Source organism: Bubalus bubalis, chromosome 19 (genome assembly GCF_019923935.1).
Source record: "Bubalus bubalis isolate 160015118507 breed Murrah chromosome 19, NDDB_SH_1, whole genome shotgun sequence".
Lineage (NCBI taxonomy): Eukaryota > Metazoa > Chordata > Mammalia > Artiodactyla > Bovidae > Bubalus > Bubalus bubalis.
In genome coordinates, this window is record NC_059175.1 from 43,738,325 (window position 1) to 43,882,503 (window position 144,179).

Genomic DNA, 144,179 nt, shown 5'->3' on the forward strand with positions numbered 1-144,179 from the left:
CCTGAGAGATAGTAAAACTTGAACTTTTATAATATTAGTGAACTCCTGAATTGATAAATTCAGAAGATTGTCTTTCTCCTAGATTTCTTCTCGATCAGCTTATGCATAGCAATCATATTTAAGCTGTTTGAATCGAAGTTCCTAGACTAAGCATGCTAAATGAATGAAATATTTGTGTTAGAATTAGAAAACTGAAAATAACATTCTAAAGTATAGAATGGGTAAAACTGGTATAAGACAATAATAATATTTTTTCTGTATCAGGAATCTGAGAATACTAGTTATTCTATAGAAAACTTTTTTTTTTTTTTAACTATTGTATATTGGCATATCAACTTCTGATGATGGGTGGGGTCATCATGGATCTTAGTAGAGAAAATTTATGCCTTAAGATTAGGTTGAACATTTTTTTTTGACATTGCATAACATCTTAAAATATGGAGAAAACTTTTGTCTGCAGATGACTCATTTAAAATCTGAGTGAGAAAATTATTTGTCTGCTAAGAAACATGTGTTCATGTATGGATTATAATCAAAACAATTGGAAATTTAGCAATCAAGTCCAGGATAATTTAGAAAAGCTAAGTCTTATAAGAATAATAATCTAAAAATTTGAGAGAAAATAGGATTGAAACAAAGCAATTGTTCCCCAAACCTCTCCCAAGCACCTCCTGTAAAGCACTGTGTGACTGATAAAAGGGCAGTCTGTCTGCTTATTGTGAAGATGCAACTGTCTGAAGCAGGGATGTTCCTGCCAGGGGAAGTTGTTAAACCACCTGGTAACCAAGACCAAGAGGAAAAGAAGATATTACATTAAGGTCTCATGGCACAAACAGAGCACGGAGCTTGATATGATAAATCAGAACCTTCTAGATTCATAGCCCCAAATAATTTCTGATTGTGTATTTTTGTCATGGGGTTGATTGAAAACAAGTAGACTGAACAACTGTTTAAAAAACAAACAAACAAAACCTAAATCTTCTAAAGCAAACACTAGTCCCAGCAATTTTTACCTTCAAAAAGTACATTGTTAAAGTGGTGCAGACCCAGAAAAGAAATTTTCTGTGCTGTCCACTCTCAGGTCACAGAGACAACAGACATGACTATACTCTGAGAGAATAAAAACTCCGATTCACAGGCTGTGGAAAATCACTTTAATGACAGAACAGGAAACTTTTGCATCCCTGTCCAATGAGTTAAATATATTATACATAACCACATATTTTCTTATTGTTCACCTTTACAAGAGGGAGGTTTTTTTTCATTGTAATTATCATGCTTTTCACTACATTGTATCCGTGTACGTTTAATGAAGATAAATCACTTGTGAGCAAGAAATCACTGAACCATTGGGAGCTACATGTAAGGACTGAATACTACCTGGAGATCTTGTACTTCAGGATAAATGCAGTAAATGACTTTAGATTTTCTTCTTTTGGGGAGAAATTGAGACATATTTAATCATTCATACATTTAAAAAAATCTATGTTAGAATGTATGGAATGAAAATGTATATGTGGAAAAGTTCTTGATAGCCAAAGAGTTTGTAATAATGCATTTTAATTGTTGCTTATCCACCCATATTCCACAAACCCCCTTCCATTACCCTATGAGAAACTGAATTCATTTCCCCAAAATATCCATCTCCTTCTATGAAGCTTATAGAATTCAGTAGGGGTCCGAGTGGGTTCTGTTTAGTCTAAATCAATCACAATATTTATCTTTCTACCTGTCAGTGATTGGTAGGAAAATAGACACGGAAATTATTCAGAGTTAAAAGAATTAAGTAGTCATCTGAGGGCTTCTGGGAAAGTTCTTTTCTGTTCAGCCAAGAACCTAGGAACAGGAATAAGCCTCTAACGTTGATCTCTCATGACAGTCACCTTGTAAGCCTGAGGGAAACCAGTCATAGCATAAAGCCAACCCTGAAAATAAAAGAGACAAAATACAGATAAAACCAATGACTTTGATGACCTCATTAAGTCATGTATTCAATAAGCTTAGAAACCTGCTCAAACTTCCTGTTTTATGAGACAATAAATCCTCTCATTCTTTTAGAAAGTTAATATAGAATTCCTATTAAGCCAGAAACTTTCTAAATAATATAATCATTTTTCCCATGTAGTTCCTCTGGGAAACCTAGAGGGTGCTTGTGAAGAGATTCTATATAGGACAGCTTTCCAGGGGTATCCAGTTATCCCATACATTAAGCATCTCTATGGCCTAGTTTGACAGAAAACTAAGTGATTCCCTGGTGGCTCACACAGAAAGAATCTGCTGACAGTGTGGGACACCAGGATTCAATCCCTGGGTGGGGAAGATCCCCTGCAGAGGGGAATGCTTGCCCTCTCCAGTATTCTTGCCTGGAGAATTCCATGAATAGTGTAACCTGGTTAGCTAGAGTCCATGGGGTACCAAAGAGTCAGACACAACTGAGTGACTTTCGCTTTCTTTGAAGTGCTATTTATCCATTCATTTCTTTTATGTCTGACCCTTTGTGATCCCTTGGACTGTGGTCCAGCAGGCTCCACTGTCCATGTGATTCTCCAGGCAAGGATAATGGACTGTGTTGTCATTTCCTCCTCCAGGGGATCTTCCAGACCTGGGGATAGAACCCATGTTTCATATGTCTCCTGCATTGGCAGGCAGGTTCTTTACCAATAGCACCACCTGGGAAGCCCTCTTTTATGATGGTTGTTGTTGTTCAGTTGCTCAGTTGTGTCTGACTGTTTGCAACCCATGGACTGCAGTTTGCCAGGCTTTCCTGTCCATCACCAACTACCAGAGCTTGCTCAAACTCATATCCATCGAGTCAGTGATGCCATTCAACCGTGTCATCCACTGTCATCCCCTTCTTCTCCTGCCTTCAATCTTTCCCAGCATCAGGGTCTTTTCCAATGAGTTGGCTCTTTGCATCAGGTGGCCAAAGTATTGGAGATTCAGCTTCAACATCAGTCCTTCCAATGACTATTCAGGGTTGATTTCCTTTAGGATGGACTGGTTTGATCTCCTTGCAGTCCAAGGGACACTCAAAAGTCTTAACCACAGTTTGAAACACAACATCACAGTTTGAAAGCATCAGTTCTTCAGTGTTCAGCCTTCTTTATGAACTCAGCCTTCTTTATGTTCAGCCAACTCTCACATCTGTACATGACTACTGGAAAAACCATAGCTTTGACTTTACAGACCTTTATCAGCAAAGTAATGTCTCTGCTTTTTAGTACACTGTCTAGCTTTGTCATAGCTTTTCTTCCAAGGAGCAAGTGTCTTAATATCATGGATGCAGTCACCATCTGCAGTGATTTTGGAGCCCAAGAAAATAAAGTCTGTCACTGTTTCCATTGCTTCCCCATCTTTTGCCTTGAAGTGATGGGACCAGATGCCATGATTTTGGTTTTTTGAATGTTGAGTTTTAAGCCAGATTTTTCACTCTCCTCTTTAGCTTATAGTCATAAGCTTTAGCATAGTCAATTAAATAGATGTTTTTCTGGAAGATCAAGAGTCTCTTTTGTTCCTCTTCCATTTCTACCATAAGCTGGTGTCATCTACATATCTGAGGTTATTGATATCTCTCCAGGCAATCTTGATTCCAGCTTATGCTTCATCCAGCCTGGCATTTCACATGATGTACTCTGCATAGGAGTTAAGTAAGCAGGGTGACAATATACAGTGTTGACATATTCCTTTCCCAATTTGGAACCAGTCCATTGTTCCATGTCCAGTTCTAACTGTTGTTTCTTGACCTGCATACAGGTTTCTCAGGGGGCAGGTAAGGCTGTCTGGTATTCCCATCTCTTTAAGAATTTTCCAGTTTGATGTGATCAGTCAAAAAGCTTTAGCTTACAGTTATAAGCTTTAGTGTAGTGAATAAATGTAGCAGAAGTAGATGCTTTTCTGGAATTCTTTTGCTTTTTCTATGATCCAACCAGTGTTGGCCATTTGATCTCCAATTCCTCTGCCTTTTCTAAATCCAGCTTGTACATCTGGAAGTTCTTGGTTTATGTACTGTTGAACCCTAAAGCTAGGTTTTTGAGCTTTTAAAAGGATTTTGAGCATTACCTTGCTAGCATGTGAAATGAGTGTTATTATGTGATAATTTTAACATTGTTTGGCATTGCCCTTCTTTTGGATTGGATTCAAAACTGAATTATCTTTTATGATAATCCCTTGTAAAACAGAATGGTTTATATATGTCTATACTCCATTTCTGGAGTATTCAAATACTTAGCTATATGACTTCAGGTTTCCTTGAAGAGCAAAATATTACACTGGATATTTATTTCAGTGGCTGGAGAGCTCATAAGGAAACATTCTATTTCATTTTAGTTTTGTCAATAGGGAGGATTGTATTCTAAGAAGAAAATAATAACCTAAAATACAAAAGTTAGTTCAGTAACAGTAACACTGTCAATACATCTCATTATATCCAATATACACCAATCTTTTCTCTAATATGCAGGAAAATGTATTGGTATCATTTAAAAAGTTGTTCCTTAATAAAATCTCCAAGCAAAATAGAAATTGTAATCATCATCATTTATCAAATTTTAACAGCAAACAACACTTTAGATAACAGGGCTCTAAATTCTTCACCACAGAGAAACCAAGATTAAGAAATGGATTATAAAGGAGATCAGTCCTGAGTGTTCATTGGAGGGACTGATGTTGAAGCTGAAGCTCCAATACTTGGGCCACCTGATGCAGAGAGCTGACTCATTTGAAAAGACTCTGATGCTGAGAAAGATTGAGGGTAGGAGGTGAAGGGGATGACAGAGGATGAGATGGTTGGATGGCATCACTGACTCGATGGACGTGAGTCTGAGTGAACTCTGGGAGTTGGTGATGGACAGGGAGGCCTGGTGTGCTGCGATTCATGGGGTCACAAAGAGTCGGACAGGACTGAGCGACTGAACTGAACTGAACTGAATATCCACATTATTATGTAATATTACTAAACATTTTCAGTTCCAATCAATAACATTAAATAATCTTTATAAATTAAAAAAATCAAAAGATAAACTTTACCATTTTGGTTATATATTTTTCTACCTATGGAAACTAAGAGAAAAGTAAATTTAAAATATAACAAGAGATCTAGGGAAATTAAAGAAATGGAAAAAATAATTTATAACTTACTTAATCCTATTAGTAGTAGTAACAGGATTTATAAAAATCCTTTCAACATAGTAGAAAGGCTATGATACTTTGGAATAAACTGAAAGGAAAAATAACAAACTTTTATGAGGAAAGCAATACAATTTTATTGAAGGACATAAAACAGTATAGAACAAAGGGAAATAACATACCATGCTATATGATGGAAACATACATATTTACAAAAATGTCAAGTTTTCCAAAATTGTATTAAAATTCAGTATGATTCCAGTTTGAAGTCAAATTTTAGAGTTATGCTGTGACCTTAATGCCAATGTGAGTTTTTCTTTGCTTGTTTGTTTACAAACTTGAATCTGTTTATTGATTGTGAGGAGTAATTTATATATGAACAAAGCCTGAGGAGAAAAGGGAAAGTGCCCTGTGACAAGACACCAAAAGTCAGGAGAAGTTTTCTGAAAACTAGGTCAGCTTCTACAACATGCCTCATGGGAAGTGGAAGGGGGCAGAAAAGGTTGGTTCTAGAATCTGAGAAGTTTACCTCCAGGGCAGTCCCTTCAGTGGAGTCTGACCCACTGTGGTAGGGCCATAACTGCCTCTGAGATCGACTATCGATCCGTGCTTCCTCTGTAGTTTTATTACAGTGAGCCTCCAGTTGGTGTCTGAGGCCAGGATATTGGGTCAGAGCACCTTAACTAGTCACAAAAATTATTTGCAGAACACTTAGGTGAGAATCTTCTAGATATGTAGTGTAGCTTAAAACAACTAACAAGCCAGACTCAGAAGCTACAGAGAAAATATCCTATCATAATGAGGATAACAAATGACCAAATCAGGAAAATGGAAGCTGATATACTTTATTGCAGGTAGAATGGTATTAATGAAAGCACTAAATGATGTTCTTTAGGATGAAGGGAAAAACACCACTCATTGAAACTCAGTACAAATAAAAGAAGGAAAAAGAAATTGTAGTTATTTAAAAAAAAAATGAAAAGGAAGCATTTTTCCTGCACTTAGTTTAGTTGAAGAATGACTGTCTGTATTAAGCCAAAATAATTACTGTATATGGTATAACTGTATGGTATAACTGTCCCAGCTAATACAAAATAAATAAACAATGAGTAGAAATCAATGAAATTAAAAAAAAAATACTCCACATAAATATAAGCAACAGACACAAAAGTTATTTATCCGGAAAAAGTTAATAAAATAATTAGATCCCTGCCTATTTAAGAAAAGGGAGAGAAAGATAGTGATTGTGATTACTAGTGTTAGGGAGTTAAAGTATTTATTACTACAATCACGAAGGATTGGAAGAAGAAGGAAGCCCAGGGTTTGTGATGAACTGGAAACCAAAGTGGGGCTTGAGAAAAGTCAAGTACTGAAATTTCCAGTAAGATACTGATGGTGAAGTGACCCTTAGATTTGGCAACATGAACCTCGCTGGGGTCCTCACAAAACCACTTTTGATAGAACAGGAGGAGTGACACCAGACTGTAGTTAATTAGTTAAATAGTGTTTAGGTGATCCTTTGGTGGGGTGCGGCAGGGAGGTGGGGGCGGAATAGATGCAGATAGTTTCTTCAAAAAGTTTGGCTGTGGACTGGAGAAAATTTCAGTCTATTGAAAAAGCAACAGATACTCAATATGAATTTTTCCTTCTTTTCCTTTTAAATTTTTAAATTTAAAAGTACACTATGTTTACACAACTGTATAAAAACTAGCCAGCAGAACAAAAGAACATTATTTCCTCTGCTCTGTAAAAAATACTTGAAGATAAATAAAATGACATTGGTTGTTTTTATCATCTGAAAACCTTGCTGCAAAGAACCAATAATCTTGGTTAAATGTAAAATATAATGTTATTTTGTTTGTGTTCACCTTCTTTTCAATAATAAGAGGAGTTTTAGAGATTTATAATTGTAGCTTATTGAATATAACATTCACAATGGAACTGACAGCCAATTAGTCAAGGATCTGTTGAATTAAGTAAAACTGCAATTTACATGCTGTAAACAAAATGAAAGGGGAAAAAAAAACATTAGTTAAGAGATAAAAAGATTTTAAAATCTTGTAGACAACTGACCTCGGCTTCAGATGAATGCATTTATGTACATGCAGATATATTTAAGAGTAGTAAATGTATCTTGAATTCAATGGATAAAATGGCCAGCAGTCTATAATTATGTTGTTCATTGTGTTAGGCAATTATTGTTGATTTTAATGCTTTGCCACTATATCATGCCTTAGGCAAATACTCTCCATGTTCATGAATATTGGAGAGAGCAAGTCATAAATCTATAAACTGAACATAAGCATCTTTCAAGCTGTCTGGCCTCTTGCAGTGTTTGCAAAGCTTACAATATATTTTAATCTGTGCACTGCTGTTTTTATATTCTGCTTTCCATCTTTCTGTCCATCTTCCTGCCTCCTGTCTATCCATCGATCCATCATTTTTTCCAATTAAGGGGCAAGCTAGATGACAGACATGACAGGCACTCACTGTCCAATGCCACAGATTTTAAGTAGAAGTAATTACTGTATATGGAACGGAAGCAGTGCACCAATACCAGCACCACAGGTCCCATGACAGTCAACTTACTTGTTGAATAATAGGCATGGGTATTAAGTGAAGGGTGGGGAATACTGAATGCATTCTGAGCAATGATTATTTATGTCAATGCTTTTTTATTTTTACCAACTGAGAGTAATATTTACGTTTCTCCAAATTGATAATTGAGGAACTCATTTGATAATTGATACCAGTATGCTCTAAATAAGACAGCCCTGAAGGGGAAGAGTTTTCGAAAAATGTGACAGGTTTTATGTGCAAAAATATCCTTAACTCTCTTTTGTTATAGCACTTGTCATTACAAGTAAGAAAATAGTAACTTGGGGCTGAACCATGATAATGATACCTATTTATTCAGCTATAAGTAAAGTGCATATTAAATATTTGAGACACACATAATTTGTATATATCACCAGATATATTTGTCTATATTTAGTAAACTCAGAGGTGTTTTATCTGTTTGTAACCCTATTATAGATGATATCTGTATCAGTTTTTAGAACAATGTATTAATCCTTGGCTCTTAAAAATGAAAACAGTGAGTTGGGTGTCTGGTTAGAAATGCAAGGTTTGTGAGAGTCAAAAGAAAAATACACCCAACTGTATTTACTAATACAGTGATATCAGAGTAGCCTGTATATAATCACTTTACTTGGTCTGGTGTGATGTAATTTGAAATGTAATTTTTGTAAAGAAGCAGGCAATACCACTTTTTGCAATGATATAATATCTGTCCCAGTGCCAATATTGTTGTCTTTAATACAATTTACCCAATTAAGGGGGCCAGGCCTTTGCCTGGAAGCAATAACTGGTTCTGTGTTTGAGGCAGGAAATGTATAAGATGAATCTGACACATATTAAAATGTCAGAAAAACTGGCTACTCAAAATTAATGGGGTTATATTAAGAGGACCCAAGAGTCAGCTTGAATAGGATCTTTAAGCCAATGATAAGATAGTTTTTTTTTTTTAATGGCTACACAGTTGATTAAAACTTTTTAAATGTAGAAAATTAGTTCACAGAGATATAAATGATAAAAAGAAGAAAAAAGTAACATATCAAAATGTTAAGATCATTAGAATTTGCTTAAGCATCAACTTATTACTCTCAATATAGATAATGATAAGAAACTAATATTTTACTATCTTTATGGTCAGAACTGTATTTGAGATAATCAAATAGCTTTGAGGGCACTGTTCTTAAAAATGAATTTTATCTCAAAAATGGAGAAGAAATTATCAAATTTAAATTTTTTTTTTTGCAATCTATATTGAAATAATGGATTTAGCAACAGTGATGATGGCTAGTACCCTTGTGTTGAGGCAGAATGCTGATGGGAAGAATTACAATGAAATTATGTCACGACTAGAATGCTGTAATCAATCTCAGTATCAGAAGCAGGTTACTATGAAGTTAGTTAGGCTTTAACTTCATATTCCCTTATTTGCAAATTTCACTTCCAAATCCTGGAAGGGGTCAGAACAATGTATGACCATTGAGGAAATTAGTTGGGTTTTATGATTTTTAATTTTTTTGTGTGTAATTTCTTTAGTATTCTAACTATTTATATTTGCTACTTTGTTTTGTAATTTTGTAACATTTTTGTTAAAGAAGTGACTTCAAATTGTAAAGGCCTCAAGCCTTAAATAATTTAAACTTATTCCTGATTAGAATTACTAGACTTGAGACCAACAAATGATATATTTACTTAAGTTATGCAACTGAATCATCCAAAATTATCTACACAGTATTGTTGCCAAAATTTTTCAAGTTTAACATATTCAAACCTTTATATCAAACTAAAATAGTCAGAAAATATGGAGAACAGGGGAAAAATTAAACAACCTCAAAAGGAAGTGATCAATAAAATCCAAAATTTGGAGTATACCATAGAAAAATTGCCTACATTTCTTTAAAATTGTAATGGAATTGAAAACAAAAAGTTAACATGAAGGATTTTGCTAGGTTTTTAAAATTCTAATGTGGCCAAAAACTGTGAAAATATATTTTTTAGAGGATAAAGGATATTGATTATTATTACATAATAGTAGGAAGTCATTCAATTTGTAACTAGTGCTAATGTGATTGTGTTTACATAAGAAATGTTTTTATTATTTCATCATTGCTTTTGAGAGTCATATTAACTTTAAAATTGTTGGGTTTAAAGAACAAATATTAAAGGATAGATTTAAAATGCATTTGTTAAAGCTAGATGATCTATTCATAAGATTTATTGACCTTTCTTCTTTTGTGAATATTCAAAAAATTTTATAATTAGAAAATATTTGTTAAATTTCCCCATAAACTTCTATTTACTTGTACCATGACCAAGTGGGATTTATTCCTGGAATGAAAGGGTGGTCCAGCATGTAAAAATTAATTGGTAGTATACTACATTAACAGAAAACAAAACTAAGCACATTATTTGAGAAGGAACATCCTTCTCGATTAAGAAGGAACATTTCACAAAATTTAACAGATTTCATGATATATAACACTTGAAAGACTAGGAGCAGAAGGAAATTACTTCAACATAAACAAAACCATATATGAAAAACTCATAGCTAAATTCACTGTTGTTGTATGAATTCTCAGTCATGTCTGAGTCTTTACTATCCCATGGACTGTAGCCTGCCAGGCTCCTCTGTCCATGGAATTTTCCAGGCAAAGATATTGGCGTGGGTTGTCATTTCCTACTCCAGGGTATTTTCTTGGCCCTGGGACCAAACCCATGTTCCCTGTGTCTCCTGTGTTAGTAGGTGGATTCTTTACCACTTGAGCAACCTGGGAATTCATACTCAATGAAAAAATTTTGAAAACATTTTCTCTAATATCAAGAACAAGACAAGAATACTCTCTTTCACCATTTCTATTCAACATCATACTGGAACTCAACCTGCGCAGTTAGACAAGAAAAAGAAATTAAAAAGGTTCAAATCAGAAAGAAAGAATTAATCTTATCTCTGTTCTCAGATGGCATTTTATATACATATATATATATATAAAACCAAAGCAATTATATGTAAAAAGCCAATGCAAAAAGTCATATCCAACTCTTTGCGACCCCATAGACTGTAGCCTACTGAGCTGCTCTGTCCATGGGATTTTGCAGGCAAGAGTATTAGAGTGGGTTGTCATTTCCTTCTCCAGGGGATCTTCCTGACCCAGGGATCAAACCCAGGTCTCCCACACTGCAGGCAGACAATTTACCATCTGAGACACCAGGGAGGTCAAAGCAATTACACCTTTCCCATGAAAGAAAAAAACTGAATAAATAAATTCAGCAAAGTTGGAGTATACATAATCAACAAATGAAAATTAGTTGCATTTCTATATGCTAGCAATGAACAATCAAAAAGAAATTAAGAGAATCATTCAATTTAAAATAGCATTGAAAACAATAAAATACTTATGAATAAACTTAACTAAAAAGCAAAAAAGACATTTTTGATTAAAAGAAAAAAATTATACCCTGAAATTAAAGAAACAAATTTTGAAAGATGAATAAAAGGCAAAATATTCCATATGTATTGATTGGAATATATAATATTATTAAAATGTTAACACTACCCAGAACAAACTACAGATTCAATGCAATCCTGATTAAAATCACAATGACTTTTTTAAGCAGAAATAGAAACATCTATCCTAAAAATTAACATGGAAATTAAAGGGACCTCAAATAGTAAAGCGATCTTGGAAGAAAATAAAGAGGATGAAATCACTTCCTGATTTCAAAACTTACTGTAAAGCTATGGTAATACACAGGCATGCTGACATGAAGATCAATGTAATAGAATAGAAATCCCAGAAATAATCCCTCAGTTCAGTTCAGTCACTCAGTCGTGTCCGACTCTTTGTGACTCAATGAATGGCAGCACACCAGACCTCCCTGTCCATCACCAACTCCCGGAGTTCACTCAACTCTCTTGCTTTTTCCATATGGTCCATCGAGTCTGTGATGCCATCCAGCCATCTCATCCTCTGTCATCCCCTTCTCCTCCTGTCCCCAATCCCTCCCAGCATCAGAGTCTTTTCCAATGAGTCAACTCTTCGCATGAGGTGGCCAAAGTACTGGAGTTTCAGCTTTAGCATCATTCCTTCCAAAGGAATCCCAGGGCTGATCTCCTTCAGAATGGACTGGTTGGATCTCCTTGCAGTCCAAGGGACTCTCAGGAGTCTTCTCCAACACCACAGTTAAAAAGCATCAATTCTTTGGTGCTCAGCCTTCTTCACAGTCCAACTCTCACATCCATACATGACCACAGGAAAAACCATAGCCTTGACTAGACGGACCTTTGATGGCAAAGTAATGTCTTTGCTTTTCAATATGCTATCTAGGTTGGTCATAACTTTCCTTCCAAGGAGTAAGCATCTTTGAATTTCATAGCTGCAGTCACCATCTGCAGTGATTTGGGAGCCCAGAAAAATAAAGTCTGACACTGTTTCACTGTTTCCCTATCTGTTTCCAATGAAGTGATGGGACCAGATGCCATGATCTTCGTATTTTGAATGTTGAGCTTTAAGCCAACTTTTTCACTCTCCACTTTCACTTTCATCAAGAGGCTTTTTAGTTCCTCTTCACTTTCTGCCATAAGGGTGGTGTCATCTGCATATCTGAGGTTATTGATATTTCTCCTGGCAATCTTGATTCCAGCTTGTGTTTCTTCCAGTCCAGCGTTTCTCATGATGTACTCTGCATAGAAGTTAAATAAGCAGGGTGACAATATATAGCCTTGATGTACTCCTTTTCCTATTTGGAACCATTCTTTTGTTCCATGTCCAGTTCTAACTGTTGCTTCCTGACCTGCATACAGATTTCTCAAGAGGCAAGTCAGGTAGTCTGGTATTCCCATCTCTTTCAGAATTTTCCACAGTTTATTGTGATCCACACAGTCAAAGGCTTTGGCATAGTCAATAAAGCAGAAATAGATGTTTTTCTGGAACTCTCTTGCTTTTTCCATATGGTCAATTATTTTCTTACAAGGATGCCAAGACTATTCAATAGGGAAAGAAACATCTTTCCAACAAATGATTTTTAGAAACTAGATGATTTGCATGCATTAAAAAAGAAAATTGTATTCTTAATATCATATGTAAAAATTAACTGAAAATAGATCAAAAACTGAATGTAAGAGATAAAACTATCAAATTCATAGAAGAAAATAGGAGCAAAATTGCATGACATTGGATTTGACAATGCTTGATTGGACATGACACTAAAAGCTCAGGTAACAAGAGAAAAAAATAGATAGGCTGGACTTAATCAAAATTTAAAACTTTTGTATATCCAAGGACACTGTCAGCAGAGTGAAATGCAATCTACAGAATGGGAGAAAATCATATATTTAAACCAAACAACATACTTTTGAAAATCATATATTTCATAAGGGATTGATATCCAGAATAGAATCTCCTGCACATCAGCAATAAAATATTGGCAATCCAGTTAAAGAGTAGAGGACTTGAATGGACATTTCTCAGGAGAGGATGGATAGGTAGCCCATTAGCATATGAAAAGATGCTAAATATCAAATATTCCTGGTGGTTCAGATGGTAAAGAATCTGCCTGCAATGTGGGAGACCTGGGTTCAATCCCTGGGTTGGGAAGATCCTCTGGAGGAGGGCATGGCAACCCACTCCAGTATTCTTGCCTGGAGAATCCTCATGGACAGAGGTGCTTGGTGGGCTACAGTCCATGGGGTCACAAAGAGTTGGACACGACTGAGTGACTAAGCACAAGTGCAGCACATCTTTAAGGAAATTCAGACTGAGACCAATATGGTGTGTCACTTCCTACACTTGAGATGGATGTTGTTGAAACAGAACAAAACACAGTGGCAGGTGTTGGCAAAGATATGCAGAAGTTGGAGCTCTTGTGCTTTACTGATGGGAATATGAAATGGTGCAGTAGCTCTGGAGGACTGAATGTCTATTGTTCAGAATTGTACACCAAATTGCCATGTGATCCAGCAATTCTACTTCTAGGTATATACCCAAAAGAGGTTAGAGTAGGGACTTGAACAAGTGCTTGTACATATATGTTCTAGCAGTATTTTTAACAGTAGCCAGAAGGTAGGGGCAACCTAGGTGTGTATCCAAGAAAGAAAGGATAAACAGGATGTAGTGTGTAAATACTGTTGACTATTGTTCAGACTTGAAAGATAAGGAAATCTTGGCGTGTGCTACAGCATGGATGAAACATGAAGATGTTATGCTAGAAGGAGGAGGCCAGTCACAGAAAGTTAAATGTTGTAGCATCTCACTTGTGTGGGAATACCTAGGGTGATTATGTTCATAGAGACAGATACTGTTATCTAGGGTTGTTGAGAGGAGGAAATGGGGAAGTTGGTATGTAATGGGTACAGAATTTCAATTGGGGAGGATAGGGAGGTTCTAGAGAAGGATGGTCGGAGAAGGCGATGGCAACCCACTCCAGTACTCTTGACTGGAAAATCCCATGGATGGGGGAGCCTGGTAGGCTGCAGTTCATGGGGTCGCTACGAGTCAGATGCGACTGAGAGAATTCCCTTTCACTTTTCACTTTCATGCATTGGAGAAGGAAATGGCAACCCACTCCAGTGTTCTTGCCTGGAGAATCCCAGGGACGGGGGAGCCTGGTAGGCTGCCGTCTATGGGGTCGCACAAAATCGGACACGACTGAAGCGACTTAGCAGTAGCAGCAGCAGAGAAGGATGGTGGTGATAGGTGCACAGCAATGTGGGTATGTTTAATACCACAAAACTGAAGTCTTGATAACTGTGAATTTTGTTTTGTGTGTATTTTGTCCCAATAAAGAAGTTAAAATTAGCTATCCATGAAATAATTTTTCAAAAAATCAAAAATACACCAAGCATATATTAAAAAATAGCATGTTTACCAAAAAATGGCATGCATGACTTCCTATTTATCCTTTCACTCTTGCAAACTCAACCTTCCTCAGTAATTTCTTGTGGTAAATAAGGATTACTATTTTTCATACTCATTAATCAGTAACATAGGCTCCTGTGGGGACCTCTTTGAATTCTCACATGTACAGTATTACATAAGAAACAAGCACTACTGAAAGAAAAAAGGATGAAACAAAAATAAAATCTTCACCACCTGTCATGTAGGATGTGTGTATGTATGCACTTAAACCAGTAACCAGCAAAGTTTTCTTTAAAACTTCAAAGAGTAAATATTTTAGACTTTGAAGGCCATACAGTGTTTATTGAAACTACATAACTCTTCTGTTGTCATATAAAAGCAGCCATAAACAATACATAAAGGAATGGGCATAGCTGATTCCAATAAAACTTTATTGACAAAAACAGTCATGGGCTAGCCCTGGGTAATTTTGCTGATCTTGATCTTTACCATGTAGTAGTTTGATTTCCTGGAGAAGGCAGTGGCACCCCACTCCAGTACTCTTGCCTGGAGAATCCCATGGACGGAGGAGCCTGGTAGGCTGCAGTCCATGGGGTCGCTAGAGTCGGACACGACTGAGCGACTTCACTTTCACTTTTCAGTTTCATGCATTGGAGAAGGAAATGGCAACCCACTCCAGTGGTCTTGCCTGGAGAATCCCAGGGACGGGGGAGCCTGGTGGGCTGCCGTCTATGGGGTCATGCAGAATTGGACACGACTGAAGGGACTTAGCAGCAGGAGCAGTTTGATTTCCAGGAGCTCAGTGTTCTTTTTGACACTCAGCTGAAGCTAATGACTAGAGTAAATTTAACACAGGTATGCCTGTGAAAAGCTTTGGGCACTTGTGATTGGTGTTAGAATCAGCCCAGGTTTATTCCTTCTCCATTTTCTTTGAATTAGAATTGCCATGTGACTTGCTTTGGCAGGTGAAATATCAACAGAGTATTTCTATTGGGAATTTTGGAATCCAGGTCCAACTTTCCATCTAGTCGTTTCGCTACTGAAATGGTTGCAGAATTATGTGTCCAGAATGAGTCTCTATTACCTTAGATTCCGTCCTTTTTTTATTAAGTATTATTCATTTGTTTCTATGTTTAGCTGCACTGGGTCTTAATTATGATGCTGGGGTCTCTCTCTAGCTGTGGCTTGTGGGCTCCAGAGCTCGTGGGCTCTGTAGTTGTACCACAGGGACTGTCTGGTTGAGACTCTTGTATTCAGTAGTTGCAGTGCATGGGCTTAGTTGCTCTGTAGCATGTGGGATCTTAGTTCTCCAACCAGGGATCAAACCCTGTCCTCTGCATTGGAAGGTGGATTCTTAAGCACCAGACCATGAGGGAAGTCCCACACCCTAGAATCCTGAGAGACAATTACAAGCAGAAAGTCCTTGCAGTACCACAACGCTGCTGCTGCTGCTGCTAAGTTGCTTCAGTCATGTCCGACTCTGTGCAACCCCATAGACGGCAGCCCACCAGGCTCCGCCATCCCTGGGATTCTCCAGGCAAGAACACTGGAGTGGGTTGCCATTTCCTTCTCCAATGCATGAAAGTGAAAAGTGAAAGTGAAGTCGCTCAGTCGTGTCCAACTCTAGCGACCCCATGGACTGCAGCCCACCAGGCTCCTCCATCCATGGGATTCTCCAGGCAAGAATACTGGAGCGGGTTGCCATTTCCTTCTCCAATGCATGAAAGTAAAAAGTGAACGTGAACTCGCTCAGTCGTATCCGACTCTTCACGACCCCGTGGACTGCAGCCTACCAGGCTCCTCCGCCCATGGATTTTCCAGACAAGAGTACTGGAGTGGGGTGCCACAATAGATATGTTTAATTGGCAAGAAATAAATTGTGACTGTGTTAAGCCAGTGAGATTTTGTGATTGTAAATTATCACAGTATAATTTAATCCATCCTACTTGATAGTACACTATTTGATTAATAATCGTGTAATTTTTATTTTCATTAATTATAACTTGTAATTTACCAATACATATCTGAAGCAGTGATTAAAGGGGTTATATGTTATAAGGCATTGGCAGACTTCATCTGCATTGCAATTAGGGATTATGATGCATATTTTATAATGCTGAAGAATTTTGGAAATCTAGTATGTCTTTCTGAAGCCATAGGCTCTCTTAACTCACAGACCAAATCGATGTTTTCTGGAGTATCATAAATCTTTATCAGTGCCATTCTTATAACTTCTATTTAAATCTTGACCTAGCATGAAAATTAGGGATTACAGGAATATTTTATATAAAGCTAATTTTAATATGGAGGCATGTAAAAATAAAATGATTTTCTTATATGCATATAAGAAAATAAAAGATGACTCAGTCAGATTCTTTCCCTCTACCTATTGAGATAGCTTGTCCCAATTATAAAACATAGTGCTTTTTATTATAGCTATGTTTTTGACTGTATTCAAATAGAAAAACTCTAAAACTCTAATGCATAAATCAATAAGCATAACATGAATTCTAAAAATCAGGATCAAAGAATAAGTTGTATTGTGCATATTGTTAATTCATGTAGCTCATTTCATTATAATGTATGCCTGACTATAATACTGAATTTACAACCCTTTATTATTAACATTTTAAAAATAAAATCCAAATATCTACAGCATGCCAGTTGGGTGTCTGAATTTTATATGCTTGATCATTCTGATACACAGCATTTGTCATCTTACTTTAGTGTGCAAAAAACACTAAGAGCAGCTTATTCCACATTCCTTGCCATAGGTATAGACAAATGATGACTAGCTGTGAACCTAAAAACTGTATTTAACAGTCTATTAGAACAGGCCAAACATTGAGAGTGAAAAAACTTATTGATAAAATTTCTAACTCATGCTGTGTTGGGGAATAGATGACAGAGAGAAGGGACTCCAGGCAATCAGCACACACCAGGGAAAACATACACAATGAATGTCTTTGCACCCTTTGTCACCTCCTGTTTACTTTACATTTGCCATTGGTTTTAATGAAGAGGAGCTGAGTTCCAAGAAATCTCTGCAGGGTGCTTCAACTTGTCTCTGCTCTGAGCTTCGGCAGCCAACACATCTGCTTGAACCCGTCAGCTGTGATAAGTGTACATTTTGAGTCTTAAGAGAGTCTGCAACTTGAGTACTGCTGCTGCTGCTAAGTTGCTTCAGTTGGGTCCGACTCTGTGCAACCCCATAGATGGCAGCCCATTAGGCTCCTCTGTCCCTGGGATTCTCCAGGCAAGAATACTGGAGTGGGTTGCCATTTCCTTCTCCAATGCATGAAAGTAAAAAGTGAAAGTGAAGTCGCTCAGTCGTGTCCAACTCTTCACGACCCCGTGGACTGCAGCCCACCAGGCTCCTCGGCCCATAGATTTTCCAGGCAAGAGTACTGGAGTGGGGTGCCGAGTACAGGCAGCACCAAAGTAAAGATCCTACATGGCTTTAATACATTTTTCAAATTTCTTTTTAGGTAAATTTGTTCCTGGGATCAGTGTATGTAAAGTCTTAAGAAAAGCCTTAAACATCTGCTTGAGACAGTGGTTTCAAAGACAACAGATGTGGCGACCCAAGGTGAGTCATTCAGTTTCCTTGAGTCAGAGATGAGGAATATCAATGATATTATACTTTAATTCAAGCAAATATATTATCTGAGTTATTTTTTCATAGGAAATATCTATTCATTAATTTATTATGGTGCTTTTTATGTAGTTTATTTTGGCTTTCATTTTATGGTCTCCACTCAGTTCCAAAGTTACTTAGGTCAACACCATTTTCTCCCAAACTTAGTAAGCGAAATTGTTCATATGAAAGAAAGTGAAAGTGCCAGTCACTCAGTCGTGTCCAACTCTTTGCGACCTCATGGACTGTAGCCCACCAGGCTCCTCTGTCCATGGGATTCTCCAGACAAGAATACTGGAGTGGGTTGCCATTTCCTTCTCCACGGGAAATTCCCAATCCAGCGATCGAACCTGGGTCTCCCTCATTGAAGGCAGATTCTTTACCATCTGAGCCACCAGGGAAGCCCATTGTTTCATATAGTACTTGTAATACAGTTAGATATTTTGTCACATTCTTTGTTCTATTGTGGTATTCTCCTGAATATCTAAATTATTTTTTTAAATTACATATATTTAAGGTTCACTTTTTGTGCTTAAGGGCTTCCCTGGAGGCTCAGGTGGTAAAGAATCTCCCTACAATGCAGGAGACCTGGGTTCCATTCCTTGGTCAGGAAGATCTGGAGAAGGGAATGGCAACCCACTCCAGTAGTCTTGGATGGATAATTCCATGGACAGAACAGTCTGGTGAGCTACAGTTCATGGGGTTGCAAAGAGTTGGATATGACTAAGTGATTAATATTTTTTTGTGCTGTAAATTTGAGTTTTCACAGATACACAATATCAAGTATCCACAACTATGGTATCATAGTGGTGATACAGTATACTGCTGCTGCTGCTGCTGCTAAGTCGCTTCAGTCCTGTCCAACTCTGTGCGACCCCGTCCCTGGGATTCTCCGGGCAAGAACACTGGAGTGGGTTGCCATTTCCTTCTCCAATACATAAAAGTGAAAAGTGAAAGTGAAGTCACTCAGTCGTGCCCAACCCTTAGCGACCCCATGGACTGCCGCCTACCAGGCTCCTCTGTCCATGGGATTTTCCAGGCAAGAGTATTGGAGTGGGGTGCCATTGCCTTCTCTGGTACAGTGTACTACAGTATCATATAAGATAGTTTCACTACCCTGAACAGTCCTCTGTACTTCATCTCTGTACTTCATCGTTTAATACATTTTGGTCCCCAAATACCTGGCAACCACTGACTTTTTAAATCATCTCTACAGTTTTGCCTTTTCCAGAATGTCATACAGTTTTCCATCATGTATCCTATTAAGACTGGCTTCTTTCACTTATCAATATGCATTTGTAATTTATCCATATCTTTTCATGTTTGGTACCTCGTTTCTTTTTTGTGGAATAACATCTCTTGTTAAGATGTACCACATTGTTTTCCTATACCTATTAATGGAGATCTCGGTTGCTTCTGATTTTTAACAATTATGAATAAAGCTGCTATAAGCATTTGCATGAAGGTGCTTTTTAGGCTTTTTTCTTTATCTTTGATTGTCTATAGTTTGAAAATGAAGTGCCTACATGTGATTTTTTGATGTCTATTCTGCTGGATGTTCTCTGAGCTTCCTGGATCTGTGATCCAGTGACTGATGTGAATTTGGGGGAAATTCTCAGTTGTTATTGTTTCAAATATGTCTTCTGCTACTTTCTTTCTTCTCCTTCTGGTATTCTTGTGGATGTTACACCTTTTGTAGTTGTCCCACAGACCTTGAATATGAGAGATGCTTTCTTCTGTCCTGTGTAGGCTATTGATTATCCCATTGAAGGAATTCTTCCCATCTCTGTTGAGTGTTTTGGATTTCTAGTATTTTTGTTTTGTTTTGTTTTGCTTAGGATTTCCATCTCACTGCCCACATTCTCCATCTGTTTTTGGATACTGTCTAATCTATCCATTAGCACTCTTAGCATATTAATTACAGCTATTTTGTAATCCTGGTGTGATTACTCTCAGTCCCTGCTATGTGTGGCTCCTTCTATCTCTTGTATTTCCTTTACCTTTTAGTATGCCTTGTAATTTTTCTTGACAGCCAGATTTGAACAAAGAACTGCTATAAATAGGTCATCAGTAATTTGGTGGTAAGATGTGGGGTGAGGGGAAGTGTTCTATAATTCTGTACTGTGCTGTGCTAAATCGCTTCAATCATGTTCAACTCTGTGCGACCCAGTAGACTGTAGCCTGCCAGGATCCTCCGTCCATGGGATTTTCCAGGCAAGAATATTGGAGTGGGTTGCCATTTCCTTCTCCAGGGGATCTTCCCAACCCAGGGATCCCACCTGTAATTAGCTCTCAGTTGTATAGTGGGACAGTGCCTCTGGATTGTGAACTTCACCTATCTTTCCTTAAGTGAATGAAGATGGCTGGAGTGGGCTAGAGTTGTATATTTCCTCTTTCCTATGTGGAAGGCTACAGCTGATTAGAGTTGGGTATTTCCCTTCTCCCAGGTGAGCTAGGCTCTGCTAATACCCCAGCCAATTAAACTCTGGTTAATTAATTTCTCCTGTGGGCAGACTTTATTAAGAAGAATAACAGCAGGCTCTGACGCACTTCAAAATGGTTCCTCTTCTCCTGTTGCTGCTGAAAGAATAGGGGGATTTTCCTCTATTACTTAAAGTGAGAAACTGCATGAGCTCCTGGAAGTAAAACTCACTAACCTGTGGGAGCTCCCCCACCATGACTGGGTTCCCCTGGAGTTTTTCAATGTCAGAACGGTCCACACTGAGCCTCCAGCAATTCGTCAGTTCCAGTTTGGTGTTTCCTCCTGCAGCTGGTTCCCTTGCCAGTTTCTGTGCATGAGACAGCTCAGGTGAGTCGTGACTGCCAGTGTTTATCTATCTGACTCTTCAGTCTTGGAGACAGCAGTTTGAACTGTGTCCTCCCCGCTCTTATGAATTCAAGAAGAGTTGTTGATTTTCCAGTCTGTTCAGAGTTTTATTTGTTGTTAGGACAGAGTGGTAACTTCTAAGCTTCTTTCATGTAGAGCAAAAACCTGAAATCTATAGGGATTTTGTGAATATGTTTTCAGCTAAGTGAAGCAAATACCTAAGAGCACAAGTGCTGGATTGTGTGGTAAGAGTATGTTTATCTCTGTAAGAAATTTCTAACTGTCTTTCAAAGTAACTTAATCGTTTTGCATACTCACTGTCAGTGAATGAGAGTTCTGTTGCTCTGCACCCAGGTCAGCAATTGGTATTGTTAAAATTTTTGATTTAAGTCTTTCTAATGGTTGTGTAGTGATGTGGCTTTCTTTCATTTGCAATTCCCTAATGACATATAATTTTTGGTATATTCATGTTTATTTGCTATCTGCTTGTCTTCTTTGGTGAGATATCTAGATATTTTGCGCATTAAGTATTTTTTACTGTTGAGTTTTAAAATGTCTTTCTGTATTTTGCATATAGGACCTTTATCGGATGTGTGTTTTCTGGATACTTTATCTCAATCCATGGCTTGTCTTTCTATTCCCTTAAAACTTTCCTTCACAGCTTATAAATTTTTATTTTAAAAAAATCCAATTAACCAGGTTTTTCTTTTGTGGAAGTACTTTTGATACTGTGTCTAAAAATGAATCGCCAAATTCGAGGTCACGTGAATTGTTCCTTTACTTGTGTACTGGTACATTTCAGCATCTTATTGTTTGCAAACTTTAAGCACCGCAACTAAGTAAAAGCTCCAAAACCTGGAGATTTTTAGCTTCCTAATTATCTAATCTTTAACTATTGACTTTTTCAATCTGGACATGATGAAAAGAAAGCATAAAGGGCTTTCTAACAAAAGAGTTCTATGTTTTTAAACACACTTAAGTTGTTTATAAATTTTCTCTTCAAAGGCTTAATTATTTGAAGTGAGGGAGCAAAAAGAAAATTCATATTGCTATGTGGAAGCTTTTCTTTTTTGGTGTTTTATTTTCACATTAGTAAATTTCACTTCAGTAAATTTTTAAAACCACTTTTTCTCTATTTTTATTGTGAACTAATTGACATATTACTGCATAGGTTAATCATTCTGAAATGATTATCACAATGAGTTCAGCTGACATCCAGCATATCATATATCTGGAATGAAAATAAACAAAAGGAAAAAGAAAAATTCTCATTATGATAAGAACTCTTAGGATTTACTGTCAATAACTTTCCTATACATCATACAGCAGTGTTGCTACTGCTAAGTCGCTTCAGTCATGTCCGACTCTGTGCGACCTCATAGACGGCAGCCCACCAGGCTCCCCCATCCCTGGGATTCTCCAGGCAAGAACACTGGAGTGGGTCACCATTTCCTTCTCCAATGCATGAAAGTGAAAAGTGAAAGTGAAGTCGCTCAGTGGTGTCTGACTCTTAGCGACCCCATGGACTGCAGCCCACGAGGCTCCCCCATCCATGGGATTTTCCAGGTAAGAGTACTGGAGTGGGGTGCCATTGCCTTCTCCACAGCAGTGTTAACTGCTGTTAACTCTTTAACACATATATTTCTGTTAATTGAAAGAAAGTTGAACAAATTCCTGGATAGAAGCTACTGACACAACTTGGAATGCATGTGTCTTTCGCATTGCTTCTCATTTTCAAAGTGATTTAACATGAGAAACTTTATATTTTTTAGTTTTGATGTTTTTTTATACGTTATAGGTATATAGACATAATAAGTTTTGATAAAAATTGAAGAATAAAATAAGTCAGTTTATTCAGTACCCTAGAAACTGCAAAGTAGAAGGAAATAGTAAGCATGATCACAAAAGGAAAGCATATAGGAGGAAAACACAGGCTTTTATAAATTGTCCTAGAATCATCTCCCTTTATAAGATAAATTTAATGACTTTAAACTCATGTAATCTGTATGTATTTGATCAACTTTTTCCAGTGATTATTAGAACAATCTCATAAATGATTTATGATTAAAATTTACTAATCTGGACAGGAAAATCTCTTCATCTAATAAGAAAGTTCCTTGCGAAATACTCTCTTTATATTAAGAGGAACAATTATGGAAAAGTTGTACCATGTAGTGACCTGGCACAATAAAAGTGCCAGACAGGTTTCTGGGTCAGAGCACTTTCAAAGCCAGCAAGGGATTGGGGTTTTGAATGGTCCACAATTTATCTTATAGCTAGGGCAGTTTCTTGGGGTATGCAAGGAAAGCTGGCTTCTAAATGACAAGAAATGATGCCTATTGAGGCTATATTTAAAGTAATTGCATGTCTAAGAATTTTTCACTCCAGTAGGCTCCTGAGCTAACAGTTCTGGACTGCTCTGAAGGAGTAACAACATAGGGGCCACTATAAGCAGGGGAAATCTTTGGCTCATTTATGTTTAACACCTGTAAAGTCATTTCTGTTCATCAATATACAAAAACAAAAAAATCATACATATTGCTTAAGTTGCTTGGTCTCTATAGCATGACATGTATTTTCAAACATGCACACACACACACACACACACATGCACAAACCATAAAACTACTAAATATCTGAAAAAAGCTTTCTATTAACACACACTCTATCAAGTTTTGCTTAGGGGATTTCTTTCTTGTGCTCTTAGAGTTTAGGCAATTGTATTAGTCATCTAGGGATGTCACAGAATGCCACAGAGTGGATGACTTAAATGACAGTTTATTTTCTGCCAGTCCTGGAGGCTAGAAACCCAGGTGTTGTTGGAAGGTTTGGTTTCTCCCCGAGCTCTCTTTCCTTGGTTTCCTGCCTTCTGTGTCTTCATATGACTTTTTATCTGGTTTCTCTTCTCATAAGAACACTGGTCTTACTGAGTTAGGGCCCCATCCTTACAGCCTCATTTAATCTTAATTACCTCCACAAAGTCCCTGGTTCCAAATGCAGGCACATTGAGTATTAGGAAGTCCATGTGTGAATTTTGGAGAAACATAATTCTGCCTATAAGTGCACTTTACCTCTGGATTGTTATTTTGTATGATACAAATATTATATATTATACACATATATATTTAGATATATAACCAATAATATGTACCCTTTGTGATTTAACTTTTAATTGCATGTGTATTATGTACCATATTTTTACTTGAACAAAAATTGCAGGTTCATTTGGCTTATGAAATTCAGTTCATTTATAACCACAGTTTCACTTAGCACTTCAGTAAGAACAGAAAATTAACTTTCCTAGATGTATAAAACCAAAATGGAAACAAATTTTTAGCTCCTAAAAGAGCTTTGTACATGATTTTGTACTTCACATTTCATTCAGTTTATACCAACAGACATTAATATATCTATTAAATACTCTTTTCTTGTGAAGATATCACAACTACAAAATGGAGAGGCCATTCTTAAGAGCATATTCTTAGGAGGTAGTCTTAAGAGTGCAACATAATTATTAAGACTATACTTTATTGAGATTAACCAATTCCATTAAAACATCACTTTAAATGAACAAATTGAAAGCCTCCTTGAATAAATGAGAAGAAATGACTATAAGTTACTAAAATTTGAGCTCTATGAAAGCATTATTTTATTGCTCTGGTTTTGTTCATCTATACAAATAGAACCAAATCTGGTAGCATTACATTGAAAAATGATTATACATTAAGTTAACACTTCCCCACAAATATTGATAATTTTCAACACTGTATCTTCATGTCAGGCACTTTTCTAGGGATTAGGAATAGATCTCTTACTAAAACAAACTCCCTGCCCTCTTAGAACTTCATTCTAGTGAATAGACAAGAAATAATCAAACACTTCCTTTAATTTGGGTTTCCCCTTTAGGACTAGCCAGTGACCTTAATAGAATTTTTCAAGTATTCAATGTATAAAAATATATCTATAATCTCTGAACCGTGAAGTGTACATATAGTAATTGTACCTGTACTTGCTGTATTTCAGGGCTCTATCAAGCCTACCTACTCTATATGACCAAAATAATCAGAAAATACAGTTCAGTTGTTTCTAAATGTGTTTTTGGTGAACAGAGGATGAAAATGAAAGATACCATTTTAAAAATGGTAAAGTAGATTCTTGCTCTGTTTGATTCGATTTTTTGCTACTTACTGTGGTATGAGACAATGTTTTCTATCTTCATAAAACTCAGGTGTTTCCTGTGTGAGATGAGGGAAATAATTACATTAAAGAATAGCTCTATTATAGAAAATATGTACATTACATTTAGCATGGTACATGACATGTAAGATTTATTGAAATTCATGGTAGCTTTTGCTAAAATGCAGATGTGCTAAGGGCAAAAATATGAGAGATTTTTCCATTTGTAGCACATTTCTTAGCTGTCACATCATTGATTAATTTTTTTGAAATCAAACATGTCATTCTATAAGGGAAATTTCTCATGACTACTTTTATGATAGTAATCATCCTAGAAAACTGAAAAGCATCTTAACTGTAATATATTCAGGAAAAAAAATGAGAATATTTTGATGTATTGTTTGTGAGGGGTTTTGGTAATTTCAATTTCCTTCCTGATACATTTGTATTCTCCTTGTGTCAGTTTTGGTAAAATGTGTCTTTCAAGCATTCGTCCATTTCTTTTAAATTGTCAAGTTTATGATCATAAAGTTTTGTATAATACTCTATTCTTAAATGATAATCCTGCTTTCATTTCTGGTATTACATCTTCTCTTTATTTTTTCTTAGCCTAGCAAAGGTTTATCAATTATATTAATCTTTTCAAAGACCCATCTTTTATTTTCATTAATTTTCTCATTATCTCTTGATATTTCTGTTCCTTATTTTAAAATTCATTAATACCTGCTTGAAGTTTGTTACTCCTTTCTTTTGATTTATACTGTTCTTCTCTCTTAGTATCCTAGGGTAAAAGCTTACATTTTTGGTTTTAATCTTTCTTTTTCTATAAAATATGCATTCAGTGCTACAAATTTACCACTACTTTGCTTTCACTGCACTCCACAAATTTTGAAAGTTTTATTTTCTTTTTCATTAAGTTCAAATTATTTTTAATATCTCTTGACATTTCTTTTTTGACCTATGTTTTATTTACAAGTGTGTTGTTCAATCTCCAAATAATCTGGGATTCTCTAGGGACTTCTAGGGGCTTCCCTGATAGCTCAGTTGGTAAAGAATCCACCTGCAATGCAGAAGGCCCCAGTTCAATTCCTGGGTCAGGAAGATCCACTGTAGAAGGGATAGGCTACCCACTCCAGTATTCTTGGCTTTCCCTTGTGGCTCAGCTGGTAAAGAATCCACCTGCAATGCGGGAGACCTGGGTTTGATCTCTGGGTTGGGAAGAGCCCTTGGAGAAGAGAAAGGCTACCAACTCCAGTATTCTAGCCTGGAGAATTCCATGGACTGTTTAGTCCATGGGATTCTGTTTTTGATATCTAGTTTAGTTCCATTGTGTACTGAGAGCATACTTCAGATGTTTTCAATTCTTTTAATTTGTTTTATGTCCTTGACAGTGATGTGCCTTGGTGAATGTCCCTGTGAGTTTGAAAGGAATAAACAGTTGACTCTTGAATAAAATGGGTTTGAACTGGGCAGGTCCATTTGGCTTGTTTTTTTTTTTTTTTTTAATTTTATTTTATTTTTAAACTTTACATAATTGTATTAGTTTTGCCAAATATCAAAATGAATCCGCCACAGGTATACATGTGTTCCCCATCCTGAACCCTCCTCCCTCCTCCCTCCCCATACCATCCCTCTGGGTCGTCCAGTGCACTGGCCCCCAGCATCCAGTATCGTGCATCGAACCTGGACTGGCAACTTGTTTCATACATGGTATTTTACGTTTCAATGCCATTCTCCCAAATCTTCCCACCCTCTCCCTCTCCCACAGAGTCCATAAGACTGTTCTATAGCAGAGTCAGCTCTTCCTATTCCTGCATTTCCCATTCATGGATTTAATCAACTTGGATTGAAATTTTTATTCATTGTACATTTCCATTTTATATGAGGGACTTGAGTGTCAGCAGATTTTTGTATATGCGAGGGCTCCTGGGACCAGTTCCCCTCAGAAACCCAAGGATGGACTGCATTCTTCAGCTGTTAGATAAGCATTTGTAAATGTCAATTAGATCAGGTTGATTGGTAGTTCAGTTCAGCTGTATCCTCACTGATTTTCTGAAAGCAGAATCTGTCAATTATTGATAGAGATCTGTTGAAGCCTTCAACTATATTAAAACTTGTTTATTTGATCTTTCTATTCTGTTTTTGCCTCATTTATTTTGGTACTTTGCTGTTATGCACATATACATTAAGGATTGTTGTTTTAGAAAACTGACCTCTTTATTATTATGTAATGTTCCTCTCTATCCCTGATAATTTTTCTTATCTAAAATCTGCTTCGCCCAAAATGATATATCTAACTCCTGCTTTCGTTTCACTAGTGTTAGTGTGGTATATTTTTCTCCATAATTTTACTTATAATCTATGTTTTTTCTATTTTAAGTGGCTTTCTTGCAGACAACATATAGTCAGTCATTGTTGTTTTATCTCCTCTGTCATTTCCTATTTGTTCCATAGTTGCATTGAATCTATTCACATTTAAAGTGATTACGTATATAGTTGGATTAATCTCTCCCCTTTTTGTTCTGTTTTTATCCTTGTGCTTCTAAACTTTTAAAATCTTCCACCCTTTTCTGCCTTTTCTGGTTTCATTGGGCATTTTATATGATTCTGTCTTCTCTCATTTTTTAACAAATTATAGTTTTTAAATTATTTTAGTGATTTCCTAAGGATGGCAACATATATTTACAACTAAGCCCATATTCAAAAAGGTCTGTATTTTTTTTATGAGCAGTGCAAGTTCCTTATAACAGAATATTTAGAATTAAGCCCTTCACATATTGTTGTCATTCATTTCACTTACTAATAAGCTATAATCACCCAATATATTGTTGCTGTTATCAATTTGAACATTATATATTAAATCAAGTATGAAAAAGAAAAATAAAAGGTTTTACTTTACCTGTATGTATTCCCTCTCAAATGCCCTTCATTTCTTTAGGTAGATCTCAGTCTCTGACCTGCATCATTTTATTTCTCTAAACTTAAAACACCTTTTAAAGTTTTAAAAAGGCAGATCTAATGGTGAAAATTCCTCAATTTTATTCATTTGAGAATATCTTTACTTCCTCTTCATATTTGAACAACAATTTTCCTTAATAAAGAATTCTAGGTTGGTGATTCCTCTATTTCAACATTTTAAATATTTCACTTTACTGTTTTTGCTTGTATTGTCAGTGACAAGAAGTCTGCTGTGATTCGTCTACATTTTCTTCATAGATAAGGTGTTTTTCTGTGTGCATGCTTCAAGATCTTCTGTTTTGTTTTCTGTAGTTTGAATGTGACATACCTAGGTGAAACTTCTTTTTTTGTTATTTATCCTTTACCGTCCTCTGGGTCCTTGATCTATGGTTTGGTGTCTGTCATGATTTTTGAAAAATTCTTAGCTGCTTTCACCTCAAAAATTGTTTCTGCTCTTTTTTTCCTTCTTTTTATGGGTTCCTGGTACATTTGTATTACACCTGTTGTCATTGTACAAACAGTTCTTAGATATCTTGTTCAGTCCTTTTTCATATTATTTTTTTATCCATATATTTCAGTTTGGAAAGTTTATATTAACATATCTTCAAGCTCAGTGATTCTTTCCTTAGCCATACCCAGTCTACTGATGAACTCATGACAGGCAGTCTTTCTTCTTCAGTGATTTTGATTTCTTGCATTTCTTTTTAAGTTTCCATATCTCTATTGACATCTGTTGTTGAATACAGTGCACTTTTTAAATTATAGCTCTGCATGTATCAAGCAGAGTTATTTTAAATTTTCTTATCTGGTAACTTCAGAATGTCTGCCAGTTCTGAGTTTGGTTCTGTTACTTGGTTTGTCTCTTCAAACTATGGTTTTCATTGTCTTCTAGTGTTTCTTGTAATTCTTGTTTCATGTCAGACTTACCGTATTGGGAAAAGTTGCTGAGGTAAATAGGCTTTTAGTGTGAAGTTTTAAGTTTATCTAGCTGGGAGTTCAGAGAAGGCAATGGCACCCCTCTCCAGTACTCTTGCCTGGAAAATCCCATGGACGGAGGAGCCTGGTGGGCTGCAGCCCATGGGATCACTAAGAGTCAGGCACAACTGTGCACGTCACTTTCACTTTTCCCTTTCATGCATTGGAGAAGGAAATGGCAACCCACTCCAGTGTTCTTGCCTGGAGAATCCCAGGGACAGAGGAGCCTAGTGGGCTGCCGTCTATGGGGTCGCACAGAGTCAGACACGACTGAAGCGACTTAGCAGCAGCAGCAGCTGGGAGTTAGCCCGTTTTTATTGTGTGATGCAACTGTAGCAGTCTTGTTTCCTCTGGTGCCCATTTTATATTTTTGTTTTGTTTCCAGTATTGTCTTTTGATTTCTATTAATCAGGTTTTCTAGAAAACAGAACCAATAGGGAAGATAGATAAGTAAAGAAAGGCAGAATGGAAGAAAATAGACAGAGTGTGTTGGCAGAGAGAGCAGAAAGGTGAAAAGAGGGAGAGAGATGTTTAAGGACTTCATTTCAGAGATTTTTCTTTCTTTTAAGCAATTGACTCATGAAGTTGTGGGGACTAGCAAGTTCAGAATTTGCAGGGCAGGCCAGCAGACTGGAAATTCCAGCAAAAGTCTCTGTTGTAGTCTTGAGTCTGGAGACTGGAGATTCAGGAAGAATGTCTAAATTGCAGTATGGAGACAGAATCCCAGGATCCCTTCTTTGGAAACATCAGTCTTAGCATCTTAGCTCTTAAACCTTTTGAATAGTTAATTATATGAAGCCCACTATCATTATGGGGAGTGAGGTGATTTGCTTTATTCAAAATCTGTTTATTTAAATGTTGTTTTTCAGTCACCCAGTCGTGTCCGACTCTTTGCAAATGCAGCACATCAGGCCTCTCTGTTCCTCACCATCTCCCAAAGTTTTCCCAGGTTCATGTTCATGACATCAGTGATGCCTTCCAGCCATCTCATTCTCTGACACCGTCTTCTCCTTCTGCCCTCAATCCTTCCCAGCATCTGGGTCTTTTCCAATGAGTCAGCTGTTCACATCAGTTGACCAAAATACAGGAGCTTCCAATACTGGAGCATCAGTCCTTCCAATGAGCATTCAGAGTTGATTTCCTTTAAGATGGACTGGTTTGATCTCCTTGCTGTCCAAGGGACTCTCAGGAGTCTTCTCCAGCACTGTCTAGGTTTATCATAGCTTACGTGCCAAGAAGCAATCATCTTCTGATTTTATGGCTGCAGTCACCATCCACAGTGATTTTAGAGCCCAAGAAAGGAAATATGTCACTATCTTTTCCCCTTCTATTTGCCATGAAATAATGGGGCTGGATGCCATGATCTTAGTTTTTTTTTTTTTTAATATTTAGTTTTAAGCTAGCTCTTTCACTCTCCTCCTTCACCCTCATCAAGAAGCTCTTTAGTTCCTCTTCACTTTCTGCCATTAGAGTGGTATCATCTGCATATCTGAGGTTGTTGATGTTTCTCACATCTATCTTGATTCCAGCTTGGAACTAATCCAGCCTGACATTTCTACTCTTCTTTCACTTTTTTTTTTAAATTTCATTTTATTTTATTTTTTAACTTTACAATATTGTATTGGTTTTTCCATATATCAAATGAATCCACCACAGGTATACATGTGTTCCCCATCCTGAACCCTCCTCCCTCCTCCCTCCCCATACCATCCCTCTGGGTCATCCCAGTGCACCAGCCCCAAGCATCCAGTATCATGCCTCAAACCTGGACTGGCAACTCGTTTCATACATGATATTATACATGTTTCAATGCCATTCTCCCAAATTATCCCACCCTCTCCCTCTCCCACAGAGTCCATAAGACTGTTCTATACATCAGTGTCTCTTTTGCTGCCTCATATACAGGGTTATTGTTACCATCTTTCTAAATTCCATATATATGTGTTAGTATACTGTATTGGTGTTTTTCTTTCTGGCTTACTTCACTCTGTATAATAGGCTCCAGTTTCATCCACCTCATTAGAACTGATTCAAATGTATTCTTTTTAATGGCTGAGTAATACTCCATTGTGCATATGTACCACAGCTCTCTTATCCATTCATCTGCTGATGGATATCTAGGTTGCTTCCATGTCCTGGCTATTATAAACAGTGCTGTGATGAACATTGGGGTACACGTGTCTCTTTCCCTTCTGGTTTCCTCAGTGTGTATGCCCAGCAGTAGGATTTCTGGATCATAAGGCAGTTCTATTTCCAGTTTTTTAAGGAATCTCCACACTGTTCTCCATAGTGGCTGTACTAGTTTTCATTCCCACCAACAGTGTAAGAGGGCTCCCTTTTCTCCACACCCTCTCCAGCATTTATTGCTTGTAGACTTTTGGATCACAGCCATTCTGACTGGCGTGAAATGGTACCTCATATGCTCAGCATATAGATTAAACAAACAGGATGACAGCAGACAGCCCTGTCATACTGCTTTCTCAATCTTAAACCATTCACTTGTACCATATAGGGTTCTAACTGTTGCTTCTTGACATGCATACAGGTTTCTCAGGAGACAGGTAAGATGGTCTGGTATTCCCATCTCTTTAAGAACTTTCCACAGTTTCTTATGATCCATACAGTCAAAGGCTTTAGTGTAGTCAATGAAACAGAAGTAGATGTTTTTTCTGGAATTTTCTTGCTTTCTCTATGATCCAGCAATTATTGGCAATTTGATTTCTGGTTCCTATGCCTTTTCTAAAATCAGCTTGGACATCTGGAAGTTCTTGGTTCACATAATGCTGAAGCCTAGCATGCAAGATTTTAAGCATGACCTTACTAGCATGGGAGATGAGTACAACATCTGGTGGTTAGCACCTTCTTTAGTACTACCCTTCTTGGGAATTGGTATGAGGATTAACCTTTTCCAGTCCTGTGGCCACTGCTGGGTCTTCCAGATTTGCTGACATATTGGATGCACCATCTTGATGGCATCATCCTTTAGGGTTTTGAATAGCTCTACTGGAATTCCATCGCATCCACTAGCTTTAGTAACAGCAGTGCTTTCTAAGGCCCACTTGACTTCACACTCCAGAATATCTGATTCTGGTTTACTGACCACTCCATCGTGGTAATACGGCTCAATAAGATCTTTTTTGCATGATTCTTCCATGTATACTTAACATCTCTTGATCTCTTCAGAGTCTACCAGGTCTCTACCATTTGTCTACCATTGTGACCATCTTTGGGCAAAATGTTCCCTTGATATTTCCAATTTTCCTGAAGAGATCTCTAGTCCTTCCCTAGTTTTGTTCTGGTTTTACAGACTGTTCATTGAAGGAGGCCTTCTTGTCTCTCCTTGCTGCTCTTTGGAACTCTACATTTAGTTGGATGTACCTTTCCCTTTCTCCCTTGCTTTTTGTTTCTATTCTTTCTTCAGTCATTCATAAAGCCTCCTCAGATAACCACTTTGCCTTCTTGCTTTTTTTTTTTTTTTTTTTTTCCTGTGGGCTGGTTTTGCTCACTGCCTCCTGTACAATACTATGGACCTCTGTCCACAGTTCTTCAGGCACTCTGTTTACTAAATCTAATCCTTTGAAGCTATTCATTACCTCCACTGCATATTCACAGGGGATTTGATTTAAGTTGTATCTGGCTGGCCTAGTGGTTTTCCCCACTTTCTTTAGTGTAAGCCTGAATTTTGCTATGAGAAGCTGATGACCTGAGCCACAGTCAGCTCCAGGTCTTATTTTTGCTGACTATAGTATACAGCTTCTCCATCTTTGGCTACAAAGAATGTAATCAATTTGATTTCATTGTTGACCATTTGGTGAATGTCCATGTGTGAAGTCGTCTCTTGGTTTGTTGGAAAAGGGTGTTTCCTATGACCAGTGCATTCTTAGTAGAATTCAGTTAGCCTTTGCCTTGCTTCATTTGTTCTCCAAGGGCAAATTTTCATGTTACTCCAGGTATCTTGTCTTCCTACTTTTGCATTCCAACCCCAGTGGTGAATAGAACTTTTTTTTTTTTTTTTTTTGTATTAGTTCTATGAGGTCTTTTAGGTCTTCATAGAACTGATCAGCTTCTTCAGCATTCATAGTAGGGGCATAGACTTGAATTACTGTGATGTTGAATGGTTTGCCTTGGAAACAAACCACAATCATTTTGTCATTTTTGAGGTTACACCCGAGTACTGCATTTTGGAATCTTTTTTTGATTATGAAGGCCACTCCATTTCTTCTATGGGATTCTTGCCCACAGTAGTAGATATAATGGTCATCTGAATTAAATTCATCCATTCCTGTCCATTTTAATTCACTGATTCCTAAGATGTCGATGTTTATTCTTACTATCTCCTGCTTGACCACTTCAATTTGCCTTGATTCATGGACCTAACATTCCAAGTTCCTATGCAATACTGTTCTTTGCAGCATCAGATTTTACTTTCATCACCAGACACACCCACAACTGAGCGTTTTTTCTGCTTTGGCCCAGCCACTTCATTCTTTCTGGGGCTATTGTAGTTCTCCTTTGCTCTTCTCCAATAGCATGTTGGACGCCTTCTGACCTGGGGGACTCATCTTTCAGTGCCGTGTCTTTCTGTCCTTTTATACAGTTCATGAGGTTCTCGCAGCAGTATACTGGGGTGGTTTGCCATTCCTTCCTCCAGGGGATTGTGTTTTGTGAGAATGTTCCACTGTGACCCATCTATCTTGGGTGGCCCTACAATGGCATGTCTTGTAGCTTCACTGAGTTAGGCAAACCCTTTTGCCATGACAAGGCAGTGATCCCTGAAGGACATTTAAATGTTAATTCCTTCTAAAAATTATCCCTTTAGGACATTATCTCAGTAAGTGTTTGACCAAAGATAGCCTAGTCAAGTTGACACATAAGGTGAATAATCAAGATTTCCCTATAAATTCCTTCTTAGAGGTTTAGTCTTGCAGTTATTTTTGCTGTAATATACTGTCATTTCTTTTAATGGGCCTATCCCCAAAGACTGCTTTCCTCATAACTGCTCTTTAACTTTCCCCTATTATCTAATGCTTTGATTTAGGTAAGACAGGAATACTAAGGGACATATTAGAATTTAGTATTTCCTTTTCCCCATATAGGATAGATTCTGGTAATTTCTTCTGAGGGAAGTTATACAAAACAGGATACAGAGAGTGTTTCAATTTGGTTACTTTTCCCTTTAGCACATTTCAAGATGTTATTTCAAAACGTAACAGCAAATTAAAGTTTCTCATCAAATTTGAGAAGTTTTCAACCATTATTTCTTCAAACATTTTTTTGTCCATTTTGCTACTATTTCTTCTGGTCTTCTCATTATGTATACATTGGTGTACTAAGAGGTATCCCATGTCTATAACACTTTGCCATCAAAAAAAGTTTTTGTTTTTTTCCTTTGTTCTTCAGACTGGTGATCGCAGTTCACCTGTAATGAATGGCTTCTTTCTTCTGTCAGGTCTTGCCTGATGCTGAGCCCCCTCTAATGAAATTTTTATTTCAGTTATTAAGCTTTTGATTTGGAATGTATTTTTTATTATTTTTCTATAAATCCATCTCTTTTAACAATCTCTATTTGGTGATGGATTTCTTCTATATTTCCTTGTAGTTCTTTAGTCATAGTTTCAGTTATATTAAACATATCTCAAAAACCTGGTTAAAGTTATTTGTCTAGTAAAGCCAATGCTTGAGTTTCATTATGGGCAGTTTTTATTGATTTTGTGTGTTTCAAAAAAATCTTGTTATTAAAAACAACTCTAGAAATCATATTCTTCTTCTGAATTTTTTTATTTTGCTATTTGCTTCTCTTTTTGTAGTTTCTGTTTGTTTAGGACTTCTCTGAACTATTTTTTCAATTACATTTTTTGCTGTGCATATCTGCTGAAGTCTCTACTTGGTGAATATCACAAAAGAGAGATATACTTAAACACCTTGAACTGATACATTTATGGGCCTTTGCCAAGGGTCTCTGTGTGGGGGGATAGGGTACATCTTTAATACATTATCCAGTAGTCTTAAATGATGCTTTAACCTTCAGTTACAGCTGGTGTCAAGCCTAAAGCTCAGGCAGAGGTCAGAGTACCTTTATAGGTTTTTCTCTGGGTGTATGTGTGTCCAGATTCCCAAAAATATGGTAGAGATTTTTGAAGCATTTTAATTCCTTCTTCTGACCCCTTCCTCAGTGAACCATCCACTAAACCAATGATTCATCTTCATAATGATTGTTTGGTTTCATAGCCTGTGATAATTTTTTCCTAAGGTTGACTTGAAACTTAAACTTTCTTCAGTAATATAACATTTGTCTCCACTTTTCCAATAATGGCACAAATAGACTGTTTGCAGCTCCATGGACTGTAGCCTGACAGGCTCCTCTGTCCATGGGATTTCCTAGGCAAGAATACTGGAATGGGTTGCCATTTCCTTCTCTAGCATATTTTCATGACCCAGGGATCAAACCAGGGTGTCCTGAACTGCAGACACATTCTTTACTGACTGAACTACCAGGGAAGCCCAAATAGCTATATACCTAAAAGGATTAATGTTCCTAGAATTGAATTATTAATTAGTAGACACAATAAATTTTAATATTGCCAATATATTTATTGAATGACTTTATTTTACATATTTGAGCTTTTTTAAAAATCATGTTTTTAATCATAAAACAGTAAGCTTCCTTTTATTCATTATAAACTTAGCTTCCTATATTAAACTGTTTCTAGGTTTAGATGAGTTTTGTTTTACATAATGACAATTTAAACAATTTTCTAATATGTTATCAATGTTGCTGTAGGCATCATGTCTTATTATAAAATTGTTTTTAAGTGTTAAATACAGTGCATAAAGAGAAAGTGATGAACATATTTGAGTCCTATCCCTAATTAAAATCATATTTTAAAAAACAATATTTACAAACCGCTTTGCCAGTGGGACTATATTATTCAGATCAGATCAGATCAGTCGCTCAGTCGTGTCCGACTCTTTGCGACCCCATGAATCGCAGCACGCCAGGCCTCCCTGTCCATCACCAACTCCAGGAGTTCACTGAGACTCACGTCCATCGAGTCAGTGATGCCATCCAGCCATCTCATCCTCTGTCATCCCCTTCTCCTCCTGCCCCCAATCCCTCCCAGCATCAGAGTCTTTTCCAATGAGTCAACTCTTCGCATCAGGTGGCCAAAGTACTGGAGTTGGGGGCATAAGATAGCCTTCATTTTGTAGAAAAACTAGTTTTGAAGTTGCATTTTGTTTTTCCTTTAAATCACTCTTTTCATGCTTTTCCTCTTTTGGGAAACTTTCAGCAATTCTGGGTCACTGGATAAACCGTTTGACTTGAGAAGTAATTGGTGATGGACAGGGACACCTGGTGTGCTGCAGTCCATGGGGTCACAGAGAGTCAGACACGAATGAACTGAACTGAAGTAAACACAGTTGAAATTTTTTTAAACTCTTAATATTATTTCATGTTATCTAGGCTTCTATTGTTATGAAATACCACCTTCTTGAAAAAAATTTTATCATGTAGACCAAACTATGGTCCTCTTATAAATAATGTAAAATGGATGATTTTCCAAACTCTTGTGTTTTTACTCACTATGCTTGTTTTTTAAAGCTCATATTTATAAGTAATCTGAAAGAAACAGACCATTAATTATATATTAGTAGATATTATGATAGAAAAATATATGGTAGCCTCTCAAATGCATTTTGCAAATGTTAGATTAAAAAATGAAGTTTATTTAAGACAGAAATTTTCAATGCATGTAAAAAATTGTAAATGTTATTTTAGTTTCATTAACCTGCCAATTTTCATCTTGACCAAAAACACATCATAGAATATTTTTATTACTATGCTAGAATATTTGCTAATTACTAGAAGAACTGAAGAGATCCACTTTTATCGTTTTTTTTTTTTGCAACTAGTTCACAGAAACTACTTAAATAATTATAAAATACACTAACCACCTGAAAATATCACAAGGTTGTTGATCAACTATACTCCAATACAAAATAAAAAGTTTGATAGTTAATTAAAAATGAAAATAATACAGTTTTAGTAAACTTTAAAAAATATAGATGTTCAAAGTTCATTCAAAAATAAGTTAACTGATCAAAGCAAATAAAAAATGCAGTGGTACGTACTGTTGTTGTTGTTCAGTCACCCAGTCATGTCCGACCTTTTGCAACTCCATGTACTCCAGCACTCCAGGCCTCCCTGTCCCTCACCATCTTCCAGAGTTTGCCCAAGTTCATGTTCATTGTATCAGTAATGCCATCCAACCATCTCATCCTCTGACACCCTCTTCTCCTTCTGCCCTCAATCTTTCCCAGAATCAGGGACTTTTCCAATGAGTCATCTGCTCACATCAGGAGACCAAAATACTGGAGCTTCAGCATCTATCCTTCCAAAGAGTATTCAGGGTTGATTTCCTTTAAGATTGACTGCTTTGATCTCCTTGCTGCAAGGGACTCTTAGGAGTCCTCTCCAGCACCACAGTTCTAAGGCATTAATTATTTGACACTCGACCTTCTTTACAGTCCAGCTGTCACAGCCATACGTGACCACTGGGAGGAACATAGCTTTGGCTATACAGACCTATGTTGGCTGAAAGTAATGTCTCTGCTCTTCAAAACACTGTCTAGGTTTGTCATAGCTTTCCTTCCAAAAAGCATTTGTCTTCTGATTTCATGCTACATACTAGGAATCACCCATTTCTTATTTCACCCTACCACAACTTTTAGGGCAAAATGTAGTCTTCTTTACCCCAGGTCAACATATTAAAATAGTTTGGACACTGGTTTAATTGTGCTGAATATCAATGAAAGCCTTTCCTTCCAAGATTTTTATCTATTTCAAGAATGTCAAGTATTTCTTGTGAACTTAGGTCTTGACTGCTTCTCTATACTGGGAAGTGTGAAACCTAGGGCAACAAGAAAAGCAGAAGGAGGGTGTGAGGCATGGTCTTCCTATTACTACCTTTTCTCTTTCCTTTTATTTTTATACTTATCTCCTGCTACAAGCAAAGGGATGGGAAAATCAGTCTACCGGTCATTATCTGATGCAAAAAACATGAGTTTAAGATCCCGTACACTTCACTAGTCCATGTGCAGACATAGTCCAAACCTGATCTCTGGTCCACAATGCAGAACAGTGGTTCAGGTTTTCTTTATTCATCTTGATTGCAGGTCAGAAGGGCTTCAAAGGAGGGTTATGGAGTAAAGAATGGTTACCATCTCCCTAGGGAAAGAACTTGGGCCTGATGCAGATATGTAGGTAGGCAAAGATCTTGGGTTCTTATGCTTTCTCTGGTGCACACAGAAAGGATTTCAGCATGCTGACTGCCACACCGGGGAACATGACAAAGTGAATAGGGACCTACCACATGTGAGCTGAGCACTCTGAGCATGTCTAGACATGGGCAGCCCCAGATGTGGTTGGGATATACCTAGGACCCGGAAACCCAGGGTCTAGCCAGCACTTCCATTTTCAATGCAATTCAAAGCTATCATTACCTCTTAATTCACAAAATTATTGTATAGATGAGAAAAATTATTGTTTCTGATTAAAAATAGAATTATCAAATTTAAAATCATTGACATAGCAGTAAGCGGGAGAAGGCAATGGCACCCCACTCCAGTACTCTTGTCTGTAAAATCCTATGGATGGAGGAGCCTGGTAGGCTGCAGTCCATGGGGTCACTAAGAGTCGGACACGGAAACGGCAACCCACTCGTGTTCTTGCCTGGAGAATCCCAGGGACTGCGGGGCCTGGTGGGCTGCTGTCTATGGGGTCGCACAGAGTCGGACACGACTGAAGCGACTTAGCAGTAGCAGCAGTAAGCGGCAAATTAGATTCCTTAGAAAATCAACACAATTAAATACATACTCAGCAATTTTTCTCAGAATTCAGAGGAAAATAATAGAAACGAGGTGTGAAGAGAGAAAAGTAGAACATAAAATCCAATCTACAGAAAATTGTAACTTCGTGAAAAAAATCAAGTGATAAAATATTGAATGGAAAAGATGCCTTGTTAATGTAAAAGGAAGGGCTAGTTGATAAGCTTTGATTTTTTTTAATTAAAAATTATAAAGCTATAAAAGTACAAGGCAAAATTAGGTAACACCACACTGGTAACTTTTATAAATTATGAGATTCTTTTTTTTTTTTTTAATCCAGAAAGTGACATAGTGATTTATCAGTTACTAGTTTCAGATTCCTTTCAACATTTCTGAATATAAAGTCAAGATGAAGCTGATAATTACTGAACATTTGATCTGATAAAAGCATAATGCCGCAATCATTATGTGCTCAGTCATGTCTGACTCTTTGTCACCCTATGGGCTGTAGCCCACCAGCCTTCTCTGTCCATGGAGTTTTCCAGGCAAGAATATTGGAGTGGTTTCTCATTTCCGACTCCAGGGGATCTTCCTGTTGTTTATTCTCTCAGTTGTGTCTGAAAACTCTTTGCAACCCCATGCATTGTAGCCCGCCAGGCTTCCCTGTCCTTCACTGTCTCCTGGAGTTTGCTCTAACTCATGTTCATTGAGCCGATGGTGCCATCCAACTGTCTTATCCTCTGTTGCCCCCCTTCTTCTCCTGCCCTCAATCTTTCCAAGCATCAGGGTCTTTTCCAATTAGTCAGCTTTTTACATCAGTTGGTCAAAGTATTGGAGCTTTCGCAACAGTACTTCCAGTGAATATTCAGGGTTGATTTCCTTTAGGATTGACTGGTTTGATCTTGCTGTCCAAGGGACTCTCAAGAGTCTTCTCTAGCAATTCTTCAGGGCTCAGTCTTCTTCATGGTCCAAGTATCAAATCTGTACATGACTACTGGAAAAACTATAACCTTGAATATATAGACCTTTGTCAGCAAAGTGATGTCTGTGGCTAGTGGGTATCAAAATTACTTAATAGACCCTATCCCCTGCTATCAAAAGTGAATACTCTCAAGTGGTTGGCATTCTATAGCATCAGATCAGATCAGTCGCTCAGTCATGTCCGACTCTTTGAGACCCCATGAATCGCAGCACGCCGGGCCTCCCTATCCATCACCAACTCCCAGGGTTCACTGAGACTCACGTCCATTGAGTCAGTGATGCCATCCAGCCATCTCATCCTCTGTCATCCCCTTCTCCTCCTGGCCCCAATCCCTCCCAGCATCAGAGTCTTTTCCAATGGGTCAACTCTTCGCATGAGGTGGCCAAAGTACTGGAGTTTCAGCTTTAGCATCATTCCTTCCAAAGATATCCGAGGACTGATCTCCTTCACAATGGACTGGTTGGATCTCCTTACAGTCCAAGGGACTCTCGAGAGTCTTCTCCAACACCACAGTTCAAAAGCATCAATTCTTCGGTGCTCAGCCTTCTTCACAGTCCAACTCTCACATGCATACATGACCACAGGAAAAACCATAGCCTTGACTAGCCGGACCTTTGTTAGCAAAGTAATGTCTCTGTTTTTGAATATGCTATCTAGGTTGGTCATAACTTTCCTTCCAAGGAGTAAGCATCTTTTAATTTCATGGCTGCAGTCACCATCTGTAGTGATTTTGGAGCCCAGAAAAATAAAATCTGACACTGTTTCCCCATCTATTTCCCATGAAGTGATGGGACCGGATGCCATGATCTTCGTTTTCTGAATGTTGAGCTTTAAGCCAACTTTTTCACTCTCCGCTTTCACTTTCATCAAGAGGCTTTTTAGTTCCTCTTCACTTTCTGCCATAAAGGTGGTGTCATCTGCATATCTTAGGTTATTTATTTCTCCCGGCAATTTTGATTCCAGCTTGTGTTTCTTCCAGTCCAGCGTTTCTCATGATGTACTCTGCATAGAAGTTAAATAAACAGGGTGACAATATACAGCCTTGACGAACTCCTTTTCCTGTTTGGAACCAGTCTGTTGTTCCATGTCCAGTTCTAACTGTTGCTTCCTGACCTACATACAAATTTCTCAAGAGGCAGAGCATAGTAGATGAATAAAGCAAAATATATTTTCTCTCGCCCAACAAGTTAACATTTTCTGTTAAGTTTCTGTTTTCTCTCTAAGGACCTGCTCTTCCCTTGAGGATAAGTTATTCCCTTTATGGATACACTCTTACCTCACTCTTCCCATCAGCTACAGTAGCAAGCTATATTCTATGATTTCTGTAGGATACAAATATCATACGATAATGCAAAATACATATTACATATTTGTTAGCAGATGGTTGGTCTCCTTCTATAGATCTTAAAATACAAATCAAAATAAAATCCAAATGGAATAAGGGCAGAAATATATAGAACATAAAATTACTGAAAGATTATAGGAGATAATTGAAACTGAGCTGTACAATAAAAGTAGCCATCAAGATAGATTTTCATAAAAACCAAAAGCTTCAAAAAGTTTAAACAAATCTCAAAATAGAGAAATAATGTATGTAATGCAAAGTAATCAATATAGGGACAAACGTTTTCATTAAAAAAAAGGGATAAACATTATATTGAACAAATGCTAGGAAGAAGTAATTCACAAAAGCAAATGTAAAAAAACTAAATACAATCAAATGTTCAAACTAACCAGTGTTCAACAAAACAAAATTTTAAATAAAAATAATATGAATGTTTTGTCTGTACATTTAATTAAATTTGTTAAATGTAAACTATTCAAATTGGTAGAAATATAAACATTATACTAATACTATGTATCATTTTGGATCCTGCTTTCTATTTGATAATAAGATTTAGAGACTTTTCATGTCTGTTTATAATGTATACATTTTTCAAAGTACCTTCATAGTACTATATATTCTAGATTCTTTATAATTCACCATCCTTATGGGGAAATTGAGCTATCCTTACTTGTTGCTATGTAAGCAATTCTATAGGGGACGACCTTATCCATACAATTTGGTTTGATATATGTTTCCTTGACACTCATTAACTCTCCTGGCGAAACTTGCCCCTTTTCCCAGAATTTAATTCAGGAATCACAAGGATAGTCACCAAATTTTAGAACTTTGCTTTGCATTGTTGAAATCTGTATTGTTAATCTTGTGATCTCACAGTACTTCCTCAATCTTATCATATTTCCTTATGCTAACAATCTTTTGAGAGGTAAAACATATTTTCTGTTTTTACTAAACATGTACTTATTATTTTTCATTAACTTTTATTTGGTTATTGGCACCAATTATTGAGGGCAAAAGAAACAACTTTATTCAGCCATATATAATTTCAAATTAGTTTTATATTTATTAATATTGGACCATAAAGAAGGCAGAATGCCAAAGAATTGATGTCCTCGAACAGTCGTGCTGGAGAAGACTCTTGAGAGTCCCTTGGACAGCAATGAGGTCAAACCAGTCAATCTTAAGGGAGCTCAAACCACCCTGAATATTCACTGCTAGAACTGATGCTGAAACTGAAGCTCCAGTATCTTGGTCATCTGATGCGAACAGATGACTCATTGGAAAAATTGCTAATGCTGAGAATGATTCAGGGCAGAAGGAGAAGATGGTGCCAGAGGATGAGATGGCTGGATGGCATCACTGATGCAATGGATATGAACATGGGCAAACTCTGGGAGATGGTGAGGGACGGGGGCCCTGATGTGCTGCCATCCATGGGGTCACAAAGAGTCAGACACAACTGGGCGACTGAACAACAACAATATTGGGTTCTTATTATCCATTATCCAAAATTAAAATTTAGTGTATTTACAGAGTATCAGAAAAGCCAGGAAATTAAAATTACATATCAGTTCTTTGCTTTTGAAATTACATCTGATAAGCTTTTGTATTTTTTTAGGGAAAAGTATGTCATTACCACTTTTTAATGTAGCATACATTAAGAACATTTTCCATATTAAAAATTTTTGAAAGCATGTTACAAAACATTACATGTGATGCAAGTATCACATTAACTTATGTCTTTATTACTTAATATTAAATGTATTTCTAATTTTTTCTATCTCCAGTCATTCTATAATAAGTGTTCCTATACATTAATCCTTGTTAATTACTTTATTTCTTTACTCATATGGCATTATAATAATTATTTTAAAAGTATGCTCTGGGCATTCAAAGCCATAGAGAAAATTCTATATCCAGAAGTATTAGTATTTAAGAATTATAGCATTTCTAAAGAGATTTTAAGTAAATGAACCTAGTGATTAATTTTAAGAACATAAAACTTGGAACTGCCAGATATGTACTGCCTGATGTGAAGTAATAAAAAGGACAGCACATCAGCTATGAAGAAATCTCACCAATCAAATCTGAATCAAAAATCTTGTTAAATCTGTGTGTTTTAAAAAATCATGAAAGTCAAAGAAATATGTTAAAAAAAAAAGCCTGTAAAAATACACACAGAAAAATACAGAAGGCAAATAACCATGCAGAAGGAAGAATAAACTTCATGGGGAAAAAAAGAAAGGGGAAACATGTAGATTTAAAGACAAGAAAATGATCAGCCAACCTATCAATATTCTGAGTCCTGTTGGGATTCTGATTTCAATAAAACAGTTTTTAAATAAATTATAATATACCATTGGAGAAGGTAATGGCACCCCACTCCAGTACTTTTGCCTGGAAAATCGCATGGATGGAGGAGCCTGGTAGGCTGCAGTTCATGGGGTCGCTGAGAGTCGGACACGACTGAGCGACTTCGCTTTCACTTTTCACTTTCATGCATTGGAGAAGGAAATGGCAACCCACTCCAGTGTTCTTGGCTGGAGAATCCCAGGGACGGAGGACCCTGGTGGCTGCCGTCTATGGGGTCACACAGAGTCAGACACGACTGAAGTGACTTAGCATAGCATAGCATAGCATAATATACCATGGGGATATATACACTGACTATATTTTTTCAGTATTAAAGGTTTATTGTTAAATTTGTGTGCAGAAATTTGGGAAAGGTTTTGTCTTTTTTTTTTTTTTTTTTTTTTTTTTTGTTTTTGTTTTTTTTTGCCTTTTTTAGTCATTTTTTTTCCTGATAAAATATTATGTCTAGGATTTTCATCTATACTACTCAATAGGTAAAGTAAATTGGCTTGCTGTGCTTAGTTGCTCAGTCTGTCAGTCAGTTCAGTCGCTCAGTCATGTCCGACTCTTTGCGACCCCATGAATTGCAGCACGCCAGGCCTCCCTGTCCATCACCAACTCCGGAAGTTCACCCAGACTCATGTCCATCGAGTCAGTGATGCCATCCAGCCATCTCATCCTCTGTCATCCCCTTCTCCTCCTGCCCCCAATCCCTCCCAGCATCAGAGTCTTTTCCAATGAGTCAACTTTTCGCATGAGGTGGCCAAAGTACTGGAGTTTCAGCTTTAGCATCATTCCTTCCAAAGAAATCCCAGGGCTGATCTCCTTCACAATGGACTGGTTGGATCTCCTTACAGTCCAAGGGACTCTCGAGAGTCTTCTCCAACACCACAGTTCAAAAGCATCAATTCTTCGGTGCTCAGCCTTCTTCACAGTTCAACTCTCACATCCATACATGACCACAGGAAAAACCATAACCTTGACTAGACAGACCTTTGTTGGCAAAGGAATGTCTCTGCTTTTGAATATGCTATCTAGGTTGGTCATAACTTTCCTTCCAAGGAGTAAGCGTCTTTTAATTTCATGGCTGCAGTCACCATCTGCAGTGATTTTGGAGCCCCCAAAAATAAAGTCTGATACTGTTTCCTCATCTATTTCCCATGAAGTGATGGGACTGGATGCCATGATCTTCGTTTTCTGAATGTTGAGGTTTAAGCCAACTTCTTCACTCTCCACTTTCACTTTCATCAAGAGGCTTTCTAGTTCCTCTTCACTTTCTTCCATAAAGGTGGTGTCATCTTCATATCTGAGGTTATTGATATTTCTCCCGGCAATCTTGATTCCAGCTTGTGTTTCTTCCAGTCCAGCGTTTCTCATGATGTACTCTGCATATAAGGTAAATGAGCAGGGTGACAATATACAGCCTTGACATACTCCTTTTCCTATTTGGAACCAGTCTGTTGTTCCATGTCCAGTTCTAACTGTTGCTTCCTGACCTACATATAGATTTCTCAAGAGGGAGGTCAGGTGGTCTGGTATTCCCATCTCTTTCAGAATTTTCCACAGTTTATTGTGATCTACACAGTCAAAGGCTTTGGCATAGTCAATAAAGCAGAAATAGATGTTTTTCTGGAACTCTCTTGCCTTTTCCATGATCCAGTGGATGTTGGAAATTTGATCTCTGGTTCCTCTGCCTTTTCTAAAACCAGCTTGAACATCGGGAAGTTCATTGTTCACATATTGCTGAAGCCTGGCATGGAGAATTTTAAGCATTACTTTACTAGCATGTGAGATGAGTGCAATGGTGTGGTAGTTTGAGCATTCTTTGGCATTGCCTTTATTTGGGATTGGAATGAAAACTGACCTTTTCCAGTCCTGTGGCCACTGTTGAGTTTTCCAAATGTGCTGGCATATTGAGTGCAGCACTTTCACAGCATCATCTTTCAGGATTTGAAATAGCTGCTCAGTCATGTTCAACTCTTTGCAACCCCATGGACTGTAGCCCACCAAGTTCCTCTGTCCCTGGGGATTCTCCAAGCAAGAATACTGGAGTGGGTTGTCATGCCCTCCTCCAGGGAATCTTTCCAATCAAGGGTCAAACCCAGGTCTCCTGAATTGCAAGTGGATTCTTTACCATCTGGAGTGCATATTAAATGAGTTTAATATTTAGGTAGAGGACAGACAGTACAGTCTTAACGTGTCATGCTTATGGCTTATCCTAAAAAGATTTGGGAAAGGGAGTAAAACGATGGGATTCACAAGTAGGAGTACACAACTATGAATGTAGACATGAATTCATCCAGAAGCAAGGAAACCTTCAGGCCCTTCCTCAATTTCTATAATTCCAGCCCCCTGTCTGGCACACTTTCATGGGATGTAAGTTCTCTACAGAATAATAATAGATGATGACAAAAATAAGAATGAATTAAAAATGAGATGTGAAAGCCAAAGGGACTCCTTGGTAGAAGCAAAGAAGCCCTCATGTCTTGCAGAAGGAATGCAGAGAAAGCCTAGCATGAGGCCTGAGATTTATCATTCTGCATGACTAACTTCAAAGGAGGTTAAACTCAGCAGATCGGTTGTGCCAGGAGCAGTGCCCCACTGGAAACTCTGGATCCCTAACACACAGGATCTAGACATATGAATGATTTCTTCTGAAGACTTGGATTCCTCTGACTCTTCTGAACCATCTAAGCCTGCAGAAATATTCCATTTGTCTCTATTAAGCACAATCATCTCAAATAATCCTGAAAGGCACTCAAGATCTGCCCTCTATCTTCTTCCTGGCCACATGGCTTATACCTAGGTTTTAAGACACAATGCCAACCAACAGAAGATGCATTGGGCTTCTTAAGTAATGAAAGTACTAAAGTTTTAAGATGCTGCAAATCTACTGATATGTATCAGTAGACATCTGGAAAGTATGCATGACATTGGGTTACAAGATTGTTTATTAAAGGAACTGGAACATAGAATTGAAAGGAAGGAGTTTATTGAGAATATTCTTGGGAGATAAAGGATTTAGCCTTCTGGAAAGAAACTCAGAATATTTTACAAATTAATAAAGTGGCTCCCAGTGGCATGGTACACACAGTGGCCAACCTGAGCAAAATTGAAATGTGTGAACTGCCATGTCAGATGATGGATAAAGAGATTAAAAAGTTCAGAAAAGTAGACATGCTCAAATGGATGTAATATGTACAGTCAGAAAATGAGCATGATTGTTATGTTCCTTGGAAAGGCCCAATTCAGTCAGTCAGTTCAGTCGCTCAGTCGTGTCTGACTCTTTGTGACCCGATGGACTGCAGCAGCCAGGCCTCCCTTTCCATCGCCAACTCCTAGAGTTTACTCAAACTCATGTCCATTGGGAGAAGGCAATTGCAACCCACTCCAGTACTCTTGCCTGGAAAATCCCATGGATGGAGGAGCCTGGTAGGCTGCAGTCCATGGGGTCACTCGGAGTCAGACTCGACTGAGCAACTTCACTTTCACTTTTCACTTTCATGCATTGGAGAAGGAAAAGGCAACCCACTCCAGTGTTCTTGCCTGGAGAATCCCAGGGACAGGGGAGCCTGGTGGGCTGCGGTCTATGGGGTCGCACAGAGTCGGACAAGACTGAAACGACTTAGCAGCAGCAGCAGCATGTCCATTGAGTTGGTGATGCCATCCAACCATCTCATCCTCTGTCATCCCCTTCTCCTGCTGTCTTCAATCTTTCCCAGCATCAGGGTCTTTTCTAATGAGTCAGTTCTTCCCATCAGGTGGCCAAAGTATTGCATTTTCAGTTTTTTAGGAGTTTCACTATTCAGGAGTGATTTTCTTTAGGATGAACTGGTTGGATCTCCTTGCTGTCCAAGGGACTCGCAAGAGTCTTCTCCAACACCACAGTTCAAAAGCATCAATTCTTCAGTGCTCAGCTTTCTTTATAGCTCAACTCTCACATCCATACATGACTACTGGAAAAACCATAGTTTTGACTAGACCGACCTTTGTTGGCAATAGACACACACTTTTTCATGGCCACATGAATGCCTGGTGAGAAAGAAGCATTAAGTTCTATAGTGGCTCCACTTTTCAGTTTAGCATTGGAGATAGGAAATGCTTTTTAAATAATTTATATAGCTGAAAATGATGTCTGTGAATGGACTTTGAACAGTGGAGACTATGTGGCAGTGTTAATTGGCAGTAACCAGGTTGTACTTAACCACAGATACTGTGATGACTAGCAAAGTTGGGGTAGAAGCCCTGAGAACCAAATACATAAGAAACTACAGGATGGTTAATAGAATATGACCTCCAGAGGGGCAAAATAGATTGGTAGCTGACTACTGCACTACTCAGCTTGAACTAGCAGAAGAAACCAAGGTTTGGTGTCTGGACATCTGATGATAACCACCCTAATAAAAATGTCACGATTCCTTGCATATGTCTCACACCAGAGACCGTTGTTCAAAAATCAAAACTCACTTAACATTAGTTCCAAGTGGATGGCAGTACCATAGCATGTTTACACAACAATGATTTGCTGAGTTTTTCCCCAAAGAAAACGAGGACCATTTACTCAGTTGACTGTATATTGGGAGATAGGGATTACTCTGTTTCTCGGACTGTTGACATAGGGTATCTGATCTCTGTGACACTGAACTATGAATACTTTAAAACATTATTGTGGCCTTCCTATATGTAAGAGGACATTATAAATGGCTTACATAGATTTCCTTGGTAGTCATTTCCCTGGAGCCTGAAAGTTTAATTGGTATTAACATACTTGAAATATGGCACAAATTGGATCCTTGATTATGTGCACGCATGCATGCTTAGCCATGTCCAACTCTTGTGACTGCATGGGCTGAAGCCCTCCAGGCTCCTCTGTCCATGGGGTTTCCCAGGCAAGAATATTGGAGTGGGTTGTCCTTTCCTTCTCCAGGGGATCTTCCCAACCCAGGGATTGAACCAGGGTCTGCTGCATTGCAGGTGAATTCTTTACCATCTGAGCCACCAGGGAAGCCTTGAATAACTACCAAAATGGGGAAAGCAAAGTGGAAGCCTCTGAAACTATTCCTACTATGACAAAGTTAGTAAAAATATATACATTGTATGATGTATTTACTATAAAGTTTAGGAGATTTGTGTCAGTCATGAGTTTCTAACAGATGAAAGAATGGTGGGCCTCATCACATCCAGTTTAATTACCTAGCACTGACTCTGCAGGAACCAGGCGGCTCCTGGAAGAGAACTGTAACTCCTGCAAGCCCAGTGGTTGTCCTGATTGACGCTGCCTTGACAGATGTGGTAACTTTACTAGAAGAGATGTAGTCTCAAGTTCAGGCATGTTTGGGCATGTACATTTTTTTCTATTTGAATAAGAAAAGAGAATCAGGGATAGTTATTGTTCAGTTCCAATGTGTGATAAACATTTGTAAATTTTGCCCTTGAGTTGTAACTCTCTTTTCCTCTGCTATAATGTAGTCCAATGGCATCTCTTACTATCTAAACATTGCAGAGAGTAGTACATGAATCCATTGCTTTGAGGATAGACTGTTATTGCATTCAAATAGTTAGCACCAAGAAGGATTTTGTAAGACTCTTATTTAGAGGATGAAGTGGTCATGATGGCAGAGTTGGAGGGCACAGCATGAATTCTTACTAAGGCTAATCTAGCTACTGCTACTGCCAAATGTCCAACTTGTTAAAAAAAAAAACAAAAACAAAACTAAGCTCCAAAATTACATAATTTCTTGAGATTTACTGTCTACTTGGCAGCAAGTTAACTACTTTGAATATCTTCCATCCTGAGAGTATCTGTGGTTTTGTTACTGCAATCGATTATTTTTATAATTTTCTGCTAGGGTTTCAAAAGTATTCCTGTTCTGCTGCTTACGTTTCAAAGAAATGAGTTTCATGGGAGGTGTAATGGTTAATTTTATGCCACAAGGTGACCAAACATTTGGTTAAATTTACCCTGAGTGTGTGAGGCTGTTTCTGTGTGTGTGCACTCTGTCATGTCCAACTCTTTGTGACCACATGGACTGGAGTCCCCCAGCCTCCTCTGTCCATGGAATTTTTCAGGCAAGAATACTAGAGTGGGTTGCCATTTCTTACTCCAGGGGATTTTTCTGACCTGCCTGTCTTGCATAGGAGGGCAGATTCTTTACCACTGAGCCACCTGGGAAGCCCAAGGCTGTTTCTAGAGGAGATTAACATTTGAATCAGAAGATTTAGTAAAGAAGATTGCCCTCACTAAGGTAGGTTCTAAATTGAGAAAGGAGTAGCCAAGCCTGTATATTTTCACCCTGCTTATTTAACTTATATGCAGAGTATATCATGCAAAATGCCAGGCTGGATGAAGCACAAGCTAGAATCAAGATTGCTGGGAGAAATAATAACCTCGGATATGCAGATGACACCACACACCTTTTTTATGGCAGAAAGCAAAGAAGAACAAAAGAGCCTCTTGATGAAAGTGAGGAAAGTGAAAAAGTTGGCTTCAAGCTCAACATTCAGAAAACTAAGATCATGACATCTGGCCCAATCACTTCATGGCAGATAGATGGGGAAATGATGGAAACAGTAAGAGACTTCATTTTGGGGCACTCCAGTATCACTACAGATGGTAATTGCAGCCATGAAATTAAAAGATGCTTACCCTTTAGAAGAAAAGCTATGACTGACCTAGACAGCATATTAAAATGCAGAGACGTTACTTTGCCAACAAAGGTCTGTCTAGTCAAAGCTATGGTTTTTCCAGTAGTTATGTATAGATATGAGAGTTGGACTATAAAGAAAGCTGAGCACTGAAGAACTGATGCTTTTGAACTATGGTGTTGGAGAAGACTCTTGAGAGTCCCTTGGACTGCAAGGAGATCCAACCAGTTACTCCTAAAGGAAATCAGCCCAATATTCATTGGAAGGACTGATGCTGAAGCTGAAACTCCAATACTTTGGCCACCTGATGTGAAGAACTGACTCATTTGAAAAGATCCTGTTGCTGGGAAAGACTGAAGGCAGGAGAAGGGGATGACAGAGGATGAGAGGTTTGGATGGCATCATGGACTCGATGTACATGAGTTTGAGGAGGCTCCAGGATGTTGGACAGGGAGGCCTGGTGTACTGCAGTCCATTGGGTCACAAAGGGTTGGACAAGACTGGGTGAATGAACTGAACTGAAGGTAAGTAGATCTAATCCAATCAATGGAAGACCTGAAAAGGACAAAAAAGTGCTGAGTTAAAGGGAACACTTCTAATCTAACTGCCTGTTAGCTGGGCCATTGTTCTTTTCCTTCCTTCAGATTCAAAGTGGAACATGAAACGGAGTTCTTGGCTCTCAGTCCTACAGGCTTTCTACCAGAATTTACAGCACTAGCTCTCCTGGTGCTCCAGGCCTTTGAACTCAGACTGGAAGACAGCATCAGCTGTTCCTGGTCTCCATATGCTGACTGCAGATCGTGAAACTTCACAACATTCATATGAGCTCTTTCTTGTAATAAATCTCTTTAGAGGGAGAGGTCCATCTCCTATTTGTTCTGTTCTCTGGAGAACCCTGAATGATACAGTAGGTTTTGTAGTAGGAACTTCATTTGTAGGAGTCATGATGAGCTTCATGCTCAAGGAAGTCCTTTCCTGTTGTTACTGTCCAGTATTCAAAACATGTCCTTTCTGTGTGGCCATGGCTCCACATCTCTGTGTTCAGTTCAGTCACAGTCAGTCATGTCCAAGTCTTTGCAACCCCATGGACTACAGCACCCTAGGCTTCCCTGTCCATCACCAACTTCCAGTGATGCCATGTCTGCATTAGTGTGACTATAACACTGTTGTCCTGCATGCTTTCTAAAGTAACAATTCACTTACAATACCATGGTATTTTGGAATATTGCTTTCTGAAGTCCATTTATTCTGGATCCATTTACCCCTGGCATCTAAGCAATCTTTCTTTGGAATTCCTAGTACTCCCATCTTCTCAGCATGGATTATGTCCCCAACAGCTTTCCTTCAGGGTAGGTCTTTGTCTTTCTGAAAAAGCCTATTTGTGGTACATTCAAGTGATGCCTAAGGATTTAGGTTGTTATGGTTTGATCTTTTTGCCCCAGGGTGCTTCCTTGGCTCTTTATTTATTTTTTAAATATATCTGAAACCTGGAGCCTACAAGTTCTTTTTACAGTATTGCAGACTATTCTAGATACTTTTGAAGTGAAGTTTTTGTCTGTTACTCCTGGGTTCCACGAGGTGTATGGTCCTTCGGTGTTCAGCTTTCTCTCCCCTTCTGCCACTGGGCTGCAGCTGACCCAGCATGGATCTGATGCCCTGGAATGGTTTGGCCACACATCCCCACTCAGAGGGTCTTAGAGGATTTCTGGTGAATGTGTCATCTGTGAATTACTTATTTTATCTCTTTTGATCTGTCTTTTCATAAAAAGATTTGAGGAGATTTAAAGAAATAGCTCGGAGAAGGCAATGGCAGCCCACTCCAGTACTCTTGCCTGGAAAATCCCATGGATGAAGGAGCCTGGTAGGCTGCAGTCCATGGGGTCGCCAAGAGTCAGACACGACTGAGCGACTTCACTTTCACTTTTCACTTTCAGGCATTGGAGAAGGAAATGGCAACCCACTCCAGTATTCTTGCCTGGAGAATCCCAGGGACGGGGAAGCCTGGTGGGCTGCCGTCTACGGGGTCGCACAGAGTCGGACACGACTGAAGTGACTTAGCAGTAGCAGTAGCAGCTGCAGTTATAGTCCTGTTGCAGGGGCTAATAATTGTTGGTCATTTTTTACAACATCAAAGTTAATTTTCATTTTAAAAAATCCATTAAATTTATTATATATTCATATAAATTATAGATAAACTTCAGTTCAGTTCAGTCACTCAGTCGTGTCCGACTCTTTGAGACCCCATAAATTGCAGCACGCCAGGCCTCCCTGTCCATCACCAATTCCTGGAGTTCACTCAGTCACATCCATCGAGTCGGTGATGCCATCCAGCCATCTCATCCTCGGTCGTCGCCTTTTCCTCCTGCTCCCAATCCCTCCCAGCGTCAGGGTCTTTTCCAATGAGTCAACTCTTCGCATGAGGTGGCCAAAGTACTGCAGTTTCAGCTTTAGCATCAGTCCTTCCAGAGAACACCCAGGACTGGTCTCCTTTAGGATGGACTGGTTGTATCTCCTTGCAGTCCAAGGGACTCTCAAGAGTCTTCTCCAACACCACAGTTCAAAAGCATCAATTCTTCGGTGCTCAGCCTTCTTCACAGTTCAACTCTCACATCCATACATGACCGCTGGAAAAACCATAGCCTTGACTAGATGGACCTTTTTTGGCAAAGTAATGTCTCTGCTTTTGAATATGCTATCTAGGTTGGTCATAACTTTTCTTCCAAGGAGCAAGCGTCTTTTAATTTCATGATAAACTTAGGCATAATTATATATTTATAAGTTGTGATATATTATGAATTATGTATAATATAGTATTATTATATCATTAATTAATTTACTTATGATTAATAGTTTCTAATAGCATTTAATATAATTTTATATTGACTTTATGATAATGTAATAGATTTAATATCTATACTCTCTCCCTGATTAGGACTTAAGCCATCTGAGAACTGGAATTTTATTTTAAGACTTTATAGCGTTATGGCTAAAAACAATGCTTGATATGTATTATTCTGGAGAAGGAAATGGCAATCCACTCCAGCACTCTGTTAGCAAGTATAAATTTTAAAGTGTTACAGTTCAGATTTGGAACATTTTATTACTTAAACATTGCATTTTTCAACTGTCAACCTAAAACCTAAGAATAAACCTACAAAACCAAGCAAATAATGTGCTGGAAAAATTGTAATTAAAAAATTACAGGGAATACCATCAAAATATATTACATAAAAGTAAATGTTCAGATTTAGCATACAAATCCTCACAGTTGAATTGATTTATATGTATGTCTATGATACTTAAGCATTCATGCGTATGAGACAAATGTTTCCTGAAGAATTGCTAAAACAGTATGAGATCAAAACATCTAATCTTCCATAGAACAACTTTTTGCACAGATATTACTTGCTAAGATAGAATAGTAGAGCAAATTTGACATTCATTGTAATCTCCAAAATTTTACTTCAAATATATTTGGGTAGAAAATAAATGGATATATTTCTTTCCTGTGTTTCATCCTAAATCCAATAAACACATAACACATTAGCAGAAGCTTCCTTAATGGATTGCAGTTTGAGGAAGATGATATTTTGATAGAGAAAATATCTTGTAGCTTACACAAAATTTTTATTTTCTTATTGATTACTCATGTTTTTTTCCTCAGTGTACAAATAAATCAGTCCCTCAAATTCTGTCATCTATATTAACATTTTTTTTCCTGTGGAAATTATACTTTCTGTCACTATCTTAATGTGTTCATCTTTTTGAAATTGTATATCAGATTTAACTTTTTAATTCTATAGTTCCCCACAGTCTGATAGCTATTTTTTCCCAATATCACACCAGATTATTCTAATCCAGAATTTTTGAAAGAAACATCTATAAATAAAGCCCTCTTTAAAGTGTTTGCAATTTTAAGTACAAGTACTTTTGAAATTTACAGGCAAAAACATCTGTAGAGAAGTCTTTTCCACTCTTGGAGGACAAACCCCAGCACATTTTCAACAATTTGACTTTCACTGCCCATTTCTTCCAAGCAATCAATTTATCTTCCTCTGTGGAGTCTGTGAACAGGACTACGTTGTCAATGGAGAGGTGGCATGGATCTCCCCGGTTGGTTGCCCCTTTGCTCTTTTCCCAGTGCTGTCACCAGAGAGAAATGACTCTAGGCCTCGGTACAGAAAACACTTTCTGACAAACTGCCATCCATGTATGAAAAGGACGGTAAATGTATATATGCAAACCTCCATTTGACTTCCTTCTTCCTAATAGAGTTTGTGATTTGCATGACTGCACAAACTATTCTAGAATTTACAGAAGTATCTGAAAAAAAAGAATGAACTTTCAGGGGCTGAAACGCTGGCCATTGGCTTCTATATGTAAAATGTATTCAGTAGTTGAAAATCAACTTTGGTACTCTGCTGTTCATTTTTTCAAATTATATTTGTAGAATTTTTTCTCGTTTCCCTTCTCTCTTTCCTGAATGCCTAAATGGCCAGGCAATATCAAAATGCATCCTAATAAAAGAAGAGCAGTAGTTACTTAGTAGAGAGGCAAGAAGTTGTACTGAAACATCAATTTGAAAGAAAGGACCAGTAGCCAGTTTTGTTCAAAGCTAACCCTCTGTGAGTCTATCTTTTTATCTCTCTCACAGAGGCTCACCTGTCTGTGAATAGGCAATGAACATCCTTCGTGTGAATGAACACAAGGTAATATGTTAACTCTCCTGGTGGGTTTTTATTTTATATATCATTATAAGTGGACAAAAGACACTAAGAATAGTGAATTTATGCCTAAGACACATGTAAAAGAAGATGGCATCAGTTCTCCAAACAATTTCACTACAAAATCTATTAGTAAGGACAGCTTTGGTAGTAGAAGTGCATCTGAGGTTCTTGCCTTTCAGGATTGTTGAGTTGGTCTTTTTGATAGAGATCCATTTCACATCAGTGTCTTACTTTTTATTCCTCGATGTACACAAGAGAAATATTGTACACGTGTCTAAAAGTTGGGCTTTCCAAGTGGCTCAGTGGTAAAGAACCCACCTCCAGTGCAGGAGACATGGATTCTATCTCTGGGTTGCAAAGATCCCTGGAGCAGCAAAGAGCAATCCGCTCAAGTACTCTTGCCTGTAAAATTCTATGGGCAGAGAAGTTTGTCGGGCTATAGTCCATGGGGTCGCAAAAAGTTGGACATGAGCAACTGAGCACTCACACATGCACATCTAAGGTTATATCCCTGCTTCAGACCAGATCTACTCAGTTTCCACTGCTAGTATTTAAAGTTCTGGGCTTTCTCTCATGATTTAAGATGAGCAGTTCATGGTACTTCTAAAATGCATATAGAACATCCACAATATATTTCTTTAATATTGTGGTCTTTTTTTATAGTACCTATCACTATCAAAAAATAAATAGCATGTTATAACTATATAATAAAGTTTTTTGGTCTTCTGTTGTTAGGGTTTGAGTTTTAGGAGATCATAAAATGCCTTGAGACAAGAGTGGCTTTTCTTGTTTACCATTAAGATTTGATAGTTATTGACAAAATAAACTTTATATTGTAAATGCTTTTGATAGTGACAAAATTTGTTCATAAATTCAGAGTAACCAACTCTCATTTTAAAGCATGCCACTATTGACTAGCTAACAAGCATGCTAAAACAACCTCACAAAATCTCATATTCACTATTCCTCCTGGAAATAGTGGATGATATTCACTTGGCTGATTCAAAATTTTACATACATGATTTTTGATGTTATTATTCAGATTATTTTGTTAAAGCTATTTTGAACACAATGATAAAAGTCATACAGGACCTATAATGGTAAATGAAGATATCAAATATTTTTTTTAAACTGGAAAAAAAAAAAATATAGAATACCTGTGAACCCAAGAATCTTGTCTTTATGACATAAAGAAGGTCGGACAATTTCTCGTCATTTTCCTATAGGAGCCATGGTATCTTGCATATATATTTATGATAACTGGAGCTACTTTGGGGATAAATGAACAATCAACCCATTTATCCAGCTTAAATTCTAGCAATGTTCATTGGACATTGTTATTACCATGAATAACCTGCAACCTAAATTCGACCAACACAGTATAAACCTATATATCCTTGATAAGTGTTTCATATTGTCTTCTATATCTATCTAATATATCTATCTATCTATCTATCTATATATATACCAATAACCTCAGATATGTAGATGACACCACCCTTATGGCAGAAAGTGAAGAAATAAAAGCAAGAGAGTTCCAGAAAAACAATTACTTCTGCTTTATTGACTATGCCAAAGCCTTTGACTCTGTGGATCACAATAAACTGTGGAAAATTCTGAAAGAGATGGGAATACCAGAGCACCTGACCTGCCTCTTGAGAAACCTATATGCAGTGAAAGCACCAAATTCTAACCACTGGACCACCAGGAAGCCAGAAAGAAAAACACCAATACAGTATACTAATGCATATATATGGAATTTAGAAAGATGGTAACAATAACCCTGTGTACGAGACAGCAAAAGAGACACTGATGTATAGAACAGTCTTATGGACTCTGTGGGAGAGGGAGAAGGTGGGAAGATTTGGGAGAATGGCATTGAAACATGTAAAATATCATGTATGAAACGAGTTGCCAGTCCAGGTTCGATGCACAATACTGGATGCTTGGGGCTAGTGCACTGGGACAACCCAGAGGGACGGTATGTGGAGGGAGGAGGGAGGAGGGTTCAGGATGGGGAACACATGTATACCTGTGGTGGATTCATTTTGATATTTGGCAAAACTAATACAATTTTGTAAAGTTTAAAAATAAAATTAAAAAAAAAGAGAAACCTATATGCAGGTCAGGAAGCAACAGTTAGAACTGGACATGGAACAACAGACTGGTTCCAAATAGGAAAAGGAGTACATCAAGGCTGTATATTGTCACCCTGCTTATTTAACTTATACACAGAAGACATCATGAGAAACACTGGGCTGGAAGAAACACAAGCTGGAATCAAGATTGCCGGGAGAAATATCAATAACCTCAGATATGCAGATGATACCATCCTTATGGCAGAAAGTGAAAAGGAACTAGAAAGCCTCTTGATGAAAGTGAAAGTGGAGAGTGAAAAAGTTGGCTTAAAGCTCAACATTCAGAAAATGAAGATCATGGCATCTGGCCCCATCACTTCATGGGAATAGATGGAAAAACAGTGGAAACAGTGTCCGACTTTATTTTTTTGGGCTCCAAAATCACTACAGATGGTGACTGCAGCCATGAAATTAAACAACGCTAACTCCCTGGAAGGAAAGTTATGACCAACCTAGACAGCATATTAAAAAGCAGAGACATTACTTTGCCAACAAAAGTCTGTCTAGTCAAGGGTATGGTTTTTCCTGAGGTCACGTATGGATGTGAGAGTTGGACTGTGAAGAAAGCTGAGTTCCAAAGAATTGATGCTTTGGAACTGTGGTGTTGGAGAAGACTCTTGAGAGTCCCTTGGACTGCAAGGAGATCCAAGTAGTCTATTCTGAAGGAGATCAGCCCTGGGATTTCTTTGGAGGGAATGATGCTGAAGCTGAAACTCCAGTACTTTGGCCACCTCATGCGAAGAGTTGACTCATTGGAAAAGACTCTGATGCTGGGAGGGATTTGGGGCAGGAGGAGAAGGGGACGACAGAGGATGAGATGGCTGGATGGCATCACTGACTCAATGGACATGAGTCTGAGTGAACTCTGGGAGTTGGTGATGGACAGGGAGGCCTGGCGTGCTGCGATTCATGGGTTCACAAAGAGTCGGACATGACTGAGCGCCTGAACTGAACTGAAAGAGTCTCTTGATTAAAGTGAAAGAGAAGAGTTAAAAAGTTGGCATAAAGCTCAACATTCAGAAAACTAAGATCATGGAATCTGGTCTCATCACTTCATGGGAAATAGATGGGGAAAGAGTGGAAACAGTGGTTGACTTTATTTTTCTAGGCTACAAAATCACTGCAGATGGTTATTGCAGCCATGAAATTAAAAGATGCTTACTCCTTGGAAGGAAAGTTATGACCAACCTAGACAGCATATTCAAAAGCAGAGACATTACTTTGCCTACAAAGGTCCATCTAGTCAAGGCTATGGTTTTTCCAGTAGTCGTGTATGCATGTGAGAGTTGGACTATAAAGAAAGCTGAGCACCGAAGAATTGACGCTTTTGAACTTGGTGTTGGAGAAGACTCTTGAGAGTCCCTTGGACTGCAAGGAGATCCAACCAGTCCATTGTAAAGGAAATCAGTCCTGGGTGTTCATTGGAAGGACTGATGTTCAAGCTGAAACTCCAATACTTTGGCCACCTGATGTGAAGAACTGACTCATTTGAAAAGACCCTGATGCTGGGAAAGATTGAGGGCAGGAGGAGAAGGTTGTGACAGTGGATGAGATGGTTGGATGGCATCACCAATTCAATGGACATGAATTTGAGTAACTCCGGCAGTTGGTGATGGACAGGGAGGCCTGTTTAGCTGCAGTCCATGGGGTTGCAAAGAGTCGAACACAACTGAGCGACTGAACTGAACTTATTGTCTTCCCTATTTCTTAAAAATATAAAAGTGGCTATACATAAGATAGGTTAAAGTATTCATTATTCCAGGAATATTCTTTAAATAATGATTCCATGTACTTGGTAAATCTAGTGAGTTTAAATTTTGATTTCATCCACTGTTAGGTATGTCATTTTGGAAAATTCACACAATTTTTTAAAATAACAGCTTCCTCATCTATAAAATTAGGTAAATCTAGTACTGAGCTCCTGCCTTATTGTAAAATTTAAATATGGTAGACTGTATAAGATTATTAGGACAAGTCTCTGTGCAACGAGAACACACAATACTTAATTTCTGAGCTTGTTCAAGGCATTGGCTTTGCTTTGCTTTTCTTTTCAGTATCAAGACATTTACTAAATAGAGGCTCTGTTATTTTTTAGAGCCAAGAAAAATTCAAGTTGAGATTTGCCAAAAAGATAGTATTAGAAACTCATTTTACAATTTTGGTATCATTTCTTTGGCCCAGAAAAGTTGATTTGTCTCCTAGCATGCACCCAGCATATCTTGTTTGCCTTTTGAAAGTTTATGCTGCTATTAAACATCAAAAATTGTGTCACATGGAAATGCCTTCCTGGGAGGGTGTGCTTTACTGTTGAATCATCTGTTGGGGGCTATCATTAGGTACAGAAGCTTTGAAGTAAGACCTAAAGCCAAAATTCTCACAGATGTTGCATGGAAACAAACTTCAAAAAGGATGCTCAGTGCTTATTCATAGGCAGGTAAACATCTGTGAAAGAGAAAAAAGAAAGCTGAGAGACAGGAGACAGACTCACTTAAAGGCTTAGCTTTGAACAAAACAGGCCTTAGGCCTTTTCTTTCAAATTGATGTGTCTATTTATATGGCTTCCTGCCTCTCCACTAGGTAACTATTGAAGTCTCACTTTGTGAACTAATTTACATTGACCTCTGCCTTAGCCCTCAATAAGTTCTATTTAAAGTGAGGTTTGTTTTCCCTAATGAGGATCAGCTGTGAGCACCGGGGACCAAAAGAAAATAAATTCCCTTTGACAGGCTGTGCCTCTGCTTAGGCTGAAATTGGGAGAAAAGGAGAGGCCAGGAATATATAGAAGATCCTGAGTTTGTAGGTTTAACGTTGAAGGTCTTATAAATGCAATGTATCTAGAGTCATCACATATTTCTTTATTAAGAAACTAGAAATGGCAACCCACTGCAGTTTTCTTGTTTGGAGAATTCCAAGAAACGAGGAGGCTGGCAGACTACAAGTCCATGAGGTTGCCAAGAGTCAGACACGACTAAGCAACTAATAGACACTTTTTCCAGACACTAAGGAACCCACTCCAGTGTTCTTGCCTGGAGAATCCCGGGGATGGGGGAGCCTGGTGGGCTGACGTCTATGGGGTTGCACAGAGTCGGACACGACTGAAGTGACTTAGCAGCAGCAAGGCTACAAAATGAGATTAAACAAAGCCATGAAAAGAATGACCATCTTTGATACCTCTTGGTCCACAAATTACACTCTTTCTCTCTTTTTAATGAGTACAAAATGTAGATCAAGATCCACACTAATACAATCATTTGCTCTTTGTCTTGTCATCAACTGGTGGCTTAGAAGTACTCATGCCATCAAAAAGTGAAGAACAAGAAAACAAAACTACAAATTAGGAAGGGTCAATCTATTAGATTTATAGCTTGATCTCTCAAAGCCTGAAGCTTACTAAAACTTCAAAATAATTTCATCAAACAGTGTTATAACTGGAAATAAACAGCCCAGTTCCCTTAGAGTTTTCAAAGTTTCTTGTCTTCTATTATTAGTTCATTATATGATTTCTTTTAAAAAAAAAAATAGTGATCTATCAAATTGTGCCACTAAATCTCTTTTCCACTTTGATCTTCATTTATGCTTTAAGGCAAAACAGCCTCTGTGATGCTCAGCCTAATAAAATGTAGATTCTTTGCGCTTCATGTATAAGCTAAGCTTCCCTCACCTCCAAGCATTCTGGAACTGATCAATGGTAAGCCTGCCTCAAAAAGCCTTTCCTTATCCTCAGTAAGCATATATCAATAAATGGGAAGAGATGATGATGCTACTGAAGCCTGCGAGCACAGCTTCTCATTTCATCAGTTCTGCTGATGTTACCTCTGGCTCAGAGGTTCCATTTTCTTTGTCTGTATGAGATGCATCAGGATTGCTTTGGCAGCAAGCCCCATAGGCATATGGCTGAAAGGTTCTTGCTATTAAAGGCTGCTTTTATTGGCTCACCAGTTCAGGGTAGTAGCAGTTCTAACAATGACTGGGTAGCTGGTAAAATAATCCAGAGTGCTGTCCTTATTCTGAGATAATAAAAAGAAAACAAACAGAGTAAGCATATCACACTCAAAATATAAAAGAAAATATTAATATATTCTTCTAGTTAACACTTCCCTGGTGACTTCCCTGGTGGCTCAGTCGGTAAAGCGTCTGCCTACAACATGGGAGATCCAGGTTCAATCCCTGGGTTGGGAAGATCCCCTGGAGAAGGAAATGGCAACCTACTCCAGTACTCTTGCCTGGAGAATCTCATGGATGGAGGAGCCTGGTGGGCTACAGTCCATGGGGTTGCAAAGAGTCGGACACGACTGAGCGACTTCACTAGTTAACAGTAACTATACTAATTATTATATTCTTTATTCTTAAAAGCTGAGTTTTGGCTCAGAAAAATGTGGGTAGGAGTCCTGGCTTTCACACTTGGGAGCATTACGGCTGGAGAAATTAGAACGGTCATATAATGTCCCTGAAATTCTTGAAATCCACTACAAATCACTTAGGATAATCATTTGCTGATTAAGGTTTTGTGATGTTTAAATGGCATGTATTCATGTATAGGATCATGATAAACACAGAAGTAGTTACTCAGCATGGATTGTTTTTTGTCTTTAAAAATAAAACTTTCTGTCAGGTTCAAAATACTTACCTTAAAAGCAAAGGGTTCCCTGACTTCCTTCTCTTTTCTTCTAGATTTTGGTATTTCATTGACCATAATGAATTGAATCATGACTCCCAAAAGATAGTTCCATGCCCTAATAATCAGAATGTCTGAATCATTACCTAGTATGGAAAAAGAAGAAGGCAAGGGAGAAGGCAATAACAAACCACTTCAGTATTCTTGTCTTGAGAACCCCATGGACAGTATGAAAAAGCAAAAAGGTATGACACTGAAAGATGAACTTCCCAGGTCGGTAGATGCCCAATATGCTATTGGAGAAGAGTGGAGAAATAACTCTAGAAGGAATGAAGAGACAGAGCAAAGCGAGAGGAAAAAAAAAAAAAAAGCCCAGTTGTGGATGTGACTGGTGAAGGAAGTAAAATCCCATGCTGTAAAGAACAGTACTGCATAGGAACATGGAATGTTAGGTCCATGAATCATGGTAAATTGGAAGTGGTCAAACAGGAGATGGCAAGAGTGAACATCAACATTTTAGGAATCAGTGAACTAAAATGGACTGGAATGGGTGAATTTAACTCAGATGACCATTACATCAACTACTGTGGGCAAGAATCCCTTAGAAGAAATGGAGTAGTCCTCAGAGTCAACAAGAGTCTGAAATGCAGTACTTGAATGCAATCTCAAAAATGACAGAATGATCTCTCTTCATTTCCAAGGCAAACCATTCAATATCACAGTAATCCAAGTCTATGCCCAAACCAGTAATTCTGAAGAAGCTGAAGTTGAATAGTTCTATGAAGACCTAAAAGACTTCTGGAACTATCTCCCAAAAAAGATGCCCTTTTCATTATAGGGGACTGGAATGCAAAAGTAGAAAGTCAAGAGATACCTGGAGTAACAGGCAAGTTTGGTTTTGGAGTACAAAATGAAACAGAGAAAAGGCTCACAGTTTGCCAAGAGAATGCACTGGTCATAGCAAACACCCTCTTCCAACAACACAAGAGATGGCTCTACATGTGGACATCATTACATGGTCAATACCAAAATCAGATTGATTATATTCTTTGCAGCTAAAGATGGATAAGCTCTATAGAGTCAGCAAAAACAAGACTGGGAGCTGACTATGGCTCTGATCATGAACTCCTTATTGAAAAATTCTGACGTAAACTGAAGAAAGTAGAGAAAACCACTAGACCATTCAGGTGTGACCTAAATCAAATCCCTTATGATTATCAGTGGAAGTGACAAATAGATTCAAGGGATTAGATCTGACAGACAGAGTGCCTGAAGATTGTATAGGAGGCTGTGATCTAGATCATCCCCCAGAAGAACTGCAAAAAGGCAAAATGGTTGTCTGAGGAGGCCTTACAAATAGCTGAGAAAAGAAGAGAAGCTAAAGGCAAAGGAGAAAAGGAAAGATATACCCATTTGAATGCAGAGTTCAAGAGAAAAGCAAGGAGAGATAAGAAAGTATTCTTAAGTGACCAATGCAAATAAACAGAGGAAAATGATAGAATAGGAAAGACTAGATAGAGATCTCTTCAATAAAATTAGAGATATCATGGGAACATTTCATGCAAAGTTGGGCACAAAGACAGAAATGGTATAGACCTAACAGAAGCAGACAATATTAAGAAGAGGTGCAAGAATACACAGAAGAGCTATACAAAAAAGATCTTCATGACCCAGATAATCATGAGAGTGTGATCACTCACCTAGAGCCAGACATCCTGGAATGAAAAGTCAAGTGGGCCTTAGGAAGCATCAGTATGAACAAAGCTAGTGGAGGTGATGAATTCCAGGTGAGCTCTTTCAAATCCTAAAAGATGATGCAGTAAAAATGCTGCACTCAATATGCCAGCAAATTTGGAAAACTCAGCAGTGGCCACAGAACTGGAAAAGGTCAGTTTTCATTCTAATACCAAAGAAAAGCAGTGCCAAAGTATTAAAACTACTGCACAATTGCACTGATCTCACACACTAGCAAAGTAATGCTCAAAATTCTCCAAGCCAGACATCAACAGTATGTGAAACCATAAAATTCTAGGTATTCAAGCTGGATTTAGAAAAGGCAGAGGAACCAGAGATCAAATTGCCAACATCTTTTGGATCATTGAAAAAGTGAGGGTTCCAGAAAAACATCTGTGCCTGCTTTATTGACTATGCCAAAGCCTTTGTGTGGAAAATTCTTCAAGAGATGGGAATATCAGACCACCTTACTTGCCTCCTGAGAAATCTGTATGCAGGTCAAAAAACCAACAGTTAGAACTGGACAAGGAACAACAGACCGGTTCCAAATTGGGAAAGGAGTACATCAAGGCTGTATATTGTCACTCTGCTTATTTAACATCTATGCAGAGTACATCAAGTGAAATGCTGAGCTGGAGGAAGCACAAGCTGGAATCAAGATTTCTGGGAGAAATATCAATAACCTCAGATATGCAGATGACACCACCCTTATGGCAGAAAGTGAAGAAAAACTCAAAAGCCTCTTGAAGAAAGTGAAAAAGGAGAGTGAAAAAGTTGGCTTAAAGCTCAACATTCAGAAAACAAAGATCATGGCATCCAGTCCCAACACTTCATGGCAAATAGAAATAATGGAAACAGTGAGAGACTATTTTCTTGGCCTCCTAAATCACTGCAGATGGTGACTGCAGCATTGAAATTAAAAGATGCTTGCTCCTTTAAGAAAAGCTATGACTAACCTAGACAGCATATTAAAAAGCAAAACATCACTTTGCTGACAAAGGTCCATCTAGTCAAAGCTATGGTTTTTCCAGTAGTCATGTATTTATGTGAGAGTTGGACTGTGAAGAAGGCTGAGCGCCGAAGAATTGATGCTTTTGAACTGTGGTGTTGGAGAATACTCTTGAGAGTCCTTTGGACAGCAAGGAGATCCAACCAGTCCATCCTAAAGGAAATCAGTCCTGAATATTTATCCGCAGGACTGATGTTGAAGCTGAAACTCCAAAACTTGGGCTACCTCATTTGAAGAACTGACTCATTGGAAAAGACCCTGAGGCTGGGAAAGAATGATGGCAGGAGGAGAAGAGGATGACAGAAGATGAGATGGTTGGATGGCATCACGGATTTGATGAACCTAAGTGTGAGCAGGCTCCAGGAGTTGGTGATGGACAGGGAAGCCTGGTGTTCTACATTCAATGGGGTCATAAAGAATCAGATGCGACTGAGCAACTGAAGTGAATTGATGGAAGAAGTTGTGATTAAGAATCTTGAAGGAAGTTACTTTGTATTAATCAGAATGGCCCTAAATACAATCACATTTATCTTTATGAGAGAGACTATTTTGAGACAATCAGAAAAGGAGAAAAGCACAAGAGGAGACTGTCTGACCCAGAGAAACTTCAGCAGTGTAGCCACAAGCCACAGAACACTTGGAGCCATCAAAATTTGAAGTAGAAAAAATAGATGTTCCACTATAGTTTTCAGAGGGAGTGTAGCCCTGCCAACATTTTGATTTAGACCTTAGGCCTCTAAACTATGAGACAATAAATTTGTATAGATGTAAGCCACCAATTTCTGATGTATTTATGGGAAGCACAGGAAACTAACGCATTGCCATTTTATCACTTTGCACATTCCAAGTATGTTTTGGCTTCTTATCCATAGACTGTTAAGACTTTGAAAGTGGAAATCACATCTTACTTTTCGTGGAGCATTCAGTACCTCACACAAGTCTTTACTCATAGCAAGGGCTAGAAGAAAATTACCAAATGTATTAATAAATGCCACCCTCAGAGAGAGAATTATTTTGGACATGGTTCCTAAATGCAATAATTAAGAAAGCTGATTTGGTGAAAAGTCAGCAAAATTGAACTATTATCTAAATATATCTTTTGAGAAAAGGACAAAATGAATTGCATTTTAACACTGGCTGAAAATTCACACTGTCTTGCCAGCAGCTGTTTTTTGCAACAAAGTTGTTTGGTTATAATATTAAATACCACTATATGGTTTCTTTTATATTTCTCTTAATCTTAATTTCATGTTTTTTTTTTCCTTCAATCTTCTACATCATTAAGCTTTCCTCCTTTTATAATCTTATCTTCTCTTAAAACATGAAGCGCTTCTCTTCTAAGTAATACATGGTGAATACATGGATGGAAATTAATTTGGAGAGGTATTACTTCTGAAAGAGAAGGAAAAATGGGATAACAGCATAGAAATGTACTTTCTGGGGTGGTCTTGTGCAGTCTTTCTCTTTCATTATGGCACATCTTCCACCCCCCACCTCCCCTGTGAATATCTAGATTCTATATCATTTCAAATCTATTTTCCTGGCACATAATGTTCCAACATAGGGCCATTTTTTTGTTCTTAAACAGATTACTTATTTCTTATATCTCCTTGGGTCTCATTTTGTTTCTTTCTCTGATGGGGAACAAAACACTTCAAAAAATCCAGTATTATGCTATTAGAGCAGCTTTCCTTGGGCATTGTTTGAAGGTCTCAGGTTAACATGGAAAAAAACATTGATAGATATTGTAAATATTAGTAGATATCAGTGCTAATATATTACATTTCATGATAATTTATATTGTATAATATTTGATTTAACCATTGTTTTTAGCCTCGCAATAGGCTGGCTGAAAGGAAATAAAGAAGATAACTTTTCTATTAGAATAAAATTTTATTTTCTTAATCCATGATATGGAATTGAAAACTAAAATTCAAAAGATCAATAACATACACAAAATAAAGTGTAATGTTTACTTTGGACAATTTAAGAAGCCAGTATGTCAGAATAAGCATGCATAAGGTTTAATTATAGCTCAAATAGCCAGAGCCAGCCTTACTAAAACATTTTCCCTGACAGGCTATGGAGTCCCTGTTACTGAATTCTGCTCAATAGCTAAAGAAACAGTCATCAATTTGGTGACTTAAACATTTAATTTGCTGAAGACATGAGAGTGTACACCTAGTGGAATGCCAATGGTGCACACAATCGTAAGGTGTATTGCAGACCATAACCAAATACTGCAAAACAATGTGAAATAAGGTTTGCATGAACTATTTAACATACTTTTGACTGAGAATGTCCAACAGTGTAAATATATTATTTTTCCCCTGTGGATGTATACACATAATAAAATTTAATGAGAAATCTCATTGGGTATTTTTATCCTTAATCAGTTTAAAATTTAGTCTGGAGAGGAAGTTTATGATCACTTACCATAATTCCACCTTTTGTAGTCTAAGGCCCCACCACGCCTGCTCTTCTTTACTGGGATTTCCAATCCACAAGGTTTCTACTCCTTCATCAATAGGGCTTTTTGTCTCATTTCTGTTTCTCTGTTTTAAATCCCTTGGCTTCTGATTCCAAACTCTCTTTTCTTAGTGCTTGAGAAATTGTTTTGCTTGTTTTTCTCTCAAACTCGAAGCCCAGTTACACTTCTGGCCATATTCTTTAAACTGCCTTGTCCAGCCTATGCCAGCTATAGGAATATAGAGATAAAAATCAGAGATCCAGGTGGGTGGCAAGACTAAGGATCTGACTACCTCCAATTGTTTGGCAAACCCACAGTCTCTATGCTCACCCATCCTTACAACCACTGGAGAGGGATCTAAGTTTTTTGTTCCTTCTAGGCCTTAATTTCAGAGCCTCATTTCCCATTTACTTCAAAGTAACAAGATTATTCAATCTACCAATAAACAGAAAAACAAAACATTAGGAGATAACCTCTTTAAATTCATAGCATCAAATTTCCATATATTCCTACATAGAAACATATTTTTTCCTTCCTCCCTCATAATTATGCATTGAAAGCCATCTTCTCTAGTAGTGTCTTAAATGTGATAGCATTTTCAGGAGACTCATAATATCCATAATACCCATTAATCATTATCTTACATTATATCCATTACTCAATATCTTACTCATTATCTCTTATTATTATTGTCCAAACTTGCTTGTCTATAACACAACTTCAATAGCTTTTAAAAATGCTCTTCACGTGTGTCTCATAAAGAACATATTAAAAAAAAGTCAACTCAAAATATATATGGTGACCCTCTGTACTATCTTTGCAACTCTTCTGTAGGTCTAAAATGTCTCAAAAAGTTAGAGAATTTTATCTCCTCTTACCTATATCGTCCTAATTCTCTGCATGTTCTCCTAGATAAACTTAGTGAAGAAGTTTCTTTTCCTTAACCCCTTTCATTTCCAAACTATTTTGAATTTTATGGTTAATGTCTGAAAGGACCACACCAGAGATTTCCATCCAATAAATCTGATCAGCAATTTTAGACACAACTTTGATTTAGCAGCAGTGTTTCACACAGCCCAGCACACATTCCTTTTGAAATACGTCTGTTGTCATTTTTTTTTTTTGTCACAGTATGCATGGATTTAGTTTCCTGAATTATTTTTCTTGTGGTCTCCTTCACATATAAACTCTCACCATCATGTAGTAGTCCAACTAGGTCCCCTTTTCTATTCTGGCTTTATTACTATGTATATGAAATTACTTCCCAATCACTTATCCCTAGCTCAGACCACTCTTTTGTGTTGTTTGTATTTATAATTACTTCCTATGTAACAGTTTCTGCTAAATGTCTGAAAATGTACCCCCAAAATAATCACCCCTCACTCTCCCTACCTTTTCTTCACCTATACTCTTCAATCTCAGTGAATGTGCAGCCATTTACTTGTGTTTAAATACACATCTTAGAATCTCCCATAAATTACTCTTGCACATTTTCTTAACAATTTATCACTAAGTCCTCTTTCTAAAAATTCCTTAGTATGCCCTACTGCTGCTGCTAAGTCGCTTCAGTCATGTCCGGCTCTGTGCAACCCCAGAGATGGCAGCCCACCAGGCTCCCCCATCCTTGGGATTCTCCCCAATTTAATACTTTTTATACACACTTGGACAGCTTCATTGACCAAATACAAGCTTTCTCCACATTCATTTCTACTCCTGGAACCAACTTAACACACCATAACTAAAGTGATCTTTAGAAATATACATCTGATTGTATAACTCCATGCTTATAAGATTCTGTTTTACCATTTGTATTGACATAAACTCCACAATCTATGACATGCAAATATACATATATATGTATAGTTACATACTTATGTTATATATATTTATATAAACCCCCTAGCATAGCTCTCCATCCTTCCTTTTCAATCCTAGCTTCTGTTGAGCTAGCTAATTCCTTGAGATTCAATGCCTCCTTCAGTTCATTTCAGTCACTCAGTCATCTCTGGCTCTTTGCGACCCCATGCCACAGCATGCCAGGCTTCCCTGTCCATCATCAACTCCCGGAGTCCACACAAACCCATGTCCATTAGGTCAGTGATGCCAAACAACCATCTCATCCTCTGTCGTCCCCTTCTCCTCCTGCCCTCAATCTTTCCCAGCATCAGGGTCTTTTCAAAGGAGTCAGCTCTTTGCATCAGGTGGCCAAAGAATTGGGAGTTTCAGCTTCAACATCAGTCCTTCCAATGAACACCCAGGACTGATCTCCTTTACGATGGACTAGTTGGATCTTCTTGCAGTCCAAGGGACTTGCAAGAGTCTTCTCCAACACCACAGTTCAAAAGCATCAATTCTTCTGTGCTCAGCTTTCTTTATAGTTCAACTCTCACATCCATACATGACCACAGGAAAAACCATAGCCTTGACTAGATGGACCTTTGTTGACAAAGTAATGTCTCAGCTTTTAATTATGCTATATAGGTTGGTCATAACTTTCCTTCCAAGGAGCAAGCATCTTTTAATTTCATGGCTGCAATCACCATCTGCAGTGATTCTGGAGCCCAGAAAAATAAAGTCAGCCATTGTTTCCACTGTTTCCCCATCTATTTGCCATGAAGTGATGGGACCACATGCAGTGATCTTGGTTTTCTGAGTGTTGAGCTTTATGGCAACTTTTTCACTCTCCTCTTTCACTTTCATTGAGAGGCTCTTTAGTTCTTCCTCACTTTCTGCCATAAGGGTGGTGTCATCTGCATATCTGAGGTTATTTATATTTCTCCCGGCAATCTTGATTCCAGCTTGTGCTTCCTCCAGCCCAACGTTTCTCATGATGTACTCTGCATAGAAGTTAAATAAGCAGGGTGACAATTTACAGCCTTGATGTATTCTTTTCCTGTTTGGAACCAGTCTGGTGTTCCATGTCCAGTTCTAACTGTTGCTTCCTGACCTGCATACAAATTTCTCAAGAGGCAGGTCAGGGGGTCTGGTATTCCCATCTCTTTTAGAATTTTCCACTGTTTATTGTGATCTACACAGTCAAAGACTTTGGCATAATCAATAAAGCAGAAATAGAAGTTTTTCTGGAACTCTCTTCCTTTTTCGATGATCCAGTGGATGTTGGCAATTTGATCTCTGGTTCCTCTGCCTTTTCTAAAACCAGCTTGAACATCTGAAAGTTCATGGTTCGTGTATTCCCGAAGCCTTGCTTGGAGAATTTTGAGCATTACTTTACTAGCATGTGAGATGATTGCAAGTGTGTGGTAGTTTGAGCATTCTTTGGCATTGCCTATCTTTGGGATTGGAATGAAAACTGACCTTTTCCAGTCCTGTGGCCACTGCTGAGTTTTCCAAATGTGCTGGCATATTGAGTGCAGCACTTTCACAGCATCATCTTTCAGGATTTGAAATAGCTCAATTGGAATTCCATCACCTCCACTAGCTTTGTTCATAGTTCTGCTTCCTAAGGCCCACTTGACTTCACATTCCAGAATGTCTGGCTCTAGGTGAGTGTGAATGATCACACCATTGTGATTATCTGGGTCATGATGATATTTTTTGTACAGATCTTCTGTGTATTCTTGCCACCTCTTTATATTTTTTGCTTCTTTTAGGCCCATACCGTTTCTGTCCTTTATTGTGCCCATCTTTGCATGAAATGTTCCCTTGGTATCTCTGATTTTCTTGAAGAGATCTCTAGTCTTTCCCATTCTATTTTTTGCATTTTCCTCTCTTTCTTTGCATTGATTGGTGAGGAAGTCTTTCTTATCTCTCCTTGCTATTCTTTGGAACTCTGCATTCAAATGGGTATTTCTTTCCTTTTCTCCTTTGCTTTTCACTTCTCTTCTTTTCACAGCTATTTGTAGGGCCTCCTCCAACAGCCATTTTGCTTTTTTTGCATTTCTTTTTATTGGGGATGGTCTTGATTCCTGTCTCCTGTAGAATGTCATGAACCTCATTCCATAGTTCATCAGTCACTCTATCTATCAGATTTAGTCCCTAAAATCTATTTCTCACTTCCACTGTATAGTCATAAAGGATTTGATTTAGGTCATACCTGAATGGTCTAGTGGTTTTCCCCACTTTCTTCAATTTAAGTCTGAATTTGGCCATAAGGAGTTCATGGTCTGAGCCACAGTCAGCTCCTGGTCTTGTTTTTGTTGACTGTATAGAGCTTCTCCATCTTTGGCTGCAAAGAATATAATCAATCTGATTTCGGTGTTGACCATCTGGTGATGTCCATGTGTAGAGTCTTCTCTTATGTTGTTGGAAGAGGGTGTTCACTTACCAATACATGATTTTCACTCTGGAAGATTCTGCTTTGTCCACTTTGCATATTACTTTGTCCACTTGCATGTAAGAATTCTACTTTTTACTTACATCTCTGAGATGTGATTATGCAACTACTTGAGGATGTTTAAACATCCTCTGAAAATTTTTACCTTCACCTACTCTTTGCTTTCACTGATATGTTTCCAGATCACCCAGGAAGTCTTCCTCAAGAATGGTTTGAATAGAGACAGATTTCATAGCAGGACATGATGAACATGGACATACCATATGTTATTCACTCCTAATAATTGTGGGAAGAATATTTAATTTTAACAATTTTATCTGTCCACCCATCCATCTGCAGAATTTTGCAGTTAGTTTTCTCTTTAACTTACCTCCACTCATAACCATAAACATGTAATTGTTCCCAAATGCAAATTTGAGTATAATAAACATCTTTCTTGACTCAAGATGCTATAACAGTAGGTGGCTTAAATGACAAATTTATTTTCTTACAGTTCGTAAGGCTGGAAAGTCCAAGATCATTCTCTGGAAGAATTTAGTTTTGGTAACACACTCTTCATGGTTTGTAGCTACCTACCAGCAAACATGGCAGGGTGAAGGAGGGCAAAAGAGTACAAGCTCTCGGTGCCTCTTATAAGGACACTGTGGGCTTGTGCTAAGTCACTTTAGTCGTGTCTAACTCTTTGTGATGTTATGGACTGTAGCCCGCCAGGCTCCTCTGTCCATGGGGATTATCCAGGAAAGAATACTGGAATGGGTTGCCATGCCCTTCTCATAAAGACACTAGTCCTATTATATCAGGACCTTACTTTATGACATCATTTAAATTTATGTATTATACTGAAGTATAGTTGATTTACTATGTTATATTGACATTGAAGTAAAAAATGAAAGTGTTAGTTGCTGAATTTTTGCCATCCAGGGATTGAACCTGGATCTCCTGCTTTGAAGGTGGATTCTTTACATTATTTAACCTTAATTACCTCCTTGTAGACCCTGTCTCCAAATGCAGTCATGCTGGGTTTAATGCTGTGGCATATGAAATTTGGGATATAGTTCAGTCCATAGCACTAAGTATTGAAGTAGCTACATGGCTAAAGTATTGACTTTCTTTTCTTTCTTTTTTTTTTAATTAATTTATTTTAATTGGAGGTTAATTACTTTACAATATTATATTGGTTTTGCCATACATCAACATGAATCCGTCACGGGTATACACGCGTTCCCCATCCTGAACCCCCCTCCCACCTCCCTCCCTGTAACATCCCTCTGGGTCATCCCAGTGCACCAGCCCCAAGCATCCTGTATCATGCATTGAACCTGGACTGGCGATTTGTTTCATATATGATATTATACATGTTTCAATGCCATTCTCCCGAATCATCCCACCATTTTCTATAATACTCTAGTTGCTGCTGCTGCTAAGTCACTTCAGTCATGTCTGACTCTGTGCCACCCCATAGACAGCAGCCCACCAGGCTCCTCCACCCATGGGATTCTCCAGGCAAGAACACTGGAGTGTGTTGCCATTTCCTTCTCCAATGCATGAAAGTGAAAAGGGAAAGTAAAGTCACCCTGTCGTGCCCGACTCTTCGTGACCCCCTGGACTGCAGCCTACCAGGCTCCTCCATCCATGGGATTTTCCAGGCAAGAGTACTGGAGTGGGGTGCCATTGCCTTCTCCAAATACTGTATTTAAATTACTAACCACACTTCAATGAAAAAATTTATGAGTTCAAGGAAACTCCCTCAAATTATGAAGTTAAGCTGCAATTTTCTATCTTTAGAGGAAATCTGAAGAAATATATGTTTACCAACCCAAGAAGCTTGATGCTATATTGTGTAATCAGAGTTATTAGTGCTGTGTAAGACTGAAACAGAATGGGTATGTTTGGAAGGAAGTCTCAAACAAAGACAGAGTGTTAAAAAGCAGAGACATTACTTTGCCTAAAAGGTCTGTATAGTCAAAGCTATAATTTTTCCAGGACTCACGTATGGATGTGAGAGTTGTACCATAGAGACACCTGAGTGCTGAAGAATTGATGCTTTTGAACTGTAATGGAGAAGACTCTTGAGAGTCCCTTGGACTGCAAGGAGATCAACCCAGTCAATCCTAAAGGAAATCAACCCTGAATAACTGTTCGAAGGACTGATCCTGAAGCTCCAATACTTAGACCACCTGTTGCAAAGAACCAACTCATTTGAAAAGACCCTGATGCTGGAAAAGATTGAAGCCAGAAGAAGGGGATGATAGAGGATGAGATGGTTGGATGGCATCACAGACTCAATGATTATGAGTTTGAGCAAGCTCCAGGAGTTGGTGAAGGACAGGGAAGCTTGGTGTGCTGCATTCATAGGGTTGCAGAGAGTTGGACATGATTGAATGACTGAACAACAACTAAAACAATGAGAAGTATCATGGGTAGTTTGGAGGTCTTTAACGTTTGCCCCTTCTCTGTCATTTTTTGTACACTTTATTTTTATATAAGCAATTCATATTTTCTTTTTATTGTATAAGTCTGCTCTACAACTGCATTGTTAACTCCCGGAGCCATATCCAGAATAGCTTTTGCAAAATTTTACATGTATATTTAATTTAGAGCAGCATGCAAGCACAGGGTTGAAAAATTGTCCAAAATTTAAAATATATTTTGCAGGTTTAATAATTTTAATGCAAAGTCTATATCCTCTGTATTTTTTTTATTTCCTCCTGGGGCAAGTCAAAAACATTTTTTGAAAAATTTGACAACGTCTGTAGAAATTTAAGTGTTAAGATATTGATCTATTTTTATTTAACACCAATATTTTCTTATTGTCTCATTGTATGTTTTATTTTTTTGTTGTTGTTCAATCACTGTTGTATCAGACAAACATTTTAAAAAGTATATAAATAAAGTCTCATTTTATATAAATATTGTCATTTGTTTTAGTGGTTAGTAATACATCTATGAGAACCTTAGGACCATTTTGCCATAATATTGAATGAAATTGTAAATTTTGAATGAAATTGTATGGTAAAACACCTGAAACATTTATTGTAATATTGCACAATGTTTTTTCTTATGGCAAACATGATATGATAAGTTACATTTTAAAATATGTATTTGTTTTGTATAATTTTCTCCATTCCTGATCTGCCATTGGTTTACTGTCAGCAATTTTTTTCATTTTTCGAAATAGTACCTTCAGTTCAATTCAGTTTAGTTCAGTCGCTCAGTCGAGTCTAACTCTTTGTGACCCCATGACTCGCAGCACCCAGGCCTCCCTGTCCATCACCAACTCCCACAGTTCACTCAGACTCACATCCATAGAGTCAGTGATGCCATCCAGCCATCTCTTCCTCTGTCGTCCCCTTCTCCTCTTGCCCCAAATCCCTCCCAGCATCAGAGTCGTTTCCAATGAGTCAACTCTTCACATGAGGTGGCCAAAGTACTGGAGTTTCAGCTTTAGCATCATTCCTTCCAAAGAAATCCCAGGGCTGATCTCCTTCAGATTGGACTGGTTGGATTTCCTTTCAGTCCAAGGGACTCTCAAGAGTCTTCTCCAACACCACAGTTCAAAAGCATCAATTCTTTGGCATTCACCTTTCTTTGCAGTCCAACTCTCACATCCATACACTACCACAGGAAAAACCATAGCCTTGACTAGACGGACCTTTGTTGGCAAAGTAATGTCTCTGCTTTTGAATATGCTATCTAGGTTGGTCATAACTTTCCTTCCAAGGAGTAAGCGTCTTTTAATTTTATGGCTGCAGTCACCATCTGCAGTGATTTTGGAGCCCCAAAAACTAAAGTCTGACACTGTTTCCACTGTTTCTCCATCTATTTCCCATGAAGTGATGGGATCAAATGCCATGATCTTCGTTTTCTGAATGTTGAGCTTTAAGCCAACTTTTTCACTCCTCTTTCACCTTTAACAAGAGGCTTTTTATTCCTCTTCACTTTCTGCCATAAGGGTGCTGTCATCTGCATATCTGAGGTTATTGATATTTCTCCTGGCAATCTTGATTCCAGCTTGTGCTTCATCCAGCCCAGCATTTCTCATGATGTACTCTGCATATAAGTTAAATAATCAGGGTGACAATATACAACCTTGACATACTCTTTTTCCTATTTGGAACCAGTCTGTTGTTCCATGTCCAGTTCTAACTGTTGCTTCCTGACCTGCATACAGATTTCTTAAGAGGCAGGTTAGGTGGTATGGTATTCCCATCTCTTGAAGAATTTTCCACAGTTTATTGTGATCCACACAGTCAAAGGCTTTGGAATAGTCAATAAAGCAGAAATAGATGTTTTTCTGGAACTCGCTTGCTTTTCCCATGATCCAGCGGACGTTGCCAATTTGGCCTCTGGTTCCTCTGCCTTTTCTAAAACCAGCTTGAACATCGGGAAGTTCATGGTTCACGTATTGCTGAAGCCTGGCTTGGAGAATTTTGAGCATTACTTGACTAATGTGTGAGATGAGTGCAGTTTTGAGGTAGTTTGAGCATTCTTTGGCATTGCCTTTCTTTGGGATTGGAATGAAAAGTGACCTTTTCCAGTCCTGTGGCCACTGCTGAGTTTTCCACATTTGCTGGCATATTGAGTGCAGCACTTTCACAGCATCATCTTTCAGGATTTGAAATAGCTCAACTGGAATTCCATCACCTCCACTAGCTTTGTTTATAGTGATGCTTTCTAAGGCCAATGATTTCACATTCCAGGATATCTGGCTCTAGGTCAGTGATCACACCATCCTGATTATCTGTGTCATGAAGATTTTTTTGTGCAGTTGTCCTGTGTATTCTTGCCATCTCTTCTTAATATCTTCTGCTTCTGTTAGGTCCATACAATTTCTGTCCTTTATCGAGCCCATCTTTGCATGAAATGTTCCCTTGGTATCTCTGATTTGCTTGAAGAGATCTCTAGCCTTTCCCATTTTGTTGTTTTCCTCTATTTCTTTGCATTAATCGCTGAGGAAGGCTTTCTTATCTCTTCTTGCTATTCTTTGGAACTCTGCATTCAGATGCTTATATCTTTCCTTTTCTCCTTTGCTTTTTGCTTCTTTTCTTTTCACAGCTATTTGTAAGGCCTCCCCAGACAGCCATTTTGCTTGTTTGCATTTCTTTTCCATGGGGATGGTATTGATCCCTGTCTCCTGTACGATGTCATGAACCTCAGTCCATAGTTCATCAGGCACTCTATCTATCAGATCTAGTCCCTTCCATCTATTTCTCACTTCCACTGTATAATCACAAGGGATTTGATTTAGGTCATAGTGGTCTTGTGGCTTTTACCTACTTTCTTCAATTTCATTCGAATTTGGCAATAAGGAGTTCATGATCTGAGCCACAGTCAGCTCCTGGTCTTGTTTTTGTTGACTGTGTAGAGCTTCTCCATCTTTGGCTGCAAAGAATATAATCAATCTGATTTCGGTGTTGACCATCTGGTGATGTCCATGTGTAGAGTCTTCTCTTGTGTTGTTGGAAGAGGGTGTCTTCTATGACCAGTGCATTTTCTTGGCAAAACTCTATTAGTCTTTGCCCTGCTTCATTCTGTATTCCAAGGCCAAACTTGCCTGTTATTCCAGGTGTTTCTTGACTTCTTATTTTGCATTACAGTCCCCTATAATGAAAAAGACATCTTTTTTGGGGTGTTAGTTTTAAAAGGTCCTGTAGGTCTTCATAGAACCATTCAACTTCAGCTTCTTCAATGTTACTGGTTGGGGCATAGACTTGGATTACTGTGATATTGAATGGTTTAAACATGCAAATGTTCTATAAATAATTTACAGGCAAGCTAAACTTTATCCAAAATCTAAGTTTTGTAGTTACTGAAGACAAGATGGGTTTGAGTCTTGGAGATGGTGTGGAGCAGCAGGGATCATGGTTCTGGTAGAAGCATCAGAGCTTATCAGAGTAAAAGAGATTCAGGAGATGATGTGCTCTTAAATCCCCAGCTGACTTCCTTTGGAGAACTCATGGCATACCATTCAAAACAGATGAAATGCCTCTGGAAAAGGAAAAGAGGAACTTGGATTTCTTCTATGGAAATGGGGAATAGAGAAGAGGGTAATGAAATAGTTTAGGGCCACTTGGAAACTTACCTATGATTAGGTCAGCATGGGCATTCAGTTAGTTTTTCAGTTCAGTTCAGGCACTCAGTCCTGTCTGACTCTTTGTGACTCCATGGGCTGCAGCACACCAGACTACCCTGTCCATCATCAACTCTTGGAGCTTGTGCAAACTTATGTCTGAGTCGGTGATTCTATCCAACTTTCTCATCCTCTATCTTCCCCTTCTCCTCCTGCCTTCAATTTTTCCTCCCAGTATCAGGGGCTTTTCTAATGAGTAAGTTCTTTGCATCAGGTGGCCAAAGTATTGGAGTTTCAGCATTGGTCCTTCCAATGAATATTCAGGGTTGACTTCATTTAGGATTGACTGGGATGATCTCATTTCATCCCAGGGACTCTCACAAGTCTTCTCCATCACTGCAGTTTAAAAGCACCAAATCTTTGGCACTCAGCTGTCTTTATAGTCTAACTTTCACATCCATACATGATTACTGGAAAAACCATGGTTTTGACTTTATCACAAAGTGATGTCTCTACTTTTTAATATGCTGTCTAGGTTGGTCATAGCCTTTCTTCGAAGGGGCAAGCATTTTTTAATTTCATGACTGCAGTTACCAACTGCAGTGATTTTTGAGCCCAAAAAAACACTTTGTCACTGTTTCCATTGTGTCTCCATCTACTTGCCATGAAGTGATGGTATAAGATGCCATATTAGTTTTTTGAATGTTGTGCTTTAAGCCAGCTTTTTCACTCTACTCGGTCATGTTCATCAGGAGGCTCATTAGTTCTTATTTGCTTTCAGCCATAAGGGTGGTGTCATCTGCATATCTGAAGTTACTGATATCTCTCCCTGCAATCCTGATTCCAGCTTGTACTTCATCCAGCCTGGAATTTCACATCATGTACTCTGCATATAAGTTAAATAAGCAGGGTGACAATATACAGCCCTGACATACTCCTTTCCCATTGGAACTAGTCCATTGTTCCATGTCCAGTTCTAACTGCTGTTTCTTGACCTTCATACAGATTTCTCAGGAGGCAGGTCAGGTGATCTGGTATTCCCATCTCTTGCAGAATTTTCCACAGTTTGTTGTGATCCACACAGTGAAAGGCTTTAGCATAGTCAATGAAGCAGAAGTAGATGTTCTTCTGGAATTTTCTTGCTTTTTTGATAATCTAATGGATGGTCACAATTTGATCTCTGGTTCTTCTGCCTTCTCTAAATCCAGCTTCTATATCTGGAAGTTTTCAGTCCACATACTTTTGAAACCTAACTTGAATGATTTTGAACATTATCATGCTAGCATGTGAAATGAGCAAATTGTATGGTAGTTTGAAAAATCTTAGGCATTGCCCTTTTTGGGGAATGGAATGATTACTGACATTTTCTAGTCCCATGGCCACTATAGAGTTTTCCAAATTTGCTGGCTTAGTGAGCACAATACTTTAACAGCATTGTCTTTCAGGTTTTGAAATAGCTCAACTGGAATTCCATCATCTCCACTAGCTTTGTTCATAGTAATGCTTCCTAAGGCCCATTTAACTTAAGACTCCAGGATGTCTGGCTCTAGGTAAGTGGCCATGCCATCATGGTTATCCTGTCATTATCACCTTTTTTGTACATTTCTGTGTATTCTTGCCACCTATTCTTAATCTATGCTTCTGTTAGGTCCTTACAGTTTTTTTCCTAAACTGTTCCCGTCTTTGCATGAATTGTACCCTTGGTATCTCTAATTTTCTTGAAGAGATCGCTAGTCTTTCCCATTCTATTGTTTTTCTCTGTTTATTTGCATTGGTCACTTAAGAATTATTTTCTCTTATCTCCTTGCTTTTCTCTTGAACTCTGCATTCAGTTAGGTATATCTTTCCTTTTCTCCTTTGTTTTTTGCTTCTCTTCTTTTCTCAGCTGTTTTTAAGCCCTCCTCTGACAACCATTTTGCTTTATTACGTTTCGTTTTCTTGGGGATGGTTTTGGTCACTGCCTCCTGTGGAATGTTGCAAACATCTGTCCATAGTTCTTCAGGCACTCTATCAGATCTAATCCCTTGAATCTATTTGTCACTTCCACTGTATAATAACAAGGGATTTTTTTTACTTCAAACCTGAATGGCCTAATGGTTTTCCCTAGTTTCTTCAATTTAAGTCTGAATATTGCAATTAAGAGATCATGATCTGAGCCACAGTCAGCTCCCAGTACTGTTTTTGCTGACTGCATAGAGTGTCTTCATCTTCACCTGCAAAGAATATAATCAACCTGATTTCGGTATTGGCCTTCTGGTGGTGTCCATTTGTTGAGTCGTCTCTTGTGTTGTTGAAAGAGGGTGTTTGCTATGACCAGTGTGTTCTCTTGGAAAAATTCTGTTAGTCTTTGCCCTGCTTCATTTGGTACTCCAAGGCCAAACTTGCCTGTTACTCCAGGTGTCTCTTGACTTCCTACTTTTGTATTCCAGTTCCCTATGATGACAAGTACATCGTTTTTTTGTTGTTAGTTCTAGAACGTCCTGTAAAGATTCATAGAAACTTTCAACTTCAGCTTCTTTGACATTAGCGGTTGGGGCATAGTCTTGGATAACTGTGATGTTGAATGGTTTACCTTGGAAACAAACAGATCATTCTGTCATTTTTGAGGTTACACCCAAGTACTGAATTTTGGACTTTTTTGTGGACTGTGAGGGCTGTTCCATTCCTTCTAAGGGATACTTGCCCACTAAGGTGTGGTACTTATTTATGAATGCCCTGTTTGTTTCATAAGATTTCTCTGCTCTGGACACTGGGAACTCAATTTCTGGCTTTGTATGATATCTAGATTTAATTTTCTCCTGTGGTAATTTGTCTTTCCTAGTTTCAGTGACTTACCTTATGTGTCTTCAGGTAGATACTCAACTGATGATTCAAGAAGACTTCTGTAAGGCTTTGAGAACTCTGTCCTTCATATCTTCCTCCATTTGAATACATTGTACAAATTTTACTGACTTTCTTTTCTCAAATTTTGATCTCTGGTATTGGAACTCAATGAAATTGTAGGACTCTATGTTTATTGTTTTATAATTTCTTTATATGTATGTGATTTATTCCAAGTACAACATGGCTGATTGTCATATGTAAGTGTGATAGTCTTCTTTTCAATGGTGAAAAACAAATTTTAATTATTAAAGTTAATTATTTTGTTATTACTTTATATTTACACTGCATAATCAAAGATTTTAAGTGCTTTTAAGAAACATTTATTACTTTGTAATAAGCTCTTCAGTGTTTTCTGAGCTTTATAAAGAATATATTTGTTTTAACTAACTTTTTTGGCATGATTGTATATACTTCCTGCTAAGAAACACAGACTAAATAATAACAATAAGCAGAGTGCTAAGGATAAAAATTATAATGATGTCTATAATGTATGTTTGCTAAGTCTCTTCACTGTGTCCTATTCTTTGCAACCCTATGGATTGTAGACCTGCTGAGCTCCTCTGTCCATGGGACTCTCCAGGCAAGAATACTGGAGTGGGTTTCCATTTTCTTCTCCAGGGAATCTTCCTGACCCAGAGATTGAACCTGCAACTTTTGTGTCTCCTGCTTTGTAAGTGGATTCTTTACCACTGAGCCATTGGGGGTAGTGATAATAATAAAGTATTTTAAAATATTACACAGTTCAGTTCAGTTCAGTTGCCCATCCATGTCCGACTCTTTGAGACCGCATGAACTGCAGCATGCCAGGCCTCCCTGTCCATCACCAACTCCCAGACTCCACCCAAACCCATGTCCATCAAGTCAGTGATGCCATCCAACCATCTCATCCACTGTTGTCCCCTTCTCCTCCTGCCCTCAATCCTTCCCAGCATCAGGGTCTTTTCAAAGGAGTCAGCTCTTCGCATCAGGTAGCCAAAATACTGGAGTTTCAGCTTCAACATCAGTCCTTCCAATGAATACCCAGGACTGATCTCCTTTACAATGGACTGGTGGATCTCCTTGCAGTCCAAGGGACTCTTCAAGAGTCTTCTCCAACACCACAGTTCAAAAGCATCAATTCTTTGGCACTCAGCTTTCTTCACAGTCCAACTCTCACATCCATACATGACCACAAGAAAAACCATAGCCTTGACTAGATGAACTTTTGTTGGCAAAGTAATGTCTCTGTTTTTGAATATGCTGGCTAGGTTGGTCATAACTTTCCTTCCAAGGAGTAAGCATCTTTTAATTTCATGGCTGCAATTACCATCTGCAGTGATTTCGGAGCCCCCAAAAATAAAGTCAGCCACTGTTTCCCCATCTATTTGCCATGAATTGATGGGACCAGATGCCATGATCTTAGTTTTCTGAATGTTGAGCTTTCTCTTCTATAAAGTTGATACAGATCTTGTAAAAACTTTCACATTTTGAGTTTTATATAAATATCATACATTAAAATTTTAGAAATGGAAAATGATTATTAATTTTTATTGGATAGATTTACCCTTCCCAAATTTGATAGTCACATAGGTTTTATAACTAAATTAATTATATTTATTTAAAAGAATTTCTAATCTTTCCTATTTTTACCTCATTATTAGATCTTTTATATAACAACTTCTTCACATCTGGAATTATATTTATGAATTTCATGGTTATTAGTGTTTTGTGAGATTTTTATAAATATAAACTTAAAATTATTTTTTATTAGGAAGTATCTTTTATTTGCCTCCACACTTAAATATCTACTGAATAATTTAGTTTTTTTTTTCATCTCATTATTTTCCCTTTATTGATAGATGATGTCCATTTTAAAGGAGAGAATCCTATAGAAAGCCCAAGTGTCTTTGTCTTTGCCTTTGTCCTTCTTTGTCTCTTTGTCCTTATTAATATGTTTAGCTTGTGTAGCTTTTTCATTATTCTTACACATTTTAAAAACTAGAATATATCTAGGTTTTGACAACTTTTCACCAAATTCTCATTTACAACTAATCATGAGACTTAATGGAGAAGGAAATGGCAACCTACTCCAGTGCTCTTGCCTGGAATATCCCATGGATACAGGAGCCTGGTTGGCTGCAGTCCCTGGGGTCGCTAAAAGTCAGACACGACTGAACGACTTCACTCTCACTTTTCACTTTCCTGCATTGGAGAAGGAAATGGCAACCCACTCCAGTGTTATTGCCTCGAGAATCCCATGGATGGAGAAGCCCGGTAGGCTGCAGTCCATGCGGTCAGACGGAGTCGGACACAACTGAAGCGACTTAGCAGCATGAGACTTAATTTTTTAAGTTATTTTTAAGTTATTGTTTTTATCCTCTGTCAGCTCTTTTTATGTGTAATTCTGATCATCTCTAAGTCGAATCTTATGTATTATTTCACCCTCTTCAAATAGCAGTTGTCAGTCAGACTTAAAAGAAGCAATGGGTTTTTAAAATAATACTTTGTTTACATGACTTGACAAAAGAACTGAACAGAAAATGCAGCTTGCTCAGCATCTTTATTTCATCACTTGACCCTGGAGCTACCTCTGTGTCTTTACTCATTAAAATGGGGCACATGCATCTGCTGAGCTTGAGAGTAGATGTATGAAAATCCCCTTAACACACAGAAGCCACAGTCTAAGTTTCCAACAGATTATTTTTTATCAAACCATTCAATCGTGAAAGAAATCAACTCTGAATATTCATTGGAATGTTCATTGGAAATCAACCCTGATTCATTTGGAAACAAACCAACCCTGATGCTCAAGCTGAAGCTCCAGTGCTCTGGTCACCTGATGCAAAGAGCTGATTCATTGGAGGTAAGACCCTGTTGCTGGGAAAGATTGAGGGCTGAAGTAAAATGGTGTGACAGAGAATGAGATGTTTGGATGGCATCACCAACTAATTGGACATGAGTCTGAGCAAACTCCAGGAGATAATAAAGGACAAGGAAGCTTGGAGTACTTCAGTCCATAGATCAGAAAGAGTCAGACATGACTTAGTGACTGCACAACAGTTTTTATTTTAAACATCTGCTTCAATGAATATGCTAAAACCGTTGACTGTATAGATTACAACAAACTGTGGGAAATTCTTAAATGGATGGTAATACCATACCACCTAACCTGCCTCCTAAGAAATCTGTATGCAGGTCAAGAAGCAACAGTTAGAACCAGACATGGAACAACAGACTGGTTCCAAATTGGGAAAGGAGTATGTCAAGGCTGTATATTGTCACCCTGCTTATTTAACTTCTATGCAGAGTACATCATGTGAAATTCTTGGGTGGATGAAGCACAAGGAATCAAGATTGCTGGGAGAAATATCAATAACTTCAGATGTGCAGATGACACTACCCTTATGGCAGAACGTGAAGAAGAATTAAAGAGCCTCTTGATGAAAGTGAAAGAGGATAGTGAAAAAGCTGGCTTAAAATTCAACATTCAAAAAATTAAGATCATGGCATCCAGTCCTATCACTTCATGGCAAATAGATGGGGAAACAGTGGAAACAATGGCTGACTTTATTTTTGGGGGCTCCAAACTCACTGCAGATGGTGACTGCAGCCATGAAATTAAAATATGCTTGCTCCTTGGAAGAAAAGCTATGACCAACATAGATAGCATATTAAAAAGCAGAGACATCACTTTGCCAACAAACATCCATCTAGTCAAAGCTGTGTTTTTTCCATTAGCCATTATGATGTGAGGGTTAGACCGTAAAGAAAGCTGAGAGCCAAAGAATTGATTCTTTTAAACTGTGGTGTTGGAGAAGACTCTTGAGAGTCCCTTTGATTACAAGGAGATCAAGCCAGTCCATCCTAAAGGAAATCAGTCCTGAATATTCATTGGAAGGACTGATGCTGAAACTCCAATACTTTGGCCACCGGATGTGAAGAACTGACTCATTAGAAAAGACCCTGATTCTAGGAAAGATTGAAGGCAGGAGAAGTAGAGGACAGAAGATAAGATGGTTGGATGGCATCGCTGACTCAATGGACATAAGTTTGAGCAAGTCCAGGAGTTGGTGATGAACAGGGAAGCCTGGCATGCTGCAGTCCATGGGGCCACAAAGACTGAGTGGCTGAACTGAACTAACATGCACATATTTCATGGCCTGCAGGCTCACTCACAGTAACTCATGACCAGATACATTTCCATAGATCCAGAATTTCACAGCAAATGAGGCAGTTATGATTTCACATTTATCTTAATGTTTTAATTTCCAAACAAGCATTATTTTGAAAACATTATTGTGAACAACAGATCCAAATGTTATTGTCTCAGATGGTTCAAGGTCAAGTAAACTTAATTTCATTCCCTTACTTTCAGCGATTTTATTTTCTCAAGATTCATACTTCTCTTTTAACTGTTATAATGAAATGTATGCATTGTATATAGTGTTGCTATCTTTATAAACTATTTGGATATACTTCATATTTATTCTTCTTGTTCTAATTTCATGGTTGTTGTGTCTTAAATCATATTGAGAACCCACATTTTTTCTCAATAATTGCCCCATTTCATTGTAATCTGTTTTTAAGAACTTATTCTCATTTACCCTTTAACTACAGTATTTTTCAATTATATGCTTTTCTTGTTCTGTACTGTAGTCATTTTTATAAATCCAAGTTTATTTTATTTTTCTTTGGTGGAAATTGACATAAAAAATCCTTGACTCTTTCAGATAATTAGAAAGGAACAGCATAAGGTTTTAAATTAACTATAGTTTGCTCTCACTGGTTTATAGATTTGTATATTTGGGAGAAAAGTATGCAGAGCCAAATCTTAAAGCAGGGCAGTAAAGTCCTTTATAAAATTCATTGAACTCAAAAAAGTTATAGCACATGTGTGGAACTGATAAAAAAAATGAACACACCATTTTGACTGAAATATAGATGAGTTATTAGCTTCAAGTGTAAAACACAGTGATCCAGTATTTTATAGATTATACTAAATTTAAAGTTATCATAAAATATGGATATTTTCCCTGTGCTGTACAATATGTTCTGTATCTTATTTTAAATTTGTATTTCTTAATTTCTTACCCCTGTTTTGCCCCTTCCATTTTTCCCTCTCCCCATTGTTAACCACTAATTTATTCTCTATGTCTCTAACTCCATTTCTGTTTTTTCATAATCATGCATTTATTTCATTTTGTAGATTTCACAGATAAGTGATAAAAATAGTATTTTTCTATCTTTGCTGACTTAAATTCACTAAGCATAATATCTTCCAGGTCCATCCATGTTGATACAAAAGGTGAAATTTCATTCTTATTTATGGCTAATATTCCATCCTCTGAGTGTGTGTGTTTGAGATAGAGAGAGAGACAGAGACAGAGAATGAGAGACATGTTATTTATCCAGTCATCTGTTAATGGACACTTAGGTTGCTTTTATGGAGAAGGCAATGGCACCCCACTCCAGTATTCTTGCCTGGAGAGTCCCATGGATGGAGGAGCCTGGTGGGCTGCAGTCCATGGGGTCACTAAGAGTCAGCCACGACTGAAGCGACTTAGCAGCAGCAGCAGCAGGTTGCTTTTATAACTTAGCTATTGTAAATAATGCTGCTATGAACATTAGGGTACATGTGTTTTTTCAAATTAGTGTTTTCTATTTTTGGATATATAACTATGAGTGGAATTGTTGGGCCATATGGTAGTTCTAGTTTTAGTGTTGTGAAGAAACTCTAAACTGTTTTTCATAGTGACTGGATCAATCTACATGTCCCCAACAGTGTACAAGGGTGCCCTTTTCTCCATATCCTCACCAATGTTTGCTATTTGTAGACTTTTTGATAAAAGCCATTTTGACAGGTGTGAGATATCTTTTTGTGGGTTTTCATTTGCACATCTCTGATTGAAGTGTTGAGCATCTTTTCATGTACCTGTTGATATCTGTATGTAGTCTGGAAAAATATTCCAGTCTTCTGGCCATTTTTTGTCCATTTGTTAGATTGTTTGTTATTGAGTTGCGTGTACTGTTCATATATTCTAGATATTAACACATTATTGGTTGTATTATTTGCAGAGACTTTCTCTTATTCAGTAGTTTGGGTTTCCCTGGTAGCTCAGCAGTAAAGAATCTGCCTGCAATGCAGGAGACCCCTGGGATCGATCCCTGGGTCGGGAAGATCCCCTGGAGAAGGAAATGGCAACTTCCTCCAGTATTCTTGTCTGGAGAATCTCATGGATAGAGGGCCCTGACAGGCTACAATCTGGGGTTGCAGAGAATCAGACACGACTGAGCGTCTAAGCACACGCTTTGAACAAAAGCTTTAAAATTTAAGTTGCTCTCATTTAATTAGCTCTCACTTATTTTTAATTTCATTTCTTTTGCTTTGGGATATAGAAAATAGTGCTACAATTTATGTCAAAAAGGTTCTACCTACATTTTATTCTAGGAGTTTATTGTTTCTTATTGTAGATTTAGGTCTTTAATCCATTTTGTGTGTGCATGATAGTGTGAAAAAGTGTCCTAATTACATCCCTTTTCATGTAGCACTCCAGTTTTCTCAAAAAAACTTATTAAAGAGACTGCCTTTTCCTCATTGTATATTCTTACTTCCTTTGCTATACATTAACTGACTTTATGGAGCTGACTATGGCTCAGATCATGAACTCCTTATTGCCAAATTCAGACTTAAATTTAAGAAAGTAGGGAAAACCACTAGACCATTCAGGTATGACCTAAATAAAATCCCTTATGATTATACAGTGGAAGTGAGAAATAGATTTAAGGGACTAGATCTGATAGATAGAGTGCCTGAGGAACTATGAACAGAGGTTCGTGACATTGTACAGGAGACAGGGATCAAGACCATCCCCATGGAAAAGAAATGCAAAAAAGCAAAATGGCTGTCTGGGGAGGCCTTACAAATAGCTGCGAAAAGAAGAGAAGTGAAAGGCAAAGGAGAAAAGGAAAGATATAAGCATCTGAATGCAGAGTTCCAAAGAATAGCAAGAAGAAATAAGAAAGCCTTCCTCAGTGATCAATACAAAGAAATAGAGGAAAAAAACAGAATGGGAAAGACTAGAGATCTCTTCAAGAAAATCAGAGATACCAAGGGACATTTCATGCAAAGATGGGCTCAATAAGGACAGAAATGGTATGGACCTAACAGAAGCAGAAGATATTAAGAAGAGGTGCAAGAATACACAGAACAACTGTACAAAAAAGATCTTCACGACCAAGGTAATCATGATGGTGTGATCACTCACCTAGACCCAGACATCCTGGAATGTGAAGTCAATTCGGCCTTAGAAAGCATCACTACAAACAAAGCTAGTGGAGGTGATGGAATTCCAGTTGAGCTATTCCAAATCCTGAAAGATGGTGCTGTGAAAGTGCTGCACTCAATATGCCAGCAAATTTGGAAAACTCAGCAGTGGCCACAGGACTGGAAAAGGTCACTTTTTATTCCAATCCCAAAGAAAGGCAATGCCAAAGAATGCTCAAACTACTGCACAATTGCACTCATCTCACACACTAGTAAAGTAATGCTCAAAATTCTCCAAGCCAGGGTTAAGCAATACATGAACCGTGAACTTCCAGATGTTCAACATAGTTTTAGAAAAGGCAGAGGAACCAGGGATCAAATTGCCATCATCCGCTAGATCATGGAAAAAGCAAGACAGTTCCAGAAAAACATCTATTTCTGCGTTATTGACTATTCCAAAGCCTTTGACTGTGTAGATCACAATAAACTGTGGAAAATTCTGAAAGAGATGGGAATACCAGACCACCTGACCTGCCTCTTGAGAAACCTATATGCAGGTCAGGAAGCAACAGTTAGAACTGGACATGGAACAACAGACTGGTTCCAAATAGGAAAAGGAGTATGTCAAGGCTGTATACTGTTACCCTGCTTACTTAATTTATATGCAGAGTACATCATAAGAAACATTGGGCTGGAAGAAGCACAAGCTGGAATCAAGATTGCTGGGAGAATTATCAATAACCTCAGATATGCAGATGACACCACCCTTATGGCAGAAAGTGAAGAGGAACTAAAGAGCCTCTTGATGAAAGTGAAAGAGGAGAGTGAAAAAATTGGCTTAAAGCTCAACATTCAGAAAACGAAGATCATGGCATTTGGTCCCATCACCTCATGGCAAATAGATGGGGAAACAGTGGCTGACTTTAAATTTTTGGGCTCCAAAATCACTGCAGAAGGTGACTGCAGCCATGAAATTAAAAGATGCTTACTCCTTGGAAGGAAAGTTATGACCAACCTAGACAGCATATTGAGAAGCAGAGGCATTATTTTGTCAACAAAGGTCCATCTAGTCAAGGCTATGGTTTTTCCAGTGGTGTTGTATGGATGTGAGAGTTGGACTGTGAAGGAAGGTGAGCACCAAAGAATTGATGCTTTTGAACTGTGGTGTTGGAGAAGACTCGAGAGTCCCTTGGAGTGCAAGGAGATCTAACCAGTCCATTTAAATGAGATCAGTGTTGGGTGTTCATTGGAAGACTGATGCTGAAGCTGAAACTCCAATACTTTGGCCACCTCATGCGAATATACCCCTATGTTCTAAATAGGGCAATTATACTGCGTGCAATTTAATTACTGCTATGTTCTAAAGTCTCTGATGTTGGGAGGGATTGGGGGCAGGAGGAGAAGGGGATGACAGAGGATGAGATGTCTGGAAGGCATCAACGACTCGATGGACATGAGTTTGAGTGAATTCTGGGACCTGGTGATGGACAGGGAGGCCTGGCTTGCTGCAATTCATGGGGTCGCAAAGATTTGGACACGACTGAGCAACTGAACTGAATTGAACTGGCTTTAAGTGCATCATTGGCGAGAAATACTATGGGCCTTTTGACAGAGATAGAATTAACCTATAGATTTCTTTGTGTTTTATGGACCTTTTAACAATATTAACTTGTGTAATCCATGGACATGGGATATCTTTCCATTTCTTTGCATCATTTGTAATTTCGTTTATCAGCATTTTATACTTTAGAGCATAGGTCTTTTTTTCTCCTTAGTTGAAGCTTATTCTTATGTATTTTATTCCTTTGATGTGATTTTAAATGAGATTGTTTTTTGCTTTATTCTCCTGATTAGTCATTATTAGTATACAGAAAAGCAAAAAATTTTGTATCTCAATCTTGTATTCTGCAACTTAATTTATTACTTCTAATAGTTTTTGAATGGAGATTTTACGGTTTTCTTAGTACAATATTATGTCCCGTGCAATAGTGAGAGTTTTATTTCTTTGTTTCCATTATGGATCCTTTTTATTTCTTGTTCAATTCCTGCAGCAAGGACTCACAATACTATGTTAAATAGAAGTGGGCAGGAGTGGGCATCCTTTTCTTGTTACTGATTTTAGAAAAGAAAAATATCTTTCAGCTTTTCATCATTGAGTATGATGTTAGTTGTGGGTTTGTTATAAATGACCTTTATTCTGTTGAGGTATGTTCCCTCTATAGCAACTCTAATAAGAGTCTTTATCATGAGTGGATGGGAGGTAGATCTGGAGATGAATGGGCTATAGCAAGGGCTAGATATGAGCCTTGCACTCTCCTATGCTTTGTGGTCATGGCTCTCTGGTTAAAAATAGGTGCATGTTCCAAGGTGCTGGAGCTGAAGTCCTTAGGATCAGGTCCATACTGACACTATTCATTCAAAGTGTGCTGTCCTTGGCAAAGCACTTCACCCCAGTGGCTAGCAGCATGGAAGCAAGAAGAGCTGAAGTTGGTGCCTAGTGCAAGCCTGGGTATGTACTAGGCCAGTTCCAGCACACCAGTTAGAGCTCCAGATAGCTCCTAATCCACCACCTCTGTGTGTGTCAATGATGGCTGCCCTCTCCCTTGCAGAGGCAGTGCTATGTCCAAGCAGCTGTGTCTCCCAAGTGGGCACTCCTCCATGGTGGTAGTGTTTGCCCTAGGGGAGAGTTGTGATGAAGCCAAAGTGGGCAGAGCTGGCTTTCAATGTAGACAAGGCACATGCTGGGATGGTTCTGGCATATTACTAAGACTTCTAGACAGTTTCAACCTGTTTCATCTACCTTGTTTCTGGAAGTAAGTAATAAGCAAGCATTTACATGTTCTTCACAAGTAAAACCTTGGTATCTTACAGCCTTTCTGTAAGTACCAATGTTTTTTTTTTTTTAATTTATTCATTTTAATTGGAGGATAATTACTTTACAATATTGTATTGGTTTTGCCATACATCAACATGAATCCACCACGGGTGTAAACATGTTCCCCATCCTGAGCCCTCCTCCCTCCTCCCTCCTCATACCACCCCTCTGGGTCGTCCCAGTGCATTAGCTCCAAGCATCAAGTATCATGCATTGAACCTGGACTGGCGATTCATTTCATATGATATTATACATGTTTCAACGCCATTCTCCCAAATCATCCCAACCTCTAGCTCTCCCACAGAGTCCAAAAGACTGTTCTATACATTTGTGTCTCTCTTGCTGTCTCGTATACAGGGTTATCATTACCATCTTTCTAAATTCCATATATATGTGTTAGTATACTGTATTGGTGTTTTTCTTTCTGGCTTACTTCACTCTGTATAATAGGCTCCAGTTTCATCCACCTCATTAGAACTGGTTCAAATGTATTATTTTTAATGGCTGAATAATACTCCATTGTGTATATGTACCACAGCTTTCTTATCCATTCATCTGCTGATGGGCATCTAGGTTGCTTCCATGTCCTGGCTATTATAAACAGTGCTGTGATGAACATTGGGGTACACGTGTCTCTTTCAATTCTGGTTTCCTTGGTGTGCATGCCCAGCAGTGGGATTGCTGGGTCATAAGGCACTTCTATTTCCAGTTTTTTAAGGAATCTCCACACTGTTCTCCATAGTGGCTGTATTAGTTTGTATTCCCACCAACAGTGTAAGAGGGTTCCCTTTTCTCCACACCCTCTCCAGCATTTATTGCTTGTAGACTTTTGGATCACAGCCATTCTGACTGGTGTGAAATGGTGCCTCAGAGTGGTTTTGATTTGCATTTCTCTGATAATGAATGATGTTGAGCATCTTTTCATGTGTTTGTTAGCCATCTGTATGTCGTCTTTGGAGAAATGTCTATGTAGTTCTTTGGCCCATTTTTTGATTGGGTCATTTATTTTTCTGGACTTGAGCTGTAGGAGTTGCTTGTATATTTTTGAGATTAGTTGTTTGTCAGTTGCTTCATTTTCTATTATTTTCTCCCATACTGAAGTCTGTCTTTTCACCTTGCTTGTAGTTTCTTTTGTTGTGCAGAAGCTTTTAAGTTTAATTAGGCCTCATTTGTTTATTTTTGCTTTTATTTCCAATATTCTGGGAGGTGGGTCATAGAGGATCCTGCTGTGATGTTATGTCAGAGAGTGTTTTGCCTATGTTCTCCTCTAGGAGTTTTATAGTTTCTGGTCTTACATTTAGATCTTTAATCCATTTTGAGTTTATTTTTGCATATGGTGTTAGAAAGTGTTCTAGTCTCATGCTTTTACAAGTGGTTGACCAGTTTTCCCAGCACCACTTGTTAAAGAGATTGTCTTTTCTCCATTGTATATTCTTTCCTCCTTTGTCAAAGATAAGGTGTCCATAGGTGTGTGGATTTATCTCTGGGCTTTCTATTTTGTTCCATTGATCTGTATTTCTGTCTTTGTGCCAGTACCATACTGTCTTGATGATTGTGGCTTTGTAGTAGAGCCTGAAGTCAGGCAGGTTGATTCCTCCAGTTCCATTCTTCTTTCTCAAGATTGCTTTGGCTATTCAAGGTTGTTTGTATTTCCATACAAGTTTTGAAATTATTTGTTCTAGCTCTTTGAAAAATACCGTTGGTAGCTTGATAGGTATTGTATTGAATCTATAGGAATAGAATGGGGAGACCACTTTCTCCCCCACAAATTCATAGTACCAATGGTTTTTAAACAAACTAAGGAGATTATTCTTCCTGGTGTTAGATCCTAGGGCTGTCGTTGGATTCCCTCACTCCTCAGAAAATTTCTGTGATACACCCCACCCCTCTGTGTACTCTCCTAGGGGCACAAGTCCTGATATGATTACTTCTCTTTCCTACCTGGCTCCATGTGGATCTTTCTTTATAGCTTTGGTTGTAGGAGAGTCTTCTGCCAGTTTGTTTTCAGTGAGAATTTCTCAACATGTATTGTACTTTTGATGTGTTCATAAATGGAGATGACCTCATCATCTTCCGACTCTGCTATCTTGATCTGCTAACTTTTTGAATTAATAAAGGTTACTAGAGGATGGACAGATCTTCCGCTATTTGCCTATGTTACAGTCCACATGACATGTAACTGTTGAGAATAAGGAAATAGGATGTTATATCTATCATCAGTCCTCTCAGGGATGCTAGTAAAATTCTCATGTGTCTACTCCATAGATTATCTCTAAATTTTTCCATGTACAATTTTCATATTGTGATCCTTTGAATAATTCTAGTTAGTTTTCACTATGCACCACCAGTGGTGGAGATGGAGATGGAGAAAGATGGTGATGGATGAGAAGGAAATGGCAACCAATTCCAGTATTCTTGCCTAGAAAATCCCATGGACGGAGGAGCCTGGTGGGCTACAGTCCATGGTCTTGCAGAAGAGTTGGACACAACTGAGTGACTACATAACATGCACCACCAATATCACTATCATTGTAAAAATCAATTATTTTGGTATCTTTGTTTGATGAATCATTTAAGAGATTCATACACTTAATCAAATAACAAATTTGTGTTGAGTATTTTCATTAATTCTCATTTATAGAAGAAAAAAATTGAACATTTGTACATTTCTAAATTTCTGTTCTCGTTTGGTCTGGAAATTGAATTTTTTTTCAAGTTCACGGATAACATGCTTTATCTACTACTTCCCAGCATAGACACAGAAATTTACCCCTTTGAAAAACTCTTGTATTGATGCAGATCTTCTGCTTGAAACATCAGTAAGAATTTGAGTTGGGAATCGATCAGTAACTATCAAAAATTATGCAACATTTAGAAGAACCAAAATAGAATTCTTTATTTGTTGTTAAAATGTTTCATTTTATAGGATATGTTAATAGTATATTTGTTGTTATTCAGTCACTAAGCCCTGACTTATATTGTGACCCCATGGACTGCTGCATGCCAGGCTTCCCTGTTCTGCATTATCCCCTAGAGTCTGCTCAAACTCATGTCCATCAAATCAGTGATGCTATCTAACCATCTCAAACTCTGCTGCCACCTTCTTATTTTCTCTTCAATATTTCTCAGTAACAGTGTCTTTTCCAATGAGTTGGCTCTTCACATAAAGTGGCCAAAGTATTGGAGCTTCAGCTTCAGCATTTGTCCTTCCCATGAATTAGTTTGATCTCCTTGCAGCCCAAGGGACTCTCAAGAGTATTCTCCAGCACCACAATTTGAAAACATCAATTCTTAAATGCTCAGTCTTCTTCATGGTCCAACTTTCACATCCTTTCAGGACTACTAGAAAGACTATAACTTTGACTATATGCACCTTTGTTGGCAAAGTGATGTCTCTGCTTTTTCATATGCTGTCTAGGTTTGCCAAGGAACAAGCGCATTTTAATGTCACAGATACTGTCACTGTCTGCTGTGATTTTGTAGACCAGGAAATTAAAATCTGTCAGTGCTTCCACTTTATCCCCTTCTATTTGCCATGAAGTTATGGGACCAGATGCCATGATCTTAGTTTTTTACATTGAGTTTTAAGCCAGCTTTTTCATTCTCATCTTTCACCCTTATCAAGAAACTCTTTAGTTCCTCTTTACTTTCTGCCATTAGAGTGGTATCATTTGTATATCTGATGTTATTTTTCACAGCAGTCTTGATTCTAGCTTATGTTTCATTCAGCCCAGCATATTACATGATGTACTCTGCATAAAAGTTAAATAAGCAGGGTGGGTGACAATAGACAGCCATCATCAGTTCAGTTCAGTTGCTCAGTTGTGTCCAACCCCATGGACTGAAGCACGCCAGGCCTCCCTGTCGATCACCAACTTCCGGAGTTTACTCAAACTCATGTCCATTGAGTCGGTGATGCCATCCAACCATCTTATCCTCTGTCGTCCCCTTCTCCTGCTTTCAATATTTCCCAGCATCAGGGTCTTTTCCATGAGACAGTTCTTCACATCAGGTGGCCAAAGTATTGGAGTTTTAGCTTCAACATCAGTCCTTCCAATGAATATTCAGGAGTGTTTCCTTTAGGATGGACTGGTTAGATCTCATTGCTGTCCAAGGGACTCTTCAAGAGTCTTCTCCAACACCACAGTTCAAGAGCATCAGTTCTTCACACTCATATTTCTTTATAGTCCAACTCGCACATCCTTACATGACTACTGGAAAACCACAGCTTTGACTAGATGGATTTTGTTGGCAGAGTAATGTCTCTGTTTTTTAATATACTGTCTAGGTTGGCCATAACTTTTCTTCCAAGGAGCAAGCATCTTTTAATTTTATAGCTACAGTCACCATTTTCAGTGATTTTGGAGCCCCCCAAAATAAAGTCTGTCACTGTTGCCACTGTTCCCCAATCTATTTGTGATGAAGTGATGGTACCAGATGTCATGATCTTAGTTTTCTGAATGTTGAGCTTTAAGACAACTTTCCACTCTCCTCTTTTACTTTGTGCAAGAGGCTCTTTAGTTCTTCACTTTCTGCCATAAAGGTGGTGTCATCTGCATATCTGAGGTTATTGATATTTCTTCCAGAAATCTTGATTCTACATACAAGTTAAATAAGCAGGGTGACAATATACAGCCTTGACATATTCCTTTCCCAATTTGGAACCAGTCTATTGTTCCATGTCCAGTTCTAACTGTTGCTTCATGACCTGCATACAGGTTTTTCAGAAGGCAGGTAAGGTGTTCTGTTTAAGAATTTTCCACAGTTTATTGTGATGCACGCAAAGTCTTTAGTATAATCAATGAAACAGAAGTAGATTTTTTGTTGTTGTTATATAGAATTCCCTTCCTTTCTTTGAGATCCATCAAATATTGGCAATATGATCTCTGATCCTTTACTTTTTCTAAACAGCTTGCACTTCTGGAAGTTCTCTGTTCCTGTACTATTGAAGCTTAACTTAAAGGATTTTGAGCATAACCTTGCTAGCATGTAAAATGAGCACAGATGTACAGTAGTTTAAACATTCTTTGGTATTGCCTCTCTTTGGGATTGAAATGAAAACTGAGCCTTTTCCAATCCTGAGGCCACTGCTGAGTTTTCCAAATTAGCTGATATACTGAGTATAGCACTTAAGATTTGAAATAGCTTAGCTGGAATTGCATCACGTCTGCCAGCTTTGTTCATACTCATGCTTCCACTTGACTTCACACTCCAGGATGTTTGGCTCTAGGTGAGTGACCACATCATGGTTATCTGGGTCATTAAGATCTTTTTTGTATAGTTCTTCTATGTATTGTTGCTATTTCTTAATCTTTTGTGCTTCTCTTAGGTCCTTACTATCTCTGTCCTTTATTGTGCCCATCCTTGCATGAAATATTCCCTTGATATCTCTAATTTTCTTGAACAGATCTCTAGTCTTTCCCATTCTCATGTTTAACTATATTTCTTTGCATTGTTCATTGAAGAAGATCTTCTTATCTCTCCTTGCTCTACTCTGGATCTCTGCATTCAGTTGAGCATGTTTTTCCCTTCCCCTCTTGCTTTTTGCTTCTCTTCTTTCCTCAGCTATTTATAAAGCCTCCTCAAACAACCACTTTGCCTTCTTGAATTTCTTTTTCTTTGGGATGATTTTGGTTACCACCTCTTGTATAATGTTGAGAACCTCTGTTCATTATTCTTCTGTCACTCTGTCTATGAGATCTAATCACATGAATCTATTTGTCACCTCTACTGAATAATCATAGGGGATTTGATTTAGGTCAGACCTGAATGGCCTAGTGGTTTTCCCTACTTTCTTCAATTTAAATCTAAATTTTGCAATAAGATGCTCATGATCTGAGCCACAGTCAGCTCCAGGCCTTATTTTTGCTGACCACTGAAAGTTTCCCCATCATTGGCTGCAAAGAATATAATCAGTCTGTTTTCAGTATTGACCATCTGATGATGTCCATGTGTAGAGTCATCTGTTGTGTTGTTGAAAGAGGGTGTTTGCTATGTTCAGTGTGTTCTCTTGACAAAACTCTGTTAGCATTTTCCCTGCTTCATCTTGTACTCCAAGGCCAAACTTGACTGCTACTCTAGGTGTCTCTGACCTCCTACTTTTGCTTCCAACCCCCTACAATGAAAAGGACATCTCTTTTGGGTGGTAGTTTTAGAAGTTCTTGTTGACCTTCATAGAACCATTCAATTTCATCTTCTTCAGCATTATTGGTTGAATTTGTGGAGAAGTGGATTAATGTGATGTTGAATGGTTTGCATTGGAAACAAACCATATCATTTACCTAATGCTAAAATACTATGTATTCTCTGTTGTTCCATTACATCAAAATGGTATTTTTAGTACTTTTAAATGATGATTTAGAAAAAAGTCAAGACTCATCAAATATCATGTTTACCTGTACTTTTAAAAAAGAGCAGTTCAACTTTAATATTTTTATATCTATCTTAAAATCTGCAATATATTATCAATATGTAAAATTAACAAATGTTATCAAAATATAATTAATTTAATTTTTAACTAATTAAATTTTAGCACATTTTAAATTCTCAAGAATTTTATAAGTGCTCTTAGTTTTATATTTTTATTACAACATATTAAATGTATTTTATATCTTTAATGCAATTCTAATTCAATTAAGAATAAAATATAGCTCCTCTGTGAGCTATATGTATAATTGGAGAGTCAAACATATAAATAGATAACAAAACAGTGTGTTATTTGCCATACAGAATCATTGCAGGAGGTGCAACAGTAATAGTAACAAAGTAGAGGCTAATTATATTTGGTATTGGATAAAGGTCAGAAAGACCTTTATAGTGGAGATAACATCTAACGTGAATTTAGAACATGATTACAGTTTACCATGAGAATAACAATATAGACTTAATTATCTAGGAGTAAATAGAACCATTTAAAAGAGGGAAAATGTCCACATACAGAATTTAGACACATAATGCATGATATACAATGTGGGCACTAATAATTCTCTAATCAAAATTATTAAAGATGAGAGCATTTTGAAAACTTTCACTGTTAAGAATAGTATTCTCTGTCAATAATATATTTTTAATGTAAAGATATACCAAAAGATTTGAATGGTTAAGGAGATATTTTGATTAGTAACTCTAGAGATATATGTAACAGATTTGTGACAAAAGTAACTTAAAGCCCAGAGTGGTTTCCTCTTAACATTGTCTGTTCTTTAATGAATGCATGGAAATGATAATGGATTAAATAATAAACTAAACAATATGAAAATATAGATAAGTCTCTTGGCTTTGCATCTGATTGTGGACACATAAAAAGAATCATTGGCAGAGACTATAGTGAATTTAAAAAAGAAACCCTGAATTGAATGAAACTTTCTATTGAGAGAATATAAAAAATAATTAGCCATCTGAAGAATGTATTTTGCAAAATACTGAGCTATATCATAAAGCTTATGAAGACATTTTAAGCAAAAGTAAAGGACCCTAATTGGAGATTCTTCATCCCAAACAATAATGTGCCTTGGTAGAGAAAAAGTCACTTCTTTTTCTGTAATAAACAATCCTAAACTGATCAAATGCATATACATATGCATGGAGATTCCTGAATCTCCAAAGTAAATGAGTAAGTACAGTGTAAGAAGGGAAATATGGGGCACAATAACTTTTAAGTTCATCCTAGGACTAATGAAGCATATGAGAAATAGTTGTGTGCACACATCAATTTGTCATCTTTACCTTGAAGCATTCAAAGTTTCCTATCTGACACTGTCAAGGTTGGATGAAAAGTCACATACATCAACAATAGTAAGTACAGAATATGCATAATTGGAGGTCAAGATGTGATTAAAATTAAAGCCAGATTGAATTCATCTCATAGACCATAAATCACAGGTTGAGAATTTTAATGTTATACATTATTTATTTGAGTTTGTGAAATTATTTAAACAGTATTTTAATAATATTTATACAATTGCTCAATTTACATTTTCTAGGTACTTTACATGGGTGTGTATGACTTTGAAACTAAGATAAAAGAGAAGATATACTCATTTTAGAAATATTTTCCTCAAAAATAATTTTTAAATGTATTAAAACTTAAATCATCATGCTACACTGATGTCACACACATAAGAATGATTTTCATTTTAACAAAACTTGTCAAGTATCTACTTTCTGTGCCAAAATATTTACCCTTTTGTTTGGTGCCTTTGTTTTATGGAGCCACATTTTTCAAAATATCAGTACCTGTGTTTCTTGACATTATCATCATACTTATATATAGATAACACTAAGTTATTTAAAAATCAATGCATATAAGAAGCAAATTATCCTTCCAGTGGTTGCCAGTTATACCAACTCTGTGAATTATACTGTGGTACACACATTTTATGAGGTGCTGTGATGGTTAATGTATCAACTTGAATGGTCTAAGAGTTGCCCAGATAGCTGGTAAAACATTATTTCTGAGTATAGCCATGAAGATGTCTCAAGAAGAGATGATCATTTATTAGATTAAATAAGGAAAACCAGCCTTACCAATGTGATTGATGGAGACATCACCCAATCCGTTGAGGGTGCAAATAGAACTGAAAGGCAAAGAAGAGGCAAAAAGTGAGTGTTGTATCTCATTCTCAAGATACAACGTCTGTTTTCATGCCCTTGGACATGAGAGTCCTGCTTCTCATGCCTTTGGACGTTGACTGCATTATACCACCAACTTTCCCGGATCTGCAGCTTGCAAGCCCCAGATAATCACACATCTCAACCTCCCAAATTGCATGAGCCAATTCCTATAGTGAATCTCTTCCCATAATGAATCTCTTCTTATCTATCTATATATCCTATTAGTCTGTTTCTCTGGAGAACTCTAATATGGATGTCATCCACAAATATCATCCTCTCTAAAAATTTTGTCTGAAAACACATGCATATTTTGTCTATTTCCTGAAAACTGTACAAACTTTGCAACTAGTGAATTCCAGTTATTAATATGTAGTATAAGAATCAAATATATAAAATCTAGTTCATGAAACTTTTATCTTGGGTTCACTGCTTTGGAGGAGGAAGTATATTTAAATGAAAATGCTAAAATATATTTAATGAGTAAAATTAACATACAATTCTAGATTTCTAATTAAGTCCATGTTGGGAAATAAAATTCTTAAGCACATATTACAAATTAAATTATTTGATTTAATATTACATAATAACTGTTGGTTATATATTCTAAAAGTACTGTTTGTATGTACTTTGTGAATCTGATGCTATGTAATGTACTGAAAAAAGGAAACATGTCAAAATGTTTTAAGAAAATTGGAACTAAGCATATTTTCAAAGTGTTCATGTGAAGAAAGCAAAGCTGTAATATATTTTAATAAAATGTTTTAAATGTTTTGCTCAGGAGAATATTATTGAATTGAAGAGAATAATAATTGAATTATAATTGCATGCCTTTAAAACCAAGATATATTTACTCTCTGTGTGTACATATTAGGATGAAACATTTAGTTGAGCTTTTCCTTAAACTTTACAGAATATTTTCAGTTCTATAAATAAAGAACTGGTTACTGGATACATCTTATATAGAATGTGGAGGCATATTTACAGTTATGAAATATAAATGAGTAATTTATTAGTACATACATTAGGAAAAATGTATATATATGTATAAAGGTCAATTTGTAATTCTAAAAATTAAGTTCTAAGAAAGAAATGGCAACCCACTTCAGTATTTTTGCCTAGAGAATTCCATGGACAGAGAAGCCTGGTGGGCTACAGTCCACGGGGATGCAAAGAGTCGGACATGACTGAGCGACTAACACTTTAAACACTATCTAGACTCCATGGTTATTATTTCTCCCATTATTTAATTTTGTTAGTTTTTCAAAATTTCAGGATTGTTCACACTTACTCATCTTTTTAGTAAGCATTATTTTGTTTTTACTATTAATTTCTCTGCTCCTTGACTGATGATGATAATATTACCTTGACTGATGGTAGTATTATTTACTAATGCAATTGCATATATGTACCACATCTTTATCCATTCATCTGCCCATGGACATTTAGATTGTTTCCATGTCCTGGCTATTGTAAATAGTGCTGTTGTGAACATAGGGATGCACATATCTTTTTGAATTATAGTTTTGTCTGAATATATGCTCAGGAGTGGGATTGCTGGATCATATGGTAACTCTGTTTGGCTTTTTGAGGAACCTCCATACTGTTTTCCATAGTGGCTGCACCAACTTACATTCCCACTAACAGTGTAGGAGGGTTCTCTTCTCTCCATACTTTCTCCAGCATTTGTTATTTGTAGACATTTTAATCATGGCCATTCTGACCAGTGTGAGGTGTACCTCGCTGTGTTGATTAGCATTCTCTAACAATTAGCAACACTGAGCATCTTTTCATGTGGTTTTTGGCCATCTGGGTGTCTTCTTTGGAGAAATCTATAGTTAGGTCTTCTGCCCTATTCTATCTTTTTTTTTTTTTTTTTCTTATTTTACTTTCAGGATCTTCATTAGTGTGTCATATGTTTTGTGATTCCAACTATGCTTTTCACAATAGAAACCAATATATAAAACATAATAATATCTAATTACCCTAATATGTCTTTTGGTATAAATATGAACAAATTTTGTGTGTTTAAATCTGTAATTTTGATGACTGTTTTGGTGAAAGTTTCCATTTTTATTAATTATACATTCTTCTGAGCTACCATTGTTTATGTCTCAATATTAGATAGGGTATGTCTAAGTGTTAATATGTTCTCAGAATTATTTTGAATACTTATACAACTTCACAGTTCCTTTTGAAATTTAAAATTACTAACTCAATAATTGTATTTTACTAAATTTTATTAAAATTGTGTTAAATTTATAAATTTGGTAGAAATTGACATCTAAACAGTTTATACTTTCAACTTACACAAATTATCTTTCTTTTCCATTTGTTCAGTATTTAAAAATCTTACACATGTTTTGTTAGATATATTCCTAAGCATGTTTTGGTGATTTTTATTAATATAGTAGTAGTAGTAGTAGTAGTTTAGTTGCTAAGTTGTGTTCAACTCTTGCACCCCTATGGACTATAGCTTCCCAGGCTCCTATGTCCATGGGATTCTCCAGGCAAGAATACTGGAGTGGGTTGCCATTTCCTTCTCCAATACTTTTAAAATTAAATTTTATGATTTTAACTGCTAGCAACTAGAAATGCTATGATTTCTGTGTATTTATCTGACTTCTGCCAAAACTGATAAGCTCATTTATTCATTCCAATACTTTGTTGTATTCTCTTTATCATCTGTAAATCACTGCAGATTTCATTCTTTACTTCTGATCCCCATGCTTTTTTCATTGTCCTCTCATTCTTTCTCCCCTCAATCTTCTCCTTACCCTCCCCTTTCTGCTTTATGATGTTTTAAACCTTATTATAAGGACTTGGAGAAGGAAAATGGCAATCCCCTCCAGTATTCTTGCCTGGGAAGTCCCATGGACAGAGGAGCCTGTTGGACTGTAGTCCATGAAGTCACAAAAGAGTTGGACATGACTTAGTAACTAAACAACAATGACAACAACATAAGGATTTAGGATTTAAACTAAAAATATTAAAGAGGTGGAGGTTGAGGAATATAGTATATTTTTAATCTCTGAGATATGAATACATCTTTGGTCCTTGTTATCTTTTGTCCTTTCCTTGCCCCTCCTCCACCTCCTGCCATCCTCCCTAAGAATATTATTTGTACCAGATGCTGTGCTTTGATTCCATTTTTAATTTGATTCAATAAAATTAAGACATTTTCCTTTTAATTTTAGACAAATAGATTATGGGAAGTAGGAGTACTCAGGTAATTTAGGTTTGTGAAAGTTTTTTTTGAAAAGAATGCTCTATCAATATTTATTTGCATGCAAGCTCTTAATTGTGTTCTTCAAATATATTCTACATTTTCTTACTTTTTGTCAGTATATGTTTCAAAGCAAGGAATTTTAATGTATAGCTTTGTGGATTCTTCCCATCTCTGCTGAATATTCTCAAAATTTCCTTTTTGTATTTCAATTTAAGATATATTTGGTGCATGAAAATTTGCTATTATTTTTTCTTCATGGAGTATTATTCTGTTAATCATTAGTTTAACATTCACACTTTCTCTCACTTATTTTTATCTCAGTTCTGTTATGCTGCAATTAAGAGTGATATATAAATGTTTTTCAGCAGTGGAAATATTTGCAAGGTAGATAGATAAATATAGATGTAGATATTGATATTTATTTGTTTAATGTTAATACTTAGGGAAGCAATGTACTGACTAGATTCTTTGTGTCATGTATCTAATTTTGCATTTTTTCCCTCTTTTTTCTAAGGCTCAATTTTCTGGGTTTCCTATGGGGGAATGTTCAGAGTTTTATCTATTATTACTTTAGAAAAGTCAGAATTTTCAAGTACATATAGATCATTACTGATTTATCTCTACTAAATTTGTAGATAGCTTTATTTTACTTAAAGCATGCTGTCTACAGTTATAAGTGACTGACAAGTCATTTTTTAACTATTTTTATTTAATTTCAGTAACATATACATAACAAAATTTACCATCCTAACCATTTTAATTGTACAGTTCAGGGGTATTAGCTATAGTCCCACTATAGTGTAACCATCACTACCATCCATCTCCAGAGCTCTTTTGCAGAACTGAAACTCTATATCTAGCACATACTAAATACCTACCCATTCTCCCCTTGTCCCGGCCCCTGACAACCACCACTCCATTTCTGACTCTGAATTTAACTACTAAGGCTATCTCATATAAATTGAACCATGTAGTATTTTCCTTTATGTGAACACTTATTTCATTTAGCTTAATGTCCTCAAGGTTCATTCATGTAGTCACAGTGTTACAGTGAATAATATTCCATTGTATTTATATACCACATTTTTTTTATATATTCCTCTGGTGATGGACATTTGGCTTGCTTCTACTTTTTGGATATTGGAAATAATGCTGCTATAACAAGGGTGTACAGATGTCCCATTGAGACTCCATGTTCCATTTTTTGGTGTACATACCCAGAGGCAGAATGGCTGAATCATGTGACAATTCTGTTTTTAATTTTTTGAAGAATTGCTATACTCTTTTCCTCAGCAGCTACATTGTTTAGTGTTCCCATCAACATAACATAAGATTCTCCACATCCTCACTAGTACTCATTTGTGGTATGTTTTGTCAGTAGTAGCCATCCTAACAGAGAAGGCAATGGCACCCCACTCCAGTACTCTTGCCTGGAAAATCCCATGGGTGGAGAAGCCTGGTGGGCTACAGTCCATGGGGTCGCTAAGAGTCGGACACGACTGAGCGACTTCACTTTCACTTTTCATTTTCATGCATTGGAGAAGGAAATGGCAACCCACTCCAGTGTTCTTGCCTGGAGAATCCCAGGGACTGGGGAGCCTGGTGGGCCGCCGTCTATAGGGTCGCACAGAGTCCGACATGACTGAAGCGACTTAGCAGCAGCAGCAGCAGCCATCTTAATGGTTCTTCACGACCAAGATAATCATGATGGTTAGTACAGGGGCTAGTAAAAAAACAAAGTCAATATCAACTACTGTTTAAATAAATCATAACCATCAAAATATTGTTTTTGCAATTTCTTCCTTTTATACACATCAGGGAGGCCTGGCGTGCTGCATTTAATGGAGTTGCAGAGTCAGACACGATTGAGTGACTGAACTGAACTGAACTGAACCTCACCCTCACTGTAAACCCAGTTCATGTCTCCCAGGGTTTATGGCTCCAAGCCATATGTACATGACTGATTGAAGGATGATTGAGAACACATATGCCCAGATACACGTAACACAAGTATAAGACACAGTGCTTGTGTGTGTGTGTGTGTGTGTGTGTGTGTATTTACTGTATACAGATTATAGTTATCTAATTTATTTAAATTCTTCCTAAGCTGCCTTACAATATCATGATATGATACCCTATTCAGTCTGAAACTTGGAACTATTATTGTTCATTCATACACCCATATAATTAAGCAGCCTTATGGTATTTAAGTTTGATAGATTTTGTACATTACTAAAATTATTACTTATTTCATATTCTTTATAGTTTTTTTCCAGTTTTTGTTCTAAAGAACTTTCAAATATTTAGAAGAGATATATAGGCAAGTCAAAAGCTTTGCAAACATCATTCAAGTCTTCTAATATAATTTGCTCCCAGCTCTAAAAACATCTGTCATTTGATACAATGTTTTATGTTAATTCATGGAAAAAAGTAAAATATCACATAAAATGAGATTTATTTTAGTAAATTATGAAAGCATAGTTTTATTTAACTGACTTAAACAGTTGCTGGTATTGTTCACAAGTTTAGGAAGATAAAAGCCATTTTTAATGAATTTTCTCTCAATTTTGTTATGAAACTACTGCAGGAACATGTCAGAACCATCACAATTTAGGCAAAGCCTTTTTCACTGGGTAAATCATGGACATTCAAAATGGAACTGCCGTATCTCCTCTTTAGTGTTTTTAAAAATGCAAAATTCATCTAATCTATCTATATCATGATTCAAGGAACTTTCTCAGGATGATGTTAAAACTCAAAATGGATTAAAGATCTAAACGCAAGACCAGAAGCTATAAAACTCCTAGAGGAGAACATAGGCAAAACACTCTCCGACATACATCACAGCAGGATCTTCTATGACCCACCTCCCAGAATATTGGAAATAAAAGCAAAAATAAACAAAGGGGACCTAATTAAACTTAAAAGCTTCTGCACATCAAAGGAAACTATTAGCAAGGTGAAAAGACAGCCTTCAGAATGGGAGAAAATAATAGAAAATGAAGCAACTGACAAACAACTAATCTCAAAAATATACAAGCAACTCCTGCAGCTCAATTCCAGAAAAATAAATGACCCAATCAAAAAATGGGCCAAAGAACTAAATAGACATTTCTCCAAAGAAGACATACAGATGGCTAACAAACACATCAAAAGATGCTCAACATCACTCATTATCAGAGAAATGCATATCAAAACCACTATGAGGTACCATTTCACACCAGTCAGAATGGCTGTGATCCAAAGGTCTACAAGCAATAAATGCTGGAGAGGGTGTGGAGAAAAGGGAACCCTCTTACACTGTTGATGGGAATGCAAGCTAGTACAGCCACTATGGAGAATGGTGTGGAGATTCCTTAAAAAACTGGAAATAGAACTGCCTTATGATCCAGCAATCCCACTGCTGGGCATATACACTGAGGAAACCAGAAGGGAAAGAGACACGTGTACCCCAATGTTCATCGCAGCACTGTTTATAATAGCCAGGACATGGAAGCAACCTAGATATCCATCAACAGATGAATGGATAAGAAAGCTGTGGTACATATACACAATGGACTATTACTCAGCCATTAAAAAGAGTACATTTGAACCAGTTCTAATGAGGTGGATGAAACTGGAGCCTATTATACAGAGTGAAGTAAGCCAGAAAGAAAAACACCAATACAGTATACTAATGCATATATATGGAATTTAGAAAGATGGTAATGATAACCCTGTATACAAGACAGCAAAAGAGACACTGATGTATAGAACAGTCTTTTGGACTCTGTGGGAGAGGGAAAGGGTGGGATGATTTGGGAGAATAGCATTGAAATATGTATAATATCATATATGAAACGAGTCGCCAGTCCAGATTCTATGCACGATACTGGACGCTTGGGGCTGGTGCACTGGGACGACCCAGACGGATGGTATGAGGAGGGAGGAGGGTTCAGGATGGGGAACCCATGTATGCCTGTGGCAGATTCATTTCGATATATGGCAGAACCAATACAATATTGTAAAGTTTAAAAATAAAATAAAATTTTAAAAAAAAGAAACATGGAATTTATTTTTAAACAGTAGAACAGAAAATTTAAATTGCAATAAACTGTAGAGTCAATGAAAGTTTACCTAAACTTTGTTACATTATCAAACCCATAGTTTATTTTTAAATGTATTACTTTCATATTACTTGTCACATATATCACATAGTACCTTAATTTTATGCTAGAATTATGAGCCACTTTGATAATTTTCTTAATATTAATTCTAGAATGTATAATATATATTTGTTTAGCTATAAGGGCATTCTCAATGTGTTTTAAAACCCATCTCAATGATTTTTTAAGTTCTAAAGAAAAGCATATGTTCATGTTCATATATTTGCTCTAAATTATGTTTAATGTTACAGAAGATTGAAATGTTAATAAAATCAATGATTTGAATGTAATGGCTTGTTAAATATGAGTGTTTGAATGATTTACTATATAATATCTATTTCAATAATGCAGTGCATAAATGTAAAAACATTTTCACAATATATTTGGGTGTAAATTTAATGTAACATTTCCACTTGATTTCAGGCCAACTCCATTTATTTACTAGATACTATATTATGTAAATCAGGATATAGAAAAGTATCAGATGAAAGTCAACAAAAACATGCCTTCTGAATCCAGGCAGGATATATATGAATGTGGTGATCACAGTTGACTCACCAGGTGAGTATGGCTGGGACTGGAAGGTCATTGTTATTCCAGGGAGAGCTTCCCAGCCAAAAACTGATTCTATCCTCTGTGACAGTTTACATACTTTGAATTTGTTTCTTTAAATATATGGATCTATATTCTGGCCCCCAAATTTGATTATATTATTCTTGTTAATACTTAAAAAGCCATAACATAGTACTAACCTATATTAGATGAAATTTGACAGTTGGTTAAAGATTATCTTTGCTTTGTTTTCTTATTCAACAACTATATTCATTGTCAATAATATGCAAGGCACTTTGAGTTTAGAGGGCTCTATGAGTGAAGTAGTCATAGATCATTTTCCTAAGGAACTGATAGAAGTTTAAATTAAATAACTAAGGAGTTCAGAGAAAAGTGCAATTGTATTATTTAATGGGATCAAAAAATTCTCCAGAGAAATGTAGTTCTATCCAGCTGAACCTTAGAGGAAAGGGTGAAACGTGTACGTAAGGGTTTAGGGGTAATTCAGAAAGAAGGAGCTGTATGTGCAGAAGGACATTTGAAGCATACAAGAAAACAGGTAGGTTATTATCAGCTGGACCACAGGAAGCAGTGAGAATTTATGGTAGGAAAGACTTTGTAGGAATTTCAATGACAGGATAAAGAATTTAAGTGTTATTCATCATGCAGTTGGAAGACGTTAAAATGCTTTCACAGTGAGCAAAAACATCAGTGTTATCCTGCTGGAAATTAATTAGAAAGCAACATTCCAAAGTATTTTGTGAAAGAAAAATCAAATATCTTGCAACACATGTGCTACGATATAGCAAGTTCTTTTCCCCAACTTCATATTTCCTGAAAATTCATTCTTAAAACGAATAAGGATAGATGAGATGACAAGAGCAGGCCTGTAAACATGAAATGAATTAAATTGATTATCAAAAGTCAAACAAAAGCAAAAACATAATTTTCAACAAATATTGCAAACACCCCATACCTGTTCATTTGAGAATGTATTTAATTTACACTTATTTAAAATATACACTTGCTGGGTATGTAATTCTAAGCCAAGAGTAGTTTTGCTTTCTCTCAGAGTATAGAATTTATGATTCCATTGTCCTCTGTCTTCCATTGTTTCTGTTGATGTAGCACTTTTCTTCCTTCAGTTAGTTCAGTTCAATCGCTCAGTCATGTCCAACTCTTTGCAACCCCATGAATTTCAGCATGCCAGGCCTCCCTGTCCATCACCAACTCCCAGAGTTCACTCAAACTCATGTCCATCAAGTCGGTGAAGCCATCCAGCCATCTCATCCTCTGTCATCCCCTTCTCCTCCTGCCCCCAATCCCTCCCAGCATCAGAGTCTTTTCCAATGAGTCAGCTCTTCACATGAGGTGGCCAAAGTATTGAAGTTTCAGCTTCAGCATCAGTCCTTCCAAAGAACACCCAGAACTGATCTCCTTTAGAATGGACTGGTTGGATCTCCCTGCAGTCCAAGGGACTCTCAGGAGTCTTCTTCAACACCATAGTTCAAAAGCATCAATTCTTCGGTGCTTAGCTTTCTTCACAGTCCAACTTTCACATCCATACATGACCACTGGAAAAACTGTTGTTTTACATATTTACTTTTTTAAAATTATGATATAATCATGTGAGTGTCTGGAGTAGCTTTACAGTATATTTTAATTCTGATAGTATAAATCCTATTAATTTTGTTCCTCTTAATCTTGTCTAGGATTTTCTAGGCATTTTGTATTTCCCAGGGCTTCCCTTTTAGCTCAATCGGTAAAGAATCTGCCTGCAGTGCAGGAGACCCGGGTTTGATCCCTGGGTTGGGAAGATCCCCTGGAGAAGGAAATAGCAACCCACTCCAGTATCCTTACCTGGAAAACTCATGGACAGAGGAGCCTGGTGGGTTGCAGTCCTTGGGGTCGCAAAGTGTCAGGCACGATTGAGCGACTAACACTTACTAACTTACTTGTATTTCCCTCTAAATTTTAGAATCAATATTGAAAAGAGAATTCCACATAAAACTATTGAGATTTTTCTTATGCTCTTTTTGTATATCTAAATCAATTTGGTAAGAATTAATATTGTGTTATTATGCTGCTGCTGCTAACAAGAGCTCAGTGGTGTCTGACTCTTTGCAACCCATGGACTCTAGCCTGCCAGGCACCTCTGTTCATGGGATTTTTCCAGGCAAGAATATCTGAGTGGGTTGCCATTTCTTCCTCCAGGGGAATCCTCCCAACCCAGGGATTGAACCCGTCTCTTGCGTCTGCTGCATTGGCAGGCAGATTCTTTACCACTAGTGCTAAAAGAGTCTTTCAATCCATGAACTTATAATATTTCTACATTTACAAAGGTCTTTGTTTTACTCTGTGGTGTTTCATAGTTTTAAGGATGTTAGTGTTCTATAGTTTGTATTAGATAAACATTCTGCTGCTGCTGCTAAGTCGCTTCAGTCGTGTCCAACTCTGTGCAACCCCATAGACGGCAGCTCACCAGGCTCCCCCGTCCCTGGGATTCTCCAGGCAAGAACACTGGAGTGGGTTGCCACTTCCTTCTCCAATGCATGAAGGTGAAAAGTGAAAGGGAAGTTGCTCAGTCGTGTCCAACTCTTCGCAACCCCATGGACTGCAGCCCACCAGGCTCCTCCATCCATGGGATTTTCCAGGCAAGAGTACTAGAGACCTAGAATATATTAAGAGCACAGGAATTGTCTGTTCAAGTGTCATTATGTGAATGACTTTAATATCTAAAATATTCTGTTATACAGCCTGAAAAATTCAGAAGGCATAATGCCAGTGTGCTAGAATTTTAAAATAAAATGGAAATTTTATGTTGATTTTTTTCTAGGAAAACTACCAAATTTATGTATTAATTTTCTAGTTTTTGTTTACTTATTTGTTTATAGTTCCTTTAGAGTATAATTTGCACACAGTTTGGTTTTTCAAAAATAATTAAAGTTTTAATTCTTTACCAGTATTAATTTCATTTCCTTTGTTTTTTTTTTATTTCCATAGGTGACCTTCAATACAATATATTAAAAACTGAAGACATTGGAAATTATTTTTTCTTTTCAAACTCAGAAGAAAGCTGATTTCTTAAGTAGAATGTTAGTTGCATATTTTTATCTCTTTCCAGACTTAAGATGCTCCTATTTGGCATATTTTTAAGATTTACTTTAATCGTCATCTGTGTTTGCTTTATCAATTATTTCAATGTTTTATTTAGCAAAAAGATCTTGTTGATTTTTTATTCTCAATATGCTGAATTACTTTGAATAATTTTTGAGTGTTAACTAATTTGAATTTTTTCTAGTAAACCCCATATAGTAATGAAATATTTATGGATTGTGTTGCATCATAGTTTATTTGGAATTTTTGTGTTCATGTAAATAGAACATATTGCCTTTACATTTTTTTCCTGTCAGATGTTTGTTAATGGCTATTTTCTGTGTATACTGTGTTCTATCTCTTTCGGTAAAGAGTCCATGTGTTCTTGAAAAGAACATGTTGGACATGGTGTCACTAAAGGACCTTCTTAGCAATTACCTAGATGATTTGACAGTTGAGCAGATGTGGATTACTGGTTTTTAGCAAAGTTTAAAGCCTGATTCTTCAATGCTGACACAAGAAGAACATTCTAAAAATTATTGATTTTGGTCCTTAAATGGATGAATCAACCCTCTGAAAAGGAGAAACCTACGTTAATGCAGCCTGGCATGCTGCAGTCCTTGGGGTTGGCAAAGACTCAGACACAACTGGACGACTGAACAGTGTTAATGTATATAGCTAAACAAATGTTGAATTCGTCTGCAAATAGATTTCTGGGAGACTTGAAAATCTGCTGAGGACCATATTATAAACCTTTTATTTTCCTCCTGCATTTCAATTATTTAGACCTGTGTCCTAGCCCAGGCCTAACTGTTATTTTACAAAAGAAAAAAATCCTTCTAAGATCAATGGTCATGCCTCTAAGAAACATATGGACACCTTATCTTTGACAAAGAAGGCAAGAATATACAATGGATTAAAGACAATCTCTTTAACAAGTGGTGCTGGGAAAACTGGTCAACCACTTGTAAAAGAATGAAACTAGAACACTTTCTAACACCATACACAAAAATAAACTCAAAATGGATTAAAGATGTAAACGTAAGACCAGAAACCATAAAACTCCTAGAGGAGAACATAGGCAAAACACTCTCTGATATACATCACAGCAGGATCCTCTATGACCCACCTCCCAGAATATTGGAAATAAAAGCAAAAATAAACAAAGGGGACCTAATTAAACTTAAAAGCTTCTGCACAACAAAGGAAACTATTAGCAAGGTGAAAAGGCAGCCTTCAGAATGGGAGAAAATAATAGAAAATGAAGCAACTGACAAACAACTAATCTCAAAAATATACAAGCAACTCCTACAGCTCAACTCCAGAAAAATAAATGACCCAATCAAAAAATGGGCCAAAGAACTACATAGACATTTCTCCAAAGAAGACATACAGATGGCTAACAAACACATCAAAAGATGCTCAACATCACTCATTATCAGAGAAATGCAAATCAAAACCACTCTGAGGTACCATTTCACACCAGTCAGAATGGCTGTGATCCAAAAGTCTACAAGCAATAAATGCTGGAGAGGGTGTGGAGAAAAGGGAACCCTCTTACACTGTTGGTGGAAATGCAGACTAGTGCAGCCACTATGGAGAACAGTGTGGAGATTCCTTAAAAAACTGGAAATAGAACTGCCTTATGATCCAGCAATCCCACTGCTGGGCATACACACTGAGTAAACCAGAAGGGAAAGAGACACGTGTACCCCAATGTTCATCACAGCACTGTTTATAATAGCCAGGACATGGAAGCAACCTAGATGTCCATCAGCAGATGAATGGATAAGAAAGCTGTGGTACATATACACAATGGAGTATTATTCAGCCATTAAAAAGAATACATTTGAATCAGTTCTAATGAGGTGGATGAAACTGGAGCCTATTATACAGAGTGAAGTAAGCCAGAAAGAAAAACACCAATACAGTATACTAATGCATATATATGGAATTTAGAAAGATGGTAACAATAACCCTGTGTACGAGACAGCATAGAAACACTGATGTATAGAACAGTCTTATGGACTCGGTGGGAGAGGGAGAGGGTGGGAAGATTTGGGAGAATGGCATTGAAGCATGTATAATATGTATGAAACGAGTCGCCAGTCCAGGTTCGACGCACGATACTGGATGCTTGGGGCTGGTGCACTGGGACGAACCAGAGGGATGGTATGGGGAGGGAGGAGGGAGGAGGGTTCAGGATGGGGAACATATGTATACCTGTGGCAGATTCATTTCGATATTTGGCAAAACTAACACAATATTGTAAAGTTTAAAAATAAAATTAAAAAAATCCATAAAAAAAAAGGTTTCACAATTATGCTCCTTTTGCCTACATTTCCAGTGAGTCTTTAATTTATAGTACCTTCCTTCTTTTGTGAAAGAGTAAATATAGAAGACAAATATCCTTATTAGAAAATACACTGGGGAATTTGATTTAGTTTGAGAGCCACAAGGACCTGTTGATGGGAATAATCAATAGGAATAGAAAAGTGTTTTATTTGAGGGCCAAACTGAGCATTATGGCCCTTGAGACGCAGATTGAAGAAGCCCTTGAATTGTATTCTGCTGGACTACAAAATACATGATGTTTCTATAGAGGCAAAACTCTCGAAAGTACATAAAATATTTGCCAAAAATTAGGATTGGATGTTGCAAGAAGTAAGGATGCTTCATAAGTAAGAATTGGTTGGAGTCCAAAATGGTTGTGTAGTTACAAGGGAGGCCTTGAAGCCATAAGGTTGAAGCTGGCAGCTGCTAGCAAGTATTGTTTGAGAATGACTGGTCACATCCTTGACCGGAAAGTTTAGAAAATCAAGTTCTCAGTAATGTAGAAATGTGTCTAAAACCACATCCATAAAAATCAATCAATCTACCCAGACACAATGGCCTTGCAGCTACATTTTGAATGCATGAACCATAGTTACTGCATTTTGATTTTCAAATGTGTTTTTTTTTCTTTAATAGTTAAAAGCAGAGGTATAGTATATGTGTATAATAACCATAAAACAGGCCATTCTAGTTAGTTAAAGTTAAATCATATATAAGCCAGAACTACTTCTCCATACATTGATGTGTGAAAAGTTGTTCTATCAGACCTCCTATTAAATACAGTTCAGCCATGGGCACCCTTAGCCTCTCAGCAACAGACAGACTATATAGGCTAAGACACAGTATAAAGGGGAGCTGACAAGTGCTATCTTTGAGAAAGCCACTCCCAAGAATAGAAATAGCACCGATATTAGACAGGCTAGACAGGCATGTTGTATTGCTTCACCAATGCTACAGCAGGGCTTTGTGACAAACACTCCCAGCTCAGTAATTTCAAACAGCACATGCTTTTCTCTATTTCCAGTCTATGTGTTAGGAGGGTGGCTCTGTTTAGGCTACTGGCCAACTTGGCTGGGCTTCAGTCTGCAGTAGGTTTTAGGTTTTTTCCTTGGTCTCTGTGGGCTTCCCTGGTAGCTCAGATGGTGAACAATCTAACTGAAATGCAGGAGACCTGAGTTCGACCCCTGGGTCAGGAAAATCCCCTGGAGAAGGGAATGGCTACCCACTCCAGTATTCTTGCCTGGAAAACCCCATAGACAGGAGCCTGGTGGACTATAGCCCATGGAGTAACATTTTCAACATTTGCTCCATCTCTGCATTCATTTTGTACCAGCACCTAGCTAAACATGCTTTTCTCATGACAGATCACTGAAGCACGGACTGGAATCAAGCAATGCTACTTAAAGCCCTGGCTTCAAAACTGGCCTGGTAATTCTGCCCATATTTTCTTGCTCAAAGCAAGTCACGTGAATACAGATAAATCAGAAGGACTGAAAAGTATGTAAAATAGAGCATACTGTCACTCAGTTGGTAAAGAATCCTCTTGCAATGTGGGAGACCTGGGTTTGATTCCTGGGTTGGGAAGATCCCCTGGAGAAGGGAGCAGCTACCCACTCCAGTATTCTGGCCTGGAGAGTTCCATGGACTATACAGTCCATGGAGTTGCAAAGTGTTGGACACGAATGAGCAACTTTCACTTTCAGAGCATTAGAAACTCACATGCAAAGTATGAATATACAACTACAATATAGGGAGAGAATAGAAAACTGAGGAGAATACCACCCGCCCCAACACACACACACACACGCATTGTCATTCTGTTCAAATCTAGGAATCAGACAACAAGATATACCTCCCCAGTAGTGGAATCAGGAAAAAATTAGTGAAAGGTTTAGGGTTAGAAATGTATCTCTGTTCACAGAATAAAAATACCAATAATGGGAAGAAAAATTTTTCTTTAAAAACTAGTACATAATTATTGCTGTACTGGGTGAAGATGTAATACAATCAGTACAAAAACAAGTTTGATTTAAGTACAGTCTTTTCAGAGAGTCAGGAAGTGTTATTTCTTCTTAACTGGAAATGAGAGACAGTGATCATTTTATGTGTCAAAGATCACACGCATTGCAGTTTCTACAGGCCTCATTCCTTGACAGCATAAAGAAATTTAGAGGAATTGGAACAAAGATTCTTTGAACTCCCATTGTTCTACTTGAAGTTATTACATCACAGGGTTTGCTCCAAAATTTATGTTAGGACTAAGGCCTTTTATATAATTTGGACTTCTCACAAGAAAATACAATTCCAAGATTCATTGTGTGAGTGAGTTGATTGTCTCATTTTTGGAAACTGCTTGTTTTACTATAATGCAGGAGAATTTAACTGGACAAAATAGTGGTATGTACATTGTCAGATTATCAGCTCAGACACTTCTCAGGGAGGATAGCTTTGAAAAAGAACTTAAAAGAGGCTAAGAAGGGGAAAAATAAATATAGAAACACATTAAGTTTTTCTTAAGTGCCTTTTGGGAACATAGTTTAAAATAACTCATGGAATGAATAATACTTTAAACTTATCTAAATAGAAGCAGAACAAAGAGCACATTCCTGATTTAGAATCTTTGTTCATTTATCTTCTTTAAAATTTTACAAAGTTACTTTGCCTTCAAAAACCTACATAAAACTAATTGACTTCCTGTAGCACCATTCACAAAAATTTTTCACAAAGTAAGCAAAAATAGGTGACTGTGATTGATGAAGGTTAAATTTTGCCTGTAGCAACAGATATCTTTGTTTTTAATATAGATTTTTACTGAAACTTTTTAAAGATTATAAGCTATATGGAGTTGTCCATATCCATTCAGTATTGATAATATTTAAAGCTAATAGATTTCATCAGCAACAAAATATCACTTGTTCATGTAATAGATTAACATTGATATTATTTCTTTTAAAAGATTCAGGATAGGTTATAAGACATTCAGTCCAGCTCTGTGTAAGATAAGTATTATATATATCACAGATATGTATATTATATGCTTGTATTATACAATATATATATATGATATGTATGTATTATACAATGTGTCTATGATAACAAAAGATTATTATAGTTCATATAAATAATACAGTATTTAAATATACTGTGAAAATTAAACTTTAATTCAAAGAAATAAACAACAGGGTAAGAAGGTATAGCTATCTATAATGCAAATAGAGAAAATGAAATAAAAATTTCTTGATTAATCCACATAACAAGGAAAGAAGGAGAGGAATTTTACTTAGCAAGGCAAAAAAATAGTGAATGATTCTTACACTCAACAGCATGCATGGAGCTCAAGATGCTGAGTAGGATTTAAGAAGCAGGACAATGAAAACCCATACAAATAGAGGGGTGTGTTTGTGTGTCTGTGTGTGTTTTGAACAAACCTAATGTTTCATGAGAAAAACATCCCAGAATTTGATTGCCACCAGATGAAATTAAAACGGAAACAAGGAAAATTCTGGCATAAGAAAATGTGTTCCATACATTGATAGAGGTGTAGGTTATGTGGATGACTCTCACTTGTCTGAACTATCAAATTTAAATATACAAATAAACTTAATAAAATTGTTTTCCATAGTAATATAAGTATTTATAAAACATTTTCTGTGAGCTCCAGACTTGGGGAAAAAATAGTAATTTCATTTCCTTTCTTTTATCACAGATGAAGCAGGGGGTTATAAACATGAAGAGGACAGAGTAGAATGCCCACTCAGTGCAGATTGAATTGGAATTGTCAGTGCTAGTACAAATTAAAGACTGCAAGTACAGATTAGTACATAAAACTTTATATACACACACATCTTTATACATGGAGTTTTATATATTTGTATAATATAAAAAAGCTATATATAGTTTTATATATTTGTATATATGTATGTGGGGCTTCCCTGGTGGTACTAGTGGTCAAGAACCCACCTGCCAATGCAGGAGACATAAGAGATGTGGATTTGATCCGAGTCAAGAAGATCCCCACTCCAGTATGCTTGCCTGGAGAATCCCCATGGACAGAGGAGCCTGGCAGGCTACATTCCATAGGGTCTTGTATATATGAACCTAAAATTCATACATAATTGTATGTATATGTGTATCGTATATGTACATTTGTACTTCTTTCTAGTTCTGCTTTCTGAGAACACCCAGAAGAAATGACACATCAATGTCAATGAGCACACATAACATCCATATCTTAGTTTTTAGACAAATTAATAATTTTCTCTGAAGCAGTTTGATTGTTTGTAGTAAAATTGAACAGAGTAGAGATAATTCCCATGTATCTATTCATCTTTCTCCCCTCAGTTTTCCCTGTTATCATCTTGTATTAGAATGTATTAGGATGAAATTTTGTTGTGTTGATGAACTAACACTAATACATTATTATTAGCTAAAATTCACGTTTTACATCAAAGTTTGTTTGTATTATACACTCGACACATTTTGATGAATGAATAATGACCTAGATCCAGCATTACAATAATTTCATTTCCCTGCTCTACCAATTTATTCCTTTTTCTCTCCACACCTACCTTGGCATCCTGCAGATCACGGATCCTTTTACTGTGTCCACAGTTTTGCCTTTTACAGGGTGTCATATAGTTGGAGTCAAGTAATATGTCGCCTTTTTAGATTGGCTTCTTCGGTTAGCAATATGCAATTAACATTCCTCCATCTCTTTTCACAGCTTGAGGACATGTTTCTTTTTATTACTGAATGGTATAGTATTTAATGGATTTACCACCGTTAGTTTATCCATTCACTTGAGAACATCTTGGTTGGTTCCAAATTTTGGCAACCTTGCATATAATTGCTATAAACATTAGTGTGAAGTTTTCACATAGGCAGAAGTTTTTAGCTCATTTGGATAAATGCCTTGGAGCACAGTTGTTAGATTTTCTGGTAAGACTACGTTTAGCTATACGGCAGATTCAGGTTCAATCCCAGGTTTAGCTGTGTAAGAAACTTCCAAAATGTCTTCCAAAGTGGCTGTTCCATTTTTCATTCCCATAACCAATAAACGAGAATTCCTGCTGCTCCATATCCTCACCAGCATTTGGTGGTGTCAGTGGTTTAGACTTTAGCCTTTGTAATAGGTGTGTAATGACATCTCTTTGCTGCTGTTGTTTTCAATTTTCTAAAGACATATGTTGACAGTGTTTTCATATATTTACCATTTGTATATTTTCTTTGATATTTGTTCAGATATTTTCCCTCTTGTTGATAGTTTCATTTGTTTTCTTGTTGAGTTTTTAAGAGTTCTTAATATATTTTAGATAATAATCCTTTATCAGATAAATATTTTGCAATTTCTTCCAACATGATTTGTATATTTATTCCCTTAATAGTGTCTTTCACAGAGAAGTTTTTAATAATGACTTCCAACTTCTTCTTCCCCTTCATAGATTGTGCCTTTGGTAGTGTTAAAAAAAAAAAAAAAGTCAATGCCAAACTCTAGATACCCTAGATTTTCTCCTGTGTTATCTTCTACGAACTCTATGGTTTTGTATTATACATATAGTTCTATAATCAATTTGTAGTTCCTATATAAAATTATTAGGTTATTAAATTATTTTTACAGGTGTATGTCTAGTTTTTACAGCATATTTGTTCAAAAAGTATTCTTATCCATTGAATATCTTTACTCCTTTGTGAAAGATAAGTTGCCTATATGTATATAGGTCTATTTCTGGCCTCTCTATTCTATTTCATTGATCTAGTTGTCTATTCTTTTGCTAATATCATCTTAATTTTTTTCTTTTTAAAAGAAAAAAAAATTAACACGTAAATCAACTACTTTATTGAGCACAGTTGACTTACAATGTTGTGTTAGATTCAGATGTACACACAGTACATATTACTTTGATTACTGTAGCTTTGTACTTACTCTTGAAATCACATACTGTTCAGATCAGATCAGATCAGTCGCTCAGTCCTGTCCGACTATTTGCGACCCCATGAATTGCAGCAGGCCAAGCCTCCCTGTCCATCACCAACTCCCAGAGTTCACTGAGACTCACATCCATCGAGTCAGTGATGCCATCCAGCCATCTCATCCTCTGTCGTCCCCTTCTCCTCTTGCCCCCAATTCCTTCCAGCATAAGAGTCTTCCAATGAGTTAACTCTTCGCTTGAGGTGGCCAAAGTACTGGAGTTTCAGCTTTAGCATCATTCCCTCCAAAGAAATCCCAGGGCTGATCTCCTTCAGAATGGACTGGTTGGATCTCCTTGCAGTCCAAGGGACTCTCAAGAGTCTTCTCCAACACCACAGTTCAAAAGCATCAATTCTTTGGCACTCAGCCTTCTTCACAGTCCAACTCTCACATCCATACATGACCACAGGAAAAACCATAGCCTTGACTAGACGGACCTTTGTTGGCAAAGTAATGTCTCTGCTTTTGAATATGCTATCTAGGTTGGTCATAACTTTGCTTTCAAGGAGTAAGCGTCTTTTAATTTCATGGCTGCAGTCACCATCTGCAGTGATTTTGGAGCCCCAAAAAATAAAGTCTGACACTCTTTTCACTGTTTCCCCATCAATTTCCCATGAAGTGATGGGACCGGATGCCATGATCTTCATTTTCTGAATGTTGAGCTTTAAGCCACTTTTTCACTCTCCACTTTCACTTTCATCAAGAGGCTTTTGAGTTCCTCTTCACTTTCTGCCATAAGGGTGGTGTCATCTGCATATCTGAGGTTATTGATATTTCTCCCGGCAATCTTGATTCCAGCTTGTGTGTCTTCCAGTCCCACATTTCTCATGATGTACACTGCATATAAGTTAAATAAACAGGGTGACAATATACAGCCTTGATGTACTCCTTTTTCCTATTTGGAACCAGTCTGTTGTTCCATGTCCAGTTCTAACTGTTGCTTCCTGACCTGCATACAAATTTCTCAAGAGGCAGATCAGGTCATCTGGTATTCCCATTTCTTTCAGAATTTTCCACAGTTTATTGTGATCCACACAGTCAAAGGCTTTGGCATAGTCAATAAAGCAGAAATAGATGTGTTTCTGGAACTCTCTTGCTTTTTCCATGATGCAGCGGACGTTGGCAATTTGATCTCTGGTTCCTCTGCCTTTTCTAAAACCAGCTTGAACATCAGGAAGTTCACGGTTCACATACTGCTGAAGCCTGGCTTGAAGAATTTTGAGCATTACTTTACTAGCGTGTGAGATGACTGCAATTGTGTGGTAGTTTGAGCATTCTTTGGCATTGCCTTTCTTTGGGATTGGAATGAAAACTGACCTTTTCCAGTCCTGTGGCCACTGCTGAGTTTTCCAAATTTGCTGGCATATTGAGTGCAGCACTTTCACAGCATCATCTTTCAGTATTTGGAATAGCTCAACTGGAATTCCATCACCTCCACTAGCTTTGTTCATAGTGATGCTTTCTAAGGCCCACTTGACTTCACATTCCAGGATGTCTGGCTCTAGGTCAGTGATCACAAAGTCCTATGAATTTGTCCTCACTTGAGGTTGTGTTAGCTGTTTGTTTTTTTTTCCTTTTCCATATGTAATTTAGAATGTAGTACAGTTTGTTAATATCTAAATAATATTGGGGTTTTGATTGAGATCTCATTAACTCTGTGAAGAACTGACATCTTGACAGTATTGAGTCTTCTAATACATACATATGTATTCTTTATTTAATGAAAGCTTCTTTGATGTCTTTTACCAGAGATTTTTTTTTTTTTAAGATTTTTTGATGTTGGCCATTTTTAAAGTGCTTGTTAAATTTGTTACAATATTGTTTTTGCTGTTTATGTTTTTGTTTTTTGCCACAAGACATATGTGATCTTAGCTCCACAACCAGGGATTCAACCTGTACCTTCTGCATTGGAAGGTGGGGGGAAAAAAAAAAGCCTAACCATTGGACCACCAGGGAAGTTCCTTACCAGAGATTTATTGTTTTCTTTATATATAAAATTTGCCTATTAGGTTTATGTTTAAAGTTTTTGCTGTTAAATAGTATCATGTTTAAATTTAAAATTCCAATTATTTGTTGTTATTTATAAGAGAACAAATGACTCATGTAATACACTTGCATCTTGCAATGTTTCCATAAATGCTTACTAGTTACTAGGAGTTTTTTATTGTTTTTTTGGGATTTTTAACTAAGACAATCATGTACTTTGCAAATCACTACAGTTTTATTTCTTCCTTCTCAATCTGTATACCTCTTTTGTTATTTTCTGATTATATTAGCTAGGACCTCCAGTACAATATTGACTGGGAAGGGGTGAAAGTAGACATTCTTGCTTTGGTCCCATATTTTAACTCTTAAATATCATTTTCCACTGAAATAATCCAAGGATCATTAGAGAAAACTCTTTTTCCTGATAAACTTAGGCTGAGAAAAAGTAAGATGAAATTCTAATACCTCAGGGTGCTAGAAATGAGAGAAACAGTCAAGAAAACAATGTAGATGGAGGGAAAAGAAATATGGGCCAGCCTGAAGAGGCTTTCAGTGGGGACATCTAGGATAATTTGGACATAAAATAAATAGTGGTAGCAATTGATTATAATTCACTTAATAAAGTTTCATTAGCTATTAGTGTTATAAACAAATGAACAGGAAAGTTAAAGAGCAGAAAAAGTGCTTTCTTGAAAAAAAAAATCAGCTAATAAATACATGAAGAATGACGTAATTATATAATCATTGTGCCTGTGTGCTTAGTCACTCAGTAGTGTCCGACTCTGTGACCTCCTGGACTGGAGCCCACCAGGCTCCTCTGTCCATGGGATTTTCCAGAATACTGGTGTGGGTTGCTATTCCCTTCTCCAGAGGATCTTCCTGACCCCAGGATTGAACGTATGTCTCCTGCATTGGCAAGCAGAGCCGTTACCAGGTGACTCCTTAACTGAGCCACCTGGTAATCACTAATGCTAATGCTAAGTTGCTTCAGTCATGTCTGACTCTCTGTGACCCCATAGACAGCAGCCCACCAGGCTCCCCAGTCCCTGGGATTCTCCAGGCAAGAACACTGGAGTGGGTTGCCTTTTCCTTCTCCAGTGCATGAAAGTGAAAAGTGAAAGTGAAGTCGCTCAGTCGTGTCCGACTCCTAGTGACCACATGGACTGTAGCCCACCAGGCCCCTCTGTCCATGGGATTTTCCAGGCAAGAGTACTGGAGTGGGGTGCCATTGCCTTCTCCATGGTAATCACTGAGCCCCACTGAGCCCCATATAATCATTAATAGTTGGTAAAACTATTGGTTGGTAGTATAGTGAAGAGAAATAAGATATTTATGGGGTCTTCAAAGTATCTCACTACAAATTACTTATTAATGACAATATGGAAAATAAAAACTTTACACAGGAGAGATATAGTGGACATCACCTAAACCAACTGATCAAAATTAATATTACCAACTTTAGGATGGGCTTCCCAAGTGATGCCTAGAAAAAACCCACCTGCCAACGTGAATTCAATCCCTGGGTCAGGAAGATCTCCTGGAGGAGGCCATGGCAACCCATTCCAGTATTCTTGTCTGGAGAATCTTGCAGACAGAGGAGCCTGGTGGGCTGCAGTCCATGTGGTCACACAGAGTCGGACACGACTAAAGCAACTTAGCACAGAACTTTAGGATAATCAAATATTACATGGCTTCTAATATGATGCACCATGGTGAACACATCGTATTTGTAGTAACATAACCAAAATGCATAACTTGAACCTAATCTTAAAGAAATATTGTATAAATCCTAATTGAGGGACATTCTACAAAAATAACTCGCCTTTAGATCACAGAATGCTTGAGATTCAAAAAAAATTAAAGAATTCCTTTAGAATAGACTAAATAAACATAATGATAAAATGCAATGCTTGATACTAAGTGTATCCATATGGGGAAAACTGATAAATGGCAATACTAAGAAAATTGAAATTATAATGAAATTATACTAATAACTTAGATTAGATAATAGTATTGCATTGGTGTTAAATTTCCTGATTTTAATAATTGTTCCTGATTATAATAATTGGTTAGATAATAGAATATTTTGAGCCTTAAGTTATTCATACTAATTGTTTAGTACTGGAGACATTGGCTCAATCCCTGGGTCAGGAAGATCCCCTGGAGGAAGAAATGGCAACCCACTCCAGTATTCTTGCCTGCAAAATCCCATGGACAGAGGAACCTGGTAGACTACAGTCCAAAGGGTCACAAAGAGTCAGACATGACTAAGTGACTGTGCATGCATAAACAGGGCATACTATATCCAAATCCAGAGGAATGGTAAACTTATTAAAAGGGTAGTTGTACTAGTCTTGCAACGTGTGTGTGTAACACACACACATAACTATATATATATATATATATATACACACACACACACACACACACACACACACAGTGCATATATACTTATACACACACATTTATTGTTACTTTTCCTTACAAAATGGTTCCAAGCACCATGGATGCAGACATAGCATTTTTACCCTAAATGCAAATACATATATGAACTCTCATATATTACTTTCTAATAGGGCTTCCTTGAAATGGCATCCCACTCCAGTATTCTTGCCTGGAGAATCCCAGGGACGGGGGAGCCTGGTGGGCTGCCGTCTACCGGGTCACAGAGTCGGACACGACTGAAGTGACTTAGCAGCAGTAGCAGTAGCAGGGCTTCCTTGATGGCTCAGATGGTAAAGAATTTTCCTGCAATGTAGGAGACAGGAGTTTGATCCCTGGGTCAGGAAGATTCCCCTGGAGAAGGGGATGGCAACCCACTCCGGTATTTTCACCGGGAGAATCCCATGAACAGAGTAGTTTGACAGGCTACAGTCCATAGGGTAGCAAAGAGTTAGACATGACTGAGTGACTAACACTTAACTTACTTAACAGGTATTTCAAAAGGAATATATTATAATTTTTGAGGTTCACAAAAATATAGCATGAAAAACAAAACAATTACTTAAGGGAAACACAAAAAATTTCTAGTATTTGAAGTTTTTGCAAATTCTCAAGGGAAAAAAGAAATGATATAGTGAATCATGAAGCAAATAGTATCCTTATGCAAACAGAATGGAAGGATTCCAAACACAGTTTCTCATAACACCCCCAAAATGAAGCTAATGGCAACATCATCTTCGCTGCTTTCTGATGGTTATTTATATAACAAGAGTAGACTGTGGATTAATGGATGAGCATCATAATTGTTAGAATAGCTTTTCCCCCCGTACTTATGCTTTTGAAACTATTACACAATTGATTGCTAAACTGTGATGTGTTGAGAATTTATTATCTACCATGCTCTGTGTGCTAGGGATTAGCATACAATTGGTCTTTTGATGCTTTTCAGGAGACTTCCTACTTTTATAGTTTGCTTTAAATCACTGAAGTAAGGATTAGTGTACAGATTCAAGCTCATGGTCTAGCTATGTTGTTATAATTCCTTTATAATATAACTTAGTTCCCTGCAGTAAACATTGCCAGTTAAAATAGTGATGGTATATGTAAAATGATTTAAATATGAATCTGTCAGTGAAAGTGACTTTCATTAGTAGATGTGCCAAAAAATGAAAGTAATGAGAACTCTGCAAAAATTTAAATAAAAGCTATGTTTTTGCTAAAAACAAACCAAATACATAGAAAGTATTTTCACATTGTCCTAAGACAGTACTCACTAGTGATATCAGCATATCCTTAAAGAGACACTCTAAATAAATTTGAGACACATTGAATTAAACACATTTAAAACTTTTGCAGGATTTTTCAGAGCTTCTAATTTGCAAACATAATTATATATCACTTAAACATTAATATTATATGCAGTTTACCTCAATTCAAATTGGTATATAGCCACTGTTTCCTTCACAGTTTTTTAACCTTAAGGAATCAGAGTTTTATGAGTACATGCATTGCAGTTAGATAAAAATTGGGAGGACATGAGAAGGCTTCAAGGTGGAGGTTGAAGTTGTGAAAAATAGTTCAGTTCAGGTTTTTTTTTTTTAATCTAATTGGAAGGAAGCACATAGACATTTCAGGTATTTTGAAAAGAAAAATCAAAGACTGAGTGAAAAAAAAAAGTTACTAGATTAAAAAGGATTCCATGCAAGAACATATTATCTCTGCTGTCATTGAGATAAATATCAGTGACAATGAGGAAATAATGTTGAATATAGACTTAAGCAGCAGCAGCAACGCATGAATAAAGCATCTCAAAGAGTCTAATAACGTGGGACTTCCCTGGTGGCTCAGTGGTAAAGAATCTGCCTGCCAGTGCAGGTGATGCAAGTTTGATCCCTGGGTTTGGAAGATCCCCTAGAGAAAGAAATGGCAACCCACTCCAGTATTCTTGCCTGGGAAACCCCATGGACAGAGGAGTCTGACTTGATGCCGTCTACGGGGTCACAAAGAATTGGACACAACTTAGGGACTAAACAACAACAACAACCTTCCTAGTTTCCTCTAGAAGTCAGAGATTTGGAGTGTACCTGGAAATACGTGTTTTTATAAGCCCTCTAGATGTTTTTGTTTTTTCCTTATTTTTGAGAAGCAGTTCATTTGATGTTAATTCCAAGCATATATTGATCTTTTCAAAAAGATACTATATCTTCAAAATATTTGACATGTAAAGCTCCAAAGATATAATGATCAAAGCTTTATCCTTTAAGAAAAATTAATTAGGTCACTGATGAAGAATAAAGAAGAGTGAGGATTAAGGACTCCCATGAAACGCCATACAACTTTTAGAAGATATAAATTAAAGGAAAGAGAAACATACAGGTGAAACAAGCAAAGATGAAGTATTTTATTTACTTAAACCAGTCTCTCAGAAAATATTCTACAGCCTAAATGCATGAATGGTGAAAGTAGAATGGATGATACAGAATTAGGTATATTTTGTTTTTTATTGGATTTGCTGGGGTTCTCTAAGAAGCTTGTGATTCTCTTGTACTATTAATCAGCATTGAAAGGAATAGCCATTTAAATCTGATGCTTTGGTCACTTTGCTATTAAGGATATATGTGTTCTTTATGTATTTTGACCTCTTATCAGATACATGATTTACAAGTATTTTCTCTCGTTCTGTATGTTGCCTTATCATTTTGTTGACCATCCGTTTTTGCTATGCAGAAACTTTTTAGTTTGATGTAGTCACATTTGTTTATTTTTGTGTTTCACTGATTGTGCTTTAGGTGTCATATAAAGCAAAAAAATCACTGTCATGAATCTGTCAAAGAGCTTTTACCTGTGTTTTTGTCTAGAATTTTTAAGGTGTTAGGTTTTACATTTAAGCCTTTAATCCATTAGAGTTCATTTCTGTGATTGTGTAAGACATAGGTCTTGTCATTCTTTTGTATGTGACCATCTTACTTCACCAGCATCATTTATTGTATATACTATCTTTTCTCCATTGAGGATTCTTGGCCCCCTTGTCAAATATTATGAGCATAGGACTTGAATAGATATTTTTCCAATGAAGCTATTCAAATGGCCAGCACATACATAAAAAGATACTCATCATCATTAATCACTAAGGAATGCAAAAAAATTGCAATGAGGTATCATCTCATATGTGTTAGAATGACTATTAGCAAAAAGACAAGAGATAGCAGATGCTGGCAAGAATGTGGAGAAAAGGGAACTCTGGTGCCTTGTTGCTAGGGATGTAAATTGGTGCATCCACTATAGAAAACAGTATGGAGGTTGCTCAGAAAAATAAAAATAGAACTACATATGACTCAACAATTCTGTGTATGTGTATATATCTGAAGCAAACAAAATCACTATGTCAAAGAGACATCTGCACTCCTTTATTCTTGCAGCATTATTTATAGTCTCTGAAACAAGTAAACAATTTAAGTGTTCATAGATAAATGGGCAAAGTTAATGTTAGATATATACAAACACAGAGAGAGAACAGAATAACGTTTAGTCATAAAAAAATGAGGAAGTCCTGCCATTTGCAACAGTGTGGATGGAACTTGAGGGAGTTAGGCTAAGTGAAAGAAGTCCAACAGAGCAAAACAAGTACTGTAGGATCTTACTTGTGAAATCTAAAAATAACTAAACTTACAGAAAAAGAGATTAGATTGTAGTCACCAGAGATGGGACTTGGGGTGGGAGAATTAATGAGAGTTGTCAAAAGGTACAAACTTCAGTTATAAGATAAAGTAGTACTGGGATATAATCCACAGCATGATGGCAGTAATTAACACAGATGGTGGTATAGTCACTAAGTCGTGTCCAACTCTTGCCATGTCATGGAATTCAGCCTGTAGGCTCCTCTGTCCATGGGTTTTCCCAGGCAGGAATACTGGAGTGGGTTGCCATTTTCTTTTCCAGGGGATCTTCTCAATCCAGGGATTGAACCTAGGTCTCCTGCATTGCAGGTGGATTCTTTACCGGCTGAGCCATCGGGGAAGACATAACTAACACTGCTGTATAGTATATTTTAAAGTATATCCTAAAAGATCTCATCAAAAAGAAAAAAAATTTTTTGAATATATGAAATGATGGATGTCAGTGCATTGTGGTAATCACTTCACAGTGTGTATATGTCGTTAGGCTGTAAATCTTAAACTCATACAGTATTCTATGTCAATTTTACCTAAATGAAACTGTAAACAAAGGAAATGAACACTCATACAACCCTGACTCTTTACAGGAAGTTGTGCAATTAAAATCTGAATGATGACTGAGAATATCTTAATAGGAAACTGACATTTAGATTTCTCAACAAATATGAAAACTAGATTCATTGGTTAAGATGCTGTTTTCAGATACAAGGATATTTAGGTTATTGGTGAAACAGTTCCAGGTGATAAAGACCTGTGTGGTGTCACAGTGTTAATAAATAATTATACTAGGCTTTGGCCAACTATCACTGGAGTCAATCAATTTCTAAAACTTTTAGACCAGGAATAAAAAATAATGTGCTGTTTGATTTAAAGGATATTAGCTAGAGACAGAAAATATGTTTGAGAAGGAAATGCTAAAGTCATTAAAGAAGTTGGAAGGACATTATATGTGAATTTTGAGAGGTCAAATAAAATAGAAAGTGAAAGGAAATTGATGAGAGATGAGTAGTTGAACAAACTAGTTTGCATAGTTAGGAAATATGCTGATCTCTCCGATTTTTTTTTTTTTCCTGCAGATTGAGGCCAATAGGTAAAATACCTCTCAGAAAGATTAATTAGAAACAGTGTCACAGATCAGAAGTGGGCTTTTCTTAACGTAAGTATATATAGAGAGTTCTTTTGAAAAACTACAAAATGGGTAAAAGGGCAAAATGCCTCAAATAGAACAAGGCACAGTGCAGTTGTTATATTACATAGATGAATGAAGGATTAGGCTTGAAAACTCTGTATTCACGTATAGGAGGCCTTCGTGCTTTTTGTTTATCCATTGTTGGAATCCCCACTGTACTAACCTGACAGGTGATAATAACAGGGAGTTTAATAGTTTGCAGTAGAGGCTGTTCTATTCTTGTTGGTCAGCTGCAGTTCAAAATTTAACCAATAATTTGAGATTAGATCATTCTTCTTCCTAAACTTTTTAATTTACCTAAAATTACCATATTTTGTTTCTCTTATTACACTGTAAAATAATGAATTGTAGCTATCATGTTTTCTGCCAAGTCTTTTCTTCTCCAGGCTAAATATCAATATCTTCTATTCCTTTATTGATTTAAGCTGTATTGATTCTGATTCCCTGTTTATCAGGTCACTGATCTTACTTAAATTACTTTAATGGCTCTACCTACTTGTGAGGGAATGCACTATTGATTGACACTAATGTATGACACTTTATCACACTGAAATATTCTGATGGAATTCAGGAAGAAACTAAGTTTCAAAAATTTTATTCATGTGAGCATTTTTAAGTTTAAAATATCATTGAATGTATTAATCATGGAGAATTCTAAGCCTAAAATAAACCTGAGGGAGCAATGAAAATAGTAACCACCAGAATCACTATTTTTATTTTAAATGAGATAATATTTACATGAGGATCATAACATTTTTCTTTTTTAAGGCATTGCTAATTATTTTTTCTATATCATATGATTGTCTCCAAATGAAAATGTCAGCAAAACTTATACATTTTTAGTAATTCCTTTGTGTTAAAATTTCCTAGCTAGGCATGTATTTTTTGGTTTGTTTATCCTTGTAGTGAAAAGTGTTAGTTGCTCAGTCTTATCTGACTCTTTCAACCCCATAGACTGTAGCCTGCCAAGCTCCTCTGTCCATGGGATTCTCCAGGGAAGAATACTGGAGTGGGTTGCCATTTTTTTCTCCAAGGTACCTTCCCAATCCAGGAATCAAATCTGGTTCTCCTGCATTGAAGGGACATTCTTTACCATCTGAGCCATCAGGGAAGCCCATTTATCATTATAATACATTGTAAAATTTTAGTCTAATTCAATTATTAATTAAATCAACTTCAGTCATGTTCATGATTGTATTTCCAATGACCTAGAAATACTTGAAATAAATATCATCAGATTTTTTTTTTAAATAGGCTATTTATTTATGTTATGGAAAATCAAGCAAAATTATAAATATCATTTGTCCTAATGAACCATCCAAAGCAAATGAGTGCACAGAAAGTGTCTTTGGTGGAAGAATAGGGTTTTCCCCATCAAAGGAACCCCTACCCCCCAAAAATAAAATTAAAGTCCCCCCAACAAACAAACCAATAAACAGTCTATTTGTATTGGAGTTATACCTCTTAAAATGAATTAAGAATAATCTATTCCCCCTCTGTTTTCTAAAAGATTTTGTGAGATTGGTATGACTTGTCCTTAAATGTTTAATAATACCATCTAGGCCTGAGGTCTTCTTGTTAGAAAGATTTTATTTTAATAGATGTTGAATTCTTTTAACACACACAGGGATATATAAAATTATACCTATAAATTTTGGCAGTTTATATTTTTAAAGCTATTTATTTCTCAACAAATATCAACGAGGTTTTCTGTAGAAGATTCAGAAATTTTGGATCCCTTCAGATAATATTATGACAGATGTTCAAGAGTGAGCAAAGCCCCTGGACAGGACCTCAGTGTGTGCTGTGGCCCTTCCCCATGTGACTACGGTAACTTGTACTGTGTCTGCATAATGGTTAGAAACTAGCGAATTAACAATATCAGTATCCATATACATACCTTGTTACTGAGACCATGTAAATCTGTTCCAGCATAGATCCCTTACAACATCTGGCATAATGTCTACAGTTGAGGCTACTGCTGATTGATTTTGTGTTCCTCTCTCATCTTTCAGTATTTTTTTTTTTTTTTCTGTAGAGGCAAGACTTGTGAATTAAATATGGATATGATGGACACAGTTAATCCTGTTTAAAATCAGCCAAAATTACTTCAGCCACAACCAGTAATAGGGACAAAAGTGTCAGCAAACCTAAAGGTGACCCAGATCACAAATCCCATTTTAGAATCTGCTTCCTAGGATGATTTCTTTGATCAGTTTTTGTAGGTCAGGTTTCCATTGGAATCAGACTCTGAAATGCAGACTTGCGTGAAGGTTATTCATTTTGTAGACACCTAAATGGCAACCCACTCCAGTACTGTTGCCTGGAAAATCTCATGGGCAGAGGAGCCTGGTAGGCTGCAGTCCATGGGATCTCGAAGAGTCAGACACGACTGAGCGACTTCACTTTCACTTTTCACTTTCATGCATTGGAGAAGGAAATGGCAACCCACTCCAGTGTTCTTGCCTGGAGAATCTCAGGGACGGCGGAGCCTGGTGGGCTACTGTCTCAGGGGTCGCACAGAGTCGGACACGACTGAAGCGAGTTAGCAGCAGCAGCAGCAACAGTAGGACTGTACAGGGGGAGAGGCTGAGATCTGTGATATGGATAGTCTTCAGCCAGTCTTAAGTGGATCTCTGAAACTAGGATGGCCATTTACAAATAAGACAAGAACAGGGATGCCTCAACAAATTGTTACATACTAGCTACTCCCTGGAGAATGAAATGGCAATGGACTCCAGTATTCTTGCCTGGAGAATCCCAGGGACGGAGGAGCCTGTTGGGGTCTATGGGGTCGCACAGAGTCGGACACGACTGATGCGACTTAGCAGCAGCAGCAGCAGCAGCTGCTCCCTGAGATGAGGTGTAACCATGGGAAAGCTAGTTCCTTTTTTTAAAAAATAAAAAAAGTTAGTCAGTCATATCTGACATTTTGTGACCCCATGGACAGTAGCCCACCAGGCTCCTCTGCTCATGGAATTCTCCAGGCAAGAATACTGGAGTGTGTAGTCATTCCCTTCTCTAAGGTATCTTCCCAATCCAGGGATCGAATCTTTCTCTCCTGCATTGCAAGCAGGTTCCTTATTGTCTGAGCCACCAGGGGAAGCAACTGAGACAACGAGGGTTTCCATATTAGCAGATGATCCACTGCATATAAATCAGACACATGTCAAGGTCCCATAACTAGGCACCAACTGACCTCCCAATTTTTTGCAGAGAATAATTGCACAGTATCCTCTTTATCATTAGTGATTACCATTTTTATATATGTAAATATTATAGGCAAAATCATGTCATTTGCATTTTTATTGAATAATGCAATAAAGTTTTTATATGCTAATTAATTCTTAGTCATTCTTAGATTAAAAACTAATCTTTTTAATTGTCTATTTTCTGTCAAAGGACCCAGCTTTTAATCGGCTAAAAGATTTTACACTTAATTAACTGAAAGATCTTATGCTTTTATAATCAGTTGGCTAAAATAACTGTTATTCTCTTTTCACAAGCTAAACACATTGAAAATTCATTCACAATCTTTCCAAAGCCCAAATAAAATTGTGAGGCTAGTTTCTATAATTATGTAAATTCATTTTCTATTGCTGATCATACAGGTTAGAAATCTTAAAAAAATCTTTAAAGATTCACTCTCTCTCTTCCTAATAATCACAGTCTAAATTGATCCTCGATTTACTTACTATTGGCTTCTCATTTCTATATATATTGCCTTGTTCTACTTTAGTCTTTACCCATTCCATCTGTTATAGTGCAATTTCTTAGAAGCCATTGTTTCTAACTTTCAATCTCTTTTATTGAGTACTGGCAAATACATTTCCATATTTTTTTCCCCCTAAAACACTCCTCTCTGCTAAGAAACCTGAAATATTTCTCATGGTGTATAGAATTTATTACAAGCAACTAACCATAGAATTTACCTGGAAGATCTAACCGAACTTTCCTCGCTAGCTTTTGTATTATCTTCCCTTGTAGCTCAGTTGGTAAAGAGTCTCCCTGCAATGCAGGAGACCCTGTTTTGATCCCTGGGTCAGGAAGATCCCCTAGAGAAGGAAATGGCAACCCACTCCAGTATTGTTTGCCTGGAGAATCCCAGGGACAGAGGAGTTTGGCAGGCTACAGTCCATGGGATCGTATGAGTCAGACACGACTTAGCAACGAAACCACTACCACATGTAGCTTGTATTTTCAGCCAAAAACCTCTGTATTTTTTATTCATCCTACCTTCTGCTTTTGTCCATGCTTATTAACTCTGGCAGAAAACATCTCATTGTCCCTTTGAAAATACTCCCTTCCCTAGGGGGAGAAAAATGCCGTAATTTTCTTTTCAATCAGAAGTTAATTTGTTTCTTTTATATGTCAGAGCATTTAAAATTTTTATACTGCTTGACACATTCTGATCTTACTACAGTTTATTTCTTGTCAAAATGTTTCTTACCTGAGAGTTGAAATGTACCAGTTCCTATTCATATATATAGTATAACTTTTAAACTTATTTCTATCAAAGGCAATTTGGAGAATTGTCTAGATTTTTTAAGTTATTCTTCTAATACTGATGAATGACAATGTAATATTGACTTTGTTATTCTTTAGATTGAAAAATTTCAGTAATCACTAGACTATTACATACATGGAAAGGGATTGGTAATTGAATTACTATATTATTTAGAAGACATGGGTAAATGCCAAATAAAACTGCACCAGTAAGAATTTTAAAACTGAAAATTTTCAGGACACAGTAAAAAATATTGTGTAACATGTGCAAGTAAAAATGTTGCTAGTCTTCTGAATGCATTCCTCAGAATAAAGGGAGATTCTTATTGAAGTCATATGGCACCCCACTCCAGTACTCTTGCCTGGAGAATCCCATGGACGGAGGAGCCTGGTCGGCTGCAGTCCATGGGATCACTAGGAGTCGGGCACGACTGAGTGACTTCACTTTCAGTTTTCACTTTCATACGCTGGAGAAGGATATGGCAACCCACTCCAGTGTTCTTGCCTGGAGAATCCCAGGGACGGGGTAGCCTGGTGGGCTGCCGTCTATGGGTTGCACAGAGTTGGACACGACTGAAGTGACTTAGCAGCAGCAGCATTCATATTTCAGGCAACTTTAATTGGAGTAACTATTATTTAGACTTGTTTGTAACCAAACCATATTAGCCATCTTTTACAAGGTTAGAGCTCAAATCACTTTATGTAGAAATGCCACAGAAACTGAAGGGTTCTTCATATAGGCACTTGTGTATATATGCTTGGAAGTATGAGAGAAGTAGTTTGAATGTGAATTCTGATTTCTTGGAGAAATGAAATTTTTGGTAAAGAAGACAAAATTCTCAAAGTGGTATTCCTTTTTTAAAAGCTATGTTCAACATAAAAGTCTTTCATTTGATTTATGTTTTGCAAGTATTCTCACCAGTCTCTGGCTTATCTTTTCATTTTCTTGCTGGTATCTTTTGAAGAGTAAAACTCTTTACATTTTATCTTTTCATGGTTAAAGTTTTATGTATCCTAAAATAAAAATTTGCCAAACTATTGAATTGAAAAATATTTTCCTATATTTTAGAAGCTTTATATTTCCAAATTTTATTGATTCTATGATCTGCTTAGAGATAAACTTTGTATGTTATGTAAGGCCAGGGATTGGCTCAGGTTCATTTTCCACAGGGGCCTCAAACAGTACCAAAGCAAAAAAGAAGAATTTCATGATTTAACCACATTACATATTTCATTTAAAAATCAGTTAAACTTGTATGTGTGTGTCTATTTCTGAACTCTCTGTCATTTTTGATGTATAATTATATCTTTATAGTTTTATGTGTCTTAAAATTAGATGTAAGCCCTCTAAACTTGATCTTTATTTTCAAAGGGGTTTAGCTATTATAATTACTTTGCATAATCCATATATATTGTAGAATCAGCTTACTACTCCTTACAAAAGAATTTCCTGGAATTTGATTGCAATTATAATGATCTTATAGAATTATTTGCTTATAAATGATATTTTAATATTATTGGATCTTCTGCTCTGTATCATATATTTTTTCATTTAGATCCTCTTTAATGACCTTACAATGTTATATAATTTTTATGTACAAAACTTTGCCACATTTTAAATCTGAGTGTTTCATGTTTTTTATTCATTTGCAAATAGTATTTTATTTCAATTTCACACATTATGGATATATAAAATTCATTTTTACTGCCTTATTAAATTTCTACCTTACTACATTTATTTATTAGTTTTGATAATAATTCTTGAATTCTTCATGTCTCTACATAAAAGATAACATCATCTACAAATAGTTTAATTTCTTTCTTTCAAAGCTACAGTTTTTTGTTTCTTTTTCTTCTTTTATTATAATGGTTAGGCAATTATGTACAGTATTAAATAGAAACATTAACAAAAAACATTATTTGCTTGTTACTGATCTTAGTGGAGGGATAGTTTATCTTTCACCAGTAGATCAGATCAGATCAGTCGCTCAGTCATGTCCTACTCTTTGCGACCCCATGAATCGCAGCACGCCAGGCCTCCCTGTCCATCACCAACTCCCGGAGTTCACTCAGACTCATGTCCATCGAGTCAGTGATGCCATCCAGCCATCTCATCCTCTGTCAGCCCCTTCTTCTCCTGCCCCGAATCCCTCCCAGCATCAGGGTCTTTTCTAATGAGTTCTCTTCGCGTGAGGTAGCCAAAGTACTGGAGTTTCAGCTTTAGCATCATTGCCTCCAAAGTAATCCCAGGACTGATCTCCTTCAGAATGGACTGGTTGGATGTCCTTGCAGTCCAAGGGTTCGCTAGTCTACTAGTTCACTAGTCTACTAGTTCACTAGTTGAAATTACATTAATTGTTGGTACACCAAGTTGAGGATATTCCTCTTAATTCTTAGCTTGCTGAATATTTTCATCATGAATGGGTATTAGTTTTGTTGTCAAATGTTTTTATTTATTTACTTTTTATTGATATTTTGATTTTTTATTTTCCTAAACTTACTTTTTTGGTATTATTTTTTAATGCATTGAAGTAGAAGATCAAGAAGTAGAAATTTAGGACTGATTTTATGTATCTTTCCTTTTATTATTGAAGTATAGTTGATTTACAGTGCTGTGTTAGTTTTGAGTACATAACAAAGTGATTCAGTTGTACAATCATATGTCTATTCTTTTTCAGATTATTTTCCCATATAGGTTAGTACTGAGTAGAGTTCCCTGTGCTATACAATAGGCCTTGTAGATTATCTATTTTATATATAGTAGTGTGTATATGTTAATCCCTCTTTGCTAACCATAAGTTTGTTTATTAAGTCTGTGACTCTATTTCTATCTTATGAATAAGTTCATTTGTATTATTTTTTTAGATTCCACATATAAATGTTATATGATATTTGTCTTTATCTGTCTGACTTCACTTAGTATAATAATCTCTAGGTATGTCATGTTGCTGCAAATGGCATCATTTTGTTCTCTTTTATGGCTGAGTAATATTCTGTTGTATGTATATGTGTGTGTGTATATATATATATATATATACACACACACACACACACACACACCACTTATTTATCCATTCCTCTGTTGATGGATGTTCAGGTTGCTTCCATATCTTACCATTGTATATAGTGCAACAATAAACATTGGGGTACATATTTCTTTTCAGAGTGTGGTTTCTCTTGATATATGCCCAGGAGTGGGATTTCAGGATCATTGTTGTTCAGTTGCTCAGTTATGTCTTACTCTTTGCAACTCCATGGTCTGCAGCATGCTAGCCTTCCCTGTCCTTCACCATTTCCAGGAGGATCACAACATAGTTTAATATTTAGTTTAAGGAAACTTCATACTGTTCTCCATAATTGTTGTACCAGTTTACATTCCCACTAAGTGTAGAATTATTTCCTTTTCTCCACATCCTCTCCAGTATTTATTGTTTTTAGACTTTTTGATGGTGGCCATTCTGGCCAGTATGAGATGATACTTCTTTGTAGTTTTGATTTGCATTTCTCTAATAATTAGACAAGTTGAGCATTTTTTTTTATGCACCTCTTGGCCATCTGTATGTTTTCTTTGGAGAAATGTCTATTTAGATCTTCTGCCCATTATTTGATCAGGTTGTTTGTTCTTTTGATATTGAGCTATTTGTATATCTTGGAGATTAATCCTTTCATCACATCATTTGCAAATATTTTCTTCCATTCTGAGGATTGTCTTTTCATTTTGTGTATGGTTTCCTTCTCTGTAAAAAAGCTCTTAAGTTTAATTAGGTCACATGTGTTTATTTTTGTTTTTATTTTTATTACTGTAGCATATGGATCCAAAAAGATTTTGCTGTGATTTATGTTGAAGAGTGTTTTGCTTATGTTTTCCTTTAAGAGTTTTATAGAGTCTGGTCTTACATTTAGGTATTTAAATCATTTTGAATTTATTTTGTATATAGTGTTAGGGAATATTCTAATTTCATTATTTTATGTGTAGATATCCAGTTTTCTCAGCACTACTATTGAAGAGATTCTTTTCTCCATTGTACATTCTCACTTCCTTTGTCATAGATTAATTGACCGTAGGTGGATGGGCTTTACTCTGGGCTTTCTATGCTGTTCCATTGATCTGTAAGCCTGTTGTGGTGTGAGTACCATACTGTTTTGATTACCATTTTGACTAGCTTTATAGTATATTGTGAAATCAAGGTGCCTGATTCTTCCAGCTCCGTTTTTCTTTCTCAAGATTGCTTTGGCTCTTTGGGATCTTTTCTGTTTCCATACAGCTTTTAAGATTTTTTGTTTCAGAGCTCCAAAAAGTGCCGTTGGTAATTTGATAGGGACTGCGTTGAAGCTGTAGATTGTGTTGGGTAGTATAGTCCAACGCTAATGAAAAAATTGAAGATGACACAAACACATGGAAGGATAAGCCGTGTTCTTGAATTAGAAGAATCTATTTATCATGTACCTATCTATTGATAGATTCTTTTTCAGATTCTTTTCCTTTGTAGGTTATTAAAACATTGAATATATTCCCTGTGCTATACAGTAAGTCCTTGATGGTTGTCTATTGTGCATATAGTAGTATTTATTAATAATGTTATATATTTTCTTCTAAACACAACATTAACTTTCTACACATTTCAATGTGTTTTCATTTTCAATTTCATTAAAATGCATTCCAATATCCTATCACACAACAATTTGTTATTTAGAGACATGCTGTTTCATACTGAAAACTGGGGATTTTTCAATATCTCTTACTAATTTCTGGTTTATTTCCACTGTGGTAACAAGAATGTTATATTCTATTTAATGGCTTTCCTATTAACTGCACTATTGTTTATTTCTCAGAATATGATCTATTAAGTGGTATATGTACACATAAAAGAAATGTCTAATCACTATTTTTTGCTGCAGTGTATAAATGCCATTTATGTTAGCTAGTATTGGTTAACTCATCTTTTGAACATAAATTTTTTCTGCTTAGTTTATGAAGTATTGTGAGAAGAGTATTAAAAGTCTCTAAGTATAATTATGGATTTTTCTATTTTTCTTGTCAGTCAAATCAGTTTTCCTTTCATGTACTCTGAAACTTTCTGTTTAGGTGCGTACATATGTAGGATGTCTCATGTCTTCTGTCTGAATTAAACCTTTTGTCATTATGATATATCACTCTTTATTTCTGGAATTATTTACTATCCTGAAATCTTATTTGCCTGACATTGCTTCAGCCTATCCCACTTTCCTCAGAAGTATGATTCTTTTCTTTTTATATCCTATTACTTTTAATAGGATATTTTCTTTATTTAAAATGGATTTATATAAGAAGCATAAACTTGTATCTGATTTTGCATTTAGTGCCACAAACCTTTTTAACTAGAGAATTGAGACAATTTATGTTTTTTAAATATCATTAGAGTTTGGCTTAAATTTAGATTCTTGATTGCTATTGTCTATTTCTCCTTTTTTCCTGCTATTCCCCTTATTAGCTATATTTCTAGATATACACTTTTATTAGTTATTCTAGGGTTTATTTCTCACAGTCATAGATGGTAATACTACATATGTAGTATTTACTACATAAATTGAAAAAATTATATTTTTTTCCTTTTAAACAATAAATTATCTTTTAAAGAGATTAAACATGAGAAAATATTTTTTAATTTGTTCACATGAACTTATTTTTGTTCATTTCTTATGCTATAAGTTTTTAAATAATTTTATATGGGATATTTTATCTCCTTTTTTAAAGACATTGTTTTAAAGTCTTTTAATGCATATCTGAGGGCTGTGACTCAGACAGTAAAGAATCTGCCTGCAATGAGGGAGACCTGGGTACGATCCCTGGGTTGGGAAGATCCCTTGGAGGAGGGCATGGAAACCCACTCCAGTATTCTTGCCTGGAGAATCCCCATGGACAGACAAGACTGCTAGGCTACAGTCCATGGGGTTGCAAAGATTCAGACATGACTGAGCAACTAAGCATAGCAATGTAGGTCAAAATGATTAATTACCCTGATTTCATTACTTGAGTAAAATAGAATTAACTTAACTATATTTTTGAATAATATTTTTGGTAGGTATTAAATTCAAGCTGAACATATTTTCCTTCTTTCAGTTTTCTAAATATAGTATTTGATTTTTTCCTCATTAGTTTGGTTTTAATGAGAAATATGTTATGATTATCTTTGCTTCCTATCATTCTTTCTCTGGCTGCTTTTATGAAATTTATATCTATGAATATCAGTAATTGGATTAAGACATTTTCCTTATGTTACTTTTAAAAAATTATTGGAGTATAGTTGTTATACAATGTTGTGTTAGTTTCATGGGGCACAGCAAAGTGATTCAGTTATATATATATATATACACATATATATATATGTATATGTATATCTTTTAAAAAACTTATGTTAGTGGGTATATGTCAACCCCAGTCTCCCAATTTATATTTCCCCCTATATTGCCCCTTGGTAATCATATGTTTGATTTCAAGACCTCTGAGTCTATTTCTGTTTTGTAAGCAAGTTCATTTCTATAATTTTTGTTATATACCAATTATGTATAAGTGATATTATATGATATTTGTAATATATGATATTTATATATAGTATATGGTATAGTATTTTGGGAAGCAGTGGTTTTTAAGAGTAACTTAACAGCAGTGTTTTAATATGGTTCAGAGAAAAAGCAGGGTTATATGTAAATGTTAGAACAAGTTCAGGTCTCTACTGAAACGTCAACTCAGAATCTGTTTTCTTGTAATGTGAAGACTGGTTTGGGATTCTGAGTCCAGAAATCCTGTATCTGGAGCTCTCTGTTCCTGGGTTGTAAATCAAGACAACTTCTCCTTTTCAAAGTTACTTTAGTTCTCCATTGACAATTGGGATATTTTATTCTTCTAATTTCAAAAATGGTGTTTGCGACATTTTGTAATTACAACAAAATTTCTCAGTGAGTTAGTATTCCTCAAAGGGAAAAAAGATGGTGGAGATGCTATAGTACTTTGAGCTGCAGTGGCTGTGGGAGAAATGTTTCCTATTAAGATGGCAACTGGCTTTGTATGTCTGTTATTATAGATTGACAAATGCCTGGGCAGATTTTACTTTCTGTGAGTTGCCTACTATTTTTTCAGTATGAATAAATAACAGAATGAATATTATAATTCATGAAGAGAATTTTTAACTTTTAAGACTAGTACTATACTAGTATTATACATCAGAGAAGGCAATGGCACCCCACTCCAGTACTTTTGCCTGGAAAATCCCATGGACGGAGGAGCCTGGAAGGCTGCAGTCCATGGGGTCGCTGAGGGTCAGACACCACTGAGTGATTTCACTTTCACTTTTCGCTTTCATGCATTGGAGAAGGAAATGGCAACCCACTCCAGTGTTCTTGCCTTGAGAATCCCAGGGATGGGGGACCCTGGTGGGCTGCTGTCTATGGGGTTGCACAGAGTTGGACACGACTGAAGCGACTTAGCAGCAGCAGTATTATCAGTTCAGTTCAGTTCAGTCACTCAGTCGTGTCCGACTCTTTGCGACCCCATGAATCACAGCACGCCAGGCCTTTTAACTGTGTAATAATAATAATAATTAATATATATTAAAATATTGAATGAAATATCAATGAGTATAAAGAAACAAATTTTTGAATTCTGATAAATACAATATTGTATAAATTATATGAGTAGTAATATGTATATATAGGGCTTCCCTGGTGGCTCAGATGGTAAAGCATCTGCCTGCAGTGCAGGAGACCTGAGTTAGATCGCTGGGTTGGGAAGATCCCCTGCAGAAGGAATGGCAACCTACTCCAGTACTCTTGCCTGGGAAATTCCATGGACTGAGGAGCCTGGTGGGCTACAGTCCATGGAGTCGCAAAGAGTCGGACACGAGTGAGCGACTTCACTCACTCACTCACTCATGTATATAAAAGTAATATGAGTACTAATTATATAGTTTTAGAAAAACTAACTTCATATGTTGAAAAGGATTACTGGCCCTAGGGCCCAAAAGTGATTAATACTCTGCCAAACACACACACTCACACACACTCACACACACACACACACACACACACACACACAGTCTCTCTCTCTCTCTCTCTCTCTCTCTCTCTCACATGCTCATACATATATCTTCTTCATCTTCCTTTTCTTTTGTGAAAGACACAGTAGCCATTAGAGTATTAATTCAAATATAAATGATACACATATATATTCATACGGAGACATACATTCAGGATATATAACATATATGAGATCTGATATGGCTTGCTATGTCATATAGGCAATAAATGAAAGACCCAGCATGTAAAATTATATATACAAAATTAACTCTTTCTGCCATATCACTGTCCTATATTTGTTTTATATCTGTTATGCGTATACTACATTTTGAATAGAAAGTAGAAGAAAAGAAAGAAATTAAACACGAAGTTGTCAAAAGTAAATTGAAGCTAAATTTCTGGGCCAGATCTCTAAGAGAATGTGAGATACTTTTGTTTCTTTCATTCGCTGTCATGTGTACAGAGTCACATTAGGTCATAGTCATATTTCCATGTTCTTGCCATCTTTCCTGCAGTGAATATCTTTTGTGCTTCTAAGAGCCCAGGTTCATTCTTTTATTTATTCATTTATGTATATTTTTTGCTATGTATTTGCTTTTCTCAAAGGCAATAGAAAATAATGATAAGAATACAACAGGAAAAATGGTTTGTAGGTTTGAAAAACATGAAGTGCTTTATATATTATACATCATCTAAAAACCTGACAACAACTATACAAAATAGTGCTACTTGGCACATAATGATATATAGCACAGACATAAAGTGTCTCTGGCAGTGTATTGCCACAAAAAAAATAAATAAAAAGAAAAGAAAGTTATTCATCAAATCAACTACATGCATTAATTTAAAAGAATGAGCAAACTGAATCCAAATAAATGATATCTATCAAACTTTTAAGCATTGCCATTAAATACTAGCTGTCAATTCTAATACATTTCTGCTGGTATCATTTAAAATCAGCATTTCTTTTCTGAAAATTGCAAACAGTATAGAAAGGAAAGCTTCAAACAATTAAAAGCTGATAAAGGATAAAAAAATACTAAATATTTCTATTTTAATATTGTCTTTCATAAAATCAATCTCTTTCTTGAAATCTTCGGTTATAAAACAAAGACAAGCGTCAGACATATAAATATAAACATAGCAGCCTTTTCACTGGTAGAGCAGATACTAGGGAGCCTTAGATATGGGAAAACAATGCTATGCCTAATATAGAATTCTAACATTGGATTCCTTCTGCCACAGATGTCACTGAACAGCCACCATTCTCTTTCAACAGGGGAGACTATTAGACTGAGTACACCTGGAGAACAATCAGAGGGAACAGAATTCTTAGTTAAGACTATTGAGTTGCTGAGCTTGTTTTCATTTTTTGGTTTAATCAAAATCACAGATCAGATTTGTTTATTCCCCTTCTAGAGGAGAGAAAACAGAGAAAGCAAGGAGATTGTTTTCTTCTCACCAATGCCAAACATGATCCAATCATACCTCTGTCTTACCTGAAACACTAAGCTAAACTGCATGTGTAGTTCAATGTCAAGGTGTAAGAGCCAAGAAACATACAGTCCACAACTTTATTGAGGGCATTGGAGACCAGCTAAAGCTGGCACCTGCTGCTGTACCTGTAAAAACAAAACAAAAAAAAAGCCAGTCATGGGTAAAAACACAATACACTGTAGTGATTACCAAGATCATAATCACACACGGTCAAAGGCTAACGTCACATACCTAGACTACATCTGGCCAGCCATAAATCAGTCATTGTAAACTATGGACATAAAACAAACCAAACTAAAACCAGTACATCAACAAATCTGCTGGCTTTAGTACCACACAGTAAAGTTTAAAGTCACATAGCAAATATTTTATACCTATAAATGAAGTATAATATTTAAAAACTGTGAATCACTAATTATACATTTGTAATTTCTGTAACACTGCACATCAACTAACTTCAATTTAAAAAAAAATTTTAAGTCTCTTGTGCTACTCAAAAAATAAATACAGTCAGTTACATTGGTTGTGCCAAAAAATTGTTCTATTATAATTGCATCTTCAGTTTACTATTTCTCAAGGTTCCCAATCAATTTAGCAGATGATGCTATGAAAATAATCCCAATACATTATAGCTCTCTTCCCCAACCTAGTTCTAAATTAATTGGGTATAGCCAAAAGAATCAGTCAATGGGACCCAGAATACCAGTTCCATCACTGATAAATGCTGAGACTACAGCTTAGTTACATTACAAGAGGAGGTATCTAGTATGGAATCCCATATTAGACACTCACCCTCATTGTCAGGTCACAGTGGAACACTTACTGTTTAACTCAATGGATAAAGAATTGCCTTTACCATCAAATTTAGGAGAGATCAGTGTACTTATTCTGTGCACCTCAACTTATTCAAAAGGGTGGGATATCAAAGTTCAAAGTTCTTAACCCCAAATTTACTAAAGAGAAAACTCATTCTTCTACAACCCAGATAAATTGAATAAAGGAGGGTTGAGAGCTCCCAAAAGCTAAAAGAAGGTGTTTTTCTATCTCTTTGATACATTATGTGCTTAACTCACTTTATTGAATGAATAATAATCTTTTTTTTGACCTGTGACTTGAAATAACATATCCTAAAATATATGACAATTATATGTCCATTGTTGCCAAAAAATTATGGAAGGAAATATGCAATCATTAACTTCTAAAATAGCTCATAAGCCTCTCCAGATATTTACATAATACTGAAAAGAGGAAGCAGTATGGTATCTTGAGGGGTATAAAAGCAACAATATGATGCTTCCTTCAGGGAAAATGAAAAGCTATTTTAGAAACACAAGGGTCAAAAATGCTAAGCTACCAGTTATTAAAAATTATTTATCACTTGAACTTTTGGTAGGAAAATCCACTTCCTGTAGAGATAAGAATTTCAATCACAGAACTAATGTCCTGAGAATTCATTTTATTTACACTAAGATCTCAGAAGACTGGGCTCATTTTAAAGTTTTTAAGTTGGGATAAACTGTATCAGACTGCTTCTTTTAGATAAAATACAGAGATATTTTATTTTTTGGCCACATATTGAGACTTAACTAGTAAGTTACCAACTTATATTTTAGCTAAATTCTATACTTTTTTTTTAATATATCCATAAACCTCATGAATAATATCTGACTGGTATTTTAATTTTTTTAATTTAAATTTATTTATTTTAATTGGAGGCTAATTACTTTACAATATTGTATTGGTTTTGCCATACATCAACATGAATCCACCATGGGTATACACGTGTTCCCCATCCTGAACCCCCCTGCCTCTTCCCTCCCCGTACCGTCTCTCTGGGTCATCCCAGTGCACCAGCCCCAAGCATCCTGTATCCTTCATCAAACCTTGACTAGTGATTCATTTCTTATATGATATTATACATGTTTCAATGCCATTCTCCCAAATCATCCCACCCTCTCCCTCTCCCACAGAGTCCAAAAAACTGTTCTAGACATGTATGTCTCTTTTGCTGTCTCGCATACAGGGTTATCATTACCATCTTTCTAAATTCCATATATATGCATTAGTATACTGTATTGGTGTTTTTCTTTCTGGCTTACTTCACTCTGTATAATAGGCTCCAGTTTCATCCACCTCATTAGAACTGATTCAAATGTATTCTTTTTAATGGCTGAGTAATACTCCATAGTGTATATGTACCACAGCTTTCTTATCCATTCATCTGCTGATGGACATCTAGGTTGCTTCCATGTCCTGGCTATTATAAACAGTGCTGTGATGAACACTGGGGTACACATGTCTCTTTCAATTCTGGTTTCCTCGGTGTGCATGCCCAGCAGTGGGATCGCTGGGTTGTATGGCAGTTCTATTTCCAGTTTTTTAAGGAATCTCCACATTGTTCTCCATAGTGGCTGTACTAGTTTGCATTCCCACCAACAGTGTAAGAGGCTTCCCTTTTCTCCACACCCTCTCCAGCATTTATTACTTATGGACTTTTGGATCACAGCCATTCTGACTGGTGTGAAATGGTACCTCATAGTGGTTTTGATTTGCATTTCTCTGATAAT

General features: G+C 37.0%; 1 long non-coding RNA gene across 1 annotated transcript; it reads left to right on the top strand.

Annotated features, from left to right (window-relative positions):
• Positions 1 to 20,725: 20,725 nt before the first annotated feature.
• Positions 20,726 to 110,483, top strand: LOC123330529. Its single transcript, XR_006546499.2, has 3 exons — positions 20,726 to 20,998; positions 106,740 to 106,877; positions 109,872 to 110,483. It is a non-coding gene; the product is annotated as an uncharacterized LOC123330529 (long non-coding RNA).
• Positions 110,484 to 144,179: the final 33,696 nt, after the last annotated feature.